Genomic DNA, 125,960 nt, shown 5'->3' with positions numbered 1-125,960 from the left:
AATGAGTGGAAGGTTAATCACCGCACACCATCTTACGATCAGATGGCCTCATTTGGATGTGACTCTATTGGTTATAGTGAAGTCCACCCTCAACGCCAATGAGTACACAGACATTGATTTATTTCACACATTTATATAGCACATACATATTCTGCAGCGCTGTACATCACTTGATGTCCCCGTTGTGGTTCACAGTCTAAGTTCCCTATTAGTATATTTTTTTGGAGTGTGGGGGGACACTATAGTACCCTGAGGCAACCCACCCACAGGGAGAACATACAAACTCCATATAATTATTGCCCTTGGTGGGATTTGAACTCAGGACCCATGTGTCTCATGGTAATTGTAACACCCTAATGTTCCGCACCAAACATAAATCGCTGGACTCCATGGTTACATAACTCAATCTAAGTGTCATGGATGTTTCAATCTTAATGAGGAACAACCAGTGACTAAAACCAGCCTATGTCCATCTAAAGGCAAGTATAATACCTCTTGAAGATATAGTGGTAGATCACCGAAAATAAACCCCTCACCAACTTGTTTCTATGATAAGGCGCCAATGCCTTCAGTCTCAATAGAATGATAGCAGAGACAGCTGCCACCTGAATCCTCTTTATTAGTCAATCAGATAAGGCACCAGAAATAAACATCCTATACATCAAAAATAGCGAATACAGAGAAGCCATACTGTCAGAAGGAGCAGCACATAATTGTCCTCATACGTCAGCGTACTCAAACCCTTCACACAAATGATTCTTGACATAAACCCCTACGATCCAAACGATGCTACTCTGCTGATGGTTTCTGGAGAATAAAGAAAGTCCTGATGGGCTGAGGTAAACCGATGGATGCTGCCCGACATCTCTCTACTATCTCAGGGTGCACTATGGTCGTAATCCCTGCGAGTCTTAAGGCTCAGTTACACGGGCATTGTGACACACAAATTTTTGAACGCATAACTGATGTGTTCAAAAATTCGGGTGACCTAAGCGGCCAGTGTCCAGTGACAATGGGACTCCCCACGGAGATAAAGAAATCCTCTGCCACAGCTGTGGCAGAGGAGCGGGATGTTCTCCCATTGAATTCAATGGAGCCGGCAATACAGCCGGCTCCATTGAAAGCAATAAGCTGCCGGCCAGCGCTGTGTTAATTTTCGGAGAAAGGCTTAAAATTTAAGCCCATCCCCGAAAACCATCCTAAAAATAAAAAAAATCTATACTCACCTCTCTGCAGCTGCCGGGGCTCAGCCGCATCCAGCTGGTTCTTCTCCTGCACTGCTTTGAGTAGTATTCAGCAGGTGGGGACTTTAAATCCCCGCCTGCTGAAAGGGCTGGCTCTGATTGGCTGAGCACTGTGACCAATCAGAGGCAGTTCTCAGCTATTGAATGACAGCTGAAAGCTACGTCTGATTAGTCCTGCACTCAGCCGTTCATGAATTTTCGCCGCATGTGTTTTTCCTCATGTAAAATTCGCACATGTGACTGCTGGTATTGAAAAGCATTGGTTCTATCTAGTGCGAATTTTTTGACGTGCGGAAAAACGCATGTTAAAAACGCCTGAGTGACTGAGCCCTTAGAGGTCGACCCACCCAGTGATGAGACATTTATCCTCTATTCTTTGGGCAGGGGATAAATATATTTGGTGGAATTACCCTGTTAAACAACCACATTGTAAGAACCGGTCTGCGCAGGGAGGGTGGGTGCTGGAGACGTCCTTGGTTGTCAAGATTTCTGTCTCATGTGCTTTTGCTATGTGCTTGTTACAGATTGCCACTGAGTACCTGCCGCTGATCCTACTGCCGTGCCATCAGTAGATCCCCCTAAAGTGCCTCAAAGTGAATCTTACACTTTTTATATTATGGGTTAAATGTTCCCATATCCTCCACCACTCACCCAGCCAACCACAACCCCAAAACAACTGTATGTACTCGGGTATTCTGGTTTGGCTTCATGTTGTAAGATCTGTTAAAAGATCAAAAATTTATTTATGGCGTTAAGAAGCTACCTTCCAATAGGTGGCGCTGTGGAGATCACTCATTTGCATAGATTTTTCCCAGATAGCAATGCATGGCCTTTAAGACTCCCTACACCCTCATAATGCTTTCCACAAGTAAAAACATTACCCTCGACCAGACTCCAACTTTTAAAAGGGAAATAAGGTCTGCACAGCTTCCCTGTTCCCAAACAAACTAAAGCAGTACACTCCTGCTACAGTTTGTGGCTGTGGCCGTCATCTTATCACTTCTTCTCCTTGCTCTTCAGACACCCGGGTCCCACATTTTCCCTTTCTCTTTTGGGCCTGGAAAATGGGTGCACGTCCATGCCTGCCCTCTTAAAGGGCCTGCGCATGACTTCCTAAATCTTCCCTGGCACTCATGAAGTATCTCTGGCTATATCAGCCACCCTCCCCTTAAGTTTTTGTTCTTTCGTCCCTGCTTAAGGCGCTGTCTTATTTATACAGCTCTCTAGTTTCTGACTACTTCTGACTTTGCTGCACTTTCTGCTCCTGACCTCGGCTTGTTCTATTGACCATTCTCCTGCCTGCTCCCTGCCCTGATTCCTGGCTTGCTGTACTGCTCTGAATCTGCTCCATTTGCCCCAAGCTCTGGCCTGTTGTACAGTGCTAAACCCCTCTGGTGTGTCCTGACCTCTGGCTTGTTCCTTGTTCTGCCTGCCCTGACTACTACGACCACGTTTCCCTGAAAATAAGACCCACCCCGAAAATAAGCCCTAGCAGAATTTTTCGGAATTTTTGAGGATGCAGAATGATTTTTCAGGGTTTTTTTAGGATGCTTAAAATATATGCCCTACTCCAAAAATAAGCCCAAGGTATACCTAATAAAAAAGTCAACCTTAATAGTGTCCAGACAGCTATTCATATAGAAAAGTTAGATTTTTTGGAGCAAAAATGAATATGACCCTGTCTTATTTTGGAGGAAACAGGGTATCTGACTACTCCTCTATTCACACCCTCAGGTACCTTGTCTTGGTCTATTGTAGCGTCATTACTGCGTACCCCCATAGACGCCTGCGGTGCTTTAAGTGCGCAAATGTGCAGAAAAATAGAGCATGCTGCATAGATTTTTTTTTTTTTTAAACAACGGGTTACATTCTCCACACGCAAAAACATGTGCAGATGCGCTCATCTGAAGCCGTCCTTACCCTGCGCAAAGGTTTTAGATTCTTGAGGATAAGACTACATTCACACGGGCGAGCGCGGTATTGGCCCCATGCTGCAGGAAAAAATCATCATTGTGAATTAATCCATTGCAGCGCACAAAACCAGCACAAAAATATCACAGGTGTGAACAAGCCCTAAAGCTGAATGTACACAGGGACCACCATCTCCTCTGGCCGCCCCAGAAACCTGCATGCTGAATTCAGGGCATGTATATTTCAATTGTGAGCTGGGGATAAGCTGCTGTCAGACACTTCGGCACCGCTTATCTCCAACACACATTCCATCTGACATGCTGATCCCTCCTCCCCCCTGCTGTCCATGGACTGAGTGTCTGCACATAGTGTCTCCTTATATCCGCTGACGGCCATTTTTCAGTTTGTTTCTAGCTGCTTTTCTGTAATAATTGTTTATGGATTTAGTCCAAATTCCCGCTTGCTCTGAACCAGTCAGACCAGTCCTGCAAGGACGTCAGGCAAGGCGAGCTGTTCCATCTGTTGTGTAAAGCGGAGTGACACCATGAAGATTTGGGTTAATCCCTAATTATTAGCTGCCATCTGTCTGTCACCATTGTGGGTTCCACTAGGACCAATCTGCCGGAGTACCAGGTCCACGCTTGCTAATCCAGAATTAGACTATGGCTCCTTTTACATGAAGTGAGAAATCATTCGCACAAGCGCAAAAAAGCCAAGACCCATGTGAAGAAGCCATAAGGGCATACTGGGCGTATTTGCGTGCGCAATACACAGAGAGTAGAACCCCTTGACTTCAATTGACTCGTTGTCATGCCCATTTTTTGTGCGTGCGGAAAGAAATGCGCACCAAAGGTCCCCATAGAAATATGCGCAATATGATGCGTAATTCCATGAAAAAGCGAACACATCTGGACCTCACTAGGCTAAAGAGTGCCGAGGGTGTCTTGCCCCCATGTGAACAGGCCGTGCCTGCGCAAAAAGTACATTAAGATGCGTTGATACTCTTGCAAATCTACCTCGTTATAGTGCAAATACGTTGCACCGAAGCACATGTCCGTGTGAAGGACCGCAAAGGGTCTGTTTAGATCTGCCAATCGGTTGATTGAATGCGTGAATGATATCAGAGTTGGCACTCCTGCAGCCTGTTCATACAAGCAGATACGTCGTTGGCTCCTTCAAATGAGAAATCGCTCAGTCGTTCAGATTCACTGTATAAGGGGCCTTCTGCACACCGGCGAGGGCGATATCGGGCTGTGATTCACAATGCATGGGGAACCCCTGGATGCGGGGCGTTTTCATGCGATAACAGCCTCGCATGCCTGTGGGGGTTCCCTTCATCCCATTCTAGTTATCCTTTCTTTCTGTGATATTGCCAATTGTTTTCAATGGGGCCAGTGGCAGCAGCGCCAGCCACCCTGAAAGCAATGGGAGGAGATCGAGATCCTTTGCTGCAGCTGTCACAGCAGTGGCAGAGGATTCCTTACTCCCCGCGGGGAGTCCCCTCATCACTGAACACTGTGACAGCAGCAGCAGGGGATTCCTTCATTCCCACGGGGAGTCCCTTTGTCACTTAACACTGTGACAGCAACAGGGGATTCCTTCATGCCCACTTGGAGTCATTTTTTCACTGAACACCCTGCCCCTGCTGTCACAGTGTTCAGTTATGGGGGGACTCCCCGCAGGGATGAAGGAATCCCCTGCCGCGGCTGTCACAGCGGTGGCAGGAGATCACGATGTTCTGCCATTGCTTTCAATGAGGTCGGCGCTGAAAGAAAGAAGATGCTGCAATTTTTCTTCCCACAGCATCACAGGCAGAAAACCATTGAAATTCATTGGTTTCATAATCATGCGTTTTCACTCCCTTGCCCGATTTTCTCACCTGTGTCAAGGAACCCTAAATGAGAGAGACCGAACGATCGGTATTTAAACCCAATGATTAGTGAAAGAGCTAACAATGATTTTTATGCCTGCGTAAAACGAACAATGAAGGAAAAGCTAATGATTTATCGTTCGCCATTCGATCATCGGCTGCGTTTAAACTGAACGATATTGCTAATTTTTGCTTATTTAAATAATTTTTTGAATGATAATCGTTCCGTGTAACATAGCTTAGCAGGATTTCTGGTTCTTACCAGTCCCCTCGGATCTGTAACTGTGCAGGTGACTGAACCCCCCACCCCAACCCCCGGTCCACAGCTGCGCAGGTGCCTGAACCCCCCGGGTCCGCAGCTGTGCAGGTGCCTGAACCCCCACTAGGTCAGCAGCTGTGCGAATGCCTGCATCCTTGTCATCTGTATGTTGAGTACCCACCGGTATGAGATGCTGGGCCGTTCTTGTCAGGACGATCACCCTGCTTGTAAGTAGGTCCCATACCCCCATAAGTGGTTAGGGATAACTTTACCTGTTATGCTTGAAATTGCGACCAAAGGCAGCGCTCCGAGCGGCGGGGTGGAGAAATAAGGTATAAATGTAATAACAGGGGTGACTCAGCTGGTGTGACCGGGTCACCCAGGGATAAACAGTCCTTCACACCGGTAGTCACTGGTAGCTTTTCAGAATCTCAGTAGTGAATGGTTTTATGATTTCCTGGTCATAAGAACATCCAGAAGGGAAGAGCATCGATGGGATCTTGATGCAAGTCTTGGAAACGTGAGGTGAGTGAACAATACCTGGTGCTGCAGTGGACATAGCCATGAACATAAAGAAGTGCACCAACTTACTTCACAGGGGGTCTCTGTTGAGAACATTCCCTAATACTGGTCTGCATCACGCTACAATGGTGGGCTCAGAATCAATAATGCACAGACAGGAATATGCAGATATCCCGGGTTTATGGATGGAACTATATAAACACTTAACAATATTAGGAAAGCATAAAGCAATAAGGTGGGCAACTGCGGTAGGTGAGCAACGCGTTTCGGAGGGAGACTCAGCCTCCTTTATCAAGCACATGTCAGAATAATCAGCTGGAAGGTGTATATATAAAGTAAGGGTAAAAGAAATGGGGAAGAGTATAAATGAGTAAGTATTGTTTCCAGCAGTAACCTGGGCGACTTAGGCTAGTTTCACATGGAGGAGCGCGATATCCCCCCCCCCCCTTATCATCTTCCCCACCATGTGAAAGCCCTGTGGATGGAGGCGTTTTCATGTGAAAGGATGAAGGGAATCCCAGGCACTGATGTCACAGCCACGGCCGAGGATTGCACAGTTCTCCCATTGCTTTCAATGGGGCCAGTGTTGTTGTCGTTGGTTCCATTGAAAACAATGGGGCTGCGATGTGAGATCACATAGCCAAATAGAACATGCCGCGATTTGTTTCCCACACCGCTGTGCCTTGCAGAAAAACATCGCTCGTGTGTAAGACCCCATTTAATAGAATGGGGCTCAAATTTGTGCGAGATTTGAGTGTCTCAAAACGCATAAATGAAGTGCGATTTTCTCGTCCATGTGAAGACCGCCTTAAAGGGCCAGTACGATGTTACAATATTGTGTAATGGACAGAGTAAAACTTATGACACCCCAAAAATAGAATATCCTACATAACATTCTAATATCTTAGTAGTCTTTTAGGTTTGCTGCGCACAAATGAACACACCTTGCGGGGGCAAAACGTACAGTAAAATATGCCAATGCACACGCAAAAAAGCATTGTTCGTTCTGCATAAACGCAGCGCTCACGTGGTGCAAATGCGCCTATGCCTGTATGAAGAGGATATGCTGCGCTTTTTTGATCTCGCACTTTTGATCTCTCATCAGTGGAGACGAAAAATCATGCATGTAAATTAACCCACTGAAATCAATGGGTTATTCTACCATGCGGATTCCGTCTATATCGCAATCGGACGGAACTCATGTTTGCCTTAATGCAACATTTCTATATTTCTCTATGACATCTGAGAATCCGGAATTTGCCTGAATTCCAAAATGTGAATGCATCTATAGTTTCTAGAAATTTTAATTAGATGCCATTATTAAAAGAAAAGGGTTGTTTTCACTTGCTACAATCATCACTGGTAAATCTCAGTATGGAAATATCCTCTAATAGAAGTAGATCAATGACATAAGCAACAGAAATACCGTACAGAAGTTATTCTTAACCGGTTCTATCACTGCTGGATATTACAGAGTCCACACTACATCCAGTTGTTCCACTTTACAGCAAGGAGGCGTCATAATGCTTGCTGCCGCTAGGTGGCGTGCGTATTCTCGTTCTACAGTTGAAAACAAAAGTTTTGAAAGTTTTTAAAGTGCTTCTTCTTCCTTAACAGAAAGGTTCATGATCGTGTGGAGCAGCGTGGAGGACAATCCGAGCAGGGCAGGGGGCACCATGGCTAGGAAGAAAGGAATAAAGCGGACTTGTGTGGTGGTGGTCATGTCCCTGGCTGTCCTCTTCCTCCTGGGGGTGTTTGTAGGTGAGTGCTAATAATCCTCATTGTGTATCAGAGAACAGATGTCAGGTTGTTCGGTTCAGGCTGCGATCACATGCTGCTCAGCTGTTCGGGGCAGGAAGGGGCTGTAGTGAGGGCCAGGTGAGTGCAGGGAGAGGCTTGGGAGACTGCCTGCTGTTGGGAGACTTTATTATAGTTCCATCTGGTTTTATTTAGTTTAGTTTATATTTATTATTTCACAATTGCTACATTAGTCATATAATAGAAAATATTATACATTAATTATAGAAAATATTAACCCCTTAGTGGCAAGCTTATTTTGTGCCTTAAGCTATTTTCATTGTTGCATTGCCATAACGCGTTGACATAACCATATGAGGGATTGTGGTTTTGTTAGTTTTTCGGAACGAGTTGTATATTTATACTTTATTGGCACCACTGGGGTACATATAATGTGCCGTAGAACTTTTATCCCTTTTTTTAAAGGGGGGATGGAAAACCCCCTAGAAAGTCTGCCATTGCTTTTGGGTTTTGATTTCACTGTGTTCACCATTCGGGAAGCAGATGATGACTTTCTTATTTGACCGGAACAATTATTGTGATGCGGAGTTCATAGAGATGTTTTAAAATGTACTAGTTTGGCACCCAAAAAAAATGTTTTTTTTTTAAAGAAAAACAATTGAATCGGCATCGCCGTATTTTAAGGGCTTATTTAGACAACCGTATATCGTCTGGGTTTTCACGCCCGACCGATATACGGTGCCCTTGTCTGCAGGGGGGGTGGGGGGGGGTGGAATAGCCAGGAGCAGGAACTGAGCTCCCGCCCCATCCCCGCCCCTCGCCACTATTTGCAATGGGAGGGGTGGGATGGGGCAGAGCTAAGCAGCGATACTTAGCTCCACCCCCATCTCACCCCCTCCTATTGCAAATAGTGGCAAGGGGCGGAGAGGGGGCGGGAGCTCAGTTCGAACTTAATTCGAACTTCCCACTCCTGCCTCCAAGACTTCTCCAGAGCAGCACCTCTGGAACGCACTACCAAAGGCTACCCGGGCAATCCAGGACTCGCAGAACTTCAGGCGTGCTCTAAAAACGCACCTCTTCAGGGATGCATACCGCATTCCCTAAACAAACCCCTCTGTACTCCGCCTGATAACATGCTCCCTGACCTACTGACTGCAATCCCTGCTAGCCATCATAAACCGCTCCTGCAGTCATACTGTTTCTGCCGTCACACGGCTAAATGTCTGACCATTGTCTGTGTATAGAATCCCTCACTCTCCACCCCGCCATACTGCGCACATCTCCAGCCCCTTTACCTTCTGTATCACCCCATTACTTGTAGTATGTAAGCTCGTTGGAGCAGGACCCGATTGTTTCCATCAGCTGATTACTCTGTAATCGTGGTTCTGTAATATTTGTATTGTCTTTCTGTATTCCCCCTGTCTATGTAAGCGCTGCGGAATATGTTGGCGCTATACAAATAAAGATTATTAATACATTGTACTATGTCTATGACAGCAGCCTATTAGACTCTGTCAGAGCCGCATGAGAACCCATTGGTACCTTGCAATCGCACTGCGGGGTGCCAGTAGGTGAAAGAGCCCCCTCTCCTCTGCTTACATGCTATAGTTGTTACTGATTGAGGTTAAACTGCCAGGATCCGAGGTCTCTCCTCTCCTGGCAGCTACTGCAGGAGCCTGGCTGTCCGTAGTCAGCCAAGCCACCGCCTTAAAAAGATGTTCGCACAGGTTTGAAGCCCATTTTTAAGCAGACAGTATGGGAAACATGTATCAGGTGCCCAGAGGAGGAAGGACAGGCCTGGGCACTGCTGACTGACAAGTAAAAAAAAAATGGATCTACTTAAAGGGATTTTCCAGGACTTTATTTTTTTTATTGATGACTGATGATCAGCGGGGGTCAGAATCTCAGATCCCCACTGATCAGCTGATTGCAGGGGTCTCTGTCACTGCGGTCAGCGCAGGAAGCTACGCTGTAGTACCAACTCGTACCACTAAGCTACAGTCGGTGCTTTCTGCTTCCTCCGCTGACTGCAATGATAGTTGCCCCGGGAATCAACGGATCCAAATGGCAGGTTCTCAACGAATTTTAAAAAGTCCCATAATACCCCATTAAACAGAAACAAACGGATTCCAACCTGGAATCAAACCGGTACATCTGTACCTTTTTTTTTTTTTTTTTGACTGATCTGTCTAATGGATCTCGTAAGGGGACCTTTCACACGGGACACGGGACAGCAGATCACAGAACAGATGTCAATTAATGCACATTTTGTAGCGTTTTTACTGCGGAATGCCTTCCGAAATTTCTAGCTTTTTTTGCGCAGACTTTAATTGCGGAAGTACATGTCCTGTATGTTAGAAATCTGCAACAGCAATTTTGCAAGACGTTCTTAATTCCGCAGCAGAAAGCTTTTCCGCTACAGAATTGAATCTTGCAGTTTTGAAGTAAAGGCATGCGGATATTAACAGATGCGGAATTGAAGTCCCACACTACGCAGAAATGTCGTGCGGACTAATTCTGTCCCGTGGGAAATTATGCACACAATATGCAGTACACAGCAGGTACCCATGTAACATATACGCATTTAATGCACCAGACTATGATAATAGTGCCTTATATGCACCAAAATAGGATGTGCGGCTTTTCTTTCCACGCACATAACACGCAGCCTAATGGCCCAATATAAATCAATGAGGTTTTAGCACCACGTATCACGCCTGCAATAAATAGGTGTGAAATATGCAGCCTAAATACACTTGTGTGAGTGAGCCCTCAAGAACGCATGTATTTTAACTGGACTCGAAATGCAGATGTGAATTCGCCCCCACAAGCAGCATAAGGACGTTTTCAAAAGAGCATTTTTTTTTCATGGACTGTAATATGGAGATACTATAAATCAGTCTCTATTCACATTGCTGTATTTTTCACGGCTGTATTTTTTAAATGCATCATCATGACCTATTTATTGTATTTTGGCCTCCGTATTTGTATTCAGATCAGTATTTGCCCATTAGAAAATAAATATACGGATCAAATACTGATGATTAGCGGTTATATTGTCATGTGTAACACGTCTATAATACAGATCCATATTACGGACGCGTCACAATGCACGTATCGGAAACTGCTGTAATGTACTATGCGGAGGTTCTCCGGAATATAACATGAGCTATAAATCCCCCTGTAAGTCCACCTCTTCCACATAGTCATAGCAATAATGTCCATCCACCAGTGTTATGGTGTGCAGAAATCTTCCCCTCTCTCTAGCATTGAAGTGCAATTGGTGAAATATGTCGCTCTACTCGCCCAGCCCTCACTAGAATATCAAGTGATGCATCCAGATTTCTACAAGAATGGGGAAAACCAGCAGTGTTTCCTGCTTGGATATATTCAGGACATTCTTGGACAATAGTGGATGCAAAACTGCTTCATTGTTGAGTTTGAGGTTTGTGCTCGCTGTACCTATTAGTCACAGGGGTGACTTTGGAGCAGTGGCTGACTGCACACTGAACCATTAGGGCATCTTCACATAGGACACACAGTGGAATTTGCTGCAGAAAATCTGCAGCATTTACTAGACATACCGTATGGACGAAATTTAAAACGTGTTGTCCACCTGGAGCAGAATAACACACGGACATATTGTAGCGGGCTTTGAGTGGCATGAGGTTCTTAGAGTTTAAGAGAAGAAAGGGAAAGGACTGTGTAGAGGGTTGAGGGTAGAATTGTGAAGGACTGCGGAGAAGCCTGAGCGCAGAATTGGGAAGGCCTGCGGAGAAGGCTGAGGGCTGAATTAGGAAGGACCGTGGAGAAGGCTTAGGGGAGTATTGAGAAGGACCCTGGGGAAGGCTGAGGGTAGAATTGGGAAGGACCCTGGAGAGGGCTCAGGGTAGAATTGGGAAGGACCCTGGAGAGGGCTCAGGGTAGAATTGGGAAGGACCCTGGAGAAGGCTCAGGGTAGAATTGGGAAGGACCCTGGAGAAGGCTCAGGGTAGAATTGGGAAGGACCCTGGAGAAGGCTCAGGGTAGAATTGGGAAGGACCCCGGAGAAGGCTCAGGGTAGAATTGGGAAGGACCCCGGAGAAGGCTCAGGGTAGAATTGGGAAGGACCCCGGAGAAGGCTCAGGGTTGAATTGGGAAGGACCCCGGAGAAGGCTCAGGGTAGAATTGGGAAGGACCCCGGAGAAGGCTCAGGGTAGAATTGGGAAGGACCCCGGAGAAGGCTCAGGGTAGAATTGGGAAGGACCCCGGAGAAGGCTCAGGGTAGAATTGGGAAGGACCCCGGAGAAGGCTCAGGGTAGAATTGGGAAGGACCCGGGAGAAGGCTCAGGGTAGAATTGGGAAGGACCCGGGAGAAGGCTCAGGGTAGAATTGGGAAGGACCCTGGAGAAGGCTCAGGGTAGAATTGGGAAGGACCCGGGAGAAGGCTCAGGGTAGAATTGGGAGGGACCCTGAAGAAGGCGCAGGGTAGAATTGGGAGGGACCCTGGAGAAGGCTCAGGGTAGAATTGGGTGGGACCCTGGAGAAGGCTCAGGGTAGAATTGGGTGGGACCCTGGAGAAGGCTCAGGGTAGAATTGGGAGGGACCCTGGAGAAGGCTCAGGGTAGAATTGGGAGGGACCCTGGAGAAGGCTCAGGGTAGAATTGGGAGGGACCCTGGAGAAGGCTCAGGGTAGAATTGGGAGGGACCCTGGAGAAGGCTCAGGGTAGAATTGGGCGGGACCCTGGAGAAGGCAGAGGGTAGAATTGGGAGGGACCGCGGAGAAGGCAGAGGGTAGAATTGGGAGGGACCGCGGAGAAGGCAGAGGGTAGAATTGGGAGGGACCGCGGAGAAGGCAGAGGGTAGAATTGGGAGGGACCGCGGAGAAGGCAGAGGGTAGAATTGGGAGGGACCGCGGAGAAGGCAGAGGGTAGAATTGGGAGGGACCGCGGAGAAGGCAGAGGGTAGAATTGGGAGGGACCGCGGAGAAGGCAGAGGGTAGAATTGGGAGGGACCGCGGAGAAGGCAGAGGGTAGAATTGGGAGGGACCGCGGAGAAGGCAGAGGGTAGAATTGGGAGGGACCGCGGAGAAGGCAGAGGGTAGAATTGGGAGGGACCGCGGAGAAGGCTGACGGTAGAATTGGGAGGGACCGCGGAGAAGGCTGACGGTAGAATTGGGAGGGACCGCGGAGAAGGCTGACGGTAGAATTGGAAGGGACCGCGGAGAAGGCTGACGGTAGAATTGGGAGGGACCGCGGAGAAGGCTGACGGTAGAATTGGGAGGGACCGCGGAGAAGGCTGAGGGTAGGACTATTTTTGTAAAATTGTAAAGGACTGTCATTAAGGCTGATTGTAGAACTTGCAATAATTGATGTAAAAGCTAGAAGAATTAAGAAGAAATATTTAGAAGGCTGAGGATAGAATTGAGAGGGACTGTTGTGAGGACTGAGCGTACAGTTGGAAAGCGCTTTCAGAAAAACTGTGGGCTTAATTAGTATCGACTACTTTATAGGCTGAGAGTAGAATTGTAAAGGACTACAATGTTCCTCTTGGAAATTATGGGCTCTTAAGGAATGAATAAAGGATGGACACATACAGTATAGTATTTACACTATGTTCACAAAAGTTTTCAGACACACATAGAAGGTCATTAAATTTCTCTTTTATTCACATTTTTCTATATGGTGCTGGGTCACCTTTGACCTGAAGTCACTCTCCTAGACATGCTTTCAACTAAAAATTCACACATTCCAGTAGATGTATGAAGGAATTTGTCTCCATTGCTCGAGGAGAGCTTCAGATAGTGATGCAGGTGATGATGGCCGTGTTGGACTTGCACAGATAGGGCATTCTAGTTCATCCCAAAGATTCTTATTGGAATTAAGACCCGGACTTTGGGTCTGCTCCAAACGTTCTGCTCCAAAACCAAGCCCCATTATTTGCTGTAAGACTTGGTGTTCGGTCATGATGGTAGAAACACAGAGCTGTACCAAAGTATTGCCACATGGTAGGTAATGCCACATTGTCCAGAATGTCTCTATACCCATTGGCATTAAGTGTGGACTCCAGTATAACCAATGGCCCTAGTCCTTCCCACCTGATTGGCATATCTCCTTCACCTGGCAACCTAGTGAAGGGAGTGTCCCAAAACGTTTGTCAACCTAGTGTACATGTTGAATCCACTCCCATATCTCTATCGTTGGGGATAATAAAAAACACTAGAATTACTTCTCAAGCTGTAAATATTAACAAAGGTCAGATCCGCCATCCGGGAACAACTTACAAGTGCGTGAAGTGTTATATATTATAATAACATAAATGATACATTTTTAGAACAAACCTCACATGAGTGTGTGTATAGTTAGAAAATATACTTACCGTATGGGAGAGGGTGTGTGTAAATAATGGATCCAAACAAGCTTTCCACTCCTTTTATTTTGAGAAGCGAAATCAACGCCTTCATAAGCTAATGATTCTAATTATTATTATAGCTGCTTACTCCATAACCGTCCATTATTGGGTCATGTTGCTTCCTGTTATGTGTTTGGGCTACATACAAAAACATCAAACTCTTTGCTAAAGGCATCTGAATAACATGTATGTCACGGCTATACAAAGCCATGAGGGATTTAAAGGGGTTGTCAAGGATAAACATGGCTGCTTTTTTCCAAGAACAGCGCCACAGCTGTTCACAGGTCATGTGCAATTCAGCAAATGGGGCTGAGCTATGTTACCGCGCACAGCCTGTAGACAGGAATGGCGCTGGTTTTGGAAACAAAAACAGTAATGTTTTTCTAATACTGGTCAACCCCTTTAAGTCATTTCGGGGAGACTGACAATTAATGTTAGCCTCTGGACTAGGGGGAGCGTAACATTACCTGCTGCTCTCCTTTTGCAACATTTTTCCCTGGATCTGTGGTTTCAGGCCCCTCTCTAGACTTTCAAGAAAGTGATAGTGCTCCTCTCAGTATGTGATACACACCGTATCGGTAGTCTGAGGCGCCTCACGCTGCTTTCTGATTGGCAAACCCTGCTCATGTGACCAGCACTCTCCAATTAGAGCAGCCTGTAGTGTCTTAGACTACGGATGCACAACCAGTGCACAATATGCATCACATAGTAAGAGAACCGATGTGGCCATCTTGGAAGACCAAAGAGGGGCTCGGGAATCAACGGATCATGGCATAATCCTGAAAAGGAAGAGCAGCAGGTAATAGCACAAACACCCCGATACTAGAGCCAATTGTACTGGGGGCTGGAGGGTTGCTTTAACCCCTTCCCTCCCGATGGCATATGTACATCCTCATCACAACAGGGTTAATGCGAAATGCTGTACATTTATGGCATACAGATGTGTGGGAGCCAGCTGTAAATGATAGCAAGGTTCCCACTGCAATGGCCGATACCATAGATAACTTCGATCCCAGACCCCTTACAAGCCACAAACTGTGTTGATTGTGGGATAACCGGGAGAGGGAACTACCTCTGCGATGTGATCCATTCTCTGCCATCCAATTGCGGGAGAGCTGTTAGGTTGCTACGGCTGATACTGTCAAAGAGATACAGGTAATGTAGTGTTGTCTAGAAGTATTGCTGTGTATTATCTGAGTGATCATAGCATTGCAGCTGCAAGTCCTCTAAAGAAGCATTGAAAAATGTTTAAAATGATGAAAAAATATTCAGGTAGAAAAAAATGTAATGAAAATACATTTTTCCAATTTCTCTTAAATAAACCCAAAAAACAGATCAAACGCTGTCCTTGTTCACTTTCCTTTCCAACAGTACATAATAAAAGTTATTGAAAAGTTGTATGCAATCCAAAATGGTACCAAGCAAAACTACAGTTTGTCATGCAAAGAAGAAGTCCTCACAAGGCTCACATAATGGAAAATTACAAATGTTCTGGGTTTTTGAATGCAGTGATGCCAAAAACACATTATTTGGCAAATAAAAGGGTATTAAAAACCCTTTTATTTGGCAAATAATGTGTGCAAAAGTAGAAAAAAAATAAATGAAAATATATAACTTTGGAATCCTACTTTAACAGCCCACATATCAAAATTGTGATTTATTTTGTTTTCACCATGTCCCACCCTCCCTCCCCAAAAATAATAATAAAAGTTATGATATACTCTATGTATCCCAAAATGGTACCAATAAAAATAGCCCACCCCACAATGAACAAGTCACAAGCCAGGTATGTCAACGGAAAAATAAAAATGCTATGCTTTTGAATAGTGGAGATCAAAATGCCAAAAAATCATTGACACTTTAAGTACCAAACTGGGCCTCGTTCTTAAGGAAAGCTAAAATCTGGGTTAGAAATTCATATCAATGGTTCCTATTCTTCTCAAACTGAATGTGCCGAAGAGATGGATGGGCTAATTAAGTTTAGGCATGCTTATGCTTAACTTGACATCAAGGTTTATTGCAATGTGTGTGAGTTGCAACATTGCCAGGCCTCCTGCACTTCAGAGATCCTCTAGACCAGTGGTTCTCAACATGGGGGTTATTGCCCCCTGGGGGGTGTTTTTACTTTTCAAGGGGTGGTGGAACAAAAAGGGGCAGCAGGGGGGTGTTGGAACATAAAGGGGCGGCAGGGGGTGTTCTGTGTTGGCTTTGTTGTTTTTTTTTTCGTCTAGTAACTACATTTTTCTAAAAATTAGTAGTGATCCCTCGGTTTTTGTTGATAATCCGTCCGAAAACAATCGGTGAAATCCGAAACAGATGAAAACCGAGGCAATTATTTCCATATGAATCACTTACTTACATGTAATGGGAGTTGTGTGTAGCCTGCGCACTGCTATCATATAATGTATGACTTTTATAACTCCATGACTCGCTACAGATCAATCACACTTCATAACACTGGATGACCTACAGCACAACCTAACCCAATGTATTCCATAATGCCACTGATTGGCTGGAACCTCTTCAAACTTCCACTTGTGTGGGTCTCTGGGAGTTGTAGTCTTAGTGGGCGCCAAGTGTCTTTTGAGAACCCTGATATAAATTACGACAGAGACCCACACAATTGAAAGTTCCAGCCAATCAGCGACATTATGGAATACAGCGGGTTAGATTGTTCTCCAGTGTGCTTGATCTGTAGCGGAGTCATGGAGTTATAAAAGTCATACATTATATAGTAGAGCGACATAAGCAGAGCATTCTTGAAGCAAACTTTATAAAAATGGCTGAGAAGAAGAAATGCCAGCAATATTCAAATGAATACTTGAAATATGGATTCATCCCTTCTCCTATAAACGGACAGCTTCCCTTGTGCCTCGTTTGTGAAAAGGCATTTTCAAATGAAGCTATAAAGCCTTCGAAACTGAGTGATCACCTTGCAAAAACGCATTCAGGCAAAGTGGGTAAGCCTATTTCATTTTTCCAAGGTTTAAAGTCAAAGTTTGAGAACCGCAGCACTGTAGGCAAGCTATTTGGAAAATCTGATCTCTATGCTGACAAAGGCCTCCTTGATTCCTATAAAGTCTCTTTCTTAATAGCACAATGTGACAAATCACATACTGTTGGGGAAGCATTGCTGCTAGGCTATGTTAGTTTTATTAATCGGAATGAAGAGATAGTGGAGGAACTGTTGTTTACTAGAAATTTAACCACCGACACGAATGGCTCCCCAATATACAAAAGAGTGGAAGACTTTTTCCAAGAAAAAAACTTTAACAAATGTACTTGCTTGTGCAACTGACGGAGCTGCATCCATGATTGGTCAATATCGTAGATTTATAGTCCATTCAAAATCTTCTATACCTAGCATAATGGCAGTCCACTGTGTGATCTATTGGCAGCACCTTGTTGCTAAACAGTTATGTGAGAGATTACATGATTCTCTGCACTATGTAATTAATGCTGTGAACAAGATAAAAGTACTCTTGGAACGAATGTCTTTTGCACAAGCTTTGTCAAGACCATGATGAAGAATTCGAACATCTACTCCTCCACACCAAAGTGAGGTGGCTGTTAAGAGGAAAGTGCTTACAACGCTTCTACAAACTTTTCGACACCGTAGTCGAGATTCTTTGGCCACTTGACCCAAGCCAACTAGGCAACGTCAAGAGATACAGGTAATGTATCCATTTTCAGCAGACGCAGGAGAATTTCATCCCAGATTACAAGAGCAGTTGATCAACTTGAAACACGTTAGCAAAGCCCAAGCACTTTTCCAACAATGTGGTTATGAAAATTTTTGGGTGAAAGTGAAGAATTCCTATCCTAGGAAGTTAAGTTGCTTGTGTTAGCTTTTCCATCTACGTACTTAGTGGAGAGGGGCTTCAGCGCGGTTCAGCAGCTTCTGACAAAAGCTAGACACAACCTTCAGATATGTGTAAGGGGCGACTTGAGACTGCGGCTGACGAAGACAGAATCAGATATCGCGAAATTGGTGTTCGGTCATCAGGCCCAAGGCGGCCATTAATGACACAGATTGATTGTGGCAAACATTATAATTAGTCAAATTTCATTGTTCTTGCATTTTAATTAGTCCTCTGATCATTAAGGATTAAGGTGTATCTTGCATCTTCTTTATACATTGTACGTTTCTATCGAATGATAATTAAAGATGGTATTATTGCTTGTTCCCCCCCAAAAAATTATCTTCTGCAATAAAACCTATTATTGTATCCATATATTTCACTGCGGCAAAGGAATAAGAGTCTTAGGGCTCTATCACTGAAAAATTCCTATAAAATATAACTTTTATTCCTATTATAAAATATAAAGATCTAGGACAGACAGACAAATGGAAATTACTCCAACTAAAGTCTTGTTCACGGTGGGGTGTGCTTCAAGGAGGAGTTTCGTAGTTATCATTCGCACACTACACAGACGGTAATTCTCTGACCCGATCGGTATATATGATTATACACCGAGTTGTTTCAGAGACAAGTTGTTGGTATTCAGACACTCCACAAGCAATGAATCTCTGTCCATAACCGCATAAATGATACTTGGACTGCTGGAATGGTCTGAACGGTGTAGTTATTTATGCCCTCTTAAGCAGTTCCAATAAGCACAAAGATCATAGCAACTAGATAGTGCTCAAAAAAAGGGTGAATTTGGCACTATGTCTATATGATATTTAGCTTATTACTAGACCGGGTATAGGCTCTAGTTAAGCTCTTTTATTTTATAGCTCATCTAGCTGATAGGTAATAGCTCAGTTCATGGCTCAATGCGTTTCTACCGACCAAACGGCTCATCAGGAGCACAGGTGAGCCAACAGAGTGTTTTACCCCACAATAGGGTTCGAGTAGATATAAGCAAGTGTTGAATAGACGATAAAGGGTCTCTAGTTTAGAGGCTTGGCTCAAAGACTTATTTGATAATATAAGTCTCTATACTGGTCCCTAATTGGGTATAAGAAGGAGTATAATAACTCCATTGCAAAGCAACCCCTGCTCAAATACGATATAATCTACCAATCCAATGTCGGGCCTGCCCCGACATCATCATTTCCCTCCACAGCTCCGATGTCGGGACAGGCCCGACACTGCAGTGCAGGAGTGCATCTGCACCTGATAATCAGACACATCGGGTGCAGATGCACTCCTACACTGATCCTCATCGAGGACCCCCGATGAGAAGGCAGAAAGGGTTTTTAACCCTTTCTGCCTTCTCCTTTACACATTACATAGCGCTCAATTAGCGCTATGTAATGCACAGAGATTCCGGCCGGCGATCATGTGACCGCCGGTGTTACCTGACCCGCAGCTGTCACATGAACGCCGAGCCGGGAGCCTGCACCGTGGGGGGAATGCGGAAGACGCTGGACAGGTAAGCAGGTCCCTCCACGGTGCAGTGAGCACCTGCACCCTCCTGAACTCTGTCAGTTCAGGAGGGTGCAGGGAAAATGCATTTTTTTTCTCATCCATTCTCCCCAGCTCCAATTTATTTGGAGCTGGGGAGAATGGATGAGAAAAAAATAAATGGATTGGAAAGGGTTAATAGTTTAGCTATAAATAGAACAACCTCCCTCTTTTTAAGTCAGGAGGTATTGTTCCCCAAATAGTTCTGGGAACCCCACCTAACACTCTAGTGCTAATTGAGCAGCATGCCTAGCGGAGTATGGAAAATTGTTGGTGAGGTTCACCAAAATAAAAAAGCAGGAGCCAAAGTGTATAGCCTCCAGTCTTGATGGTAGACTGGAGGTGTCTATTATTGTATCCACAATTAACCTGTTTTTATATATTTCGCACCTACATTTTAGCAGCTAAAATTTAGCTGACTAAAATACTTCTTTGGTAATTTTTTGAGACGTGTTTGTACAATTAATGCTAATCTGTTAAACACTATCAAACTTTCCAAAAAAAAATTCAATATTTTAATTTCTACTTTTAAGTTTGTAAACAAGGTAAACTTTGACTGGATTTAAACTAGTAAGACTTGGGGGGAGCTGGCCACCATCCCAATATCTAAAGGGGGTGCTGGGCTGAAAAAGGTTGAGAATAGAGATGAGCGAGCACGCTTGGATAAGTCAGTTACTCGAGCGAGCCTCGCTCTTCTCGAGTAACTGCATTCTTGTCTGAGCGTGCTCGGGGGGCAGCGGGGTATAGCGGGGGGTACCTGGGAAGAGAGTGAGAGATCTCTCTCTGCCGCAGGCTGCCCCCCCCTCCCTCCCCCAGCATGCTCGGACAACAATGCAATTACTCGAGAAGAGCGAGGTTCGCTCGAGTTAACTGACTTATCCGAGCGCGCTCGCTCATCTCTAGTTGAGAACCATTGCTCTAGACCATTGGGTACTGTCTGTAGAGCTTCTGTAATGACAAGTACTTACCCTAATGCTATTCTTAAGCCAAGAAGGTTAATAGACTGTCCAAAATTACATCCACTCCTGGTCATCAACACGGCACCTTGGCATCTACCACTCTAAAACTTTTCCATTTGTCAGGGCCAACTAGGTGCCTTCAGTAAAAAATAAACTCATGGTAATCAGATATTAGGGAGTTTACACACTCTTCAGAAGATCATCATTGCACAGTGTATCTCCAACAAATCCAGCCCAAACTGCCAAGAGAAAAAAGATGGTGGCCAAGCTCTAGTGGTATGTCACTGAGTTCCTGATATTCATTCATTATAATCGGTATGATATTTTTGTGGTGTTACAAAGACACAAACTGGGGATCAAAAAGGGAGTTTGTTTGAGATATTTTTTGAGATCTTGAGTATTTTTATTTCCAGGTTGGCTAATAAGACCATCAGATCATCTTCAGAAAGTCACTCTTAAAGTGCGAGATATACGGAAGGAGATTATATCTGAAATGAAGGCGGAGAACATAAGGACGTTCCTTCGGTAAGCAAATTAAAAATGTTGCTCTTTCATCGAACAATTGTGATTTCTCAAACCTCAATTTTTTTAATCTCCTCTTCATTCAGAGATTTCACAAAAATTCCCCATTTGTCTGGAACAGAACAGAACCTTCTATTAGCCACAAGAATCCAGACCCAATGGAAAGACTTTGGTTTGGATAAAGTTGAGTTAGTTCACTATGATGTCCTGCTGTCGTATCCTAATGAAACCAGTCCTAACTACATCTCTATTATCGATGAGGATGGCACAGAGGTAAGAGGAGCTTTTTTTTTTTTTCTTACAGTTGACGATAAGTCAAGAGTACTTCCCAAGATTACTGCCTATATGTGTGTGTGTGTGTGTGTGTGTGTGTGTGTGTGTGTGTGTGTGTGTGTAGTATTAAATAGGCGTTGTTATACTACACAGTCTCTGAAAAATAAGTGAGGTGGGGAAAACTAAGCTTGTGTACATTCGGAGGGGCCCAGCTGGTCAGTGCTGGGAATGCACCCAAGCCAGAGACTGGAATGTAGGTGAGCTTGTAGACAAAGTATGAGGCTTTCTAAATGCATGAGAGAGAAAACTCAATGCAAAAAACACACATAGGTCATCATATTTTTCTGCAGGGACTTAGTGAGAGATGTGTGTATTGATTTTTCATGCACAAAAGTTTCCATAGCCTTTAAATCAGGTTTTTATTGTTAGTCTAGTTTAACACCAGCACATTATGGGTGCATTGACATGTGTCCTGACTTGACCGCCGATCTACTGACCTGACTCCCATGATTATAGATCCCTATAATGTTTTGACTTTGGGCCAGTAGACCTGAGGTCGGACAGGGATACTTGTCTGTTTTATACACACATAAATGCATCTGTGATATGTTTGTATGAAACTAACCTTAAAGGCAGTCTGCCAGAAGAATGTAACTTCAAAATCTGCACTTAACATTAGGTGAGCGCTAATAAGGGGAGTGCAAGTATACCTTTACATGAGTTTATGTTACTGATGTTACACAGATATCAGCATTTAGCAGCCACATGTGTTGTAAAAGGGTGGGCTGCTTGTTTGTTCTGACCCTGGCTCTCTTCTCTCATTCCTCCCAAACCCAATCCTTTGCCTATTCATTGAAGTCTCCAGGAAATAGGCAAGGGGTGGGATTTGAGAGGAATGAGAGAAGAATCCTGGACCAGTCCTAGTGAGCGACAAGCCCATTGGACAGTCTGTAGGTAATTGGCATACAGCGCTCATGCCTGATAAGTACTGGCATCTGTAGTATAAGTCATGTGAAGGTATGTTTCCACTCCTCTCATTAGCACACACTTGGGCCTCCCTCACTCAGGCGTTTTTGTACAGCGTTTAGCGCTGCAGCGTCAACGCTCCCATTCATTTTAATGCGGCTGCTCACACAAGGCTGAAAACGCAGAGTCTTCAGCGCTGCGCTTTGACAGCGTTGCATGTTCTCTTTTTGGCCGTTTTCAGCCCTGCGTTGCCCATTGAAATGAATAGGCAGCGGTTTTAGCGATGCTGAAAACGCGGCATAACTTGGTACTAGCTACACTGCCAGTCAAAAAAAATAAAAAATCAATACTCACCTTGCAGGTGATGTTGCTGCCCCGCTGGCGCTCTCGGGACTTGTCAGCCAGCAGGGGAACTTCTTCTCTGGTGACAGGGATTCGAAATCCCCGCCTCCAACGAGAGATTGCTCTGATTGGCTGAGCGCCGCTAAGTGACAGCCCACTCAGCCAATCACAGCCCGCACTGGATGCGTCCAATCACAGCCATTCATTAATCGAATGGCTGTGATTGGACGCATCCAGTGCTGGCTCTGATTGGCTCAGCCGGCTGTCACTCAACGGCTCATAGCCAATCAGAGCAATCGGCCGGCTTCACAAGGTCCCGACAGCAGGACCGGGGACAGCGACTTCACCAGCTAGGTGAAGATTGATTTTTTTTTAATTTTTTTTTTTCATTTTTCTTTTATCAGCAGCCTTGGCTGCGTTTTCAGCTGTGCTGGAATAATGAAAACGGGCGAAATCTGCAGTAAACGCAGTGTTGAAAAGCGCTCCATTTCTGCAAACGCCTGTGCGAGGGAGGCCTTAGGGTTAGGTTCAGTTTCGAAAACTACATTCTACTGACACACTTCCCTTTGAAAAAAATGTTGGTGGTGCACATAAAGAAAATCTTGAGTGATTCTGACCACACGATCACTCACAATAGGTTGACGCCTTCGCAGCTCACTCAGCTTTGCTGCACTGACTAAGACAAAATAAACAGAGTCATCTCATTCTCAGTAGAGGATGGGTGAATTATGGATCATACACACAGATAGTACTTTGTATGCAGCTCTCCTGTCACTTCCTGGCCTCTAGGGAAGGGGCCGTACGCCCTCAACTTCTTGACATTGTAACAATACTTTTTATACAGCCCAATAATTGGGCAAGAATGTTCTTTTCCCCAGTCATCGGGCCATGTAAAAAGGCAAACGATCAGCCAATTAATGAGCAAACGCTTTTTATACGAGCACAAAAATGCTAGCTGGTCTGCTGTACAATCCATTTTCCCTTGTAAACTGGGAGATGTGCAGTCGACCAATGACACCTCCATGTGGACAAACAATCACATTAACTGCCTCCCAGCTACAGATTGCTCTGAAGGGAGGACTTTGAGGGGGAAGGGCCAATAAACTGGATGTCTAGTGCAACATATATGGAAACTTCTACAAGTCAATAAAAGAAAAGATTACATCGATTACAATAAGCAAATAATGTGGCTTCTCCAAACCCTTTCGTTCCAATCTCTGAGTGTTTCTCTACATAATTAACCCAATAAAGACCAAGCACCATAAACATACAGAGCTTAGTCCTGGACTTTAATCCCATACCATTGTAAATATACAGTGCGGGTCTAAAGTTCCTGCAATCTAACTCAGCAGCTTAATGAGCGTCATGTAGAGCAGGGGTCCCCAACCACAGGTCCGCGGACCGGGGCCGGGCCGTTAGGTGTTTACTGCCGGTCTGCGGCACCGCCGGGAACTTTTACGCTCTCACACTAACCTGCTAAGGCCCGCTGCCTCGTACTATGTGGCCTGCGGCGTGCCGACGCCGCTCACCACTGAAGTGATTACCAGCTGGGGTGCCGCGGCTCACCGCTGGTAATCGCGCTGTTGCCACTGATTTCGGCGCACACTGACGTCAATGTGCAGCCAGGATCCTCCTCCCCGAGTCCCCTGCTCATTAGTTCCGCAGGAGAGGACTCAGGGAGGAAGCGTGCTGGGCTACACACTGACTACAGTGTGCACCGGGCTCAGGGCAAGCAGAGAGGGAGGTAAGTATATGGTTGGGGAGCTGCTTATTACTGGGGGGGGGGCTGCTTAATACTGAGGGGTGGGGGCTGCCTATTACTGAGGGGTGGGGGGGGCTGCTTATTACTGGGGGGGGGCTGCTTATTACTGGGGGGGGCTGCTTATTACTGGGGGCTGGGGGCTGCCTATTACTGGGGGGAGGGCTGCTTATTACTGGGGGAGGGCTGCTTATTACTGGGGGGTGGGGGCTGCCCACTGCCCTATGTGTGTGCTGCTAGGCGGGGGGATATATTATACTGCCCTATGTGTGTACTGCCAGGACATTCTAAATGTCATAATTAAATAAGTATGCACTAAACTCCAACCCCCTTCATAACCCCGCACCATATACCCAAAGCCCCGTCCATGTCCCGCCCCACCCTGCCGGGCCTTGTAAAAATGGTCTTGCTTGAAGCCGGTTCCTGGTGCCAAAATTGTTGGGGACCACTGATGTAGAGAATAGAAGAAGCAGCAGTGCCATTTTCCCACGATCACATTCTGTGACCCCCAACGTGGCAGGACTGCTGGGTCTCAGCACACCCAAACCCAACTCTGCCAATGACCTGAGGGGTGTTTTTCCAAGTAACTGGGGCTCCTATTGATGCCCTAGTTACAGTAGAAAAGTGTGAAATAAGAAACAAAAAAAGGACAGTGTGAATGTCCCCAGATGTCTTAGAGGATGTCATGGAGGACATGGATGTAAAAAAAGTCACAAAAATAAGGAAAAAAATAAAATACAGAATACAATGCAAACATATGTTAATTAAAAAAATAAAAACTCTGCCCATGCCAACCTAAACCGTTGACACATCTACCCTGTAATCCAGATACAAATTATATATCAAAACGTCCGAAACAAAACGGGGAACCCATTCCTGTACGTTATTTTACGGTAAACTTACAAATTTAAAGAATAAAGAACTATATTTATAGTGAAAAAAGATATTAAAATCGCCCCATATGTCAGAAAAAAGCAACAAAATCATTTTGTCAGGCCAAGAAGTAAAGAAGTCCATAAAACCACCACAGGTGTAAAATCGCCTAAAAGTATCTGTCCTCTAAACATTCTGGTCTTCAAGGGATTAAAGAGGTATGAAGTCTAATTACTGACTTTTTTGCCACTCATGAGGACAACTTGACATTCTGGCTTAGTAAGGGGGTTTTGATCCACGAACTTTCATTTCACTTTCAGATATTCAACACTTCCTTATCAGAGCCACCGCCAGAAGGATACGAGAACTTCACAGATATTGTCCCACCATACAATGCTTTTTCTGCTAAGGGAGAGCCTGAGGTAAGTGGGCCTGACCAGGAGACTGATTCCATTTCTGCTCTTCTTTCTTGCAATGGGCTTAATTATAACTGACTATATAGGACTTGCATGAATCCTACTTTGCACATGATAGCTTACTGGAATGGTAAATCTAATACCCAATGGAGTCACCATGATAAAGCTAGGTTTTATATGAGCTCTAGTGACCAAGAGACAGCCCATAGGTTACATCTGGCTACAATAAAAGACAGCAGTGTTGTAGAATTTCTAGGTAGGGCATCTGGAGATCTTGAGATCATTTAACTACTGGTATAGGATAATTCTAATTAAAGTATCCCTATTTACAGATCTCTAAAGAGAAATCTATTGGGCCCCAGTAGTAATAGTGACATCCCACAGTGGCCCCAGTGGTAATAGTGGCATCCCACAGTGGCCCCAGTGGTAATAGTGGCATCCCACAGTGGCCCCAGCGGTAATAGTGGCATCCCACAGTGGCGCCAGCGGTAATAGTGGCATCCCACAGCGGTAATAGTGGCATCCCACAGCGGTAATAGTGGCATCCCACAGCGGTAATAGTGGCATCCCACAGCGGCCCCAGGGGTAATAGTGGCATCCCACAGCGGCCCCAGGGGTAATAGTGGCATCCCACAGCGGCCCCAGGGGTAATAGTGGCATCCCACAGCGGCCCCAGCGGTAATAGTGGCATCCCACAGCGGTCCCAGCGGTAATAGTGGCATCCCACAGCGGTCCCAGCGGTAATAGTGGCATCCCACAGCGGCCCCAGCGGTAATAGTGGCATCTCACAGCGGCCCCAGCGGTAATAGTGGCATCTCACAGCGGCCCCAGCGGTAATAGTGGCATCCCACAGCGGCCCCAGCGGTAATAGTGGCATCCCACAGCGGCCCCAGCGGTAATAGTGGCATCCCACAGCGGCCCCAGCGGTAATAGTGGCATCCCACAGCGGCCCCAGCGGTAATAGTGGCATCCCACAGCGGCCCCAGCGGTAATAGTGGCATCCCACAGCGGCCCCAGCGGTAATAGTGGCATCCCACAGCGGCCCCAGGGGTAATAGTGGCATCCCACAGCGGCCCCAGGGGTAATAGTGGCATCCCACAGCGGCCCCAGGGGTAATAGTGGCATCCCACAGCGGCCCCAGGGGTAATAGTGGCATCCCACAGCGGCCCCAGGGGTAATAGTGGCATCCCACAGCGGCCCCAGGGGTAATAGTGGCATCCCACAGCGGCCCCAGGGGTAATAGTGGCATCCCACAGCGGCCCCAGGGGTAATAGTGGCATCCCACAGCGGCCCCAGGGGTAATAGTGGCATCCCACAGCGGCCCCAGGGGTAATAGTGGCATCCCACAGCGGCCCCAGGGGTTATAGTGGCATCCCACAGCGGCCCCAGGGGTAATAGTGGCATCCCACAGCGGCCCCAGGGGTAATAGTGGCATCCCACAGCGGCCCCAGGGGTAATAGTGGCATCCCACAGCGGCCCCAGGGGTAATAGTGGCATCCCACAGCGGCCCCAGGGGTAATAGTGGCATCCCACAGCGGCCCCAGGGGTAATAGTGGCATCCCACAGCGGCCCCAGGGGTAATAGTGGCATCCCACAGCGGCCCCAGGGGTAATAGTGGCATCCCACAGCGGCCCCAGGGGTAATAGTGGCATCCCACAGCGGCCCCAGGGGTAATAGTGGCATCCCACAGCGGCCCCAGGGGTAATAGTGGCATCCCACAGCGGCCCCAGCGGTAATAGTGGCATCCCACAGCGGCCCCAGCGGTAATAGTGGCATCCCACAGCGGCCCCAGCGGTAATAGTGGCATCCCACAGCGGCCCCAGCGGTAATAGTGGCATCCCACAGCGGCCCCAGGGGTAATAGTGGCATCCCACAGCGGCCCCCAGGGGTAATAGTGGCATCCCACAGCGGCCCCCAGGGGTAATAGTGGCATCCCACAGCGGCCCCCAGGGGTAATAGTGACCACCTGAGGCCCATATACTAATCCCCTCCTCCTCGTGGAAACACTCCTGCTCCTCTGCTCAGTGCTGCATGCGCTGATCCCAGGTGCACACTGTGACGTCAGTGTGCTGACGGACACCTCCTCCCCTGCTCTCGTGGAACCTAAGAGGAGACGTCGGGGAAGGAGGATCCCACTGCACATTAGGATCAGCACAGCTGAGTGAATACCAGCAGGGGAGCTGCGGCCCCTGCAAGTATTCACTAATGTGGTGAACAGCCAACGGCGACACGTGCCAACAGGGAAGGCTCTGCGTACCGCCTCAGGCACGTGTTCCATAGGTTTGCCACCGCTGACCTAGGGTGTGCAAGAAAACCTTCCCCACATCATTACTCCATTTCCACCAGCCTGAGAGAAAGGGACCTAAAATCAGGCTGTTTGTGCAAAATTCTCACTCTCCCATCAGTATAGTGTAACAAAAATTTGGATCCATCTGACCAGGAGATGTTTTTCCGCTGCTCAGTGATACAATTTTTGTGTTTTGCCCACTGCAGTCTTGTCTTTCTCTTTCTCTTAGACATAGTGTAACTGGAACTGGTACGCGGCTGTTATAGCCCATGTATACTCAGCTACAATTTGATTGACTTTGCAGCTCCTGGTCATTAGAATGATTCTTGACATCCTCCTCTGACCCCTTTTGTTGACAAGTTGTTTATGTCCACAGGATCCTCTTTAGCTAGATGTTTTTTCTCCATCACAGCATTCTCTGTATACTCTCCACACCGCTGTACCAGAAAAGCCCACAAGCTTGGCAGTGACATCCCGGCTAGTCTAGCACCGATGACCAGAGCTCATTAGAAGTCACTCAGATCGCTGGATTTTCCCATTTAATGTGGATTCGCACTGAAACTGATCTACAGAACACTTGTCACGTCATTTTATGCTGCACTCATGGGTTATGGGGATAATTTCCATACATGGAAGCTCCAATCGTGGAATGGCCGGGGCTCTAATAAAGTGTCCAGTCAGTGTACAAGCTGTGACTACAATTCAGTCCTCACTATTGATCCCATATAGTTTTCCGACTTCCTTTGTAAATGACCTAAGATAATCCACTGGTGGTCAAGAGTCCGGTTTGTTCTTGAGCTTCTCGTACAACTTTTGCCGACAGATCACTGATTATGGGGCCAGCTCCTTTTTGCCTCTTGGACACACTTGATGAAATCTTGTGTCAATCAGTGGACTGGAGGAGGGGTTACATGAGAAGCTCATGAATATGGTTGGAGGAAAAAAGGACCTGATGGGATCCCTTTAATGGCAGGGCGTCTACCCTCTGATTGGGTGGGGAAGAGGGGAGTTGGTCTGAATGATTTGCAGCCCTGTGGATATCAAAGGATTCACAAGTGCATGGATCCCCTACAAGACTCCTTCTATTCTTCACCCCCTATAAAGCTTTGTGTTTCCATCTCTTGCAGGGCGATGTGGTTTACGTGAATTATGCCAGAACAGAGGATTTTTTCTTTCTTGAGCGGAACATGAGTATTAATTGTACTGGGAGAATTGTTATTGCCAGATATGGGAAAATCTTCAGAGGAAATAAAGTAAGAACACGATGACTTTATTTAGCATTCTTGTGGTGACTATTAGACTGTTTCTGAATATTTGTCCCAATTTAATATGATTTTTCTATATTTATATAATGCAGGCGTTTTGGTTTATTTGTGATTGTCTCTTAAAAGTCTATGGAGACAGGGCCGTTTGAACATCTTGTTGGGCCCAGTGCAAAGTGTATTGGGGACCTTTCACACAAGACAGAATACTGAAAGCTCCCTCCTCTCCCTGCCACCACTTTTTATGTTTTTCAAAACATACTAAAGCTTGTTTCACATGGGCCACACGATATCGACATGAGAAAATCGCAGCGATATCGCATCTGGTGGTACGTGCAATATCACTGCGATACTGTGATTTTGTGGTGCTACAAAGTCGTGCAAATTTGTAGCACCAAATGCGAGGATTTTCAGGGGGAAGGGGGCTTGAAAAATAAGCCCTACCTTGAAAGTAAGCCCTAGCTGCAGAATTAAAACAAAACAAAACAAAACATCACCTAGATGCGCTGTCAGCTCCGACACAGCTTCTCCCAGGCGCTGGTCTTTAGCATCTCTTCAAGTCGGGGACTGGAAAATCCCCGCCTCCAGGAAGCGCTGCCTCTGGTTGGCTGAGCACTGTCTCACTCAGCCAATCCAAGCCAGTGCTCGGTGAATCAATCACAGCTAATGAATCCAGCCAGCACTGCTTCTGATTGGCAACCCTCAGCCAATCAGAGGCAGCACTTCCTGGAGGTGGGGATTTTCCAATTCCCGGCCAGAAGAGATGCTGAAGATCAGTGCTGGGGACCGGAAAGAAGACAGGCCGAAGCCGGACAGCGCGTCTTAGGTGATGGACTTAGTTTAGGGCTTTGACAGTAGGATTTCCTACTGTCAAAGTTGCATCACACTAAAATCGGGTTTTTGTGCAATGTGATGCAACAGAGAGGAAGGCTCCATAGGGAAATGTGGGCTACAAAACCTCGCAAGTCGGGTGCATAACACGAAACTTTGTCACCCGTGTGAAACCGGTCTTATACCTGCCTAACCCACACTACACTCTGTAGTGCTCACCTGTTGCTATGCTCTGCGGGTTGCATTAATGCCCTGTTTCTGGATGCAGCTGCTCACCCTCTTTCCTTTGTCTTCCTTCTGTACAGCCACTCTACTCCTCACAGAACCCCCATACTTCCTTGATGGCATCTTAAGTATTTAATGCACAGATGCCCAATGTAGAAAAAAACTTCTCCTACTTCACAATATAGCTTGTGTTACAATCACGGAAGGAAACCACAAAGATAAAACATTTTTTGCAATGTTGCAGATTTCCTCTGACTTTTATTCTCTGTTTCATGCCAGGCAGAAAGCTCAGAGCACAAATGTCCGCACCTTCATAGATCCATACAGATTTAGTAAATGAACACTCTACAGTCTTTGTCAAAACGATTGCGCCCCTAGAAGAAGTTGTTTTCTTGCAAAACTCGTCCTGCAGTTCCATCTCAGGCAGATATGTAATGATGAGAGTTGTGGTGATTAGATGAATGGTCTTGAAAAAGTGGTTCCCCCCTTGGCTCTCGGAGACTCCTTGTGTGTAGTGACCTCTTCTTCTGCTTGTGTAGAGCTTGTTGATCACTAGACGCCTCTACAACGCAGAGAAGAGATTTCACCCCGTTACCAGAGTCTGAGAGGGGCGCATTATAGGGGTGTGAGAAGCTGGAGGGTCGTATCCATGAATTGTCCCCCACCGGGTCGTTCTGAACAGACTGTTAGGAGGTGTTGGGACCAGTGGATGGGTGAGGGCATGCAAGGTGACCAGGGTCAGGACCCCCTGACAGACCACCAGTAGAGAGGAGCGTCTAACCAGACTGTTAGGAGGTGTTGGGACCAGTAGATGTGTGAAGGAACACAAGGTGACCGGGCTCAGGACGCCCTTGACAGACCACCAGTAAAGAGGAAAGTCTGATCCTCCGACAAGTACGAGTAGCTCCAACTGTTTCATTGTCCACCATTCAGAAACAGGAGGCAACATTGTTACACCCCTGTGTCTGTCGGAACCATCTCCAGGCACTTGGCTGAAGGACATTTGGTCTCACCGCGCCCATTGCATGTACTGACTTTGACACCCACCGTCGCCTCTGATTTCAGTGGCGACGGTGGGTGTCATAAGCAAAACTGGACTGATACGGAGTGGAACCGAGTTGTCTTCAACGATTAAACCAGGTTTAGTTTGGGCGCTGACAACCACTGTATTAATGCCTGGAGACCTCAGGGTGAGCGCCCCAACCTGATCTTTGCTGTGGAGCGACACACTGCCCCCTACTGGGGTAATAGTCTGGGAGGCCATCACATATGACAGTTGGTCACCCCTAGTAGTGGTACAAGGGACAATGACAGCTCAGTGATATGTTCAGGACATCCTGCAGCCACATGTGTTCCTCTCATGGCGGCTTCCAAGGGGCAGCAGGATAATGCTCGGCCGCACACAAGGGGGTCACAGGAGCCCCCACAACATTGTCACACTTCTGTGGCTGCCTGGTGACCAGATTTATCACCAATAGAACATGTATGGGACCATCTTCGACAGCCTTTTAGTTTGCACCATCTAGAGGCTCAGTTACAACAAATGTAGAGCGACATGCCACAAGACATCATATGGAAACTGTATGCCTCCATGCCCATCTGTATCACATCTTGTATCCAAGCTAGAGGCAGTCCAACAGGGTACTAGAGTCTCCATGCCCATCTGTATCAGATCTTGTATCTAAGCTAGAGGCAGTCCAACAGGGTACTAGTCTCCATGCCCACCTGAATCATATCTTGTATTTAAACTATACGGCGGTACAACAGAATACTAGAGCCTCCATGCCCACCTGTATAACATCTTGTATCTAAGCTAGAGGCGGTACAACAGGGTACTAGAGCCTCCATGCCTGCCCGTTTCACATCTTGCATCCAAATTAGAGGTGACCCAACAAGGTACTAGAGCCTCCATGCCAGCCTGTATCACATCTTGTATCCAAGCCAGAGGCGGTACAACAGGGTACTAGAGCCTCCATGCCCACCCATATCACATCTGGTATCTAAGCTAGAGGCGGTACAACAGGGTACTAGAGCCTCCATGCCTGCCCATATCACATCTTGTATCCAAGCTAGAGGTGGTACAACAGGGTACTAGAGCCTCCATTCCCACCCAAATCACATCTTGTATCCAAGCTAGAGGCGGTACAACAGGGTGTTAAGGACCGTTACACATGACCGGTCACATTAACCTTTCAAGCCTTGGGTTCCAAATTAGTTCATACCTGGATGCATCAGAGAGGCCAAAAACTATGATTTATAGTAATTAGCTCTCACAGATATGTAGAGATGGGCCGCGGCAAGTATATACAGCCCACTCTGCTTAAGGCGCGTACACACTGAAAAGTTTATTGACTGACTATAGTTCTAATACAGAAAATGAATACGTCATTAGTCACGGGGGTTAATCTCATTGGGTTAGAAAAAACATTAGAATCATGCACTGTTTAGTGAGAATATATTTATGTTCTCAAGCTTCAGCGTTATCTCGTCCTCCCTGGTCCTCCCTTTGTTATTCAACTCGCTGTAGTACAGTCAGTTCCCTTGTCCAAGTTTCTCCGCAGGTGTGGGAGGACTTTTCCTGATAAGAACTGTTGTCCAGACTTGGTTCTCATGAAAAAGAACAGAGAGAGACACATCATTACGCATTGCACCGAATATACTGCTGTAAAGTTATTTCTGCTTGAATAATTGTTTCACTACACACAAGCTTATTTACATCTTATAATGCTCCATTTTGTATCTAGCGGCCATTTTGAGACAGATTCTTCCATTTTATGAGCCTGTACTTTCTCAATTCCCCCTAGAAACTGTCTCAAAATAAACGATACTTTATAACTTCTACTGGGCGGGGTAAGGTTTGCTTTCCCTAGCTCTAGTTTATGATCTATGCCCTACCTATCATTGTTGGTCAGCTGTCCAAGGGCTAATCCCTTCCCCGACAACTAATCCTAACTAACTAAACGCGAAGACCTGATGGACACAGAAGGGATCTACAACATACATACTACTCTATTCTAATGGCTGGGAGACTAGAGTGGTCACCCCTGCTTCTGCTGAGACAGATCCATAAGGGGACAAATCGCTCTGTTGTATTATAGGCATATAGCCATTGCCTGGGGTTTCCGCATCAACATACACGGGAGCAACAGGCACCATCTGGTCTGTAAGCCTAGCACAGGAGCGTCTCATGCAGGGCACAATACAGACAGAAAGTAGCAGGAGTATGATAAGAGTAACCAGAATCCCTATTCGTATCTACACCAAGAATTGTTTCCATTGTCCGGTCCATACAAACCACTCATCCCAGGGGTTAGTTATCCCAGAATTACGTTTCAGCTCTTCTGACAATGTGGCCAATTTCTTTATTGCGATAGTCACTTTACCTGTGGGCCCTGTGTTATCTGGAATATTTGTACAGCAAGTTTTCACCAATCATTTTACAAACACCACCGTTCTCGGCTAGCATCATATCCAGAGCCACTCGGTTCCGGAAAGCCATGGTGGCCGTGGGGCCCAACTGATCAGCAAGCCCTTGAAGTGCATCTCTTGTATAGTTCACGAACCTTTGTTAGTTGTAATATATATACAAACATTCTTATTGATGGTTACTATTCCAAACAGGGACTCAAATCCGGCCTTAACTTGATCCCTGGCTTTAAACTCATCTGGCACCCCCCTTGGCACTCTGATTGCATCTATATATATACACATGTGGATCAAACCTGCCACCTGGTTTCAGATTGTGACGCTCGTCTGTAGGACCTGAGAGAGAAGCAGAGACCACAGAATGCGTTATTGACAATTTCTTGGAGAGACCTATGACAAAATTAACAAGAGAATCATTTCCTAAACTTGGCTACTGTGGCATGTACCCTCCGGAAAAAAAGAAAAACTAATGGAAGACACTCAATTCAAGATTTGCCCGTTTCCCACTACTCCGTGGACGGTAGGGTGTGTGAAAAGCCTGGAATATACCCAAAGCAGACATGATGTATTGCATTATTCTGTGACATTTGTACCTTTGTTAGACTCAATCACTTCCGGTACCCCGTATCTGCGGATTACCTCATTCATGAGCTTCTATACGGTTACCTGCTTATTTACTTTGGTAACAGGGTAGGTCTCCAACCTGAAAAGACATCAACAACAACAAGCACATATTCATGCTTCCCAACAAGTGGGAGCTGAGTGTAGCCAATTTGCAATCCCTGAAATGGGTAGAGTGGTCTAGGCAAGTGTTATGTGGCAAATTTACTTCTGCCCTGTTGCTTACGGCAAAGATCATGCAAAATTGGACAAGTGATGATGCAGCAACTACAGGAAACCCAGGAGCCACCCGTCCTTGTTCAAGCGTCGACATCATTGCTGCTTTGAACGGGGTGCTGGATGAGGCAAGCATCGCCACCATGCTGAAGGAGGTGCTAGAAGGCCTGGAGTACCTGCATAAGAACGGCCAGATCTACAGGGATGTTAAGGCTGGAAACATCCCCCTGGGTGAAGACGGCTCAGTGCAGTTCGCAGATTTTGGCGTCAGCGCATTTCTAGCCACAGGAGGCGACATCACCAGGAATAAAGTCAGAAAGACCTTTGTGGGCACGCCATGTCGGACGGCACCGGAGGCGACGGAGCAGGCCAGAGGACACGACCTCAAGGCGGACTTCTGGACCCCCAGTAGGTGTGTCTTTTCATGCATTCGCTGGGCCATCATGGGACACAGGGACCGTGGTGGGCAAGTTCTGTTGACTGTTCACCGTCCCATTTCTGCTGCTTCCATATTTAGTCCATTTGTCTTTTTCTTCATTGCTGGCTTGTAACTGTAAAGTCTTTAGCATATCAAAGTAATTCAAAGTCCAAGGTTTATATCAAAGTCCAAAATTATTGTTAAATTCTTCTTTTCTTCCACGGCTTCAGGGCCGTTGCCTTCACTGTGTGGTTTGTGATGGCGTTGCCTCTTGCTTCTCTGCTGTAGGAATTGGTGTGAGCTTTCCACTTTGTCACCGCTGCACCATTCTCAATTGGCTGTCCTGCTGAGGTAACAAGCTGTCTGGCCTTCCATGTTAGGCCGCAGTCATGAGCTATGCCAAATGCATACCGGGAGTCAGTGTAAATGTTTGCCGTCTTACCTTCTACCACTCCACACGCCTCAGCGAGGGCCTGTAACTCCGCTTCCTGTCCTGGGACATGCGGAGACATTCTGCTTTTAGGACATCTTGTCGCGTGATCACTGCATATCCAGCGTGGAGTCGTCAATCACCCTGGTACCATCTACAAAAACAACTCAGAATATGCATTATTTACAAGGGCTTTCAGTTAACATTTATTATGGCCACCTGTTCTGGCAACATGATGGCTTCCATTAGTAAACTTACAGCTTTTCTATTCTTGATGGAGGAAACACAAAAGGCTTAGTGATACATTGAGGAAACTATTTGGGTCAGGAGTACATAAAAAAAAAAGTAAATCATCAACATATTACAAGAGGGTGGTGCCCTCGGGAATTGGCCAGGCGTCTAATATCAGCTTCATGCATCTGGTAAACTGGTTTTGGGCTATTCTGTGCCCCTTATGGCAGCACTGTCCAACAGTACTGCTTTCCTCTGAAAATAAATGCAAACAATTACTGACAGTCTGACTGGCCCTTTCAAACTCTTTCTCTTTAACGGGGAACAAAAGGGGTATTGGCTGGGAAGACACATTTCTTAAGGGCTTTAAGTTAACATAAAGAAGAGACAGTGTCTGCAATTGCATCTTCCTGGACATGTGCCAGGGGGTACTGACGGATCAAGGGGGCTAAGAGCTTGGTCCTCTGTGTGCGTAAGAGTGAGGACGGGGAGAGGTGTCGCTTGGTCTGCTGCCATCCGACAGAAGGTCGGGTGACTTTCAGACCCGGGGTGTATACGAGCCTCACCGGACGGGTGAAGTTTGATACAACATCCCAAGGGTCCCATCACGCAATTCTCAATATGCTTTCAGGACCTTCCAGCATAAGGAAACGAGTGAGGTATCGTGACCCTTTAAACATTACCTCAAGCGGTTCAGTTTCTGCCAGCTGAATTGGCACTTTTGAAACCCCTTTCACAAATTACCGCTAAACAATCAGGCTGGTATTCTATTTCAAATAGATAATAACCTTATTGTAAAAAGGAAAAAGAAAAAATTAAAAATTTAAAAATAGCTGACCTGCAATACCTAGATCACCTATATCTTCTCTCCCCCCCCTTTTGAACTAGGATACTTAATTGGGAGAGTAACCGAGTTCAAAGTAGTAGCAACAGTGAGAAGAATGACAAGAGCACATTGTAGCTGGATTTGACGGGCCAGAAATAAGTGCTTGGGTTGCACTTGCGTGTATACGCTCCGGATGTCATGGGGGGGTGAGGACCACTAGGGGGAGTTAGTTCAATACCAACTCCGAAGATTTGTTAACCATTGCCTGTACTGCTGCCACCGCACAAACACACGAGGGAGCTGCCCCAGAGGTGAGAGAGAAAAGAACAATCAAAAGACAGTCATAGAGTGGCTGCACAAGTAGGGAAACCGAGCGCATCCATGGTCGGCAGCATGAAACAAGGCCCAGAAAGGTGCGGGGTCTGGCAACGCACACAGGCACAGGCATGGCCGGGACAGCAGCCCCCCGTTCCCATGTCAGATGTCCAGCTCCCTGGCCCAAACAGTGACCCAGGAGAACAACCCCAGCCCTGCAGAACTGGAGTTTGTCCCCAGAGGCTTCACAGACATTCTCTGCAAGAAAAACCAACAGCGAAATTGTGGCCTGTTGGCTGGCCTCCAGATCATCAGCACACAGCACCCACATGCGGTAGGCGGCAGACTGACACCCCATCAGCACACAGCACCCACATCACACAGTGCCGACAGCACACAGCACCCACATGCGGCAGGTGCCTGGCTGACCCCTCAGCATCCTTTCTGGACTGGAAAAAGAGAGGTGTCTGCCGGAGCAGCCAGTCCACAAAACTCTTCTGAACCGGCACCCGAGGTCTCAACCCGCACTGATCCATCCGGTGGGAACTTGGTGGACGCAGACAAGGCCTGCAAGACACCAGTGCCAACAATAGAGACATGAATACTCCACAAACATCTATCCACATTGAAAATCCCACAGTCTGCATATGCAGAGGGGGGGGGGGAGAAAAACTCGTATCCCCAGTCAATATCTGCATCACACATCCTACATTTATCATAGTCTGAACACGGGTCATTAACTCTCATCCATCCATGCGGTCAAGTCTGTCTCTCTCATTCAAATGTTAGTAAGAGTTCACACAGGACGTAACGCGTATGATGCAACTGTCCTCATCTTGCAAACAAATGCATTCAATCACTACCACCTCTCCCTGGAAACAGTCAAACTTTAACTGTCTGTAATACTAGAGATGTACAACAGATTCCACAACACTAATATTCCCCATAAAAGGAACACACATTTAGCAATTATGCACACGTCCGACCAGTTACAGAACTGACATTTACACAAAGAACAGCAAAACTAATATTCACTGGATTCATTTTGGGTTCTATTCTAGTCAAGCAAACTTAATTAATTGTCCAGTGTTCTCCGCTCTAACTCTCAAGGCCAAAGATTAGAGCGAAGAGAAAAACAAAGGGAAGGGGGGAGATTGGAGACCTGCTCCGGTCTAGCTGCGGCTTCTCATAGATCAAGCATTAACCCTCTATGTACTCCTTTATATTTATATATCTATATATATTATCACACACTGACCCTCTCCTTCCGACCTTTCTTCTCAGCAGTATCTGACTTATGAGGAACGGACAACACCTACAGCAATGACACAATGTTGGGACCTTAAGACATACAAATTGTCACATAGATCACAGATTCTGCCTGAACTCGCCCCCAGGTTCCTCCTTGCGACAACTACATTTGTGGGCAATTTTAAGCACAGACCTACTTGGGATGGGGGTGCTAAACACAGACTGCAGAACAGATAATCGGGAGGAGGCTATTTGCAGGCGGGATGAGGGGACTTGAATGTTTCTATGCAAAATTCAGAAACGGCACTCGTCATTGCAGTTCAAAGAATTGGTATGCTGGGTAAAAACATACATAGATGGGAGGTCAGAGGCCAGCTCATTTCTGCTGCGGAGCTAAGATGACGTCTGAGCGGCAGCTGAAGGTATTGTTACAACAGATGCTAAAATGGCCGCTGGGCTATGGCTGGCACTGAAATGGCCACCGAAGGCGTGGCCTGACTGGGCGATGGTGACGGGAGGGTCCAGGAATACTACATACTAGACACGTATCAAGATATAACGACTGGTATTGGCCCCAATAACAACACGGCCATCTAGGGGCAGGACAAGGGGAGAAAAACATCATGGTGAAGGACTGCCTTCCTTTGTCTTCAACTCAAGGCATATGAATAATCGCCATCTTGAATCTGCATTTTTCAACTCCTCTCTATATACAACCAACTGGACAGGATCCAAAAGACCATCATCTACAGTCTTCTTCTTAACAATTTAAACATCGTATATCACAACGGCCTAATTATAAGTATATACAACTGCCTGAGACCCTGGTATGCCTGTAGCCTTATGCTCAATGACACATTGGGAAGTATATCTCTAAGTGCCTGAGCCTTTTGCTCAGTGACTATACCAACAGTTTCACATAACTTCTTGACTTTCTTCACATACTCCTTCCCTCCTCTACATGACACCAAGTGGACAGGATCAAACAGACCACTGTCAGGTACCTTAATTTAAACATGTTCCAAAACTAAACTCTGAGCCGTCTCTCAACCGGGAGTCCGAAGCCGTATGCTCAATCACGTGATTGTACTTGTCACGTCCGATGCCGTCTGCTCAATCACTCCCTGAGAAGTATGCTCAATAAACTAAACCTCGAAGCCGTCTCTCAACCGGGATCTGATGTCCCTGAGAAGTATGCTCGATAAACTAAACCCTCGAAGCCGTCTCTCAACCGGGATCTGAAGTCCCTGAGAAGTATGCTCGATAATACAATTTATAACGTCCTAAAAGATTCTGTCCCCTGGTGTCATAGACCACCCAAGACCTGAGGTAAACTTCTTTACCGATGACAACTATGATGTCAAACATCAAACATCCGACTGACCTAGGAGTCTGTCAATCAACTGAGCCAAAACAGACCAACGGCAGACATCATATGATAAATATGACACTTACCGGGCTGTGTGTGAGGTTGATCAGTCCTCTGGTTTTGCACAGTGGATATATGTCCTCCCAGTCCGATATCGTCGTCCGATGAGTGACACAAGAGTCAATCAGTAAATCCTGCCGACTACGCCAACTGTTAAGGACCGTTACACATGACCGGTCACATTAACCTTTCAAGCCTTGGGTTCCAAATTAGTTCATACCTGGATGCATCAGAGAGGCCAAAAACTATGATTTATAGTAATTAGCTCTCACAGATATGTAGAGATGGGCCGCGGCAAGTATATACAGCCCACTCTGCTTAAGGCGCATACACACTGAAAAGTTTATTGACTGACTATAGTTCTAATACAGAAAATGAATACGTCATTAGTCACGGGGGTTAATCTCATTGGGTTAGAAAAAACATTAGAATCATGCACTGTTTAGTGAGAATATATTTATGTTCTCAAGCTTCAGCGTTATCTCGTCCTCCCTGGTCCTCCCTTTGTTATTCAACTCGCTGTAGTACAGTCAGTTCCCTTGTCCAAGTTTCTCCGCAGGTGTGGGAGGACTTTTCCTGATAAGAACTGTTGTCCAGACTTGGTTCTCATGAAAAAGAACAGAGAGAGACACATCATTACGCATTGCACCGAATATACTGCTGTAAAGTTATTTCTGCTTGAATAATTGTTTCACTACACACAAGCTTATTTACATCTTATAATGCTCCATTTTGTATCTAGCGGCCATTTTGAGACAGATTCTTCCATTTTATGAGCCTGTACTTTCTCAAGGGTACTAGAGCCTCCATGCCCACCCGTATCACATCTTGCATCCAAGCTAGAGGCGGTACAACAGGGTACTAAAGCCTCCATGCCCACCCGTATCACATCTTGTATCCAAGCTAGAGGCGGTACAACAGGGTACTAGAGCCTCCCTACAAGGGGTCAGTTCTCCACAATAAATGACCCTTTTGCTCTGATATTGTAATCCCTTACTTATATCACTGTTACAATCACACAGAGAAAGTTACATTTGATTTAGACAACTTCTAGGGGGGAGGGATTGTTTTTTGACAATGAGTGTAGTAATATAGACATGCCTAGAATAGACACCTGTTCATACACAATATATGCATATACACCAACATTACACTGTGGTGGTCACATTCATTTTAGGGCATTTTGTCTTCATAGATGGGGGTCCCACATTGAAGACCCTACTCCATTCAGCAGCGATAAAGAGCTTCCTTCACTTTGGAGGACTGGTCCTGTCCTGCATTACACAGACAACCCATTGATGTGGATGGTTACCATGTAATGCCTCATTTCTCCTCTGGTGGAGCTGTAGAAAAATTGAACATTTACTTCTGAGTTTCTCTGTAGATTACAACTGATGATCACTTACCGTAGAGGGAACTTTATTAGGCAGATAACCCATTTAGTGGACATAATATTCATGAAAATGTCAGTTTGCTCAAATCCTGGAACCCTACTCAATACCTCTTTTTCCAGAGCCCCCACTAGATATTTGGGAATGCATGTAGAAACCTAATTTATTTTCCCTCCTTCCACCATGAACTATGCACCCTTACATTTGTCCCTGTGTACCTTGGACCAGATGAAAGATCTCAGCACTTGATTTATTGATGACTCTACCAAGACTCCATATGTAGGACTATTGGATCTACTTGGCTAATTACTCCTGGAATGTTTTAGGAGTCCCTCAGCCGAGCCCCCAGCTGTGTCAGCACTTGTAGGAGGCAGAGGAGAAGCCCGTCAGCACATTTGCTTGGTTAGGAATTAGCTGGTCCAGTGGTTCTATGTTGTTAATGAATATCCAAATGAATATGCACAACTGGCTACATAGTGAAAAGTTCTACAACTTTCTAATATACTTCGTGTTTTAATTCCTCACCAGTTTCAAGATATACCGATTGTAGCAATTGTTAAGATGACTGGCGCAACACAATGCCTTAATTTATTGCATTGAAGTACATTGTAGTTAAGTTAATTTAACACATTATATGTCAAACTAATGTTTGTTACATCTGTGTGTTTGCTGACGGCTAACGAGCACACCTCTATACAGCCACAGGAAGTAATCCCGTACATAGCTAGCTGTGCTCTCTGCTGAGAAGTGGATACATTTGTATCCAGTGTAGACAATCCTCTGTGAGCTAAACTGTCTATACATTAGATTAATGCATTGTACATAGCTAACCCTGCTCTCAGACAATGCTCTGTGAGCTAACCAGCCTGAAATGCAGATTGATACCTTGTACATAACTATTCCTGCTCTCTGCTGAGAAGTGGATACAATTGTATCCAATCTAGACAATGCTCTGTGAGCTAAACACCTTAGACTGCAGACTGATGCATTGTAAATAACTGATCCTGATCTCGGCAGAGAAGTGGATACCATTGTATCCAGTCTGGATAATGCTCTGTGAGCTTAATACATAAGCAACAACTCCACAGATTTCTCTGGTAGTTTCCTACAATGTATCAGTCTGGAGTTCAGGCTGTTCAGCCCACAGAGCATTGTCTAGACTGGATACAATTGTATCTACCTCTCAGATGAGGGCAGGACTAACTATATACAGGTTAATGTGCGTAACAAAGATAAAAAAGGAGGATGGAACAAGACCTAGTAAGAGTGGTGAAATAGTTCCGGAGTATAAAGTGTTTCGAATGATGGAGGTGCTGCCAACCAGATAATGCTCCACCAAGGTGGGTGTGGGTATAGCGAAAGAGAATGTGGTGAAGGCGCAGCACTCTGAGCTAAGATGTGATAGTGAAAGCGCTTCTTTTCTATTTACCAACATAAAGAACCAGCAAGTGAACATGCGTTTCGGGGTCGAGCCCCTTCGTCAGTTTGGCTGGATTAAAGACCACGGGATTTCGGGAAGGGGGGGGGGGTAAAACAATTCCAAAGGTTTTTGGATGTTCCAGAGGTCTTATATGTGGCAGGGAGACGGGGAGGAAAGAGATGCTTTGGAATTGTGTAACACCCAGGCATCCTGTCGTGTTTAGTTTAGCTGAACTGACTAAGGGGTCGACCCCGAAACGCGTATTCACTTGCTGGTTCTATATACAGGTTTGGGCCTCCGGCACATTAGTGTATTTGCCGCTGTGTGCTATACAAAGAGGGGTTATGTGTCTGAATATAAAGTGCTCTCATTCACTGACAGCAAACTGATCTCTTGAAAATGGTAACAAAGTGAAAAATAAGTTCTACAACTATCTAATAGACTTTCTCCTGTGTACGTCGATTAGGCTTTATTAATAGAAGCCAGAAAACCCCTTTAAAGTCAATGGGGAAAATGTATTGAGACCGTCATTTCCAATGACCGATTTGTATCAGCAGACAATGCGCCTCATACATAAAAAGGCGCACGTCTCTTTATATATTAGGCGCATCTTGCCTCCTCCCTGTGCCTACGTGGAAGCGTATGCCAGATCCAATCGGGTGTTTGTTTATGGTAATCTAGTTTCTGGCATATATTAGACATGAATATGTCGGTCCGGGGTGGGCGTACCCCTACTGACAAGCCACGCCCCTTTTAAAAATTGCAGAATGGTGGTGCAGACAGCAAATGGTTATGAAAATTGCTACTTGCACTTTTTTGTGCCAAGAACGTGCCTAAAGGGTTTTCCTAATGTCTTCTGCAGTGTGAGGAACCTGGTAGTAGAAATTGTGAGATAATGAAGTACAACCTGTTGGTGCGGGGGGGGGGGGGGGGGGGGGGGGGTTCTCTAACAACTTCCTGGGAGCACCTGAATGTGTCGATCTGATTGATTTCTGAAATAATTTGTTCCCATAGGTGAAAAATGCTATAAAAGCAGGAGCCAAGGGGATTATCCTGTATTCCGACCCGGCTGATTACTGTGCTCCGGGTGTGAAGCCCTATCCTGATGGATGGAACCTGCCAGGTGGTGGTGTCCAACGTGGCAATGTCCTGAATCTCAATGGAGCCGGAGACCCCCTGACACCTGGTTATCCTGCAAAAGGTAAGAGCATAGAAGAACCTATAACCCAAGCAAATGGTGAGTGGCAGCAAAGAGCGTCTCCTGCTCTGAAGGACCCAATATGCCTATGCATTATGCAGACAACTCATTTATTTTACTGGAAACTGTGTAATGCATCAGTTCACCTGAGGGGGCACTGCTGGGACATTGAACGCTCACTGCCAGATTCCCTACAGATTACGGCTGATCTTTGGGGGTCTCAGCAGTTTTAAACAACCCCTTTAAATCCACGGTATGTGGGTGAATGTGGAAAATGCTCGTGCAATGGTCAACTTATGAGTTTTGGGGCATTTTTTTGCAACACAGAACCTTGATCAGTACAGGAACCCCATAGGCTATAAAGCTTCCATGATGATTCCTGTCCTGAGAATCCTCCTCACTCTTTGTTACATTTTCCATTTCTTTTGTGGCTATTTTTTAGGTTTAGATTTTACTATATCTTGGGGTCCTTCTATACAGGACAATGATCGCTGCTGTTACCCCTTCAAATGCTGCTGTCAGCTCTAACAGCTTCTTTTAAATCTCTCGATCAGAGTTCAGGGATCCCAAACAATAAAAGACAATAACATATTTGGTATTGCTACGTCTGTAAAAGTCCAATCTATCAAAGTATACAGATTGTTATTAAGCCACCACGTCTAGAAGGCCTCATTTACACAAGCGCTGTTTTAGTGCAGTATAGGTGGGTGAAAAAAATCCAGGAGGAGAGAGAGAAGAATCCCTTAGAGGGCTTCAAGATTTCCCAATAGCCCCGCTCTCTCTCCCTGGTATGGATTAATCCCCTGTAGCCCAGCACTGTCTCCCTCCGATGGGGGATTAACCCATAGCCCTGCTCTCTCTCCCTGCTATGGAGAATTATAACACATAGCCCTGCTCTCTCTCTCTGCTATGGAGGATTATAAACCATAGTCCTGCTCTCTCTCCATGCTATGGAAGATTATAACCCAGAGCCCTGCTCTCTCTCCATGCTATGGGGGATTATAACCCAGAGCCCTGCTCTCTCTCCATGCTATGGGGGATTATAACCCGTAGCCCTGCTCTCTCTCCATGCTATGGGGGATTATAACCCAGAGCCCTGCTCTCTCTCCATGCTATGGGGGATTATAACCCAGAGCCCTGCTCTCTCTCCATGCTATGGGGGATTATAACCCAGAGCCCTGCTCTCTCTCCATGCTGTGGGGGATTATAACCCGTAGCCCTGCTCTCTCTCCATGCTGTGGGGGATTATAACCCGTAGCCCTGCTCTCTCTCCATGCTGTGGGGGATTATAACCCGTAGCCCTGCTCTCTCTCCATGCTGTGGGGGATTATAACCCGTAGCCCTGCTCTCTCTCCATGCTGTGGGGGATTATAACCCGTAGCCCTGCTCTCTCTCCATGCTGTGGGTAATTATAACCCGTAGCCCTGCTCTCTCTCCATGCTGTGGGGGATTATAACCCGTAGCCCTGCTCTCTCTCCATGCTGTGGGGGATTATAACCCGTAGCCCTGCTCTCTCTCCATGCTGTGGGGGATTATAACCCGTAGCCCTGCTCTCTCTCCATGCTGTGGGGGATTATAACCCGTAGCCCTGCTCTCTCTCCATGCTGTGGGGGATTATAACCCGTAGCCCTGCTCTCTCTCCATGCTGTGGGGGATTATAACCCGTAGCCCTGCTCTCTCTCCATGCTGTGGGGGATTATAACCCGTAGCCCTGCTCTCTCTCCATGCTGTGGGGGATTATAACCCGTAGCCCTGCTCTCTCTCCATGCTGTGGGGGATTATAACCCGTAGCCCTGCTCTCTCTCCATGCTGTGGGGGATTATAACCCGTAGCCCTGCTCTCTCTCCATGCTGTGGGGGATTATAACCCGTAGCCCTGCTCTCTCTCCATGCTGTGGGGGATTATAAGCCATAGTTCTGCTCTCTCTCCCTGCTATGGGGGTTTATAACCCATAGCCCTGCTCTCTCTCCCTGCTATGGGGGATTATAACTCATAGTTCTGCTCTTTCTCCCTGCTATGGGGGATTATAACCCATAGTTCTGCTCTTTCTCCCTGCTATGGAGGATTATAACCCATAGTTCTGCTCTCTCTCCATGCTGTGGGGGATTATAACCCGTAGCCCTGCTCTCTCTCCATGCTGTGGGGGATTATAACCCGTAGCCCTGCTCTCTCTCCATGCTGTGGGGGATTATAACCCGTAGCCCTGCTCTCTCTCCATGCTGTGGGGGATTATAACCCGTAGCCCTGCTCTCTCTCCATGCTGTGGGGGATTATAACCCGTAGCCCTGCTCTCTCTCCATGCTGTGGGGGATTATAACCCGTAGCCCTGCTCTCTCTCCATGCTGTGGGGGATTATAACCCGTAGCCCTGCTCTCTCTCCATGCTGTGGGGGATTATAACCCGTAGCCCTGCTCTCTCTCCATGCTGTGGGGGATTATAACCCGTAGCCCTGCTCTCTCTCCATGCTGTGGGGGATTATAACCCGTAGCCCTGCTCTCTCTCCATGCTGTGGGGGATTATAAGCCATAGTTCTGCTCTCTCTCCCTGCTATGGGGGATTATAACCCATAGTTCTGCTCTTTCTCCCTGCTATGGGGGATTATAACCCATAGTTCTGCTCTTTCTCCCTGCTATCGGGGATTATAACCCATAGTTCTGCTCTCTCTCCCTGCTATGGGGGATTATAACCCATAGTTCTGCTCTCTCTCCGTGCTATGGAGGATTATAACCCATAGCCCTGCTCTCTCTCCCTGCTATGGGGGATTATAAGCCATAGTTCTGCTCTCTCTCCCTGCTATGGGGGTTTATAACCCATAGCCCTGCTCTCTCTCCCTGCTATGGGGGATTATGACCCATAGTTCTGCTCTTTCTCCCTGCTATGGGGGATTATAACCCATAGTTCTGCTCTCTCTCCCTGCTATGGGGGATTATAACCCATAGTTCTGCTCTCTCCCCTTGCTATGGGGGATTATAACTCATAGTTCTGCTCTCTCTCCCTGCTATGGGGGTTTATAACCCATAGCCCTGCTCTCTCTCCCTGCTATGGGGGATTATAACCCATAGTTCTGCTCTTTCTCCCTGCTATGGGGGATTATAACCCATAGTTCTGCTCTTTCTCCCTGCTATCGGGGATTATAACCCATAGTTCTGCTCTCTCTCCCTGCTATGGGGGATTATAACCCATAGTTCTGCTCTCTCTCCGTGCTATGGAGGATTATAACCCATAGCCCTGCTCTCTCTCCCTGCTATGGGGGATTATAAGCCATAGTTCTGCTCTCTCTCCCTGCTATGGGGGTTTATAACCCATAGCCCTGCTCTCTCTCCCTGCTATGGGGGATTATAACCCATAGTTCTGCTCTTTCTCCCTGCTATGGGGGATTATAACCCATAGTTCTGCTCTCTCTCCCTGCTATGGGGGATTATAACCCATAGTTCTGCTCTCTCCCCTTGCTATGGGGGATTATAACTCATAGTTCTGATCTCTCTCCCTGCTATGGGGGTTTATAACCCATAGTTCTGCTCTCTCTCCCTGCTATGGGGGTTTATAACCCATAGTTCTGCTCTCTCTCCCTGCTATGGGGGTTTATAACCCATAGCCCTGCTCTCTCTCCCTGCTATGGGGGTTTATAACCCATAGCCCTGCTCTCTCTCCCTGCTATGGGGGTTTATAACCCATAGCCCTGCTCTCTCTCCCTGCTATGGGGGTTTATAACCCATAGCCCTGCTCTCTCTCCCTGCTATGGGGGTTTATAACCCATAGCCCTGCTCTCTCTCCCTGCTATGGGGGTTTATAACCCATAGCCCTGCTCTCTCCCTGCTATGGGGGATTATAACCCATAGTTCTGCTCTTTCTCCCTGCTATGGGGGATTATAACCCATAGCCCTGCTCTCTCTCCCTGCTATGGGGGATTATAACTCATAGTTCTGATCTCTCTCCCTGCTATGGGGGTTTATAACCCATAGTTCTGCTCTTTCTCCCTGCTATGGGGGTTTATAACCCATAGTTCTGCTCTCTCTCCCTGCTATGGGGGTTTATAACCCATAGTTCTGCTCTCTCTCCCTGCTATGGGGGTTTATAGCCCATAGCCCTGCTCTCTCTCCCTGCTATGGGGGTTTATAACCCATAGCCCTGCTCTCTCTTCATGCTATGGGGGATTATAACCCATAGCCCTGCTCTCTCTCCCTGCTATGGGGGATTATAACCCATAGTTCTGCTCTCTCTTCCTGCTATGGAGGATTATAACCCATAGTTCTGCTCTCTCTTCCTGCTATGGAGGATTATAACCCATAGCTCTGCTCTCTCTCCCTGCTATGGGGGATTATAACCCATAGCTCTGCTCTCTCTCCCTGTTATGGGGATTAACCTATAGCCCCACTCTCTTTCCCTGCTCTGGGGATCCCCGAGGGATATCCTTTATAGTGCAGAGAGAGAGGGTGGATTCCCCATTGAAAATATAGAGGGGGCGGTGCTAGAGGGCTGGGGCTAGATGGTGAATCTCTCTAGCTCTGCCCTATTCTCCCACACTCTCGGGGAAGCCCTGTAACCTCGCCCCCCTCTCTTTACTGCCATCCGCTGCTGGGGAATTGGCCAGCAGCAGGGCTGGAGGAATTCCCTGCTGCTTACAGCAGGACATTTAAAACAGCTGCCCAGAAGGACCTTTTAAATGTCCCGTTGTAATTTCTTGTTAGTCCCCGCGGGGATTAAGGGAACCCTCAGGGAGTCCCCTCAGCCCAGCAGGGACTAACAGGAGTTTACAGCGGGACATTTAAAATGTGCTTCTGGGCAGCAGGTTTTAAATGTATCGCTCTAAGCAGCGGCGTTTTCCCTTGGGCGGCAGAAATCTTTTCCTGCACAGGAGTTTCCATAGACTCCTGCTCCCATAGGAGTCTCTGGAAACTCCTGCGCAGCTCGCACCAAAGATAGATCAGGTCCTATCTTTTCTCGCTGCACGGACCTTAGATGCGGGCATTATAGCCACGCGTGTCCTATCTTTGATTGGTGCGAGTACTTAGTGCATCGAAGATTCCTTCATAGAAAACCATTGGTTCTTATAGAAGCGCTCTTTTTACACGCTTCTAATGTGCGAAAACAGCGCCAATGTGAACAAGGCCTAAGGAAGAGTAAGTGCTGAAACCCAAGACTGGCTAATGCACTGAGTTTATGATGTGTAATATGATAGCTATATGCCTGTGAGGGATGAAGATGTATAGTTAGTGGTCAGACGGCCAGGGTTTATTTTTGTATATTGGTTAATGTTCAGTGTGAAGTGCTGTGAATCGTTGCCGAGATTAATGAGACTAGCAGGTGGCACCAACCATCTTGAGTGGAGAAAATGATGATCCTGAGTAGTGACTAATCTAATGTCACACGAGAATGATATTTGTCCGCTGCAGCCTCTGATTGGCTGCGGCAGTTGGGTGATAGCTGTTCCAATGTAATTTTCTGCTGCAGATTTCACCCTTTGTGATCTATAGGGCGAATTCCCAGCAAAATCTGCAAGAAACCCGCATGTAACATGTGGCATTGCTGCAAAATCCATAGCCGAAACTCCGCTGCCGTAAGTCTGCATCATGCAGCTCTACCCCAATGTCTTAAATGGGTTGTCTAGGAATAGCATACAATGGTTGCTGTCAGTGCAGCCCGTGGAAACATTGTTATTCCTCCTGGAAATGTATGAACATATTGACAACTGGGTCTTAACATTGCCCTTGTCAAAGGTTGTTGTCCCTACACAGTTTCACGTTGTCCACTCCTTATCAGACTGTGTAGTAACAGGTCCTAATGACAAGGGAAATGGTAACACCCAGTTGTCAATATGTTCTACATTTCCAGGAGGAATAACAGAGGAACAACAAACAGTAATATATTATTATTTAAATCTCATGTTTTTTTTAATATATTGAAACATCAATGTCCAGGAAAACCTTCTTAGCGTACGTTCACATGTAGCGGAAAATCTGTACCAAAATCTGCATCGAAACTGCAACAACAACAAAAATGTCAAGATTTGCAGAATTTGATCTGAAGGTTGCGAGTTCAATCCCCACTTGGTTCAGGTAGCCGGCTCAAGGTTGACTCCGCCTTCCATCCTTCTGAGGTCGGTAAAATGAGTACCAGGGGTAATAAATAAATTACCTGAAAGTGCTGCGGAATAAGTTGGCGCTATACAAATAACCAGATTTATTTTTTAATTGGGGACCTTGCAGTTCCTACAGAATAAGCTGCATGATGCACCGCAAGCCGCTGTGAATTCCACACCGAAATCTGCAGAGTAATTGCTTAAAACCTGCCTGCAATTCTGCATCGAAATCCGCAGTTATACCTATTGATTTTGGTGTGGATTTGGCTGCGCCGTGCCGTCTATTCCGTCACGTGCGAAAGCTCCCTTAGAAACATGCTGGATTGAACTCTACTGGCAGAGTAGCCTGTTTGCCTTTGGCCGGTTACCGGTTTACTTACCCAAACTACAAGCGTAGGTCCCTAAGGTGCACGTGATTTAAGGTCAGTAACCCCACTGCCGGCCGGTACGCATGTCCGTATTAGGGACACAGTGTCAGCTGTAATACGCTTGTCTGAATCCGGCCTTTCAAGAAGGAATATATGAGGAGTCACTGCTACTGCTGAGGGCTTATTTGAAGAACAGTTCTATGCAAGGGCAATAGGGGTGATAAGGAAAAGTTGCCCCTAAATGCTTTCCTTGTCCCAGGCTGCAGTAGGGATTTAGGTTATTAAAGTACCACAATCTAATATCTTCTAATCTGGGACGGACGAACAGTTATTGGGGTGCCATAAAATGATGTCTAGAACAATGAATGGAATGGCTCATTATACCTGATAACGGACTGTGATGCATTATGATTTCCTTCTGGCAGAATTCATGTATAGATATAAGGCAGATGAAGGCGTGGGACTTCCCAGCATTCCTGTGCATCCCATAGGATACCACGATGCCGAAGAAATACTCAGGTACGTCTGTCACGTAAGGAACCCAAGTTATCTCATTTTACACAAATTACAGGGGTTGTCCAGTTGTAAATATTGCTGACCTATGCTTAGGATATCCCATCAGTAGTAGATCGGTGGAGGGTTAGCAGCCTGAGACCCTTGCGGATCAGGTGTTCACTGAATTCTGCAGGAAGCAGACATCTCCCTTCTCTCTGCAGTGGTATTGCAGTTAAGTTTCCATTGATGTGAACAGTAACTTGGCCTGCAATACCCAGTCTGGCCACTGCAGAGAGAACGTTTGTTGGGTGATCGGTGGCCCCTTCACTCGACCTGATGATCAGGCAAATGAGCATTTCTAGGAACGTTCTTGACTGATCATCAGCCGCTGTGAAAGGACTAGTATTACATCAGCGAAAAGTGTGGAAACCTTACATACTGCAATATCAGTGCACTGATGCCTTGTAACAAACTACACTCTCCTACCAAAAGTAATTGGACACCTGAGCAAGAATCAGAAGTAATATTTATTTCCATATATTAATACTTAGTGTGGCTCCTTTGGTCCTAATGACATTGGATACTCTCCTTGGTATACTTTCTACTAATGTTTGATATACTTCAGCTGATAATTCCCTCCATTCATCCTGCAAACACCTGGAGAGTTCCCTTAAAGAAGATGGTCGCTGCTCATATTTCCTGACCTGAATTTTTAGGTCATCCCAGAGATGTTCAGTAGGTTCAGATCGGGGTGCAGCCAGTCCAATCACAGACCAACGTAAAACGGTGTTGGATCTGTGACAAGGCACGTTGTCTTATTGGAAGTATGGCCGACCATTCCCAGAGTATTGTCACATTGTCGGCAGCACATTATTGTCTAGGATGTCAGGGTCATCTCCGTGTTCATGGTTCTTGTCACTACAACCAACGGACCGAGACCATGCCACGTAATACATCCCCAGACCATAACGGAGCCTCCACCGTACTTATCTGTTGGCACAACACACTCAGGCAAAAGGCGTTTCCCAGCATCCTCCACACCCAGGCACCTCCATCTCATGTGAAGATGGAGTAGGGCGATTCATCACGCCTTAGAATGCTCTTCCATTGCTCAACTGTCCAATGCCAACGCTCCTTGCACCATTGTAGACTGGCCAATACATTGTGCTTTATAATGGATTACTTTGGTGCAGCAGCATGCCCCGTACATCCAATAGTGTGGAGTTCCAATCACAAACTATGGCTGACCCCTCCAAGGGTCGGCATCTTATGTCGGATGGGTTGGGACACGTGACATGCTAATAAGACATGATCCATCCTACTTTTGGTAAGGTAGTGGATGATGACCATGGAGAGAGCTCAGTTTCTGATACATGTTGCTGTATTGCTGAGATTGGATACATTTGTAGCAAACCCTCCTCTTGCTGAAGCATTAGATCTGTACAGGTATTCAGCCTCTGAATGTAAACACCAATGTTCCCATTCACTGACAGCAAAGAACGGAAACCTTCTAATATACACAAAGTCTATTAAAAAGTTGCCATTTTTTTAATTCTATAATGATTAAGTTTTATTTACAGACAACGGAGAGGCCCTTCAGAAGTGTGGTCACTGTTTATAGTAGAGAGCGAAACATCTCTTGTGTTATATACACAACAGTGCAACAAGTCAGACGCCCCAAACACCTCACCTGTATATAGCCAGGGTTATATAAAAGTATCCAGCACGACAAACAGTTTTTCGAAATATTCCACCCCAGCCTAAAAAAACAGGGGAAGGAAAACTAGTCCCATGAGGAGCAGCTACTCCCCATTCTGCAAACTAATGGCAGAAGTCCAGAACACAAAACTGTTAATGTCCCGATGTTTATATGACGCCAGCATATTCTGTAGTGATGTACATAGATTGTAATCCCTCCCATCAGTCCCCGTCCTCAGGGTCTAATTTTGCATGAGTTATTAATTCCCATGGCCAGCCTTAGTTATGTGTGACCCATGGGGCCATAAAGGGTGCCGGCCACCAGCTTGTAGGGGGATACCAAGTGGATATAGATTGGGACTATCACCCTCTCTGCACTTCTTCCGTGCGGCACTGTCATCCTCCCCCTGGCTTTGTCTCCTCCCCTCAAGGCACTGCTTTCAGCCTATCGGCACCATAGCTAAGCAGTCTCTTAGTTCTACTACTGTGTTTGCTATAAGTTTGGTTTTCATATTGTGTCTAAATAATGAGGCAGCTTTTCTATATTTATGTTATGAGCTTGGTTCTGGTATTGTAACTATGCACTGAAGTTGGTTTTTGCACTGTATTTATATTATTAGCTTGGTTCTGGGGCTGTATTTATGGCACGAACTTTGTTCTGGCGCTGTATTTATGCTATCACTTTTGGTTCTGGCATTGTATCTATGTACTGAGGTTGTTCTGGCACAATATTTATTAGGAGATTGGTACTGGTGCTGTATATACTATATGTTTTGCTTTATAAGACGCATCGAACGATAAGGCGGAAAATAGGGAAAAAATATTTTGAACTCACTCGGGGATAGTGCAGTGGATAGTACAGGGGGACAGAGCAGAAGCAGCAGCAGCAGAGCTCTGAAAGACCGGAGCTCCGTGACAGCGGCTCTCGTGTACGGGCCGCTGAAGGGAGCAATCTGATTGGTGGAGGCGGGGGAGCAGCAGCAGTTCCCACCGGCGCTTGCCACCAATCAGCGGTACAAGTAAATGATTGTGTGTTTGTTCACACTATTGTGAGGTTTTTTTGCGCAACCACAATTTAGTTTGTATGATCGTGCTTTGAACTTGCGATTGTGCCGGAAACCTTGAATTTGGGTACGTTCGCTCTATAGGATGCACTGACTCCTCCCCCACCACCACCACTTTGGGGGCGAAGAAATGTGCGGCTTATAGAGCGAAAAATACGGTATCTTCTGAGCTTGGTTCTGCTATGCTATTCGTACAGTGCCAGAACCAACCTACGTACATAGATACAATGCCAGAACCAACCTCCGTACATAGATACAATGCCAGAACCAACCTCCGTACATAGATACAATGCCAGAACCAACCTCCGTACATAGATACAATGCCAGAACCAACCTCCGTACATAGATACAATGCCAGAACCAACCTCAGTACATAGATACAATGCCAGAACCAACCTCAGTACATAGATACAATGCCAGAACCAACCTCAGTACATAGATACAATGCCAGAACCAACCTCAGTACATAGATACAATGCCAGAACCAACCTCAGTACATAGATACAATGCCAGAACCAACCTCAGTACATAGATACAATGCCAGAACCAACCTCAGTACATAGATACAATGCCAGAACCAACCTCAGTACATAGATACAATGCCAGAACCAACCTCAGTACATAGATACAATGCCAGAACCAACCTCCGTACATAGATACAATGCCAGAACCAACCTCCTTACATAGATACAATGCCAGAACCAACCTCCGTACATAGATACAATGCCAGAACCAACCTCCGTACATAGATACAATGCCAGAACCAACCTCCGTACATAGATACAATGCCAGAACCAACCTCCGTACATAGATACAATGCCAGAACCAACCTCCGTACATAGATACAATGCCAGAACCAACCTCAGTACATAGATACAGTGCCAGAACCAACCTCCGTACATAGATACAGTGCCAGAACCAACCTCCGTACATAGATACAGTGCCAGAACCAACCTCCGTACATAGATACAGTGCCAGAACCAACCTCCGTACATAGATACAGTGCCAGAACCAACCTCCGTACATAGATACAGTGCCAGAACCAACCTCCGTACATAGATACAGTGCCAGAACCAACCTCCGTACATAGATACAGTGCCAGAACCAACCTCCGTACATAGATACAGTGCCAGAACCAATAATATATATTTATGTTATTTTTCCTTATGATTGGGAGGTGTTAAAGTCCTGCACAGGGTGCCATCTACCCTAGGGCTGGCACTGGTCATTCCCTACATTCACTGAAAGCTCCAGAAATCGTGTATCTGCCCCTATCTCATCTGCCTCACCATGCTCCTTCTCTTCGTCTCCAAACGTTCCTGTTAATATACATCTCGTGTTCCTCCAGGTTAATCGCAGGTCCAGCATCACCGGCTTCATGGAAGGGTAATCTTAACGTCTCGTATAACATCGGACCTGGATTTTTAGGCAACTTCTCCAACCGGTAAGCATGAGGCTCTGCTTCTCCATTTATTCATTGTAGCATACGCAAAACTGCCGACTCCTACAGGAAATCCGATGAATATGGTCTTGTGTTATGCTATAGACATACTCCCTAACCAATGTTGCTCATCTTGATCGCACGGATGATAAAATCATCCTGATTTTTGCAAAAATCGAATTGGGTAAGTCCAAACTGACTTTTGGCAAAAATTGTAGGAAAATTGAATTTCCCATAATGCCTGCTGCAGAGGTCAGTGTGCAGTCAGAGCGCCTTGCTGATGTCATCAAATGTGTTCTCTATCTTGCATATGGGCAGCCGTTTCAATGGACGCCTGCATCACATGACCTAGCCATTTATAACATAGGTACAGTGTAATCAGTGGCCACTTTACAGTTGAGTACAGGGCAGAGAAGCTGCATTACGTTTATATATAAAACGTGTTCTGTTGTTAGGGACAGATATTACTACAAACTACAAAGTTAGCTGATAAGTTACATAAAACTACACTAAAAAGTGAAAAAGAATAAAAAGGAAATGCAAAAAGAAAGCAAGAGGTTGGGAATGTGTCGGGGGGGGGGGGGGGGGGTGGAACTGCTGCTGTTTCCTCCTCTTCCCAAAATGAAACATCTGTAGCACTATGGCTTTTTCTTGGGTCTCCTGTTCACCAGGTAGAATTCCTCCTTGTAAAATTGATGACATGGCTTGTAAAACTAGCAGCACATCTGCTGTCGTCTTTGGCGTAATTTTTGATCTAGGAGACCCTATGTGGGTCTTGTGTTTACACTAACACCCCTGTGCTACGATTGACCCCGTACATCACTGTATACTATTTTGACCAATTTTTAGGAGGAGAACCGTGTTCCCCAGATTTTTGGATGTATTCCTGTGCAATTCAGGGTGTATGGCTGCATTGGGGACCTTCCGGAGGGCAAATTAGTGAACCTGTTGACTTTAATGGGAGTCTGAATCTGCCGCGCCGATTCACAATGATTTTTCATGGAATTGGCTGGATATTGACACAAACCGATTACTTCACCAACTGCTCATCACTATTCCTAACCATCATGGTTTTTGCAGGATTGTCCGAGAGAAGCATTGCAAATTTGCGTAAAAGTGGGTGTTCTCAGTGTCTTCTCTGGGCAGGAGTTAAAAGTGTATCACAAGTAGCGATATAAATGGTGGCGGGACTAACTGCAGGTTTATGTGAGCCCTTTAGTTATATAGTCACAGTTGGCCACTGCAGTAATTAATCGGCCCCTTGTCCCCTTTTTAGTGATGTATAGCATGTAAGAGGCTAATAGAGATAGGGTGCATCCTCTATCAGCTATTGACCATCACGATGTGATCTCGGAATTCTGATGTGTTGCTATGGTAGCCAGATGTTTAACAATGGCCTCCAGGTCTACCAACTACAGTCCATGAGGCTCTGCCAGAGCAGCATCTAGTAGGCCAATTTACTACAATGCAAAACTGAAGGAACAATTGTCACTAATAATATTCCCGCCCAAGAGTGTGACAAAAATAAAAAGTAATGCTTAATAAAAATAAAAGAAAAATAAGTAAAAAAAAGTCAAAACCCCACCTTTTCCCCCCGAAGGCCTCATGTCCACGGACCCGCACGGTTTCCCAGTCCAGAATCCCGCAGAGGATTCCACCCATGCCCGCAGACATGAGGCCAAAAAATACATTACTCACCTCTATTGCGGCCGGATCTCCTTTCTTCTGCACAGTGTATGCGCTCGGGATTCCAGCGGCGTACTGTGCGTATGCGCCGTGCTTTTCTTTTCTAAATGTCCTACTTTTCCGCGGATCCGTGGCACAAACAGTGTCAGCTGTGTCCGTGCTGCGGAGGGGACGGGTTACATTGACTTCAATGGAAGCCATCCGTGTGGGAAAACCGCAGAAAATGGAGCATGCTTCCATTTTTTTTTTTTTTATCCCATGCGTGTCAACCGCACGCCGGAATAAAATAACATCTGCAGGTACTTAATTACCTACGGATGCCCAAAGCATGTCTATGGGCATATTGACCTGTGGATCATCCGTGCGGATTAATAAAAAAGTTAACCTGGGAGACTGGGGGAACTTCCAAAATTTCCCAAATGTTTCCACTTTAAGGTAATAATCTGATTCGGCAGGTTGATAGCGCTGTGTAGGACCGCGTTGTCAGCCCCCGTCGTGCTGTATCCGAGCTGCTGCCTGCCTGTGGCATTCATTATGCAGTTAATGGACTGCTGCAGTACAGATTGTTCATGGTCACCATATAGAGAATAATCGCCCCGTTCAGCCAGCTGACCTTACAAGCAGACCGAATGCATGTAAATGGTTCCTCGCCGCCATGCATAGAGATAAAAGCAGCGACTTTATGTTTTAATAGGAAGTAACCTTTTGCAGAAATGTCAGGTATTCTCGGCGCAGACAGATAATCGTGTAACTGCAGTGTGAGGGTTATATATAATCGGGGCCTACAGGGCTGGAAATGTTACGCTGACAAGTATACAGAAGCTTTATTAAAGGGTAACTACCCTCAGGTTGGGGGAGAGGGCATGGCCGGCCGTAGCTGCATGCAACCTATGTCTCATAGGACACCGGCCACTAGCTTACAGTGGGGGGCACCAGGCATATGTAGGCAGGGGGCGATGACCACCCCTTAGGTCCGCATGGCCAAACAATCTTTTATCTCAATGCAGCAGCTTCTTGTGGAGCTTTATGAATCATCCTCCTCCTGGCTCTGTCTCCTTCCCCCTGACATTCCAAGGCTTCGCTGCTGTGGCTGTATTTATGTACTGAGCTTGGTTCTAGCTACTGGCGTAACTATAGGGGATGCGGGTGCACCCGGGTCTAGAAGCCTCAGGGGCTCCATATAGGGAGCGCAGTACTATGAATAAAGCATTATAGTTGGGGGCCCTGTTACAGGTTTTGCACTGGGGCCCAGGAGCTTCAAGTTACGCCTCTGCGTAAATGGGTCAAGAGAAGTTGGGGGCCTCAAGATAAACCTTTGCACCCGGGCCCATGATCCTTTAGCCACACCCCTAGTTCTAGCATTGTATCTATGTTGGTTCGTGCTGTATGTATGATTTGAGCTTGGTGTGGTATTTATGCCATACCGCAGTACTGGCTCTAACCAGCAGATGGCGCCATTGTATAATGGCAGAAAGAGAAAGCCCCCTAGGGAACCCTGAATCCAAAATTGGATTGCAAAGGGTTAAACCATAACAGGAAATGCCTACTGTTTTGAAGCTTAATGTGATTGCGGCAAAAGCAGCAGCAGAAACACACATGCATTTTGCCTTCAGTGATGATACTGCTATTTATTACATCATTACCGCCCCCTGTGAATATTCCCCTAAAGGGCTTTTCAAGAGGTGTCATTTACTTATGCTGTAATGATATGTTATCCATAGGGATGACATATCATCTGACTGCAGTAGCCAATCAGAGCACAGCACGGTGATGCAACTCATTTTGGTCACATGTCATTGTTTGCCCATTGTGGTCACATGTCATGTTCCCAAGGATCGGTGGGGACAATAGTGTACAGTAGTTGTAAAGGTAAGTAAATGGATCGACGCGTGTAGCTATAAGGAGTGCAGAGATTATGGTCGCACCGATGGAGCCTTAAGGGACCCTAAGTGTTCCTCCATTAGGACTGTTATAGGTGGAGTAGTATTATAAGTGATGCCTCATATTGGGGCCCAGGAGCTTTAAGTTACCCCTCTGGCATTAGTTTTATATGTATGGAAAACTTGTGTAAAGTCGCATTATTTGTCATTTTCTATTGTGCATGTGTAAATATAATTATAAAAAAATAATATAAATTGACATTTCAGACAAGTCAGGATGCATGTTTACAGCAACAATGAGGTCACAAGGATTTATGATGTCATCGGCACCATCCGGGGAGCAATAGAACCAGGTACATACCTAAAACGTTGGATAGCATAGTACTAGGATACTGTTTATCTCTGGTAGTGGTTAGGGCAATGAGATCAAGGCAATAGCTTCTTTATAGTGCCAGGACCCCGGGTTAAATCCCAACCAAGACCCTTCGTATAACAGTGGTGTTCATCTTCTGACACCATTTGACAGTTAATACATAGAGAATAAACCTTCATTACCAAATGTTTACATACATTACTATGTACATCTTGTATTATACTCCAGAGCTGCACTCACTATTCTGCTGGTGGAGTCACTGTGTACATACATTACTTATCCTGTGCTGATCCTGAGTTACATCCTGTATTATACTCCAGAGCAGCACTCACTATTCTGCTGGTGGAGTCACTGTGTACATACATTACTTATCCTGTGCTGATCCTGACTTACATCATGTATTATACTCCAGAGCTGCACTCACTATTCTGCTGGTGGAGTCACTGTGTACATGCATTACTTATCCTGTGCTGATCCTGACTTACATCATGTATTATACTCCAGAGCTGCACTCACTATTCTGCTGGTGGAGTCACTGTGTACATACATTACTTATCCTGTACTGATCCTGAGTTACACCCTGTATTATACTCCAGAGCTGCACTCACTATTCTGCTGGTGGAGTCACTGTGTACATACATTACTTATCCTGTGCTGATCCTGACTTACATCCTGTATTATACTCCAGAGCTGCACTCACTATTCTGCTGGTGGAGTCACTGTGTACATGCATTACTTATCCTGTGCTGATCCTGACTTACATCATGTATTATACTCCAGAGCTGCACTCACTATTCTGCTGGTGGAGTCACTGTGTACATACATTACTTATCCTGTACTGATCCTGAGTTACACCCTGTATTATACTCCAGAGCTGCACTCACTATTCTGCTGGTGGAGTCACTGTTTATATACATTACTTATTCTGTACTGCTCCTGAGTTACATCCTGTATTATACTCCAGAGCTGCACTCACTATTCTGCTAGTGGAGTCACTGTGTACATACATTACTTATCCTGTACTGATCCTGAGTTACATCCCTTATTATAGTCCAGAGCTGCACTCACTATTCTGCTGGTGGAGTCACTGTGTACATACATTACTTATCCTGTGCTGATCCTGACTTACATCATGTATTATACTCCAGAGCTGCACTCACTATTCTGCTGGTGGAGTCACTGTGTACATACATTACTTATCCTGTACTGATCCTGAGTTACACCCTGTATTATACTCCAGAGCTGCACTCACTATTCTGCTGGTGGAGTCACTGTTTATATACATTACTTATTCTGTACTGCTCCTGAGTTACATCCTGTATTATACTCCAGAGCTGCACTCACTATTCTGCTAGTGGAGTCACTGTGTACATACATTACTTATCCTGTACTGATCCTGAGTTACATCCCTTATTATAGTCCAGAGCTGCACTCACTATTCTGCTGGTGGAGTCACTGTGTACATACATTACTTATCCTGTGCTGATCCTGAGTTACATCCTTTATTATACTCCAGAGCTGCACTCACTATTCTGCTGGTGGAGTCACTGTGTACATACATTACTTATTCTGTACTGGTCCTGGGTGACATCCTGTATTATACTCCAGAGCTGCACTCACTATTCTGCTGGTGGAGTCACTGTTTATATACATTGTTGTTCATTACAATATCATATCTTTTTCAGACCGGTACATTATATTGGGGGGTCACCGTGACTCTTGGGTGTTCGGGGGAATTGATCCAACAACTGGGGCTGCCGTCCTCCAGGAAGTGGCGAGAAGCTTTGGTGTACAACTAAAACAAGGTAGGAAGGATACTGATTTGGGGGCCAAATATCAAAACTAGTGAGTTACAATGTTGCGTAGTGATAAAAGCAGAGTTGGGCAGCCATATTACCAGTTGCATGAAGACAAGCCCTTTGTATAATGAAGCCGGCTGGTGATCACCCTGGGTCGTAGCATTTATCACCAGGGGAAGCGATGGGTGGCGGTGTAGTATTCCTGTACATGCCAATCATTTAATGCAATGGTGATGATATAATACGTTATGCTATACTAATCTGCAGCGATGCTCCGTGATCCCGAGTCCATGCTCCGCTTGCTTTAGACATCTGGCCAGGTTACGTGGAGCCCTTGGCCTGCTGCCGTCTCAGTTCATTCTGGCTGTATAAGGGTCACTCTTAGACCCGTGTTTGGGCATGGTTCCTGACTGATGTCTCCAGCTCCCTGGTGGAGGTGGAGATGCCAGGCGCACCACACTTTGCCCTTGCATCGCACTGCTGGATTTGATTACGGGCAGTGACGTTACCTGCTGTGGCCACCAGACTTGCTGATTTAATGCACAGGTGACGATTATGGAAGTGCGGTTCAGAGAGTCTGCAACTCAAAGGAGATGTCGATCAGGAGCCAAGGTGCCTGGTATATGCCGATGGAGGAGGGAGAGAGTACCGACAAGCCTGACGCTTGTCAAGCCAGTTGCAAACAATACACATCAGCGCGCACAACGTGAAAATGTTGGTTTCTGGTCCGTGGAGTTTCTGTGAAGGGTACCCTTGGCTGTGATCTTTGTTTAGGTTAATGGTGATAATTTTAGGTGACGGGCTCCCTTTAAAAAAAAAAAGACGGAAATATATTCGGGTGGGCCGAAACAATCCCTGGCCGCTCCACCTGCATTCACTAGCGATGATCGTTCCTGTGTAATAGTAGAGAAACAAGTATCTCTGGGACAACCCGTCGGGCATCTGCACTTGCTGGTCTGTTTTTTGTAGAACAGCCTTAACTCCCCTTAAATCCAAAGTGGTTGCTTGGGGCCAACTCAAGTTTCGGAGATTACCAGGATCCCTGTAAGACTTTCCAGCTTTCTTCTGACATTGAGCAGACAGATACTTAACACCTGCATTAAATATCCATATGTTGATGGGCTACAGAGGTTTGTGACATTAATGCCTCACATACAGAACACCATATTACACTCATTATACTATATAGAGATGTAGTATAATCTGTCAGCAGCAGCTTGTTGATGGTTTCCATGAAGCAAATTATTATTTTTTCTACTGCACAGAGGTAAAGTAAAACTGATCCTCTGATCTGAAGGCTTCTGTCCTGGATCATTGGAGGTGGAGGAACAGGTTTGTCTGACGTTCCAGTTGACAAGCTGTTATGTTCTGCCTGCGGAGTAGTGAGATGACACACTGCGCTGTGTAGTGTTTGTGTGGGAGCGACGCTATGACTAGTCTGTTGTTAAATAACCGTCGTGCTTCATAGTAAATAAGCAGGTAAGATGGCGTCCTGTTGCCGTTACACTGAGGGCTCACTAGTGTATATGTACACTGAACAATCACCTCATTAGGAACACCTACTTAATAACTGGTTGTCCACCTTTTTGGGTGATCACAGCTTTCAGACGTTGGGGAACAGATTCCACAAGGTGGCGGACATCCTTCAACTCGCCCCATGCAGCAGCCCCATTAGTTGTGTATAAGTGGAAGCACATCTCACAGCCCTTTCCAACATGTTCAATGGGGTTACAGTCCGGAGAGTTTGGGGCCAAGGCAGTGTGGAGAATTCATTGCCGTGTTCCTCCAACCACTCCCTAGTGATCCAAGCTCGATGATACAGAGTGTTGTCATGTTGAAAGATGGCACTGTGGACTTCCTTGAAGACGTGTGTAGATGGTCAGCTAATGAGTATAATGACCAATAGTCCTAGACCCGTGATGGCGAACCTATGACACACGTGTCAGCACTGACACGCATAATCATAGTCGCTAACACGCAGCCGCTGCCGGCCGTTTACCCGTTAGTGAATACTGGCAGGGACCGCAGCTCCCCTGCTGGTATTCCCTAACCAGAGCTACAAGCAGCGCTGATCCTGGCGCACACTGTGATGTCAGTGTGCAGCCGGGATCCTCCTCCCCCCGACGTCTCCCACCACTTGGTTCCGCGGGAGCGTCCGGGGGAGGAGGCGTCCGACAACACACTGACGTCACAGTGTGCGCCGGAGTTCATCGCTGCTAGCGGCGTGGAGGAGCGGAGCTTTCAGGAGGTGGAGGGGGTAAGTATATGGGTCTCAGGTGGCCGCTGTCACTGCTGGGGGCCGCTGTGGGGGGCCGCTGTCACTGCTGGGGGCCGCTGTGGGGGGTGCTGTCGCTGCGGGGGAGCGCTGTCGCTGCTGGGGGCCGATGCTGGGGGATGCTGTCACTGCTGGGGGCCACTGTGGAGCACTGCTACTGCTGGGGACCGCTGTGGGGGGCACGGTCACTGCTGGGAGCTCATCATTACTAAGATAAGTGAAGGCTAGTCTGGTAGAGGCGAGGGCCTGTGCTATGGGTGTTTTGGGTTAATTAAATACAGTTATATATTACAATTATACATTTTTGGTTTTTAAACTATAAATATCGCGAATTTATGTTTTTTTTCTCAAAGTGACACACCACCCGAGTTATGCTCGGTTTTTTGGCGAATTTTGACACACTGAGCTCAAAAGGTTGCCCATCACTGTCCTAGACTATGCCAGGAAAGCGCTCCCCACACCATGACATTATCACTACCGGTCTGTTGAAGCCCAACGGTGCACCCATGGGATATGGCTTCATGTTGTTTGTCAGATGCAGACCTGGCCATCCATATGATTCAGTAGGAAATGGGACTCCTCGCTCCGGACAACTACCTGCCATGTGTCCCAGGTCCATTGATGTCGTTCCTGGACCCATGCGAGTTGTTATTGGCAATGATTCGGGGTCATAAGGAGCAGCCTTATCTGTGTAACACTACTGAACCCCAGTGGGTGCAAGGTACGCCACATGGTCATTGTGGAAATTTTGGCTAATTTCCCCACTATTGTACTGCTGGGTCGTTTGTCGACTGTGGCATGCCATTGCTGAGATGCTAAATGTACCACACAGTTCTCGCCTCTAGGCCACATGTGGCCTGCCGCTGTGTGATCTCCTGTCCATGGTTCAGCCAGTCTTGGCACGCTCTTGATACCATGGTTAGAGAACAGACAAAAAGTACAAATGTTTCAGAAACACTGGCACCACACCTCCGGGCACCAACAATGTGCCAGTGGTTAAAGTCACTCAAGTCACCATGTTTACCCATGACTGCCAAATGTTGCCGTCTGCTGTGCAAAGCAGAGGTCACCACGTTATCTGAGAGTAGATTGTGATGCGGCCATCACGTGGTACCACATGACACAAAATGTAAAACACCAGCTGTTCCTAATGCAATGATTGTTTAAGTGTATGGTGATCCCATGCAGCTGAAAATGGGTGGAGAGGTGGCCATGCATGCCTTTGGCTAGAAAATGGGTGGAGAGGTGGCCATGCATGCCTGTGGCTAGAAAATGGGTGGAGAGGTGGCCATGCATGCCTGTGGCTAGAAAATGGGTGGAGAGGTGGCCATGCATGCCTTTGGCTAGAAAATGGGTGGAGAGGTGGCCATGCATGCCTTTGGCTAGAAAATGGGTGGAGAGGTGGCCATGCATGCCTTTGGCTAGAAAATGGGTGGAGAGGTGGCCATGCATGCCTTTGGCTAGAAAATGGGTGGAGAGGTGGCCATGCATGCCTTTGGCTAGAAAATGGGTGGAGAGGTGGCCATGCATGCCTTTGGCTAGAAAATGGGTGGAGAGGTGGCCATGCATGCCTTTGGCTATCTCTTTGGAGGTCTAATGGTCATTTTATGTTGGCTGAGTTCTCGGTCCAATGTATTAAGCACCGATCAATATACATGTTGATCGGCACTCATTTCATTCTCCTTCACACAGGCTAAGGATCGGCTTAAGGTGACCATTGATCGCTGCTACTATCCGACATCTCCATGGGCGCTGTACACCTCCCTGTTCATACAGGAAGATGTACCGCTAATTAGCAAGCATTTCTGTGCTTGATGACACTGAATGATCAGCTGATAATCAGGTGATCATCAGGTAATCGCTGATCTCTTTGTGCAAGCGGCCTTATAGTGAGTACAATATGCAGGGAATATTAGGGGAAAATGTATATTCTGACATCCCTGAAGAGGAACGATGCAACCACAAATCAGGCCCCGTGAAGGACAAAGTGTCCCTAGAAAAAATGTTTGATTGTTGGCAACTATGTATCACCTAGAAAACCGCTTCCTGTGACTGCATTGTGTGATACGTCTTATATATCCCCACCGGCTGTTATACAACCTTGTGCAGATCGGTGCAGGCAGCCATTAATTTGCATTATGTTGATTACACTGTCATGTGACGCACACTTCGTTACTAAAATCATTCTGCTTATTTCAGGCTGGCGGCCCAGAAGAACAGTTATCTTTGCTAGTTGGGATGCAGAAGAGTTCGGCTTGTTGGGATCGACAGAATGGGCTGAGGTAAGAGAAATCAATCATTACTGTCAGAACCACAGGCTCCATGAATGGAGACCTAGCTATAGGATGTGCAGAGGTAGTCATCACAACTGGGGGTCCCAAGTCCCCTCTGTTAAATAAGACACCAGTATCAGGCATAGCACATGGTAAGTGGGGGGCCCAAGAGCTTCCAGGTACGCCTCATTAGTGATGCCACATTAGTTATAGTCTTGACAGCACTGAAACAAGTTTTCTGCTTATACAGTTAGCACAACTGAGTTTGTCATGTTATACTTGAAGGGTCTTTTTAAGGAAAATACTCCCAATTACCTATTCTCAGGATAGGTCATCAATAGTAGATCAGCCGGAATCCTGAGCAGCTGGTTAGGCGCTTTGTATCAGCGGTGCAATACACAAGGGTCGTAGCAAAAGCTGCTGTTCCGACCCCTGTGTAGTGGCCGGCGCTTGTAACTGCAGGTACAGCTCCCGTTAATGTTAATGAGCCTACAATTACAAGCACTGGCCACTAGACAGTTGACGGAGCAGCAGCTTTCACTCCGACCCCTGTGTGTAGCAGCACTGACAGTGGGGGCCCGCTCAGCTGATCGGCCAGGGTCCCGAGAGGCAGACCCCAGCTGATCGACTATGGATGACCTATCCTGAGGATACATCATAAATAGTATTTCTCTAGAAAAGCCCTTTAATGACTTTTTAGAGAATTATAGCTAAGACTCTGTTTACAGTTGTGGCTAAAAGATTGAAGGTTGACACACATTTTCCAAAGTTTGCTGCTTAGTTATCACTTTTGCCTTGTGAAATGATGCTCTATCATGCTGGAAAAAGCATTATTCATCACCAGACTGCTCCTGGCTGGCGGGGAGCAGTGGCTCCTGGCTGGCGGGGAGCAGTGGCTCCTGGCTGGCGGGGAGCAGTGGCTCCTGGCTGGCGGGGGGAGAAGTGGCTCCTGGCTGGCGGGGGGAGAAGTGGCTCCTGGCTGGCGGGGGGAGAAGTGGCTCCTGGCTGGCGGGGGAGAAGTGGCTCCTGGCTGGCGGGGGAGAAGTGGCTCCTGGCTGGCGGGGGAGAAGTGGCTCCTGGCTGGCGGGGGAGAAGTGGCTCCTGGCTGGCGGGGGAGAAGTGGCTCCTGGCTGGCGGGGGAGAAGTGGCTCCTGGCTGGCGGGGGAGAAGTGGCTCCTGGCTGGCTGGGGAGAAGTGGCTCCTGGCTGGCTGGGGAGAAGTGGCTCCTGGCTGGCTGGGGAGAAGTGGCTCCTGGCTGGCTGGGGAGAAGTGGCTCCTGGCTGGCTGGGGAGAAGTGGCTCCTGGCTGGCGGGGGAGAAGTGGCTCCTGGCTGGCGGGGGAGAAGTGGCTCCTGGCTGGCGGGGGAGAAGTGGCTCCTGGCTGGCGGGGGAGAAGTGGCTCCTGGCTGGCGGGGGAGAAGTGGCTCCTGGCTGGCGGGGGAGAAGTGGCTCCTGGCTGGCGGGGGAGAAGTGGCTCCTGGCTGGCGGGGGAGAAGTGTCTCCTGGCTGGCGGGGGAGAAGTGGCTCCTGGCTGGCTGGGGGGAAGTGGCTCTTGGAGGATGTTTAGATACCATTCTTTATTCATGGTAGTTGTGAGGGAGCACACTCCCTTGATGAGAAGCAACTCCACACATGGATGGTCTTGGGGTGCTTTACTGTTGGCATGACGCATGGTAACACTTACTTTTTCTTCTCCGGACAATCATTCTTTCAAATGTCCCAAACAGTCTGAAGGGGCTTGATCAGAGAAGATACTGTATAAGGATTGGACCACAGAGTTATTTTCTCTGATGAAGTCCCCTTCAGACTGAAAGTCCACAGAGCTAGAACTTGCATCCAGTCACAATTTTCATATACTGTGTTTCCAGAACTCCAAAAGAGCCATCTGCATCTATATACGTCGCATAGTTCACACATCCCACTTGTTTCTGGGATGTTAATAGCTCGTTGAGTGGAAGGAGCTGGGATGTGGCGGGGAGCCATAAGACCGTGGGCGTCTCTGTCTTTCTCTCCTCTGATGACATTTCTTAATATGAAATTGTTAAAAAAAAAAAGGAAAATTTTTGCTGCATCGACTTGACGCGTTCCTGACACATTTTTCAAAATCTTTTCACAGAAGTTTTCTACTTTTTACATTTACACCTAATTAACTGTGTAATCTCTGGCGAAGGGTCTGGCGGAGCATGACACAGCGGTTTAGACGTGTGTTCCGAGTTATACTTTCTTGCTTTTATTCATTCTAACTCTTTGTAAATAATGGGTCAGATTTACTAGTTTTGCCTAATAATTAAATAGGGAAAACTTAGGGTAATTTTACACGGGCCGACTTGGCCGAAAAGTCATTCATACAAGTAATATTGACTGCTAGTTGTCCAGTGCAAACATGGGACCCAAGAGGTTCTCGGTGCAAAATCGCTCATCAGTCGCTTTGCTTCAGCTAACTGAAAGAAAGCAATTAGTCAGCGACTTGTCACTGACTAAACAGGAGTTGTTGAATGACTGCTTGTTCACAGTGAATGAAGGCGAGAGGCCGGAAGAGATCTCCAGCACGCTCCAACTCCATTCACAGAACGACTGCCGCTCCTGTGTAAAAGCATAGGAGCGATGGTCATTGGGACGGCTGTTGAGCTCCTAAGGGGTTTTCCACGCAAATGCTATTGATGATCTATTCTCAAGATAGGTCATCAGTAGTTGATCGGCCAGGGTCAGCCGCTTGGGAACCTAGGTGATCAGTTGTTCGGGTGCCGGCTGTCAGCGTCACAAGTTGCAGTGGAAGCAGTTTGCTCCAACCTCTTTGTGGCGGCTGGCGCTCCTAATTACAGGCAGTCCAGTCATTAATTTTTAATTAGGCCTACAATTAGGAGTGCCAGCCACTAGACGGGGGGAGAAGCCAACAGCTTCCACTCCCACCCCTGTGCATTGCAACGTTGACAATGGGCACCCAATCAGCTGGGGTCCCAAGCAGTGGACCCCAGCCAATCAAATTTTGACGACCCATCCTGAGGATAATTCATCAATAGTGTTTCCTTGGAAAACCCTTTTAAGTGCCCAACCATCTACAAGTGTAAGTACAAGCCATCTACAAGTACTCTTAGACTAGACAGTCTTAAAATGTCTCTCAGTGGCTTATACAGGATGGTAAATGTGATGGATCTTTAGACACTTTTTCTAACTTTATACAACTTATTAGTTGGCTAAAACGCATAATAAATGTGATGCAAAGCATGTAAGACAGTTTTCTGGTACAATTTGTCTCCATTTCCAGTCAACTGGGATATTGCCTATAATGCCATAGTATATACCGATCACATGGTGTAAGATATGTCTGATAGCGGATAGTCCTAGCCCAGTTTATGGCACATGCTTATGCAATCCCAACTCTACTTTTTTGGATAACTGGCCAAGCCATAGAGCGAGGAGCATACTGCACACTGTTTATAGCTTGCAAGGCATAATGGGAAATGTGATCTCAAGGGCTGAAACCACCTCTTTTGTCATTAGCCCCACTTGCTGATTTGCTTCTTCCCCATGCTCTACACTGCAGCACTGCTTGAAGTCAGTGGAATGATTGAATGATCATGAACTACAGTATGGCCTCCCTGAAGGAAAGGGACGTCTAGAAGCCGAGATCTGCTAAGCAATGATTGTTAGTTTGTCACTGGCCAGAAGAGAAGGATTCTCCCGAGACGACGGATCCTTATCTTCGATGGAGCTTCTGCATGAGAGCAGAGATGTTTAGTATTTAGGACACACAACATTACAGCGCCAAGATTGGCCTGCGGTACAGTTGTCATGGTACTAGTCTCCGTAGGCAAGAATATTCTGAGAAGACATAAAGCTTTTCCTTCAACATTCATTATTTGCTGATATGGCTTTTTCAAATTGGTGTACAGGCTTTAACGGGCTAGAAAAAAGCCCCCAAATGGAGAAATCCAGAAAACATGCACACGAGTTACTGAGCTATTACTAGGATATTGATTCTCCTTGTGGAGAACCAGCAAAGGTATAGACGTCTAAGGCAATGCGTTGTGGGTAAAATATGCAAAACAGCTTCCAGGAGACAAAGCTGTCTCTAGAGCCAACTAGAATTGCTACCCTGTAAATAAATGGTGGGTTCCTCACAAACGTCTAATTTCATAGCATATGGGATATAGGGATGTTCGTGCTCTTTAAAGGTGTATTCATATCTTAAAGGGATTTTCCAACTATTTAAAATTGCTTCAAAACCACTTGATCCTCCATCATTGCTGCTGACCAGAACATGTGACTGCTGCAGCCATTCACTAGCATATGAAAGGTCACTGCTGTGATTGGCTGCAGCAGCCACATAGTAAGATAGTATGCTATACTGAATGAAGACAATATCCATCCAGTTCAGCCTGCTTCTACCTCCCTTGCTGATCCAGAGGAAGGCAAAAAAAAACAATGAGGCAGAAGCCAATTTAGCCCTTTCGGGAGTAAAAATCCGTCCTGACTCCATAATGGCAGTCAGAATAATCCCTGAATCATCAACATTTGAAAGTTCCTACCTGACTGTAAGGGTCATGTAATCGCTGCCAGCTCTGTTACGGGGGTGCCATGACCCCGTGTCAGAGAATGCAAGACCAGCAGGAGACCAGCCACCAGATTAATAGGAGCAGCAGGTGAGTAGTTCTACTTTTATCTTACCAGTATTGTACGTGGTCACCTAGGTTCACCAGGTCATGCCTTACAATTTCAATTTTGGCCAAAATATGCCCCGAAAGTTTCCAAAAGAACAGATCAGATGTTTGGTAGACCCATGGGTTGCAATTTTCCATCATGAATGATCCTTTATAATACTTTTGCAAGCAAATGACCAAAGTTAGCTATTTTGGATGACCATTACCTCGTGTTTGGCTGCCTTTACCATAGGATGTCCCATAAGTGCCTGGAGAGATCTCAACTATCGGGAGAATACAGCTTGTGACCACAGTTTGCCGATTCACATCGGCTAATTTTTCTATTTAGCCAATGACTAAAAAGTAGCGGCTAGCAGACGGACCCCTTTCCATTGCAGTCTGAGGTTCCTTTCAGATGAGTTGATATCGTTTGAACAAGCGAGGCGCTTAGACCAAAGATTATCATTGTCTTTCGTTCTTTTTAAGGATTTTTTTTGAACTATATTAATTCCATCTGAAAGCACCTTATGGGAGTTACAGAAAGCCAAATTCAATGGGGAAAGCGGGAGTCACTGGCCCCGTGTTATCCTAATGATGGGAATACTCCTTTATACGTCAATACTAGAGATGAGCGAGCACCAAAATGCTCGGGTGCTCGTTACTCGAGTCGAACTTCCCGCGATGCTCGAGGGTTCGTTTCGAGTAACGAACCCCATTGAAGTCAATGGGCGACCCGAGCATTTTTGTATATCGCCGATGCTCGCTAAGGTTTTCATTTGTGAAAATCTGGGAAATTCAAGAAAGTGATGGGAACGACACAGAAACGGATAGGGCAGGCGAGGGGCTACATGCTGGGCTGCATTTCAGGTTCCCAGGTCCCACTATTAAGCCACAATAGCGGCAAGAGTGCCCCCCCCCCCAACAATTTTTACTTCTGAAAAGCCCTCATTAGCAAGGCATACCGCTGCCACTTCTCCTGGGTTACATGCTGCCCAACCCCCCCCCCCCCCGCATGACCCAGTGTCCACAGCGCACACCAAAGTGCACCTGCGCAGCCTTCAGCTGCCCTCATGCCACACCACCCTCATGTCTATTTATAAGTGCGTCTGCCATGAGGAGGAACCGCAGGCACACACTGCAGAGGGTTGGCATGGCCAGGCAGCCTATCCCCTTTAAAAGGAGAGGGGCGATAGCCCACAATGCTGTACAGAAGCAATGAGAAATCCAATCCTGTGCCACCTCCATCAGGAGCTGCAAACGTGGGCATAGCAATGGGGAATCCATGTGCCACCCAGTATTCATTCTGTCAAGGTGTCGCATAGCTCAATCCACACTGCAAGGGGAAAGCCGTCAGCGCTCTGCCCTCTACCCAAGTCAGTCAGTGCCTTTGGGCCAGGCAGGTCAAACACCGCGATAGGAACCAAGTTTGCACCAACAGCATACGGGGGTCCTAGGAAGCCCAAGACATGAACAAAAAATTGATCTGAGCGGCCAAACATGGCAGACTTGCACCGCGCCCACGACATAGGCCTCGGCCCACAGATTCAGCAATCCTAGGCAGGAAGCGGACTTTTACTGCACCAGGGACATAGGCCTCTGCACAAACCCTCAGCAATCGCGGGCCTACAGCGGACTCCTATGCTAGCGTAGCTGTGCACGTCTCATTAGCGCTGTATTGATCGTGTAGTTTGTCCCAATGCAGTGCCCCGGATAGTAGAGCTAACGTCAGATTAAATACAGGTGGGCTTCGGCCCACACTGCATGCCCCAGTCAGACCGGGGTTTTTAATACATAGACACAGGCAGGTACAACTCACCAATGTGAAGTCCGTGTGGACCGACAGCATGGGTGGCTCCCTGGAACCCACCGGCGGTACATAAATATATCCCATTGCAGTACCCAGCACAGCTGAGGTAACGTCAGGTTTAATGCAGGTGGGCTTCGGCCCACACTGCATGCCCCAGTCTGACTGGGGTTCTTTATAAGTAGACACATGCAGTTACAACTCCGTGTGGACCGACAGCATGGGTGGGTCCCAGGAAGTCACTGGCGGTACATAAATATATCCCATTGCATTGCCCAGCACAGCTGAGGTAACGTCCGATTAAATGCAGGTGGCTTCGGCCCACACTGCATGCCCCAGTCAGACTGGGGTTCTTTATAAGTAGACACATGCAGTTACAACTCCGTGTGGACCGACAGCATGGGTGGGTCCCAGGAAGTCACTGGCGGTACATAAATATATCCCATTGAATTGCCCAGCACAGCTGTGGTTACGTCCGATTAAATGCAGGTGGTCTTCGGCCCACACTGCATGCCCCAGTCTGACCGGGGTTTTTAATACATACACACTGGCAGGTACAAATCCGTAATGTGAAGTCCCTGTGGACCCACAGCATGGGTGGCTCCCTGGAACCCATCGGCGGTACATAAATGTATCCCATTGCAGTGCCCTGCTCAGCAGAGCTAACGTCACATACAATACAGGTGGGCTTCGGCCCACAGTGCATGCCTCAGTCAGACTAGTAATATGTACCTTAACAGTAACCGCGTTGGTGGGAATGTGGTGGCGACTGCGGACCTAGTAGCGCGGTTTTAATTAGTTGGTTTTTCGGAATGTGGCCAGGATTAAGTGGGCCGTGGCGGGGGGATGGTGGGGGGGGCTCTCTTGTTGTGTCGGTAAAGGTGAAATTCTTGGACTGCCACCAGACGGACCAATGCAAAGGTATTTGCCAAGAATGTTTTCATTGTTGGAGGAGGAGGGGGATGTTTTTGAGGCACTACGTGTCCGTGGTTATATGCACCTTAACAGTAACCGCGTTGGTGGGAAATGGCCTCGCCACCATCATGTTTTTGGGAAGCCTCCGTTTCCACACCCCAGTGACATAGCATTAGCAGCGGTATAGGCAGAGCCCAGAATTAGTAACATTTCAGCGGTAGCATTAGGGACAGGCCCCAGTAGCAATTCCGAAGCAGCAGTATAGGGGGAGCACAGTCTTCGTTCCATTTCAGTAATAGTAGCAGTCAAGACCGGCCACAGTAACATTCCCGTTGCAGCAGTTTAGGGAGATAACAGTCTCTTTCACATTTTAGTAGTTGCAGTATAGACAAGGCCCCAGTTACATTTATGTAGCAGAAGTGTAGGCCAACCCCACACACCTTGCTGTACCATGAGTGCAGGCGAAGCCCATAAAAATTACTAGGATTACACTGTAGGCAAGGGCCCAAAAAAATTGGTGTACCAACAGTACTAATGTACCTCAGAAAAATTGCCCATGCCCAACCAAGAGGGCAGGTGAAACCCATTAATCGCTTTGGTTAATGTGGCTTAATTTTTAACTAGGCCTGGAGGCAGCCCAGTTAAAGTAAAAATTGGTTCAGGTGCAAGTTTCAACGCTTTAATGAGAATTGAAACGTATAAACATTGTTTACAAAAGTCATATGACTGAGCCTTGTGGGCCTAAGAAAAATTGGCCGTTCGGCGTGATTACGTGAGGTTTCAGGAGGAGGAGCAGGAGGAGGAGGATGAATATAATACACAGATTGATGAAGCTAAAAGGTCCCCGTTTTTGATGGTGATAGAGAACGATGCTTCCATCTGCGGGTGCAGCCTACGTGTTGTTTAGGTACCGCTGCTGTCCGCTGGTGGAGAAGAGAAGTCTGGGGAAATCCAGGCTTTGTTCATCTTTATGAGTGTAAGCCTGTCGGCACTGTCAGTTGACAGGCGGGTACGCTTATCCGTGATGATTTCCCCAGCCGCACTAAACACCCTCTTTGACAAGACGCTATCCGCAGGGCAAGCAAGCACCTCCAGGGCATACAGCGCGAGTTCAGGCCACGTGTCCAGCTTCAACACCCAGTAGTTGTAGGGAGCAGAGGCGTCACGGAGGACGGTCGTGCGATCGGCTACGTACTCCCTCACCATCCTTTTACAGTGCTCCCGCCGACTCAGCCTTGACTGGGAAGCGGTGACACAGTCTTGCTGGGGAGCCATAAAGCTGGCAAAGGCCTTGGAGAGTGTTCCCCTGCCTGTGCTGTACATGCTGCCTGAGCTCCGCGCCTCCCCTGCTACCTGGCCCTCGGAACTGCGCCTTCTGCCACTAGCGCTGTCGGATGGGAATTTTACCATCAGTTTGTCCGCCAGGGTCCTGTGGTATAGCATCACTCTCGAACCCCTTTCCTCTTCGGGTATGAGAGTGGAAAGATTCTCCTTATACCGTGGGTCGAGCAGTGTGTACACCCAGTAATCCGTAGTGGCCAGAATGCGTGTAACGCGAGGGTCACGAGAAAGGCATCCTAACATGAAGTCAGCCATGTGTGCCAGGGTACCTGTACGCAACACATGGCTGTCCTCACTAGGAAGATCACTTTCAGGATCCTCCTCCTCCTCAGGCCATACACGCTGAAAGGATGACAGGCAAGCAGCATGGGTACCCTCAGCAGTGGGCCAAGCTGTCTCTTCCCCCTCCTCCTCATGCTCCTCCCCCTCCTCCTCCTCAACGCGCTGAGATATAGACATGAGGGTGCTCTGACTATCCAGCGACATACTTTCTTCCCCCGACTCCGTTTCCGAGCGCAAAGCGTCTGCCTTTATGCTTTGCAGGGAACTTCTCAAGAGGCATAGCAGAGGAATGGTGACGCTAATGATTGCAGCATCGCTGCTCACCATCTGGGTAGACTCCTCAAAGTTTCCAAGGACCTGGCAGATGTCTGCCAACCAGGCCCACTCTTCTGTAAAGAATTGAGGAGGCTGACTCCCACTACGCCGCCCATGTTGGAGTTGGTATTCCACTATAGCTCTACGCTGCTCATAGAGCCTGGCCAACATGTGGAGCGTAGAGTTCCACCGTGTGGGCACGTCGCACAGCAGTTGGTGCACTGGCAGATTAAACCGATGTTGCAGGGTCCGCAGGGTGGCAGAGTCCGTGTTGGACTTGCGGAAATGTGCGCTGAGCCGGCGCATCTTTCCGAGCAGGTCTGACAAGCGTGGGTAGCTTTTCATAAACCGCTGAACCACCAAATTAAAGACGTGGGCCAGGCATGGCACGTACAATGTTGCGGGAGACGTGGTCGTGCAGGGCTAGGACGACACATCGGGAAAAGTAGTGGCGACTGGGAACCGAGTAGCGCGGGGCCGCCACCGCCATCATGTTTTTGAAAGCCTCAGTTTCCACAAGCCTATACGGCAGCATCTCCAGGCTGATCAATTTGGCTATGTGCACATTTAACGCTTGAGCGTGCTGGTGCGCGGCGGCGTACTTGCGCTTGCGCTCAAACAGTTGCGCTAGCGACGGCTGGACGCTGCGCTGAGAGACATTGCTGGATGGCGCTGAGGACAGCAGAGGTGAGCGTGTGGGTGCAGGCCGGGAGATGGTCGTGACTGTGTCCTTAGAGGGGGGTTGGATCTCAGTGGCAGGTTGGGGCACAGGGGGAGAGGCAGTGGTGCAAACCGGAGGCGGTGAACGGCCTTCGTCCCCCCTCTGGGATGCTTGGCCATCATATGCCTGCGCATGCTGGTGGTGGTGGCTCCCCGACTGATCTTGGCGCGACAAACCTTGCACACCACAGTTCGTTGGTCGTCTGCACTCAGTGAAAAACTGCCACACCTTTGAGCACCTCAGCCTCTGCAGGGTGGCATGGCGCGAGGGGGCGCTTTGGGAAACAGCTGGTGGATTATTCGGTCTGGCCCTGCCTCTACCCCTGGACACCGCACTGTCTCTTCCAACCTGCCCTGCTGCTGCACTTGCCTCCCCCTCTGAAGACCTGTCCTCAGTAGGCTTAGCAAACCAGGTGGGGTCAGTCACCTCATCGTCCAGCTGCTCTTCCTCCGAATCCTCTGTGCGCTCCTCCCTCGGACTTACTGCCCTTACTACTACCTCACTGATAGACAACTGTGTCTCATCGTCATCGTCCTCCTCACCCACTGAAAGCTCTTGAGACAGTTGCCAGAAGTCCCCAGCCTCATCCCCCGGACCCCGGGAACTTTCCAAAGGTTGGGCATCGGTCACAATAAACTCCTCTGGTGGGAGAGGAACCATTGCTGCCCAATCTCGGCAGGGGCCCGAGAACAGTTCCTGGGAGCCTGCCTGCTCCTCAGAATGTGTCATTTTCGTGGAGTGCGGAGGCTGGGAGGAAGGAGGAGCAGCAGCCAGAGGATTTAGAGTTGCAGCAATGGACGGCGTAGAAGACTGGGTCGTCGATAGATTGCTGGATGCACATTCTGCCATCCACGATAGGACCTGCTCACACTGCTCATTTTCTAATAAAGGTCTACCGCGTGGACCCATTAATTGTGAGATGAATCTGAGGACCCCAGAAACTTGCCTCTCTCCTAATCCCGCAGCAGTCGTCTGGACCAGGAGCTCGGCCTATGCCCACACCCTGACTTGGGCCTCCGCGTCCTCGCCCCCGTCCACGTCCTCTAGGCCTACCCCTACTCCTCAGAATGGTGTATTACGAGATTAGCAGAAACAGAACGCTGTAATTAAATGTGCCGCTTATTAGCCTGTGGTTGGAGGCTGACTTCGCGTACGTAACGCACTGCAGAGGAAGGAAACAATTATGCGCAAGGCTGGGTATTAATTCACCAACTACTACCCCCAGCTGAGACGCAGTAAACTGAAGGCAGTGACAGGCAGGCCAAATATTGTATATTTTTGAAGTTTTTGGGAACAACCACACTGCCTGTGATATACACTGTATTTCGATTTCCCTGTTGGAGGCTGACTTCGCGTACGTAACACACTGCAGAGGCAGGAAACAATTATGTGCAAGGCTGGTTATTAAGTCACCAACTACTACTCCCAGCAGAGACACAGTAAACTGAAGGCAGTGACAGGCAGGCCAAATATTGTATTTATTGGAAGTTTTTGGGAACAACCACACTGCCTATGTAGCCAGTATATCTCTTTCACCTTTCCCACTGTCCCTGCCTCACCAGTACTGCCCCTATACTCTGTACAATGACTGCACTTTTCTTAAATTCTTTCATTATGTAGCTACAAGTGAGTTAGGGTTATCTTGGTTAGTTATTCCTTTATATCTGAAACTCCTGGTCTCTTTTTCCTCAGATATCATGTGATTTCATTTCTGAACAGCTCAGATCTATTTGGGGTTATGATGTCAGAAACTAGTCAATTTCTCACTCAGTGTCATGCTCTTACATGGATCCTATCATAGACAGGCAGTCCTGTCACAGTTAGAAGCTGTGTGATCATCATGAGTGTCACACAGATATAATAGAGGAGATCACAGCTTATCCCCTAGACCGTATACTTATGGTCTGTAGATTATGAATATAGAAGGTAATGATAATTAAACTATCCCCCCAGCAGGCAGAAATGGTACAGCCGCTAGCTAATTCTGTGCTGATGCATCGTGGGGTTGTGGTGAAATCTCACCATCAAAATGGTGCTTGCTAAGCATCAGACATGGGGTTGCCTTGCAGGGAAGTACACAGAGGAGACCTCCAGAGTGTGGCAGGTAATCAGGTGAGGGGAAACCGTCATGGAAAAATGTGTTTTTGCTGGAATAACCCTTTAAGCATGTATAACTTTTATCTCCCTATTATTGTATATTCTTTTGCATCATTTTATGTTTGCATTTCATTGCAGGAAAACGCGAAAATTCTTCAGGAAAGAGGCGTGGCCTACATCAATTCAGATTCTTCAATCGAAGGTAATTGGTCCACCCACATCACCTAACGTGTTACTACAGGACTAGTTACGGCGCCGTTCTTAGATGTTGACTTTGTTTTGGCTAATAGAGAAGGTGCCAAGTGGGGAACCTCTCTGTGACGTCCATATGGTCTAACGTGGTTTGTCTACACAGTAGTTGGGGAGCCACGGAAGGTTGTAGATCACGGCATTAAAGGGGCTTTACAGAAGTTGGATATTGACCTATCCTTAGGATAGGTCATCAATATCAAATCAGTGGGGTCTTCCGCTCAGAATTCCCAATGATCAGCTGTTGGAAGAGGCCACAGCATCTTCCCTGCATATAGCGGCGTTATCTCCCTCCATACACGGCCTGCAGCAGCAGGACGTAAAAACGCTATAGGGCCGTCGATAAGGGGTTAAAATCCTAGATGGGAACTAAAAATGATATATATAAATAAATTTAGGTAAAAAAATGTTTTAACTATTAAGAAAATAAAAGGTGATAAAAGTAAATTAAAAAAAAACCCTTTCCCATATTTTTTTAATAAAAAATCTAAATAAAAGAGCAAAAGCTTATTAGTATTGCCTCGCCTGTAAGTCCAATCCATCAAAGTAACTCTGATATTATTTATCCCGCACGCGAACGTCCTCAGAATCGCACTGTTTTTGGTCACCCCGTCGCCAAGAAAAAAAATTATTAAAACGTGATTGAAGAGTCACAAAATCGAAAATGGAAATGGTGAAAATTACAGGATGTCTAGTTAAAAAAACGAGCCCTCAGACAACTGTGGTGAGGGAGAAGGAAGAGTTGTGATTCTTTGAAGGTGGGGAGGAAAGGCCAAAAATGAAATAAAAAGGTCGGCGTCCGTAAGGGGTTAACGCACTGCAGACGTCCCGGCGCTATAGGTGAAGCTCCTCTATAGAGCAGACATGCCTCGTTTATCAAGCTGTTTCATAGAAACATTTAATTACATCTTTTTTCCCTTTTTTTAGGCAACTACACATTGAGAGTGGACTGCACCCCGCTGCTGTACAAGCTGGTGTATAACGTGACCAAAGACGTGAGTCTGCTTGTAATCCGTGTATAAATAACATCTTACAACCTTCTAATATACAGGATGGGCCACGGAGAAGGAGGCCGCCACCTCACTGTTGTGAAAGGCTAAGGGAAAAGCTGTCTTTCTGGCCCATAGCAACCAATCACAGCGCAGCTTTCATTTTACCTCAGCGGTGTAAGAACCCATAGCAACCGATCACAGTGTAGCATTTTATTTTACCACAGCATGTAAGAACCCATAGCAACCGATCGCAGTGCAGCGTGTTATTTTACCACAGGATGTAAGAACCCATAGCAACCAATCACAGCACAGCTTTCATTTTACCTCAGCGGTATGAGAACCCATAGCAGCCAATCACAGCACAGCTTTCATTTTACCTCAGCGGTATGAGAACCCATAGCAACCAATCACAGCACAGCTTTCATTTTACCTCAGCGGTATGAGAACCCATAGCAGCCAATCACAGCACAGCTTTCATTTTACCTCAGCGGTATAATATAGAACAACCAATCACAGTACAGCTTTCGTTTTATCTCAGTGGTATGAGAACCCATAGCAGCCAATCACAGTGCAGCTTTCAATTTACCTCAGCAGTGTAAGAATCCATAGCAACCAATCACAGCGCAGCTTTCATTTTACCTCAGCAGTATAAGAAATGAGAGCTGTGCTGTGATTGGTTGCTATGGGTAATAGACAGATTTTCTCTTAGACAGCTTTCATTCGACTGTGGTGCCAGAATCGGATGCGGCTACTTTTTCCGTGGGCCCCGCTGTTCTTTGGGCCGTGTTCAAACTGTCTGAGGATGCAGTTACACGGCAGATTTAATCGTGTGAGTTGTGGGCACGGACGTAGAAGCCATTATTTGTCATGGGAGGATCACATGGGAGATTTTACTCTGGCATTAAGGCTACGAAATAGAAAACCCGCAACGTCTCCTCGTTTTCATTAAAAATAATTAATAATTTGTCTCGCACCCGGATTTCCTGCCAGCTTCATGCCAGCGCAATGCGATTACCTTTTTTATTATTGGAACAACACGTGAATGTCGCGAGCACAGAGACGCGATGCAATACGGTTTTCTTGCAAAACATATTGCCCTCACGTGAACGTGTTTGCGACATTGACCTGAGTTTCTAGGACCGATGTTTCGATGAGGCACCCTTAGGACTCGCTCACACAAGCGTATTTGCGGCACATATTTGGTGCGTGTAATACGCACTGAATAAATACCATTGGTCGATTTCAGTGGGTTCGTCCACATGAAGATACAAACGTGCCGGTGATGCTGGGGGTGGATCTGGTATCGCCTTTTGGGATCCGTATTCCTGCAGTCCCAATAGTGGCGCCCTCCCCAGCTGACCGATGAAGGGATTCACCCCGAAACGCGTATCTTTTTTTGTTTTTAACTTATTTAATAGAAGAGCAGTTGGATATTGCGCCCGGCCGTCCCGCTACTTTTTCTGGAGGGTCGCGCCTATTCACCAGGTTTTTTCTTTAGATTCTTACATTTACCAGCTAGATATCAACCCTACTTGAATGACTGTGATTGGTTCATCAAGCGCCGGCTCTGATTGGCTGAGACAGTGTTCCTTAACCAAGTGCCGGAGGCGGGGTATGCAAGCCCTGTTAACCGGAAGAGAATGCTCTCTCAGTGCTGAGGACTACAGGGAAGACTCGCTGGAGCGCCGCAGCCCAGTAAGAGGGACCTGAATGGTGCCTGCTAGGTGAGTATTAAGACACCCTCCGAAAATAAGACCCTGTGCCTCTTTTGAGGCAACAATTAATATAAGACAGTGTCTTATTTTTGGGGAGACGCGGTAGTAAGCGGGGCGGATAGGCTCACCAGAAGCTGTGGGCCCAATTCAGAGGGTTTATCACTATTTTGGGATTTCTCTACAAATGAGCTCTCCTCATTATTGATGATCTGGTCTGTGTGCAGTGATAACCGCACAGGACGCAGTGGTGCGCATGTTCTGTATAGCCAGACGGTGGTCCTCCAAACTGTTTCATCAGTCTGACACGGGCAGAGAGGGTTCATGTGGTGGGGTGAAATCCAAAGACCCCCAGGGAAAAGAGTATGAAATACAGCCTTGTCTTAGATCAGAGAGCATTTGCATGTTCTCTCCTCCACTTGTGCAGGCTTGACATGTAATGATCAGAACCTCCACTAGGTGGCACTAGCATTCCATTGTGAATATCTCGTATTACCCGTCAAACGCTCAGATAATTTACAGTCTTTAGCCTTGTATCTTCTTCTGTACACTTTTCTCTATTTAGTTGCCAGAAATTGGAACAGATCCCAGCAGGAAGAAAAGAGGGAGAAATTCCTTGCCCTCCCTTTGCTGGAAGATTCCTTATTTCAGTAAACACTGAATGGCACCTTGTTACAGCCCCCCCATCTAGTAGAGCGTTGGACCTCCTTTGGCCTTCAGAACTACAGCAATTTATTGTGGCCTGAATTCCACTTAAATAGTTCTGCAGGAATATCGGCCCCTGCGGACAGGAAGCTTCTTGTAGTTGCTGCAATTAGGTGGAGGTGCTGACAGGTTCTGATCAGCTGACAAGAGGGGTTCATCAATTCATGCTGCTTGCACCAAATTCTGACCTCCAATCAGCACGGTGCAACAGAAATCTGGATCCATCTGACCAGGAGATGTTTCTCCACTGCTCAGTGATCCATTTTTTGCTTTTTCGCCCACTAAAGGCTCACCGTTTTGTTCCTCTTTGAACAATGGCAGTGGAACTGGTCATAAGCTGTCATAGCGCATCCTTGCTAAGGAATGATGAGTTGTGCATTCGGACACATTAGTTGAAGCATCAGCATTGTATTTGGCTGCTCTTGACTGTGCATCGCTTGTTCATCAGAACGACTCCTGACATCCTCCTCTGACCCCTTTCATCGCCGGTCACTTACGTCCGCAGGATTCCCTTTCACTGGATGCTTTTCCTCCATTACACCATTCTCTGTATACTCTCCACTGCAGGAAAAAACGCCACGCGGTTGGCAGTGACATCCCGGCCCTGGCTAGTCTAGCACCATCGCGCCGATTGCTGGATTTTCCCATCTAATGTGGATTCACACTGAAACTGATCCACGGAAAACTTGTCATGTGATGTTATGCCGCACTCCGGGGTCACGGGGAGGATTTCTGTACATGGAAGCTCCAATTGTGAAAGGGCTGGGGTCTCTAATAAAGGGTTCATCTAGTAAAAAGTGCTTGCAGTCAACTGAAATGCTGCTAATTCTTACTTGATCATCAAGCTGGCATGAAAATTGACCACATTGGGGTAGTGTAGGGGTATGTTGAGAAAAATAAGTGTCCATTTCTTTATTTGTGGACATTTTGGTTGATTCAGCAAGACAGCTCCTGCCCATATATCCTAATAGGGCTTATGGGTAACACAGTATAAAGGTTCACTGCTTAGGATCCCCTATATAAGCTGCAAAAAGACAATACATCCATATATGAAGTAGTTGCTGGTTCATGTAAATGGAGGACATGTAATACTACATTTCACCTGTAGTGGCCACTGCAGGGAAAATGTATGGCCAAATAAAGCCAGATCTGCAACAATCAGCTGATCACTTGGATAACTTCAAGGGTGTAGTCACTGAGTGCTAGGGCAATCTTGTGCTCCTAGCCCAACTCACTAGCTCTGATGTAAATATTCATGCCACATATATTCCTGTAGACTGGATTAAGCGATTATCTGCCTTGTGCATTAACTCCTGTTTTAATAGGATTGGTGCTATAAGCAGGTATTTATAACACCTCTACTTTATCCTATTAATACCTAGACATGGAATATATCAGTCTTCACTGTGGTCATAGTAGTGTTCACATTGTCTTTGTAAAGTGTTAGTTCTCTATTTTATCCACTTGTGTTATGATAGGATGTGCCATAGATATCAGGTGGGTGGGTGTCCCAATGTTGGGACCCTCCATTCTCCCTCCTTCCCAGTAGAGAGTTGACTAGTCAAGTTCAGTGACTTTCATTTATGGCAAATGTGAGATCACAGAAAGCATTGCAGAACTCCCAGCTGTTTCCATATCTGTCATTACATAATCAGTGGCCCTGCTTGACTGGGTGCTCCCCACAGTCGTAGAGTTAAATGATGAGATCATCACAACCTGTAGTCACCACTTGGGGGAGCTCCTGTTAAGATGTATTCCTGACTGCCCATATGCATTTCTGTAGCCATAACAGATAAAACCCAGCACTAAGAGCAGCAGTTGGGTGGTCTGCTGACAGCCAGGCTTCCGTTCCAGTGTCTAGAAATTGAGAAAATTCCAATCCCATCTATCGACTCCATAGAAGCTACAATCCATGCTAACTGAGGCATGTGAGTGGTTTATAGAGGGAGGGCGCTACGTCTGTCATCCCTCAACACCTCTGCAATGCAATTGTGGGGTGCTGCCGGGTTGCGATGACAGCCAAAGATCTAACAAAGATCTCTGGGTCTGCCAGGTAACCTAGCTTGTTAAATGCCTAAAACAAAATTTAAAAAAAAGGAAACCCATTTGATAAATCCAGCCAAAAGCAAAGAAAGTAACATTTCTGCGAATGAGACAACCAATGTGACCAACAACTTAAAAATGATCGGAAAAACAACAAGACATCAAGGGCTGCAGAGACCCCAAACAACATGTGACCTGAATTCAAAAAGAAAAGGAAAGAGCCAGTGCATCAAGGGTGTAAGAAACCATGGAACATCTTAAGGCAGAACTTCATGTATTGTAGGAGGGAGCCACTACATCAAGGGTTGCGAAGATCCCGGAACACCCTGAAGCCGGAATTCAAAAAGAGAAGGAAAGAGCCAAGACATCAAGGGCTGCAGAGACCCCAAACAACATGTGACCCGAATTCAAAAAGAAAAGGAAAGAGCCAGTGCATCAAGGGTATAAGAAACCATGGAACATCTTGAGGCAGAACTTCATGTACTGTAGGAGGGAGCCACCATATCAAGGGTTGCGGAGACCCCAGAACACCCTGAGGCTGGAGTTCAAAAAGAGAAGGAAAGAGCCAGGACATCAAGGGCTGCAGAGACCCCAAAACCGCATGAGGTCAGAATTTAAAAGGAGAAATACAGATTAGGTGCTTCAAGGGCGGCAAGGCATTCGAGTTTATTGCTGGAAGCTTTTCAGTATGATCCTCAGAAAGACTCCGATCAACATTCAAGTGTTACTATTCGATGAATGGACCAAATATGTAGCTACTGTCACGTCAAGAAATTTAAAAAGGAGCCTCCTTGAATGTGCTTTGGGAGTGGGAATCCGACAAACAACGGGTATATAAGCTAGTATATATAAAAATTACCTTTTTTTTTTTTAACAAAATATATATATTTTTTTTAAACTGGGAGGAAAAAACAAAAATAAAGTGCGAAATAGAGTGATCACTAAGGGGTTAAAAGCAGCTAAATGTCTTTTTGTATATTATTGATTTAGAATTCTTGAAAAGGGTGTTTTTTCCTGTTCAGGCAGATAAGGGGTTAAGTATTCTTCTGGGTAAACGCACGACTTGCAGCCTAAGATGTATCTCCCGTTTGTAAGGCGTCAGGTGTTCCAGACCGAAGCGTTATTTTTCCCTTTTGCCGGAGTTATTTGGAGAGTAACGTGTGAGCGGTGCCCAGGATGGCAGCGCCTGAAAGCTTTCGGCTTTATCTGCCTTTCCACACTCCTGCGCCGCCGCGGGTCCTCAGTCACACGGATGAGATTTATTAGAAGAGGAATTAGTGCCGGATCTGAGCGCCGCGGACGTCTCACTGGATCATCTCTTCTCTTCCAGTAGCTTTATTTATACCTCATCTAGAACAGTCAGATGTGACATTTGTAAGGATTGTGGGGGTCTGACTGTTCTTTCCTTGATGCAGGGGTCTGGATAGGTTTTATGTTCTTGTTGGGTGGGAAGTTGTTTCCCTTGACTCATATGTTTTTACAGTCTTGCATAAAAATCAATAAAGAGAAAGTTAAAAGAAAAAGTGTCAAATGTGACTTAACCCCTTCATATAAGTATGGGGCGCATCGGGTGTCTTGTCTATGCAGCGGGCTCTGTGTATGGTGCCAAGTCCACTACATACACAGTAGGTGGCAGTTGTATTTGCAACTAACAGCCGCTGGCAACAGATGCGATCAATACGAACGCTGATTGTGGCTGTTAACCCTTTAAATATTGCTGTTAATTTTGACAGTGGTATTTTAAACACCCTGATTCGCATTTGGGGGTCCCGAACAGCTTGCCTTCAGTGGGATTACGGACTGCCGTTTGACTGATTGCCACTATGACACAATAGATGATACAAATGATTTTTGTTTTAGGCTGTGTCTGTTACGTCTGTCCAGACCAGTTGAGGGAACCGACCAACAGATTTGGAGACACAGGGCAAGGGCAGGCTGAAAAACGTGTAAAACACAGGGGTTACTGGGTAACTAGACATGAGGAACGCACCAATTGACAGTGATCTTGTCTTGACTGGACCTGCCAAAAAGTGGAACACCTGCCCTGAATTTGACAACCCCATGACTGAATCATATATAAGTTCCCTAACCATCCCTGTCTGAAATATGGACTTAAGGGAATAGACCAGGATAGGACAGGCAAAATAGACAGCCCAAGGATCGAGTATAACAGAACCAAAGAGAGAACTAACAGACGTAGTCCCAACTACACAAATGGAAGGCACAACAAATTTCTCAGATACTGAAGGATAAATGCACCTTAGCACTAAGTAGGACATCACACCGAACCTGTAGAGTTGCCTACTCCCCCATTGGCTCCAGCGGCACCGTGACAGTGTTCTTTATTTACCCTCGTTTTAGTCTGTTTGTGTTGTTAAAGGTTGTCTCTTTTGTTATAGGCTGTGTCTTGCAGGTTGTGTCTCCTGTTATCAGGCTGTGCCTTTGTTTTAATGTGCTTTTACACGGGGCAACCTATCGGGTGCAAGATGCCCGACAGGTTGTCCCAACAGTAATCATTCCTGTGCCTTTACGCAGGATCGATTATAATCGCTGGTGAATGAAGGTGGACCGGGCCGGGATTGTTCTGCCCCGCCTACCTCCATTCATAGTAAGCAGGCGGTCTCTCATAAGTGAATGATCGTCCCATTCATCGTTCGGTGTTTATGTAGAAACTGAATGACAAACGACAAGCGAATGACTTCTCATTTGTCTTTCAGTCGGGCATGTATTCACATTGGATCAGGTGATGAATGTGGTTAGTAGTATAACCCCTTTAGTTATGTGTACTTCCCCCAACTTTCCCGCTATTCACAACTCCGATCTAGCAGTATAGCGATGAGGTAATTCTAGGTCTATACAGGAGAGCGAGGTCACCATTTTTGGGTCAATTAGACTGCTTTTCACAGGACGCACCAGGTTACTTGCATGGTGAGGAAAGAAACGTGAACTATTGTTGTTAACCCTTTCTAATCCACTGTCTGATGTCTGAAGACATTCTGATTGAAGGCTGTACAGCTCCGATGTCGGAAGACGTCCGGCGGGGTATTCTTACTGCAGATTACTGGCCGCTCTGTTGTTGGGGACCTCTCCAGCATGTCCCATACTGCAGTACTGGCTCTAGCCAGCAGATGACGCCCATTGTATAATGGCAGAAAGAGAAAGCCCCCTAGGAAACCCTGAATCCTAAATTGGACTGCAAAGGGTTAATGCTACTGACACTTGGACTTGGACCCTGCTATCTGTTCGGGGGGGGGGGGGGGTATGATATTACTTTAAATATTTTTGTTTTTAACGTTAATTAAATGTTATGTTTCATATACTACGGAGCGAGTTTATCACGGCTGTGTGGTAGTTTTCTGCCTTCAAAAAGTCACAAATTTTTGCACAAGTAGGTTTTGGGGGTTTTGCTTGGAAACGTTGGCAACTTTTTGCTGTTGTATGCTTCTCATTCCAGTTTTCAAAAGTGGTTTGAGTGGAGTGAGATTTTTAGACAGATTTACAAAATGTGACTTTTTAAGATGTCACAAAAATTGTCGCAATCTCACTCCCGTGACTGGGTGGCCCAGGAAGTGACTCCACAATATCTAGATCTAGTTAAAGATGTGACAAATTTATGAAATGTCGCAGGCTGGTGATTAAATGAGTTACAAATAATTGCAACGTGGCCTCCAGCAAAACTGGGTTAAAAGAATGTACTTGATGAATGTCCACATTTTTTCAGGGAGATTTTGGCTTGTTGGTCATCGCTGCCTTTTGTCTTGGCAGATTACTAGTCCGGATGAAGGCTTTGAGGGCAAGTCCTTATATGAAAGCTGGCTACAGAAAGACCCTTCAGCACAAAAACAAGATCTACCAAGGTATTATTATCAGTTACTAAAGGGTTTGCCCAGTAAAGAAAACCCATTCTCATGCATCCTATGAGGGCGAGTGGTTACAAAAATGTGTCTTGCTATTGAAGACCTGTCCTGTATTAGACGAACAGCTCATCGGTTTCAGTGGGCACTGTGTAATTCTTCATTTTTACTCTGGGGGTGCTGTGGGAAAATTAAGAACTTCACAGATTACAGAATATGCAGGTTTGCCGCATATTTGCTGCGGGTTTTCCGCTGTGTGCAAGCACCGTAAGCGTTTCTATATGTACACTAATCTTAAAAGGAATCTGTCACTGGGTTCACTCTGCGGTGTTTCAGAATAAACACATCTAGAAGATTGCCTGTTTGACTCTGTACGGAGAACTTGAGTCAGAGAGGTGGGCCGCGCCATGATCTCCCCATCTGCAGCTTGCTGACTGACAGCCGCACTCCATGCTTGTGTATAAGGTGACAGTTATCAGTCACCATGCTAGGAGCAGGGAGATCTGGGCATGGCCCACCTCTTTGCCTGTTTGACTCAGGAATGGAGCTCTCGAGTCAAAGAGGCAGGCCATGCCAGGATTTCCATGTTGAGACCCTGGCGCCACCTGTGTCTCTGACTCGAAAACTGCATTTCCGAGTCAAATAGGCAAACTTCAAATGTGTTTGTTATGAAACTCTGTAGCATGAACCCTGTGACAGGTTCCCTTTAAAGGGTCGTGTATAAAAAAAAAACATGCCACTTTGCCACCCTAGACCACCAGGAATGTTTCCATTAATGTTTTACCCCTCATAAGAACTTTGGTTCTGGGTGCAGAAAGAAGAGAGTTAGTGGTCCTAGCGGGATAAAACTAACCTCTCGGAGAGAACGATGGGAAGAGCAGGCAAACTTCATGTTGTCTTGGTCTAGTGTATACCCGTGCGTCCAATGTTGCAAGTTGATATTGCTAACCACTGACATCCCACGTTCATACTGTTTTTTTTTACGTTCTGCAGGATAAATAAGCTTGGATCCGGTAGTGACTTTGAAGCCTATTTCCAACGCTTGGGACTTGCATCAGGAAGAGCTCGCTATACCAAAAACCAGGTGAGTGTACTGCTATTGTCATCTGGGTATTGCTGAATTGGTGGTGTAAATCATATACTTCTAAAGCCACCCCACAGTTATAGGACAAAATTCTGTCCTGCGATCTGAGGCCGGTTTCACATGGCCAAACAAAAACTGTATGAGATTTGCGCATTGCAAGACCAGCAGATACATACTTGGTTTGCCCAAATGAGAAGTTGTTTAGTCGTTCACATTCACTGTATAAGTGAATGAGCCAACAAGGATTTGTATACCTGCATAAAATGAATGAAGAACACAAAGAGAATGATTTATTGTTCAGCGTTCGGACGTTGTCTGCGTTTACACTGAACGATTCTTTTTTGCTCATTTGAACGATGATCGTTCCATGTAAAAGGGCCTCAAGCAGAGGACCACGGAGTTACAAAACCTCCTCCCTGAAAAAAGACAGATAAACCACTATGTTAAAGGTACATTCACAATATAAGATGCATAGAGATTTGATCTGCTTTTTCTGTAAATAGAATGCGCATCTTATAGTCCGAAAAATAAGGAGCATACGGCGTGACGCGTTTAACATCAAAATGTGTATTTCAGAAAACCGACAAATACAGCAATTATCCAGTCTACCACACCGTCTATGAGACTTTTGAGCTGGTGGAGAATTTTTATGATCCATCATTCAAGAAACAGCTCTCAGTAGCCCAAGTGAGGGGAAGCCTTGTGTACGAGCTTGCGGATGCCGCCATTATACCGTTTAACGTCCTGGACTATGGGGACGAGCTGAAGAACTATGCCGATAGTATTTCCAATTTGGCAGAAAAACACCCAGAGCAAATGGAAACCTATGATGTGACGTTCGGTGAGTAGCCATGAGAAATGAGACCTAACACAATGGGGCTTATTTACTATCAAAAAACAGCACTCTTCTGGCACAAATTACACCGGAAGACTGTCGTGCAGTGGCACATTTATCCTGTGTTTTTAGACACGGAGGGACAGTTATTTTTGCCTAAGTTGTATAAAAAATTGTGCCAAAATTTTGGCAAATTTTTGATGTGAACTAAGCCAACTAATAGGTGGTCTAGACTGTCTTAAAAGTCATCAGATTTATCATTCAGTGATAGACCTGGCGCATACGTCTGCACTAACAGCATTACTAAATAAGCATTACTAATATTTTTATTTCTCACTGAAAAAGGCCCGAAAATAAAATATAATCTTTATTAATTTAAAGGATAAAAAACCCCTCTAGATTCCGGGGGTAATTGAGACCCGAAACAGACACAAAGAGACAAACACACAAAAAACCTATGGGAATTTAAGCAATTGGCTTAGATACATCAATTCATACCGACCTCATTGGTTTTAGAGGTAGGTAATACTGTGAGGGCGTAAAATGAATTAGTGAAAGCGGTGGCCGTTTCCTGTGAAAGGGGGCCAGAAAGGTGGTCACTAAATAATTAGCTTGTGGTTATTATCCACTGGTGGAAACGTGCGCGTTATGTTAGAGGGCCTCGTTCACACCAGGATATATTGCCACTCCACAGTATTAAGTAAGGGGTGCTGATACTCAGCAATCCATTACACAAAAAAATATTATTATATTCATATCCAATTGTGACAACAATGCCCTGTGTCCATATGTCACAATTGCTACAATTGCTATTCCGATAGGGGCAACGGTCCGTCAAGACCCAAAAATGTGATATAATCCCAACCTATGTTGGGTCTGACAGCGATCTAAATGTTTTAATAAAAAGCTGGACTAAAGTGGTGTTGACAATTCCTTATGCCAATTATATCAGAAGGAGTCAACAACGTTTATAGTATAAATAGTACACGACAGACATACACTTGATTCATGTGTGTGTCAAACGCTGTAGTCTAATAACGACTAAAGCCAACAGAAGTCGTCCGTAATCGTCGACGCGTTTCTGCAGCACGGGTAAAATAAATTTACCGCTGCTTCATCAGGACGAAATTGAGACAATTTATTAAATTATACTAGATTTGTTGTTGTTGATCAATCTGTGTAGTGAGCATCAAAACTGCACCGATCTGATTTTGTATGCTGATGCCTGATAGCTGATGCTCAATACACTTAAGACGCTGCTGCAAGGACTAGTTTAGTGTAGTATTGATGGACACACGGGCAAGCACATTATAATGCCGTCCGTTTAGTCAGTTTAGAATTGTGTCAAACTGAAGTGCTGTCTCACAGGGGCTAGTTGTGTAGTTTAGCCAGCGGTCACTACCTTGGACCGCGCTGTAGTTTAGCCGTGGTTGGGTGTTTACTAACACAATTCTAAACTGACTCTTTTTGGCTCTTTACTGTGTCTGGAAGTCAATCATCAGACTCCTATACAATTAACCAGCCGACACTTTGAAAAAAGTTTGTTATATAATCATTCAATAACGCACTCATTCAATATAAGTGTCGCAGGCCAGAATTTTTTCAGCTATATCAACTCAGTTCAGCGGCTATTACCCGGACGGCATTATAATGTGCTTGCCCGTGTGTCCATCAATACTACACTAAACTAGTCCTCGCAGCAGCGTCTTAAGTGTATTCAGCATCAGCTATCAGGCATTAGCATACAAAATCAGATCGGTGCAGTTTTGATGCTCACTACACAGATTGATCAACAACAACAAATCTAGTATAATCTAATAAATTGTCTCAATTTCGTCCTGATGAAGCAGCGGTAAATTTATTTTACCCGTGCTGCAGAAACGCGTCGACGATTACGGACGACTTCTGTTGGCTTTAGTCGTTATTAGACTACAGCGTTTGACACACACATGAATCAAGTGTATGTCTGTCGTGTACTATTTATACTATAAACGTTGTTGACTCCTTCTGATATAATTGGCATAAGGAATTGTCAACACCACTTTAGTCCAGCTTTTTATTAAAACATTTAGATCGCTGTCAGACCCAACATAGGTTGGGATTATATCACATTTTTGGGTCTTGACGGACCGTTGCCCCTATCGGAATAGCAATTGTAGCAATTGTGACATATGGACACAGGGCATTGTTGTCACAATTGGATATGAATATAATAATATTTTTTTGTGTAATGGATTGCTGAGTATCAGCACCCCTTACTTAATACTGTGGAGTGGCAATATATCCTTGTGTGAACGAGGCCCTCTAACATAACGCGCACGTTTCCACCAGTGGATAATAACCACAAGCTAATTATTTAGTGACCACCTTTCTGGCCCCCTTTCACAGGAAACGGCCACCGCTTTCACTAATTCATTTTACGCCCTCACAGTATTACCTACCTCTAAAACCAATGAGGTCGGTATGAATTGATGTATCTAAGCCAATTGCTTAAATTCCCATAGGTTTTTTGTGTGTTTGTCTCTTTGTGTCTGTTTCGGGTCTCAATTACCCCCGGAATCTAGAGGGGTTTTTTATCCTTTAAATTAATAAAGATTATATTTTATTTTCGGGCCTTTTTCAGTGAGAAATAGTCTAACAGCTTATAAGAGCCTTGGTTGTCGCAGTGAATTCTTACTAATATTTTTAACATTAAATAATTGGAATGATGTTTTTTTCATGAGAATTATTTGTATGATTGTTCTTCCACTAGAGCAGGGATGTATGACCCTTTATGGTCCAGGGTCAGCTTGTCAGATTGTACCACCCCCCGAAGGAGCGTTTCACAACTCATAAACTACAATAGAGAAAAATGCACCGCCAACGCTTCATCTCATCTCCTCCTCTATTATCTCAGATGGAAAAACCCCTTTAATAGAGTCATCCGGGTAGAACTGAAGTTCCGTGTTATGCTTAGGTCAAACCTTTAGCCTGACAGGAAGGGTCATTGATTCATGCTGCTTTCGGCAAATTCTGACTCCCATCAGCATGATACAACAGAAATTTGGATCCATGTGAGCAGGAGATGTTTTTCCGCTGCTCAGTGATACAATTGTTGCTTCCTTTTGCCTACTTGAGTCTCGCCTTCCTGTTCCTTGTAGACAGCAAGGGCGCTGGACCTGGTCATCTGCTGTCATAGCTCATCTGTGCTAAGCAGCAGCAAGTTGTGCATTCGGACATGTTAGTTGGAGCTCCAGCATTGTATGCAGCTGTAATTTCTTTGACTGTGCAGCTCCTGTTCATCAGAATGATTCTTGACATCCTCCTCTGACCCCTTTTGGCAAAAAGTTGCTTCCATCCACAGGATCTTCTATCACTGGATGTTTTTCCTATCACACCATTCTCTGTATACTCTCCACATCCATGAAATCGCTGCCCCGGCTAGTCTAGCACCGATGACCAGGCCTCATTAGAAGTCAATAAGATTGCTAGATTTTCCCATCTAATGAGGATTCTCCACAGAAAACTTGTCACCTGTTTTTATTGCACTCAACTTCACGCGTCTAATTTACATGCAGGAACGCTTCCATCATAAAAGGGCCTTGGGGGCTCTAAAAAAAGGGCCCATTTGGCATATATAGACTTTATTTTGCCTCTGTGTTGTGACATAAATGTACTAGAAGTGGGTATGTCAATTATAGAGAATGGTTGACATAGTGTCCATGATTTGTCCATCTTCTCACATTTTCTTTTGGTGTCTTCTAGTCCATTTATACAGCGCCATTGAGAATTTTACCAAGTCTGCTGTAGGACTGGACCAACGAATTAACAACGTTGATCTTGAGAAGTAAGTTTATACTGCTCTTTATATTTTCTGATGTATCATAGATAAATGTGAGAAAACCACTTTGGTTGATGTCTATGATAGGAGACGCCATTGACAGGTCCTTATGTTGTTCAGTTGAATAGTCCTTTTGGTCAAGTCTTTCCAAGAACACTTGTTTTAGACTTAATGGTAGAGGCAGAGGACTCATCAGTAAAACTTGACCTGAGAAGTCCTCTTTCCTGACCTTTGTGCTTGGGGCTTTCTAACAAGGTGGTTTTATTATATCCAACCACTTTGGTGACACCAGTTGGTACCTGGGAGATAATCTTTTCATAGACAGACACGTAGTACAATGACTGGTTTGCTCTAAGCACAGATTCACCATGCCCCCCCTAAGATAAACCTAATGCAAATGTCATAATTTATCTGGAACAAGTTGTATCCCCTGTAATTATCTGCTACTTATTATCTTCTTTTAGCCCATTGGCTGTCCGCATCCTAAATGACCAACTGATGTTCGCAGAAAGGGCATTTACTGATCCTCTAGGTCTCCCAGGAAGACCTTTTTACAGGTATGGTCAACAGTAGTGATGAGCGAACTTTGGAAATATTTGGTTTGGCCAGTTCAAAGAACTTTTGCAAAAAGGTTCGATTTGGTCTGGAAGTTCACCAAACCCCCTGGTATTACACCGTCTAAGAGCCATATATAAGCTTCTGAAACTATTATACAGGGCTTTTACGACTCTAAGGCTAATTTTATACAGGCAAGCGCCATATCGGGCCTTGAAACTCGGCCTGAAATCGTGCTTGGGAACCTGCAATGTCCTCACTTTAGGGAAGTAGGATCGGCAAGTGTTTCCCATTGTTTTCAATCGGAAACCTTACATCTCCCTCACGGGCACCATGTTTTTTCCGTCCCCATTGAAAACAATGGGTGAAGCGTTCCAAAGGAACACCCAAAGATAGGACATATCTGTGTGAGATTTGTGTTTCTCACAACACACAAGTGCCATATTTTGAAAGTTTCACCCATTCAGTGTAGGGTACCATGGGTGACAACGGGGGGAGCTATAAAAATTTCTATGCAGTGAGCTCTCAGCAGTGACTACCCTTAACCCCTTGAGTGGCGGGTTTCCTACCACCCTGTCGTGCCCACCAGGGCAGGTTTTTTAAAATGGTCTAATCATTGAATTTCAACTAGTTTTGCAGTTGCGTCTCAAGAGCCATAACTTTTTCATTTTTCCATTGACATGGCCATATGAGGGCTTGTTTTTTGCGGGACAAGTTGTGATTTTATAAACGGGGGAGGAAAAAAAGAAATGGGGGGAAAAAAGAAAAAAAGGGGCCATGTCATTAAGGGGTTAAATAATGCATTAACTTCCTTCTCTGGGTCATTACGACGCATGGATACCACATGTGTGATTGTATTTTTGCTTTTTTACAAAGTAAAGGGAGACAAGTGTTTTTATAATTTTTTTTTTTACAATTTTTTTACTTTTTTTTTTTCTTTTTGTCCCTTTAGGTGACTTCCACAGGGACCCATCAGGACCCCTGATCACAATCCGGGGGTCCGATGGTGACAGCCCTTTACATGCTGCAGTGACAGCCCTTTACATGCTGCAGTCACATAGACTGCAGCATGTAAAGGGTTAACACAGCAGAGATCGGAGGTTTTCTCTGATCTCTGCTGTAAGAGCTGGTACCTAGCTGTCCAATGACAGCCAAGCACCAAGCTCTCCCTGCCACAGAGACCATCGGCTTGCTTCTGACAAGCCAATGGTCTCTATGGCAACCTGTAAACAAAGCAGGAGATTGCCGGCATATCGGCAATATCTTCTGCTGGTTTTTCAAAGCCCTTGCTTTGTTCTCTGTGGGACAGTGCAGGCAGAGCACAATGTCACAGCTTGTAGCATTGTGCTCTGCAGCTCCCATAGTGATACATAGCCCGGAAATCTTCCGGGCTATGTCGCTATGAGCAGTGGAGCTCGTCACGGAAAATTTCCGGGCGTGCCACTCAAGGGGTTAAAGGGAATGTATCGTCAGAAAATGACCTATTATATATCATGTTTCGGTGTTACAAATATTTAATTTTTTTTCTTTTTTTTTCTTTAGTTTTCAGTTACAATATTTATTTTTAAAAAAATCCCAGTACCCAATACTTTCTCTTCTGTAGAGGAAGCTTTGCAACTGTCTTATCACTGACATCACAGGCAGGATTACACTGAGCGGTAACACCTATATGTAGATAACACTGGAGCCACCAGTCACAACAGGTGATCAGCTGTGACTGTCTTACACCCTTCTTAAAATGACCTCTGCACGGGTCACAGATCATGTCTAGAACAGTCTCTATACATGGGTCCCCTGCTGTTCATTGTGTGAATGGCCCATGAAGATGCTGTAAAGCATATCTCCTCTAAATGATGTTACATGTAGTTCAGAAAATATGGCCGCCCACATAGTCCTGTACAGACGATCTTTAATCAGTAAAAACAGATAAGAAAAATGGAAAATCTGGTTTTAATTAATTTAAAAAAAAAGTAGTGATATAGTCCTTTTTTAACATGAATTTCAATGACTGCGTAATCTGAGCCAGCTCATGGTTTATACATACGGCTTTTGAGACTCTTTAAAGCCCCCCTCTGGTCAAAGGACAACATTTGTCCAGGGAGCGGAGATAGGGAGTTATATCAACAGGTGCCTTCCTCTTCCCAGTTTAGCCGCTGATCTGCCTGTTCCTGGGTTCATCTTCATATATCCAAGATGACTGTGGCAATTCTAAAGACTACCGGGTGAACACTGAGCATTGGTGGTGCATCCGTAGTCCTAAGACGTCATATGCTGCTCTGATTGGCAAGTGCTGCTCACATGTGTAGCACTGGCCAATCAGGAAACAACATGTTCTGCTGAGCAACAGAGTGGCCATATTGGAAGAGAGGCCCCAGGAACAGGCAGATCGCTGACGAACCAGGAAAAGGACACGCCAGCTAACAACTCCCCCCCACTCCGGTCCATTTGTCCTATGAATGGAGAGTCACTTGAATAACTTTTTTTTTTTTCCCACAGACACATCATCTTCGCACCAAGTAGCCATAACAAATACGCCGGAGAATCGTTTCCTGGTATTTACGACGCTTTATTTGACATTGAAAACAAAGAAGACCAGCGAGCAGCCTGGGATGACGTGAAAAGACAGATCGCTATTGCAGCCTTTACAGTACAAGCGGCAGCAGAGACCCTGCAGGAAGTGTAGGGTGAAGCGTTGCTGCAACGTGTTCTCCGCTTAACGCTACGTTCAGGTCCAAATAAATGCAGTAATGACTGCGCACTCCTGGCCTATAAATCTCTTACCGCCACATAGATCTCCACAACTGACTCATACCAAGATGGACAAAAACATCTATTCGGTTGTCAGTGACCGCTTCCCACAGTCATACTTTAGTGATGGTCGAAAATCCAATCAGATATTCACATCCACCTACCTGTGCAGCTCCATAACCTTGTCAATAGGGGGCAGTTTTATAGTAATCGCTCAGGGTGACGTCTTGTGACGTAGCTTCCATAACTGCTCCCGGTTCGTAAAAGCGCATTTCTCAGCAGGGGGTGACAGTGAGCACAGCAGCAAGCTCCTCCCACAAGTGAAAGGATAGGTAATCTGTGCTCTGTTCTCAAACAAGGTGGCTGGCGGACAGAATAAACTTTTTAACAAAACTTTTATATATCTTCATGATTTTACGGCCTCGTTATTGGTAGACATCTGTTCAGGATATTAACACTTGTTTATCGTTTCCGATTTTCCACTTGATGAAGTTTATGTATTCAAGCCCATCTACTAAAGTATATAAGAATATTCACTCGCTGTCGGCACCAATCCCTCCCCTAGAAGAAGTTGTCAGAATGAAATGAAACGTTCTCTGTGATTGTAACATTATCAGTAAGTGATGACAATATCAGAGCATAAGGAGAATTTATTGTGGAGAACCGACCCCTTGTAGGGAGGCTCTAGTACCCTGTTGTACCGCCTCTAGCTTAGATGTAAGATGTGATACAGTTGGGCATGGAGGCTCTAGTACCCTGTTGTACTTCCTCTAGCTTAGATGTAAGATGTGATACGGGAGGCATGAAGGCTCTAGTACCCTGTTGTACTGCCTCTAGCTTGGATACAAGATGTGATACTGGCGGGCATGGACGCTCTAGTACCCTGTTGTACTTCCTCTAGCTTAGATGTAAGATGTGATACGGGAGGCATGGAGGCTCTTGTACCCTGCTGTACCACCTCTAGCTTCGATACAAGATGCAATACTGGTGGGTGTGGAGGCTCTAGTACCCTGTTGTACCACCTGTAGCTTGGTTTCAAGATATGATACAGGTGGGCATGGAGGCTCTAGTACCCTGTTGTACTGCTTCTAGCTTCGATACAAGATGTAATACAGATGGTACCCTGCTGTACCACCTGTAGCTTGGTTACGAGATCTGATGCAGATGGCCATGGAGGCTCTAGTACCCTGTTGAGCCGCTTCTAGCTTGGAAGTAACGTGATACGGGTAGGCATGGAGGCATAAAAGTTCCATAAGCTATCCTGTGAGATATTGTTCCACGTTTGCTCTAACTAAGCTGCTATATCATCCAAACTCATAAGACGCTGAAATTGGTGTCCCTGTAACGATAACGCCAGCTGTCCCTGGATGGTGCACAACAAAATAGTTAGAGCTGCTTCTGTTTGTCAGACGATCGTCTCAACTGGTGGTCTGTCGGGGGTCCTAAGCCCGGTCACCTTGTGTGCCCCCATCCACTGGTCCCAACACCTCCCAACAGTCTGGTCAGACGCTCCTCTCTACTGTTGGTCTGTCAGGGGTACTGAGCCCCATCACCTTGTGTGTCCTCACACATCCACTGGGCCCAACACCTAACAGTCTGGACAGAGCGGCCCGGTGGGAGACAATTTATCGATACGACCATCCAGCTTCTCACATCCCAATTATGCACCCCTCTCAGACTCTAGTAACGGGGTGAAATCTCTTCTCTGCGTCGTAGAGGCGTCTAGTGGTCAACAAGCTCTACACAAGCGGAAGAAGAGGTCACTACACACAAGGAGCCTCCGAGAGCCTCTTATAGGCCAAGGGGGGAACCACTTTTAGGGCCTCAGGTGACAAAACCATTCATCTAATCACCACAACTCTCATCATTACAGATCTGCCTGAGATGGAACTGCAGGACGGGTGTTACAGCAAAACGGTGACTTCTAGGGGCGCAAGTGTTGTTACTTGAAATTGTGGTACATGCCTATAAAAGAAAAGTTCTTATGGGCGATTCTCAATTTTAATGTTTTGGTTTTTTTTAAACAAAGGGTGTATTCACACAGGCGAGCGCGATATTGCGCTTATACTATTGCGATGTTCACTGTGAGTTTGTTGCGACTGGTGAGAAAATCTCATTGCTGAAGATGCGCATGAAAATCACACGTATTATCAGTAGGAAAAATAATGAATTGCATCATACTCGCCGGTAGACCCAAGTGCAGAATTGCTGCAAGAGAAGAATTGTGCACGCAAAGAGACCCACTGAAAACAATGGGCTCTTTTTTTAGTGTGAGTTTTGTACGCCTCGCTCCCTTAGAGAGTTCAGCGGGCTGGTGTTGAAAATACTGGTCCCAAAAAATAAGACCTACCCAAAAATAAGTCCTAGCCTGTTTTTTCAGGATTTTCGTTGAGGCTTGAAATATAAGCTATCCCAAAAATAAGCCCTAGTTACATTACATAAAAAAATAGGAATACATTATCTAGCAGGCTCGGCCCAGGTCCTATCCGTTGCTCTTCAGAGCTCCAACACAGTTCCTGCAGTCCTTGGCCACCCACACAAGATCACTTCCTGATTACGGTATTCATAAATCCCAACTCCACTAAGCAATGCCTGTGATTGGTCTTTCGAGTGCTGCATTGATTGGCTGAGCCGTGGCCCTTGAAGAACCAATCACAGCCTTCGCATTGGTTCATCGACCGCTGCATTGATTAGTTGAGCAGCGTTCAGCCAATTCATAAATCCCACCTCTATGACATGAGGGCTGTGATTGGTTCTTTGAGCTGCTGCACTCAAAAAACCAAATCAGGGCCATCGCTTCGGGAAGGCAGGATTTATGAATCCCGTAACCAGAAAGTGATACTGTGTGGATGGCCGAGGACTGTAGGGACCTCGTCGGGGCTCTGAAGAGCAGCAGGAGGGACCTGGACCGAGCCTGCTACAGAAGGTAAATAAAATAAGACCTAGTGCCTCTTTTGTGTCAAAAATAAATCTAAGACAGGGTCTTATGTTCGGGGAAACATTGTAATAGTCTAATATAGGATATATGCAGCCTTCCTCCTTTTACCACACCGAGGATTGAATATAGGAAACATTCTGTACACAGTAGCCAGCAAGCAGGGGTGGAAGTTATATTCAACATATCCAACCGTTCAATTTTTGTGTTTAACGCACAGGTATCATCCACCTGCAATCTGTTAAAAAAAAAAAAAAGCACAAAGTGGTGGAATTTAAAACTCCAACTGAAGACAATGGGTGCATGAGAAAAAAACAAACAGATTGCACTGGTATGTCAGGTGAGAACATTCCCTTTATTAATGTACCCATTGACAACAATTTTGGTCCGAGGATCACACCAGAATAGACATGCTGTGATTGGTCCTTAAGAAAAACTGCACATCTACACTAGAGCTGAGCGAGCACGCTCGGTTAAGGCAGTTACTCGAGCGAGCATCGGTCTTTTTGAGTAACTGCATACTCATCCATGAAAATTCGGGGGGAGTGAGAGAGATCTCTCTCCCCCGCCCCTCCCAAATTTTCTCGGTATGCAGTTACTCGAAAAGACCGATGCTCGCTCGAGTAACTGCCTTAACCGAGCGTGCTCGCTCAGCTCTAATCTACACACATTGGGGCTTATTTACTAATTCCGTGAAAAGTTAGACATGGAAACAGACTGGATGGGCTTAAAATGCTCCAGCTTGATCACCGTTCTGTGCTCAATAATAAATCTGTCACACTTTTTAAGATATCTCGCGTATGTTTAGACCACCTACTAGTTGGATTAGTTTGTCATAAATTGCTGTAGAATTCTGGTGCAATTTGCAGCTATTTGGCACAATTTAGGCCACGCCCCTTATTCCGACGAGTCAGAAAAATTGTCCAAACGTGATGCAAAGCATCAAAAAGCGGTCGTATTTCGAATAGTAAATAAGCCCCATCAGCTTCCATAGGCCTGAATGCGGTCAGTTTCAAACGTGTTAAAATCATGTGTTTGAATAAGCCCTTAGAAAGGTTATCCAAGATTTTAGCTCCTTCCTAATCGGATAACAACAGATCGATGGGGGTCGACTGCTGCGACCCCCCCCCCCCCCATCCTGATCCTGGGAATGGGCATCCCGGTCCGTCCTGTATAAATAACGCGGTTGCTGAACGCTTGTGCTGCTGCGCCATTCTAGAAACAGAGTGCAGCACTGAACTATCTACAGCCATAGAGATGAAGGCACAGTCACCTGCTGTTCCATCATCCATAGGGGAAGATACGGGACCCCCTTTTTTGTGATCGTGGGGGTCCCAGCAGGTCAGAACTCCAACAAACACACTATCCTGTGGATAGGGACTAAAGTTAAGATCCTGGGACGAGCACTCTAAGGGCTTATTCACACAATGATCCGAAAGGGGTCTTATTATTAGAAAAAACAAACATTCTAACTAGTGGGGCCGGCGGAAAATAAAGATGTAAAGCATGCTCGCCTCTCCTTGGCCCCCCGGGACGCAGCTATACAACTTTCACCATCCTGGCACCGGCTTCTGGGTACACTGCCCGATGGAAGTCAGGTGAGACCGCACTGTCACTGTCTCATACTCCTGGTTTCACAGCACTCAGTATATGAGCGCTGATGCCAGGAGTGCCGGCCGTGAAAACCGTATAGCTGCATACCAGTGGGCCGAGGAGAGGGGAGCATGCTTTACTACTTTGTATTCTGCCGGCCTCAGCTAGTTGGAAGTTGTTTCTTTTTCTACAGGTGTGTTACTATTTAGCCTGACTGTTAAATGATGTGATATCTGACCAAGCCTGTTTGCGCCCTAATGACCAGGCAAAAATGTGGAAATCTGACATATATTGCTTTACCATAGAACAACTCCGTAAAGCTCATTCTGACACTGTTTTTACCCCACATATTATACTAATTTACGTAGTTACAATAGGCCGATAGAATTTGTGTAGATTCATTTTTGAAAAAAAATTATTTTTTTAATATCTTTTAAGCTGCAATATCTCAAATATGTGCAAATATGCTGTATAAACGTTTTGATAAGATATACATTTCCATTTGTTTGCTTTAATCTGGAAGCACATTTGAAAAACTTTAGTTTTTGTTTTTTTTTAACCATTTAGGAAATGTACAAGTTTAACATTACTTGTTACAATTTTGGCCCTAATGTCCGCATTCGGAACGGACTGACTTCATGAGCATTAAGCAAAAGTTTTATATAAATACATCCATAGCTTTCATTTTCATGGTACATCTGCATGAGACAGAAGTTCTAGTTTGTGTAGTTGATGCTTTTCATTATACATAACTTTTTATTTTTTTAAATTTTTTTCTATGGCAGAAAAAACTGCAATGATGTCATTCTCCCATCAGCATAATGATGTGACCGCAGCGCAGCGGTTGTTGCAGGTTTTTGTAATGTCTGTTATTCAGTTCCGTGAAGTTTATTTAATAAATTGTATTACAAAACTTGGGTGTCATTTTTTGCACCTTAATATTAAAATCCTGAACATCACAGAACAACAATTATTAGGAATTATTACTAATACTCTTCTGATGAGGTGGTGTGGGGGGTGGGAAGGGCAGCAGAATGGGGAGAGTGCACATTCAAATTGTGTCTGAAAGTAGTTGTCATGGCGATCTGGGGCCAGAGTAAGAAAAGAGTAAAACTACAATCAGAGAAGACATCTGTAATCACTTTTCTCTGGTATCCATTATATGGCTACTGCATTATTTAGAGCTCTACTACCATTCACAGAGCCGATCCTCTGTATCTAAACCCACCATATTATAGGTTTGTTTTTTTTTTTTGTTTTTTTTACAGGAGAACAGGGCCCACACCATGTGTCTTGGGGCTTGTCCCCCTACTCTTAAAGGGGTTGTCCCGTGAAAGCAAGTGGGGTTATACACTTCTGTATGGCCATATTAATGCACTGTGTAATATACATCGTGCATTAAATATTGGCCTTGCAGAAGTTATACACTTACCCCCTCCGGTGTTGGCGTCCCCGTCTCCATGGCGCCGACAGAAGCCTTCTCCCTCGATTAGACGCGCTTGCGCAGTCTCCTCTTCTGTTCTGTTGAATGGGGCCGCTCCAGCATGCTCACGCAGCACAGGTCTTCTGCGCATGCGCAGAAGATTTGGGCTTGAATCCTGTTACAGTACGGTTTCTACATTGTAGCAGCATGCGGCGACTTCTCTCCATGACATAAGGAAATCCCATCAGACTTACGTGGGCCATTTCTGCCGACACAGGTGGCAGTTTGAAGGTGCACACGCATGTTATATGTCCAGAAGCAGTGCCGCTCTTTTCCGTGGGTTTGGTCTGCTTCTGCAGATTTGCCACCTCTAAGTGACTACGGCAATACCAGGTATGACCCGTGGGAAAACACTAAGATTACAAAAATATAAAAAAGGGTCACTGATAAGAAATGAAGTAAAACCACATCTTTTATTTATAGAGGGCGCTCTGAGAGGAGCGGTACATGGAGTCGGCTCTGAATGCAACCACTGTAAACCCCCTCCTATACAGATGAGACTCGCGGCCCGCCGGGCCAGATTCCTTTTCTAAATAAGTTACAGTTGATCTATAAAAATACAGATTTCCTTTCCAAGTCGGCGGTAAACTCACGGCGTGCCTGCAGGTAATGTCAAGAAGGACTGTGGGTGCCCAAAGTGTGACGCTGGCCCTTTAATTGGACAGTCAGGATTATTAAGTTATCCTCAGAGTTTTTACAAACTGCAGATGTAGCAGAGCTGAATTTCTCCTGGCGTCTGCAACATTATTGTAACTATCAGGCACATCGAATGTTGCAGGTGACTGGAAACTGCAAAAAAATAAAAATAAATAAACCCCCAAAAAACAACTGTCTCCTTCAACTTTATATTCCTTATTGTAAACAAAACAGTAGATTGAATGGCTATAATTGGCTGACGCCTCGTGTGTTAGCCAATCACAGCATTAGCTCTCTAGAGGCAGGGATTTTAAGCCCCGCTCCCAGAAAGCAATGCTCTGTAGGGGACGAGGCGGGAGCGACAGCCTGCAGCAGCGCCGCAGAACGCCGGGGGAGGGGAGTACTGTTTTTTTTTTTTTTTTTACACCGTATTCCCGGCGTATAAGGTGACAGTTGGGGAGGTCGTCTTATACGCCCAGCCGCCTTATACGGTATGTATTTTTTGTTTTATTAATTAGATTGTTTTAATATAAATATGGCAAAAGGGTTTTTTTTTTTTTTTTAAAACTTACTTTTATTTTCTTCTAATAATTAGTCAAACTTTAAAAGAAAAAAAAAAAACTGTAATCAAGGCCCTAGAGGGAACAAGAATTTGCGATACCTTGATCGCACTTGCAGAATGATGTGATGGCATAGCATTACATCATCCTGCAATCCGGCAGGCTTGATAGGCATTCTGTCAAGAAGGCCCCTGGCTGACATGACACCCGCACAGCACCCTGCAATCGCTGTAAGATACAGCCGGCCCCCACGTTGTATGGAAAGCAATCATCCGCGATATCCCTTCATATATACCCTGTCACAGCGGGATGTACATGTACGCCTTATAGCGGTTAAGGGTTGGTATTTTACAAGCTGAGGCTGTATTTTTCCGCATAGTTATGACCTGCGCTTATTGTGGAATCGGGACAAGCTGTGCCAAGTGACAGAATCAGCTCTGCTATATCTGTAAAATGCCAACATGAGGCCACATGACTCTTGTCTGCAGGAGTGAATAAGCTCGTGAGGTCATCATCAGTTCCTCCGCGCCGTCTGTTTTTCGGGCACTAGTAGTTCAGCGTTTCACATTTTTATGTGGGTCGGGAAGGGAATAGTTTCCTTAGGAGAGCACCTAGAAAGTGAGTGGAGACTTATAAGGCCGGGCATGCTCCTCTGGGAAATATGCAAATAAGGACCCAAATCTATAGGTATCTCACTAGCCAAGCCAGAAATCTACTACACACTGATGAGGGGAAAAACCCCGAAACAGCTGTCTGTGTATGGATACTGGCTTGGTTTTAAATTCCTAGTCATTGTTACAAGGAGCTATATAAAGGGTCGGTCCAATAGGTGGCGCTGCAGAGGTATTGTTTCATCTTCCTTATTTGCACATTCTTGCGTTAACCGCTAAACGATCAGTGTTTATATTTTCCGACGAGTGAACGAGCCGGTGCTGATTTTTATGGCAGCTGAAACAGAACGAGAACCTCATGCTTGTCGCTCAGTGGTGGGCTTGTGCTTAAACAGAATTATTATTGTTCACATTCATTTATAAATCAATGAAATTGAATAATCGTTTTGTTTAAACGCACCCTTACTCTAGATGAGGTTATCAACAGTTGATCACTGGCCCTGCCAGCAGATGGCGCTGTCAGCACTGCAGAGGCCCAGGTTGGTACTGTAAGCATGGCCCTCAGTGACATCAGTGGCAGTTGTGCCTGCAGTACCAACCAGGGCTGCTGCAGTGTTGACAGCGCCATCTGCTGGCAGGGCTGATGATCAGCAGGGATCCCGAGTGGCAGACCACCACTTAAGTCATATCACAGTGGCCAACTAACCTAGAAGCCAGAATTTGGAAGGGCCAGTGCTACATCACTCAGGATTACCACAGAATTCACACGACTTGGAAAAAGGGAACATTTCACTTAAATATTTCTTGAAAGGAGATACTTCAGTAGACACAGAGCCACGAGGAGGCAACATAACCGATGACAAGGCAATATACAGCGAGATATAAAAACATATGCAACAATATATTAAGTGATGACAAAAACTTTTTACACGTCCTCTAAGGCTGAAAGCAGCGAAAGATTTTACATCAACGTAAAAAGGTTTTCCAGAATTATTGAAAAGTTGGGGAGAGGGCAGGAAAGAGTCAAGACGTTCACAGGGCCGAATTTTAAAATTCGCCCCATTAGTAGAATATACAGTGATTTTTTTTTCTTCTGCCTTTGTGAACGTAAAACCCCTTCTAAATACAGCATGCCGTACATTTCTGCACAATTTCAGTGTGAAATCCACTGACGGTCAACAGCAAATGCGCAGTGTGTGAATTCACGCTCATACTCATAGCTCCAATCCGCTGCTGCAGCCAATCTTCCTGCACACCTCGCTGCTGCAGCCAATCTTCCTGCACACCTCGCTGCTGCAGCCAATCTTCCTGCACACCTCGCTGCTGCAGCCAATCTTCCTGCACACCTCGCTGCTGCAGCCAATCTTCCTGCACACCTCGCTGCTGCAGCCAATCCCCTGATGTCGGCTGCCTCAAGCTATATACCGTTGAGACTAGGGATTGGCTGCGGCTGTCAGGAATGTACAGATGTATTTCCTAACTTGACAAGTGCGCTAAGCAGTATTTACGTAGTTTGGCAGTCAACAGAAAACAATGGGGAATGCAAATGTTCAGCATGTTAGGGCCCCTTTTGCACAGGGCAATTATCAAGCAGAAGCGCCCAACACTCAGCCCAGTGATACTCGCTCCTGTGCTTCCATGTGGGAGCGGTCATCGCTGAGCGAATAGAAGCGTAGCGGGCCGGAGAGCTCTTCTGTCTACCCGCCTCCATTCACAGTAAACAGGTAGCTGTTCCTAGATGAAGGATGACCTGTTCACACGGGCCGATCGGCATTACATGGAGAAGCTCAACAATTATTCCGTGTAACAAAACACAAACTGCGCACCGAACTTTTATCTGGCGCCTGTTCCATCTGTATACAGAGCGTTAGCACCGCGCCCAAGTACACGAAGACCAGCAGCACGGGATCGGAGTGAGGAGTATAACTTGCTTACATTTTTTTTTTTAATTGCCTGTCCTCTCCAATTTTTCAATAACTTGGAAATCCACTATAAGGAAATAAGAAATTTGCATAAAAAAATATAATGTGGCGAGAGCAGAAACGGTACATCGTATAAAGGCATACAGTACAGAGCGCCCTCCGAGGACCGGAACAGAGAAAATAACCATATCGTCAACTTCGCTCTTAGGCTTTATTCACACAGGCAAGTGCTATTGCAATCTGTGAAAAACGGAGCGTTTTTTTCGTAAAGTTTTAAGCATTTTTGCTTAATTGATACGTAACTTTTTTTGTGCATTTAAAAAACAGAGTATTAAAGGTCGACCAATTCTTATTCAGGTTGTTTACAACTTCCATTGAGTCAATGGGTGCGTGAAAAACAAAAAAAAACAAAAAAAACGAACTGCACTTACATGCCATGCAAGTGCTTTCAGTTTCTTTTAGCTCATCCATTGACTTGAATGGGTAATTCATCCAAGAATCGGACCAAGATAGAAAAAAAACCCCCAAAACTCTGCATGTCCTTTCTTAAAGCCCCATTTACACACAACGATTATCGCTCAAAATTAGTTTAAACAATGGCTTTCGAGCGATAATCATTGTGTGTAAACACTTCCATCTTTCACTCTTTGGCTGAATGATGATTTTTAGGGGAGCATAAAATCCATCATTCAGCTGAAGAGAGATAGCAGGGACCGAAAACTGTGTTCTTCACAGGAGCAGCTGATTACATTGTATTCAGCCGACAGCCCACAGCCGCCCCTGCGAAGACAATGCAGTTGAGTGCAAAGTCCAGACTACATGCTGGGATTTGTAAACAGCTGCTGGGGGCTTATTTACATGCAAATGAAACTGATAAAGTGCTAATGGGCATTAGTGCCCATTAGTGCTTTACGCAAAACGATTGCTAGAACTTTCAATCGTTTGAAAGATTGTCTTTGCATGTAAATGGGTCTTTAGACTATCAGTCAAAGATGAAAAAAACAATGCTCACGTAAACAGAACAATTGAAATCGATATGTTCTATTTTTGTACCAGTTTGGTCCGATTAAAAATTTGAACGCACTTGCACAGAAAAAACGTCTGTATGAATAAACCTTTTACTGCGCCATTCTCTGCGTGTCATATCACAGCTCAGCCTCATGCAAGTCATTACCATTCAACTGAATTGGGCTGCACGGCAATACCACACCCAACCCGTGGACAAAGATGGCGCTGCAAATGAAGGGGGAGACGGCTCCTGTTCCAAAGTTTAACAATAGGAAAACCGATGCAAAAAAGTTTCTCCTAGCAACTGATCAAGAATTCATAAAAAAATAAGAGCCGGGATCTGATTGGTTGCTACGTGAAATTGCTCCACATTACCTTTGCCCCGGAATTGTCCCCCAGTGTCAGTTTTCGTGACGGGCCATAAGAGTAAATGGAATGCTCTCAATGGGAAAATCTAGGTGGATTGCAGTAACCAGCAGAGAAAAACGCTTTATGTAGAACACAAGTCTTCTCTTTTGGAATAAATCACTTGAAATGCCTAATACTAGAGGGGGCGGGACCTCCCGTACGGTCAGGGTCATTCCTGGGCCTCGGAGCGGTTCTGCTGTGCAGGGACGGGTTGAGGTAGATCTAGCCGGGCCCACGTCATCGGCTCAGCCTTTTTCATGAAAATCTCCACCTTGGTTGCCGTTAGGTTGACGTAACTCTTCTGCACATCGATGACCTGGAAGTAGCAGAGTAGTCATTAGTGGCTGCATGTTCCTGAAAGAGTCTTGAAGAATTACTACAGCGAACAAGGGGTTAAGATCCTGGTGAAAGTTGAGGGGCGGGGCTTAAAGGGGTATTCCCATCTCAGCTTCTCATGGCCACAATTGGAAAACCCGGCCCTCTGTTTCTGACCACCTATAGGAAACAGCCGAGAGCTTCGGTGCAGCGCTGGTCCTTTATGCAACGGGCGCTGCTGTTAAAAGAGGCTGTCTCATTAAAGGGTGAATCCCACAAAAATCATTACCTATGCACAGAATCACTAATTAAAAGGCGAGACTCTAACCTGTGGGGAATCCCAAGAGCGTCGCACCCAGAGTCTACCAGATGAAGACAGTGGTGGTGTGCAAGCCTGCCCATATGTTCTCCATAGACAGTGAGTTGAGGGGTGATCATACTCGCGCACCACCGCTCCACTCGCCCTGCGGACTCTGGGTGTGATTTTCCTGAACCTGGGCGACCAAGCGGCTGGACTTCCTGTAATCAATAATTCATAAGGTGATGTTCGGTTGTCATAGCAGCACAGGGCTGCCATGTACTTCTGCCTATTAATATGGGACTGAGATATTGCAGTGTATAGTATAAGCAATCAAACGGTTGCAAGTTCAAGTCCCCTATCAGGAACTTAAAAAAAAAAAAAAAGCAAAACAAGTGAAAAAAGTTTAACCGTGCACACATTTTTAACAAAATGTAAGCAAAAATGTATTTACTATTGCTGAATCCGTAAAAATCCAGTCTATCAATATACTGCGCTATTCATCTCACATGGTGGAAATTCTCAGAAAAAATAAATAAATAAAATAAAAAAAATGCACAACACCAGAATTACACTTTTTTTTGCTCATCCCATAAAGTAATAGAGAGATTTAAAAAAAACCAAGTACTACAGGACGGTTCGCAAGAAAAATGAACCCTGGCACAGGTATATTGACGGAAAAAAAAATTATGGAGCTCAGAAGATGCGGCAGAAAAGTCATTTTAGGTTTTAAAAGTATATTTTCCAAGATTCAAACCGCATCCGGGGCGTCAAGGAGGTGGAATACAAATCCATAAAAAGTGCCATATCCTTTATTAATTGCACATAAGAAGAGACAGCGTTTCGTCTGTTTTCTACAGCCTCCCCTCGGATTTTGAGGTACGTCTGGCGCTGCTGTCGGCCATTATTGTTTCCTTAGTTTTTAAAAGTAGTACAAGAAAAAAAACAAAAAACAAAAAAACTATATAAACTTGGTATCGTTGTAATCGCACTGACTCTGCCTCTTGCCGCAGTGTGCGCTTTAAAAACAAGACCCCCACAAAAGTTGGCGGAATTGTGGGTTTTTTCCATTCCACTTAAAAAACGTTTAGTTTTTCAGCATATTAAATATTACCATTCAAAAATACAACTCGTAGCACAAAATATCGGCCCTCAGGCATCTAGACGGACAGGAAGATAAAGAATTAGGAGTTTTTGAAAGTAGGAGGAAAAACCAAAAAGGTAATCTCTGCCCCCAACAGCAAGCAAGCCGCTTCTTCTCTGGAGCCCTCCTAGACCGTGCAGGGATACAGAAAATCCATGAGGGGCGGCAGAGAAGTAGCAGAAGTTCTGGGAGCATTATGGTGGCGGCCGGCTTCATACTGACTGACAACCTCCACAGGAGCTTCAGAGACTCAGTGCTGTGAAAATATTATACACCAAGGAGTCTGAATAATGAAAGTGACCACACGGTACCAAACAAAGATGGCCGCCGCGCTTCAACTACCTAAGGTGTATTAGTGTACATCCTTAATATAGGATCCTACATGCTGCTCTGACTATGTGAGCGGTGCTGGCAGCATGTAGGGTCTTAGGCCTCATGTCCACGGGAAAATCAGGCCCGCTACGGATTCTCCATGGAGAATCCGTAGCGGGTCCCTCCTGCCCCACGGACAGGAGCGCTGAAAAGAAGAATAAATAAGAATAAACTTACCCGCAGCGGGCCGGGCCGAAGCAAGAAGATCCAGCCGTTAAGAAGAGAAGAGCTGCCCGGTCCGCTGCGGGTCAGTTATTCTTATTTTAGGTCTCCCGCGGATCCGGACGGCTTCCATAGGCTTCAATAGAAGCCTGCGGGAGCAGTCCCCGTGGGAGACCCGCACGAAAATGGAGCATGTCCCTTTTTTTAAAATTCCCTTTTATTGACCATCCGCGGGTATTTATCTACCTGCGGGTGGTCAATGCATCCCTATGGGGCGCGGATCCGCGTGCGGGTGATCCGCTGCGGATTTAAAATCCTATTTTGCCCATGGACATGAGGCCAGTATGTACCATACCCGGTGTCCATAAGGTGGCCAGAGAAGCGCTGCGGCCATCTTTCTCGGTCAAAGGCCGGACAGCCGCTGTATTTTGGGCAATCCGGTCAAACCAGGAACATCCTTCAACAAAATAGTACAGAAGAGATAACTTTGTGACACGCTGGTTTCAGTCATCGGACGCTACTTACCCCCCACAACTGTAGGTTCTGCTGGAATTCCTTCTCACCATCAAAGACGATCTGTATATTAACCTGCGGGGAGAGAGGAGACCGCTGTTACTCTACTTCTGCCATGACACCCAAGCACAACATTTCAATGCCACCGCGTACAGAGCCGGCTCAGCCCCCGCGTCCGCTCCATACAATGAGATACGACGTGCGCGGTACCTGTACAGCCAATGTGGGAAAGGGTTAAAAACTTGACGAGTTTTATCTTTTCACATCATTCTGGTTTTTGAATGTCAATTCATGTATGAAGAAAGCGACGTTACTTTTGCGCAAACACCCCCCCCCCCCCGTGTATTTACGGACATTTCTGTAGGTCGTACAGTTCAGCTTCATGTACGTACGGTGGCTCGTTCACGTCAGCCTCCTCGGAGGATCCCTTCACAACCTCGGTCTCAAGATTCCTTCTGAGACACAGGATGGAAGTATCAGAGCATGCTGCACCACTTCATCCTGAGAGATGCCAGACGACCCAACGGTAACCGAATAGACCCCATTGTAGTTAACGGGGTCCATTCAGTCCTGTCACAAGACAGATCCGTTTGGCCAGTGGTTGCAGCTTTCCTGCTCCCTGAACGGATCAGGAAAATGGATCCCCCTAGCAAGAGTGTGAACTACTACTTCTTCATATCGGAAACACGGCGCCCCCGCCTAAGATTCAGGCCAGGTTTAGAATGCGCTATCTATGTTCTGGTCAGCAATCCCGTCCGATGTGATATATGGGACACATGCGGTCTGCTAATGTTCTCTGACCATGAACGTTATTGGAAACGTGTAAGCGTAAACCGCGTCCGCGGTGACTTTTCCCGCACACAATTCTTATGGAATTCAGAGATGATCAAATAAAAGGAGGAATTTAAATTAACCCTTTCCGGTTTCCAGCAGCTCAAAAAGTTACTACACCTTCAGGGTTTACAGATGGCTGTAGAGCCTCGAGGACAGACTGATAAGGTTTTAGACTATTCTAGAAAGGTGGCATTACTTATATGAAAAATATACAAAAAGGGTCAAAAATCATAGAAATGCCAGCCTTATGAAGTTGGTTTGATTGTCCTGGCTACGAGGAGCAAGCGGAAATATGGACCGTCCTGTATGCGGATACAGCTCATTGGTCTGACAAATATGTGGCATGTGCCCACAGCTTTCAAAGCTTGCCTAGCCTCTCCTTGATGCCATCAGGGATAGGTTGGCTGAGCGGGTGCACAAAGCTTCCAGATGAAAGCACAATTAAATATTGTGGCCATGCTTCCCCAGGAGGAGAACTATGGCTGCCATATTTTATAACAAATTTACCTGCAACGCCAAACGTCATATGAGGAAGGTTATTAGCGGGTGTGCGGTTCCACCCGTTCCGGAGCTCGCACAACCATGGGAGTGCAGGCATTGGACTCGCAGCTGACACCCGCTCCCATAAATATAACTGGCTTGAGGCTAAACCTCTTAGATGACTTGTAATTCCAGTTATTCATTTTTCGTCTGTCCAATTCCAATAACTGAATGCCCACTCCGTCTGGGGAGTGTGAACTGTGTGAGTGAACAGTGGCATCTCCAGCTTGGTGCCAACTTCGTTATTGCTAGAGGTGAGAGTGGCCCAATACAAATCAAAGGGCTTTCAGCCCCGCATAATAGGGGGGCTGCTTATTCCCGTGTGAGTGAGCCCCTTACAGTCAGCTTTGGATTGATACCAGAGAACAGTAGCCGACCCACATTGATGAGTAAATCTACCAGCATCATATTTTGTAACAGCCTGAGTAGATGACCCCCACAGATCAGCTACTGATGAACTATCCTGTGGATTGGGCATCAATTTTTAAGAGCTTGTACTCCCCTTTAAACACCATTAGAGCGTGGCTGCAGTCGTGTATAACAGCCATGACCAAAATCCTGATCACATGGGCACCGCGTGTACAGCATGAGGAGTATGCTTATGATGTGCCAACGGTCCACCATTTGCAACGGGCACACTCATCAACAATGTGGTAAGATATACCTGCAACAAATCAAACTAAAACTGTTCCAATCAGAGCCGAGATGCAGAGAGCACAGCAGTGCCCGGCCGTGTTGGCGATGCTCACCAGCGTGCTATTGGCCTCTACATAGCTCAGTTCTGGGATGGAGTTCTTGGCATAGATGGAGATGGTGACTCCACTACCAGTCTGGTGCCAGTCGTGTCTGCAGGGCACCACCTTCTTACCCTGCAAAACAAAGTCACACCCATCAGACGGGCCGCTCGTTGGCGGATCACAGCAAGCAACGGCTCTTTCAAAAATAACTTTGAAAACTTACATCATCTTTCTTAATCCATAAGTGTGAACCCTTTAAACATCCTTCTTGGGACAAAAAGGTGTTAAAATCCGAGGTTTTCCTCTTACAGCAGCTCCAATATTTCATCCTAATGGAAAGAATATATTTCATAGAGATCAACAAACGCAAAGAAATAACATTCACATCCAGTTATGTAATAACCTAAAGCATTTCCAATGGCCCAGTATTTGTATCTGCTGCCCTCTGCTGGCCACTCCTATGCAGCCACTGTGCTCTGTGTGTAAAACGTGGAACTGTGTGTAAGGAGGACCAGGATTGGAAACCCCCTTTCCAATTCAGACAAGCCATATCCATATAATGTACTAGTGAAAATGGATTTCCCCAGCAACAGCTTCTGCTGGCTGCATAGCTGAATAGGAGCTTTTCTAGTAGGGTTCAATTAAAAATATTGCCCAGTTTGTCTTCTGCAGCTTCTTCAGATCACTGTATATAGACACTGCAGTCTAGGTCTCAGTAGGAGATGCTCTGGTGAGGCTGCACTACCAGCTTAAGGCCCATTTACACGAAAAGATGATTGCTTAAAATTCATTCGAAAGATAGGGAGATTGACAGTTTTTACATAAACTGCAAATAGGCACTAATGCTCATTAGCAGCTTATTACATGGACTTTAACCACCTCATTTGCCTCTGGGAGCTGTATGCAGAGAACAGCAGGTGGTCTGTTCTCTGCATACAGCTCCTTTATTTTGCTGCGGGGCTGCAAGCTGAATATAATTTAATCAGCGCTCCCATGGAGAGCTCAGCATGCAGTCCCTGCTACCAGCTCTTCGGGTGAACAATGGATTTTATGCTCACCTAAAAATCATTGTTCGGCTGCAAAGTAAATGGTAGCATTTACACGTAATGATCATCACTCAAGACATTTGTTTGAGCCAATTTTGAGCGATAATCATTGCATGTAAATGGGCCTTTAGTTTCTCTCTGCTCTCTCCTCTCCTGCATCTTATCAGGAAAACTTATTTATTGTGGTCATAAACTAGCTGATAAGAAGGTGCAGGAGAGATGAGGGTTGAAAAGGTCTCACTGACAGATGATCTACTGAAGCCAAGGCCGGACTCACATGGCCATATGTGTAAACCGCTGAGTCACAGTGTTCCCGCTGTGTGGTCGGCATATCGCAGCGATACTGTACTGCACATGACAGCATATCTCAACACATGCGATGCTAAATCTTTAATTAAGCCCTACTGCAAAAATGATGGTCAGTCCCAAACACTTGCAATTATGTGCACCCCCCCTCCCCTCAAAAATAAAGTTCATATTCTTTAGTTATAAACATTTTTGCAAGATGATCATTTATTCTGTACATTAAAAAAATATGTAATGCGGGCTGCGCTTCGATGTGAGACTCCAGGCAACATATAAGGGGATTCTGTAACGGACCTGTGGTCAGGGCGGCCGTTCTCCCTGTGCGGTGCAATGGCATTACTCAGCAGTTTATGGACCCATATCTGACCCGTTTTGTAAATGTTTCTTCATCCACCTCTACCTACCCCTCATGGAAGATGGGCACTCCGGTGTGATACTGACAAACCTCCTCGTTACTCTGCGGGCCTGTAAACGTCTGTGGAGAAACGGAGATACAATAAGACTAACAGAAGGAGGCGCCATCATCCACTATGTGTCAGGAGGAGTATAGATTACAGCCCCCCCACCCCCATCCACAGTGATACTAAATTGTTATAGTTTATGTAGTACTACTTTAAAAACGAAAAACTTTTAAAAAATTGCTTTTCCTGCCATCTTTTGATCCCCAGAATTCTATTTTTCTATTCCTGCAGCTGTGCGAGGGCTCGTTCTTCTGCTGGGTTACCTGTCATTTCTATTGTAACCATTTGGGAACCATACGGTTAAGTAATTGATATTTGAATAAACTGGAGTTTTACGGCTGCAGCGTTATCAAATATCAATTTTTATTTTTTGATGAGGCAACTGGGAAAGCCTGGAGGTGTTAACACTTATTGTATTCTGACAGGCATTCTATTAAGACGTGCCATAGGTATATCTTAATAGGCGATGCCCTTGGAACCTTCAGAAGGCCCCCAGCTGCCATTACACCTAGAGCACCCTGTGATCTTATTGCGGTGTGGGGACAGAACACCATTCAATGTCAAAACTGAGAGCGTCATTTGAAGGGCTACCAGCTGTGATTGGCATTCATCACGGCTGCTGTGGGTGGGTTGCAACCGGTAAAAAATAGCCGACACCCGGTGTGCACGGAGCGGACTCCGCTTCTGAGCCGGCTTTATACAAAGACACCCAACATGCACCAGGAAGGGGTTAACTCAACATCTGGCCAATTACGGATATGTTTACAAGTGAATGATGTGTAAAAGGCTCTGAGGATGAGCAAACATCTGATCTTACCTTTGTGCAGCCGCCATTCTTACAGAAGGTTCCTACTTTGGTTTCCCCCGTGTCCTCGTCTACATAAGAGGGAGAAAAAAAATCATTACATCATAAAATAAAACAAAGAGCAAAAAATGGAACGCACATGAATAGCAGCGCCCAGAGATTGGACAGGATACCCAGCCACTGCTGCCCCCTAGTGGGTGACCCCATGGGCACAATGGTGATATATTGTAGGCTGGGAAGAGGTTAATGATACCCATTGTAACTTAGTAGGTGGAGTTGGTGACGTGTGCCCGTCAGCCAGCGGCTCCCGCTGCGGTCAGTACGGCCGGTGACAGAAGTAGAAGCAGCCGACTGCTTGGAAAGTATTGAGTTTTCCGAATCTCTTTGCCGGCCATCAGATCCTGTTGCTTTTTTCCAGCCGCACCAACAACAAGGTCAGCGCCTGGAGATCAACGTGTTACAGAAACGAGTGCGCCGTGTACTACAGGGGTGACAGAGGAGACACAACAAGAGCGTCCAAGCAGAATATTGATCTTTAACCCCTTAGGGAAGCAGTTTACGAGGGTTTTCAGCTCTTTCCATAATTCCATAGACTTGAGTACCACCGGCCCTGCAGTAGTACTCTGTGGCGTCCACGTTGGACCCCTGCGATATCTCACACACACACACACACACACACACACACACACACACACACACACACACACACACACGTTCCTAGTAGCCGCTCTTCTATCTCTAACAGGCATCCTGAGCAGAGGCCCCCCTCTAGGAACTCAGAACTCCCTAATAAGGTGTCTGCAAAGGGTTAACAGAGCTCAGCGTTCGGTCACTGAACTCCGGGGCAGCCTATAAACGGGACGCCGTATTCCAGAACACGCTTATTTGTTATGTTAGAATAGTGAGCCGGTTGTACAGATACTTTACACTGCTGCACTACTTGTTATTGTGGAACGTCCTTTGGTTTTCTGTCGTACCGTTATGGAGTATATGTGACTTTTTGATTGCTTTTTAAATTACACTTTTTCTTGGTGACGGCGTGACAAAAACGCTCAGTTCTGGCGTTGTGTAGTGTGCCTCTTTTCCCTGCTGACGTTCTCCGTGCGCAATAAATAATGCCTCATTTTGAAGGACGGGACGTCTACAGACACAGCAGTCCTATACTCGTCCTCAGAGGCAGACATAGAGGCAGCCCTTGGGGCCACAATTGACAGCAACGATCAGCATGAGTGCTGATCAATGCCGTCAATGAGCGTCAGCTGTCAGAAACAGCCAGCACCTGCCCTGTATGTAGCGGGGCAGGTCCCGATCCCGCTACATACAAACCCTGAGGCTGGAGGGTGTATATGCATACCCAAAATTCTCGGCAGCACTCCTTTAAGTCTCCTCCTCAGCAGGGGTGGGGGGGGGGGGGGGGGGGGGGGACGACTTAAACCTACAATGAGGAAGATTGGGGACATGGGAGTCTCATTCTTGCGAGTTATCCCCTATCCTGTGGGCAGGCCATAACGTGTAGTTGTTGTACAGCCCCTTTAAATTCCAAGAACAAGATGAATGCCAATTACCTGCTTCTGTCTGGTCAGGGTCTGAGGAGACCTTCAGCTTATCCAGTGCTTGCTTCAGAGACGCCGATACTTTCAGCTGCAACCGCGTTAAGGGTTCGTCCGCACTGAAACATGTAAGAAGGAGGGATTATGGCGCCTGAGGTGCTTACATGCACAACCGTATACTATACACATCTCCAACCCTATCCGTTCAGTGGTGTCCAACTCTTGGATATTCTGTAGTCTTCTTCCTGCTTCCCTCTTCTCTACGGCCTTCTTGATGGTGTCCAGTCTTCCCAGTTTCCTTTTACTATTGACCATCTCTTTTTCTGGCGAATTCACTCTCATCAGGTGTCCAAAATCAGCCAGTCTCGTGATCTTGACTTCCAGGGTTGACACGGCCCAGGACAGCTTTGTTGGTGACCCCAGATGTCCAGAGGATTCATGGAAGTTTTCTCCAAGACCACACCTCAAAAGCGTCAACTTTTCTTTTATCTGCTACCCTCAATGTCCACGGCTCACAGCCATGTGTTTAAATTGGGAATCATAGAATGGTAGAATTGGAAGTGACCTTCAGGGTCATCGGGTCCAACCCCCTGCTCAGTGCGGGATCACTAAATCATCCCAGACAGATATTTGACCAACCTTTGTTTGAACACTTCCATTGAAGGAGAACTCTCCACCTCCTGTGGTAACCTGTTCCACTCATTGATCACCCTCACTGACTAATATCTAATCTGTGTCTCCTCCCTTTCAGTTTCATCCCATTGCTTCTAGTCTTTCCTTGTACAAATGAGAATAGGGCTGATCCCTCTGCACTGTGACAGCCCTTCAGATATTTGTAGACAGCTATTAAAGGGGTTGTCCCGCGCCGAAACGGGTTGTTTTTTTTCAAACCCCCCCCGTTCGGCGCGAGACAACCCAGATGCAGGGACGTAAAGAAAGCTTACCGGAGCGCTTACCTTAATCCCCGCGCTCCGGTGACTTCTATACTTACCGGTGAAGATGGCCGCCGGGATCCTCTTCCTCCGTGGACCGCAGCTCTTCTGTGCGGTCCATTGCCGATTCCAGCCTCCTGATTGGCTGGAATCGGCACGTGACGGGGCGGAGCTACACGGAGCCGGCATCCTGCACGAGAGGCTCCATAGAAGAAAGCAGAAGACCCGGACTGCGCAAGCGCGGCTAATTTGGCCATCAGAGGCCGAAAATTAGTCGGCACCATGGAGACGAGGACGCCAGCAACGGAGCAGGTAAGTATAAAACTTTTTATAACTTCTGTATGGCTCATAATTAATGCACAATGTACATTACAAAGTGCATTAATATGGCCATACAGAAGTGTATAGACCCACTTGCTGCCGCGGGACAACCCCTTTAAGTCTCCTCTCAGCCTTCTTTTTTACAAGCTAAACATTCCCAGATCCTTTAACCGTTCCTCATAGGACATGATTTGTAGACCGCTCACCATCTTGGTAACTCTTCTCTGAACTTGCTGTAGTTTGTCTATGTCTTTTTTAAAGTGGGGGGACCAGAACTAGGCACAGTATTCCAGATGAGGTCTGACTAAGGAAGAGTAGAGGGCGATAATGACCTCACGTGATCTAGACTCTATGCTTCTCTTAATACATCCCAGAATTGTGTTTGCCTTTTCTGCTGCTGCATCACATTGTTGACTCATGTTCAGTATATGATCTATTAGTATACCCAAGTCTTTTTCACATGTGCTGCTTAGCTCGATTCCTCCCATTCTGTATGTGCTTTTTTTTATTTTTCTTGCCCAGATGTAGGACTTTTCTCCTTGTTAAATACCATTCTGTTAGTTGCCACCCACTGTTCAAGCTTTTCTAGATCATGGCTATGATTAACCTTTGTTTGATGGTGACTGAGACATACTTGCTCTTCCATATTGGGGTCATGCACACCATGGATGTACGTCCCAGTGGTAACCAAGCTTTATCTCACCCGTCGAGCTGCCACTATGATCGATGAGGGAACCAAGGAGTACGAAACTATTAACCATTTTGATTCCTCGTTGTTGACCTTCATATGGACATCCTTGTTGGCAGCAGTCATGATCTTTGTCTTCTTGATGTTCAAATTCAAGTCCCATCTTCTCACTTTCTTCTTTAAGCATCAGGATCAGTGTCTTCAGATGCTTTGCTGTCTCAGCTACCAGATTCGTATCGTCTGCAGATCTTAGATTACGGATGGTTCTTCCACCTGTTTCCCACCCAATCATTTAAGTCCAGCCGCCTCATGCTATTATAAAACATACAGTCCACAAATGCCCATGTTCTGGGGATATTAACTCCTTAAGGCCTCATGTCCACTAGGTAAACTGATTTAGTAAATCCACGCGGGTGTCCCGCATGCGTTATCCGCGCCCATAAGGATGCATTGGACACCCACAGGTAAGTAAATACCTACGGATGTCCTTTTTCCCTGCCGCGCAGTTTGCACGTGTGGGAAAACACCCGCAGCATGCTCCATTTTCTGCGGGTTTCCCACATGGATGGCTGCTGCAGGCTTCTACTGAAGCCTATGGAAGCCGTCCGGATCCGCGGCACAGCCGCAGCTGAATTTCTGCTCTGCCGCAAGAAAAAAAAAAAAAAGTGCACGGCGCATGCACGCTGCCGAGCACATCTGCGGGGCAGAAGGAAAGAAGATCCAGCTGTGACGGACGGGAACCCGCAGCGTCCAGACAGGTGAGTAAAATCAATTTATAGGCCTCATATCTGCAGGAAAGGAAGGACCGCTGCCGGATTCTGCATGGAGAATCTGCGCGGGCGCGAACTTCTTCGTGGACATGAGTCCTAAAGGTTTTGTTCAGGATTAGAAAACCACGGCTACTGTTACCTACGGCAGAGGGTTAAATCTGCATGCAGAACTGCAGAAAACGGCAAAATTTTGAGATGGAACAATCCAATTCTGCATTCTGAACATAGCATTACTTTATGACCCCGGGTCGGCCATCCATCGCCCGCACTCACCTCGGCCTCTTTATGCATTCTACAGGCTTTGGCGCTTGGATGATATGTTCAGTAAACTTTGGCTTTTGGTTGGCCAATTCTTTCTTTTCTGACGTGGTCTTCACCTCGGGTTTCACAGGTTCTGGGGGCTTCTCGTTACTATGTGAACCCCTAGTGCAGCCCTGGAACACAAGGAAATAGCAGAAGTGTTATAAAAATATTGTAAAAGCTTTAGGCCATGTTCACACGGGCAGAAGATCTGCAGCATTTATAATCAAATCCCAGCATGCTCCATTTCAGTGCGGTTTCCCCACGGACAGCCTCCATTGAAGTCAATGTAAGCCGTCCGATCCACGGCCTGTACGCAATTGACATTGTGGACGGGCCGTGGATTCCGCAGGAGTTTGAAAAATAAAAACACTTTACTGTGCATGTGCGACAGCCGACACTTCCTCACACATCCGCAGTAGAGACGGACGGGTAAGCAGGGTCCACGGCCGCGGGCTCCTGCATGAAGAATCCAACCCACCCGTGTACATGAGCCCTAAGTGGGAGTGCCATATCGGGCCAGGAAGCTCAGCCTGATGTCGCGCTCGCTGACAATCCATCTCACCGAGGATGCAAGGCGTTTTTGCATCAAAACGGCCTCGAATGACTTCGGGAAAGTAGTGATGTTTTCAATAGGAAACCTCTCATCGCACTCATGTGCGCCCAGTACGTAGTACGATGCTGCCGCTGGCCACACAGAGCAATGAGCGATGCGATGGCACGCCCAAAGAAAGGACATCCCACATTTTTTCTGCCTGCATCGCTCATGTGTATGACCCCATTCAAAAGAAATGGCGCGATTTTGATCGAGGCGGTTTCTCGCAATTTTTAATCAGTGTTTTCGAGGGCAGGTCACTGCGTTCAATGGCGCTTTTTAAGGCACTCCCTCGTTGTGATGGGTGATGAGCTGTGTTAAAGAGTGCAAAAACGCGCCAAAATAGAGCAGACAGCGCTTGAAAAACCACAGTGTTAGAGAACGCCGCGTTCCAGCGCAGGTCTGCGAGGCCCCATTGAAATCAATGGGAGCCTTGTACGGCAATTACCGCCGCATTCAGAACGCCGTGGCAAAAAGCGCACGTGTGAGAGCGGCCTCCCATGGGCGATCCTGTAAATGCAGTGCTTTTACTAGGGCAGATCTCCTCTGTGCATTTCAGTTCGAGCGTTTGATTGTATTGTTGCCGCGCTTTTAACGCAGTTACGCCGGCAAAACAAGCCGATGACGTCACCACTTTCGCTGTCCCTCCTGGTGACATAGAACACTGTTCAAAAAGTGGTAAGACGCAGTACACAGCCTTCCACCATGCTTTTGACAGCATTGAAAACGGTCCCCATTGATTTCAATCGACGAGGCATCCTATTTAAAAACACTGAAATGTCGAAAATAGAACAGACGGCACTTGAAAAACACCAAGTTTCTAAGGCCGCGTTGGAACGAGAGGCTACATTGGAATCAATGGAGGCATTTTCCGCGCTGTTTGACAAGCCGCGGCAAACGCTGTAAATGGCGCTGTGTGTGGGAGCGGCCTGGAAGTTCCGGGGTTAATAACATCAGTCTTTGGGCTCAGAGGTCCTTTATGTGATGAATATAAAATAACGTATGTCTGCGCGATCGCGTAAAACACGATCCGCTACTTGGAAGTTCAACACGTACCGCAATACTGAGGAAATCTGAGAAGTCCGTCGTCCGCCTCTTACAGCACGACCAGCCCTGCACACAACAAAGCAGAGTTATAACAAGGGCATCAGTGTCATCAGCTCCGATATAACATAAGCATCACACCTACCTTAAGAGCATCGTGAAAGACGGGGACCCCCGGATGATAGGTGCAAGACCCTACAACACAACAACACAGAGACAAGTGAAATCATCCAGATCTATGGCTGTTACTAGAAAGCTGAAGGGGGTGCTCCGGGACTTGCACTACTAATCAACTCAGGATAGGTCAAAAATAGTTGATCGGCAGTGGTCTGCAATTCGGGAACTTTTCGATCAGCTATTTCCCAGCACCGCTATCAGGATGGACAGCGCTAGAAGCGGACAGCGCTGTCCATAGTGCAGTGGCCTGGGTTGGTACTACAGGCACATCTCTCTCTGAAAACCAACCTGGGCCGATGCACTGCAGACACCACCATATGCTTCCAGTGAGGCCGCGGATCAGCTGCTGGGTGGGAATCCTGAGAGGTGGACCCTTGCTGGTCAACTATTCCTGAGGATGTGTCATCAATAGTAAAAGCCCCAGATAAACCCTTGAATGTTACGTATGCCGAGCCGCGGTCTACAATCTGGGGTGGAGCATCTGCTGCACCGCTGCAACTCCCAGCAGCCTCCATGGACGCTGGGGGCCGTAGTCCTGGAGGTCAGGGTCCATGCAGAGCCTCCATGCTCTATATCACATACTGTTGGTGAAGTGGTCACACATATTAGGGCCCCTCTACACGGGACGACTGTCGGGCACTTCAGCTCTGAACAGCCGCCCCGGGGACGGACATCATTCTGGTGCAGAGGGGAAATCGCGTCAGGATTTATTTTTAAGCGGATTTCGCGTGGGCGGCTTACATTGAAGTCAATGGTCGCCATCCGACTCGCAGCCCTTATGCAATTGACTTAGCTGAAAGGTCGTGGATTCTGCATCATTGCCTAGTGAAGGTGTGGGGAAATCTGTACTGCGCATGTCCGACGGCGAGCTGTGGGGACCCTCCGCAGTACGGAGAAGAGGGAAAAAAATACAGGTAGATGCGGACGCCGGCCGGGCTCAGGGGCGTATTCCGCTGCGGGATCCGACCCGGTCATGTGCAGCCGGCCTAATGAAGAAAAATCTCAGGTGCGGCGACTACTTTCCATACAATGACGCATCGGTCAGCAAAATCACCTCCCACGGCATCTGCGAAATTCCCATCCTCAGGCGCAAGCTTCACATAGGTGAGCGAATCGGAAGGGTTTCCCATTGATTGGAATGGATAACCTCGCACGCGATGATGCATTAAAGCCCCCATTGGACAGGGGAGGCAGTGGGAGCGCCGGCTGCACCCCCATTAACATCAATGGGGTCGCCATGTTTGTCTCACACTTTCTGGTGCGCTATTGCTGTAGAGTCCAGCGATACCAGGCTGTCTCTTCAGAAGGCACAGACACTTTACTGTGCCGATACATATAGAAGTGTGCAGTGGAATCGTTTCCAAAAGGAAACCTACTCACTTAGGGTGCCTGTCCACAAGCGGGATGTCGGCGGTAAACCGCTGGCGAATCACGCCCTCTGAAGCTTTCCATAGCATTGCTATGGAAAGCGCCGTCACCTGTCCACGAGCGGAGAATCATTGCGATCCTTTGCTCGCGGCAGGCAATTCGCAGCATGCTGCGAATTGCCCCGATTCTCCATGGTCAGCCTATCAGATAGGGCTGACAGGCGGAAATTCGGCGGCGGAGCTTCGCCATGGGATACCGCAATGCCCGTGGACAGAGACCGTGCTTACCTGTCAGGGTCTTCTGTGCGGAAGCGCCGCCGTACATGAGCAGGAGAGATTTTTTATATCTCTTGCTTTCCCGCAGACCGCCAAGAATTCAATTGCGGGCGTGCCGCGGATCGGACGGCATCCATTGACTTCAACTGAAACTGTCCGTGTGGGATCCGCACTTAAATGGCGCATGCTGTGATTTGTTTTCCAGACCAAAAAGTCCACAAAAAATCTGCAAGCTTTAATTCCAGTGAGGACGGCCATGCTTCTCTGTGGGCAGCTTGAACTGCAGATTGTCCGTGTGCGTATGATATGCGGGCATGTACCGCGCCCAGGCAGCCATACGAGTACGTTTGCAAAATGGGTAAATGGGAGAGCCAAAGCGTTTTACACATCCGTCCGTGGACCTTACACAGGCGCAGTAACTCTTCAACCCCCCAACTGCTGTCTCATCTCCTGCCCTAAAATAGGTACACTACCGCCCTCCTTCTTACAACATCCACCATCTTACTTGCATTAACTCTTTCTTAGGCCGGGTTCAAGCGAACGGGTCGGATTCCGAATACGACATCCACGCGTACCCGTTTTATCTCGCTGTCAGACATGAACAGTATGTAAATCAATGCTCTTACAGGCCGTCACATGGCGATGCGGGTACCCACAGCCAATACGGGACTGACAATGGAAGCCGTTGGTCCGCCCACACACGAACGGCTTGGGTTCCGGATGCGGGACCCTACAGCAGAATCCAACCCTACGCCCGGCTGGCGTCTGCCCGTCATTTGTCTCCGTCTGTACTGCGGATGGTCCGGCTGGCGAGCCGTTGGATATGCGCCGTACAGATTTTTCCGATCAAACGCTTATCTTTCCCACGCCGTCGCTAGGCGATGACGCGGGTCCCGCAACCTTTCGGCAATGTCAATTGTGGACAGGCTGCAGGTCGGACGGCTTCCATTGACTTCAATGGAAGCCCACATGAAAATAGAGCAGACATGCGGGTGATTAGTCTCAATTAGTGCAGGATGCCGTGGATCGTCCGCGTGGTACACGGCTGCAGATCCCACAATCCAAACCCGGTCGTGTTCAGGCGGCCTGAGACTGAATATCCTATATAAATCCTGCAATGTCTGCCATGTAATATATAGCATATTCCCCGGATACGGGGTGAGGACGGCTCATGTATTCCTATGGGATGAGACCACATTTAAGGAGGCACCAGGTTCAGCACGGCACCTACAGCGACAGACTCCACAGCACACAGTACAACCACCTTAAACACGCAGAGCACCCCTGGAATGTTGGGGGTTAGTCCCCGTAGGCCCCTATATAAAGCACTCCGCGCCTCCCCGCTGGTTACATGACGCCGGGGCAGCCCGCACATATGACAGGACCGCGGCGCTCACCTTCCGTGTTGGTCTCGTCGTCGTATCTCTGGCCGCAGCCCCGGTTGTAGCACAGCATGGACATGACGACGAGCGGTGGTCAGGAGCCGCGGCGGAAGGAAGACCGGCTGCCGGTACAGAACGGCGCTCAGGCACCTCTTCCGGAAAGCGCCGGCTAACACTCGGGAACTTTCGCGAACCTTCCGCGCATGCTCATACTGAGGATCCTGTGCCACTGCGCATGTTCGGCACACAGCCGCAACGGAGGGCTTAACGCGCATGCGCTCTGCAAACCCGCGGTCTGTCAGCGATTGCGTCTTATGCTGAGAGCGGTTGTGTGAATGCAGGTCAGATGTAAGGAGATCGGCTCGGGTGTGTTATATCTGTAGACAGGGGGTGGATATTTCTTTTACATTGCCACAGACTATATACACTGTGGAGCTGAGCTGTGAAACTGTCGTTGTCCATGGCAACCAATCACAGCGCAGCTTTCATTTCTTATTCTGCTCTTAAACAATGAAAGCTGTGCTGTGATTGGCTGCTTCTGGCACAGCGGCTGGCTTCCTTATAATCTCTTTGGGGACAGATTTTTCTGTTTTTTCTTCGTCCCCGCCTTTCAGGACACATAGCGTTCCATTGGTCTAGCCGTACCGGCCATGTTTTTTTGTAAGAGTTGTGTTTTTTGTAACGGTGCCATTTTATGTGCTGTTTAATGTATTTGGAAAACGTAAAAAATTTTAAGTTGGAAGAAATTAAAAAATACTATTCCACAAATTATTATTTTTTTTTACTTTTTGGGGGCGGGGCGCTCTATTTTTAAGCGGATCCGCGTGGGCGGCTTCTATGTAAGCCATCCGACTCGCGGCCCCTAATTGACATTGTGGAGAGTTCGCGGACTCCACATCATCGCCTGGCGTTAACGTGGGAAAAGCGGGAGTTAAGAAATACATAAATCTGTACTGCGCATGTTTGATGGCGAGCCGCGCCGGCCACCCGCAGTACAGAAGAAGAGAAAGACGGGCGCCGCTGCTGCCAGGTTCGGGTTCTGCAAGCTCCCACATGCGGAATCCGGCTGTGCCAGGCGGCCAGACAGGTGAGCACTACGGTCAGCGCTCGGCCTCACCAACACTCAGGCCGGGGACTGGACATGGCATTCCCGTTACCCAGAAGTCAGCGGGGGACTAGAGGCATGGACGTCAGAGGCAGGAGGACTTACACAGGTGAGTATAGTGTTACTACTAAACGGGGCCGTGAGGGGCAACTGGGCTTTTTGACTAAACAGGGCATTATTACTAAAAGGGAGCTTAAAAAATGGGGCACTGTGGGTGATATTATTACCACCTGGGGCACTATGGATGGGGAGATTGGGTAGAAGCTTGAAAAATGAAAGCAGGTGGCTGCAAAATTGAGGCGTCAAAGATGTCTGTGTTTCAAATTCTGGAGAGAGAAGTTGTGCTCGGAAGAAGTCATCATGGCAGTCTGGGTTGGATGGAGAAGAAAAGGGAAAGTCAATGATTCCAGTCAGAGGGGAGTTCACTTGTGGTCCCTGGATATAACGGTACTGTAATCACAGAGTGTGTAGAACTGATACCTACCCCTATATACTCCCTGTACGGGGGGATATTAGGGTTTATATGCTGTTTTTTCAGTGTGTATTTTAATTTCCGCTCCGCAGTATATTTCTCACCTTCAGTTGAAGGGGTTCAAGTCTGTTGCGGAAAACCCCCTTTTGATGCAGATGTTTGCGCTACGTGTGATTGGCTCCAGTGATCACGCGCCATTTATGCAGACATGACAGCTGAGGCCAGTGATTGGCTGTAGGAGTCACATGAATGATGAAGCGGGATGTGAGTCTTTCCACATAGAGATTCCTCGGCCTGTCGTTTGTACGTTGTGTGTGATACAATCTGCAGCCAATTCCGGACTATTCGGACGCCTGCAGACGGACGGAAATTCGGCGGCAGGATTTACCGCAGAATTTCCGTCCTGAAAGCTGCCATAGGATTGCGTTGACAGCCGGCAGATGAAAGAGCCGGGGCCGCGGGAGCAGGTGAGGGTCGCGCTGCTCTCTGCAGGGGCTCGGGTCGGGTCCCGCACTGAGAATTCTTGCAGCCAGATCCGACCCGGCCGTCTGCAGTCGGCCTTCAGGTGCAGATTTGACCACTTGCAGAGGGGCTCGGTATTCGGAAAGCCCCCAGCAGGTACACCTTGTGTGAAGGCGCCCTACGGAATCTCCACTGCAGTTGGTTTAGAACAGGCAAGCCGTCTAGCCCCTCCCCCTGTGCTGTTCATGTACATGAGGTGTGGGGGGCGGCGCAGTGCTGCTCCGGAGTACAAGCGCTCGGCTAGCCCCAGTGGACACAGCGCCATTCATTCGGACCGCAGGGGGGATAGGTATCGTCGCAGTGATGAGAACGAGGACATGGGGGCATCATTCTCTGTCATTGTAACAAGGCTCTAACTTGGACTTGCAGGAAT

General features: G+C 46.5%; 2 protein-coding genes across 2 annotated transcripts; one reads left to right on the top strand and one right to left on the bottom strand.

Moving 5' to 3' along the window:
- The first annotated feature begins 7,401 nt into the window (after positions 1 to 7,401).
- Positions 7,402 to 95,796, top strand: LOC136588095 (N-acetylated-alpha-linked acidic dipeptidase 2-like). Its single transcript, XM_066587051.1, has 19 exons — positions 7,402 to 7,567; positions 20,741 to 20,852; positions 20,936 to 21,122; positions 25,383 to 25,484; positions 28,893 to 29,018; positions 43,072 to 43,258; positions 50,128 to 50,221; positions 54,308 to 54,403; positions 58,234 to 58,319; positions 60,025 to 60,144; positions 64,613 to 64,695; positions 76,939 to 77,002; positions 77,977 to 78,044; positions 86,267 to 86,358; positions 87,349 to 87,439; positions 88,016 to 88,280; positions 92,019 to 92,100; positions 92,559 to 92,651; positions 95,146 to 95,796. Exons 1-19 carry the CDS (start codon positions 7,432 to 7,434, stop codon positions 95,330 to 95,332), a joined length of 2,271 nt encoding a protein of 756 aa, XP_066443148.1. The 5' UTR covers positions 7,402 to 7,431; the 3' UTR covers positions 95,333 to 95,796.
- A 6,006-nt stretch (positions 95,797 to 101,802) lies between these two features.
- Positions 101,803 to 123,699, bottom strand: CHORDC1 (cysteine and histidine rich domain containing 1). Its single transcript, XM_066587037.1, has 11 exons — positions 123,504 to 123,699; positions 120,432 to 120,481; positions 120,299 to 120,355; positions 118,621 to 118,781; positions 115,652 to 115,755; positions 114,099 to 114,157; positions 113,225 to 113,295; positions 111,692 to 111,797; positions 111,481 to 111,600; positions 109,370 to 109,432; positions 101,803 to 106,869 (listed from the first exon to the last, which is right to left on the bottom strand). The coding sequence occupies exons 1-11, from the start codon at positions 123,565 to 123,567 to the stop codon at positions 106,723 to 106,725; spliced, it is 1,002 nt and encodes a 333-aa protein (XP_066443134.1). The 5' UTR covers positions 123,568 to 123,699; the 3' UTR covers positions 101,803 to 106,722.
- Between the last annotated feature and the right edge of the window lie 2,261 nt (positions 123,700 to 125,960).

The sequence above is a fragment of the Eleutherodactylus coqui genome, chromosome 1 (assembly GCF_035609145.1).
Source record: "Eleutherodactylus coqui strain aEleCoq1 chromosome 1, aEleCoq1.hap1, whole genome shotgun sequence".
In the NCBI taxonomy this organism is placed as follows: domain Eukaryota; kingdom Metazoa; phylum Chordata; class Amphibia; order Anura; family Eleutherodactylidae; genus Eleutherodactylus; species Eleutherodactylus coqui.
The sequence above is the reverse complement of the archived record's forward strand: the minus strand, read 5'-3'. Positions and strand labels throughout refer to the sequence as shown.

What these genes read in the sequence shown, in the direction of transcription:
- CHORDC1 (XM_066587037.1), bottom strand. Translation starts at nt 123,567, where the DNA reads ATGTCCATGCTGTGCTACAACCGGGGCTGCGGCCAGAGATACGACGAC. An exon ending in GAATGCATAAAGAGGCCGAG is followed by an intron (nt 115,756 to 118,620) that starts GTGAGTGCGGGC and finishes TACATGTTTCAG; the next exon opens with TGCGGACGAACCCTTAACGC. An exon ending in AGAACCTACAGTTGTGGGGG is followed by an intron (nt 106,870 to 109,369) that starts GTAAGTAGCGTC and finishes TGCTACTTCCAG; the next exon opens with GTCATCGATGTGCAGAAGAG.
- LOC136588095 (XM_066587051.1), top strand. Translation starts at nt 7,432, where the DNA reads ATGATCGTGTGGAGCAGCGTGGAGGACAATCCGAGCAGGGCAGGGGGC. An exon ending in ACCTGGTTATCCTGCAAAAG is followed by an intron (nt 43,259 to 50,127) that starts GTAAGAGCATAG and finishes TCCTTCTGGCAG; the next exon opens with AATTCATGTATAGATATAAG. An exon ending in GATCGACAGAATGGGCTGAG is followed by an intron (nt 64,696 to 76,938) that starts GTAAGAGAAATC and finishes ATTTCATTGCAG; the next exon opens with GAAAACGCGAAAATTCTTCA.